Source organism: Tiliqua scincoides, chromosome 2 (assembly GCF_035046505.1).
Source record: "Tiliqua scincoides isolate rTilSci1 chromosome 2, rTilSci1.hap2, whole genome shotgun sequence".
In the NCBI taxonomy this organism is placed as follows: Eukaryota; Metazoa; Chordata; class Lepidosauria; order Squamata; family Scincidae; genus Tiliqua; species Tiliqua scincoides.
Window position 1 is genome coordinate 42,456,276 of NC_089822.1, and position 144,179 is coordinate 42,600,454.

At 42.3% G+C, this 144,179-nt stretch overlaps 3 protein-coding genes and 1 pseudogene across 3 annotated transcripts; 1 reads left to right on the forward strand and 3 right to left on the reverse strand.

Annotated features, from left to right (window-relative positions):
- The first annotated feature begins 1,937 nt into the window (after positions 1–1,937).
- LOC136638510 (2'-5'-oligoadenylate synthase 1-like) lies at positions 1,938–9,742 on the forward strand. The gene is made up of 7 exons (XM_066612553.1): positions 1,938–1,951; positions 2,813–2,978; positions 4,644–4,827; positions 7,956–8,146; positions 8,406–8,566; positions 8,696–8,820; positions 9,549–9,742. Exons 1-7 carry the CDS (start codon positions 1,938–1,940, stop codon positions 9,740–9,742), a joined length of 1,035 nt encoding a protein of 344 aa, XP_066468650.1.
- Positions 9,743–15,223: 5,481 nt separating this feature from the next.
- Positions 15,224–63,931, reverse strand: LIX1 (limb and CNS expressed 1). Its single transcript, XM_066616795.1, has 6 exons — positions 63,702–63,931; positions 47,104–47,267; positions 29,677–29,817; positions 23,996–24,091; positions 18,410–18,487; positions 15,224–16,583 (listed from the first exon to the last, which is right to left on the reverse strand). The coding sequence occupies exons 1-6, from the start codon at positions 63,808–63,810 to the stop codon at positions 16,299–16,301; spliced, it is 873 nt and encodes a 290-aa protein (XP_066472892.1). The 5' UTR covers positions 63,811–63,931; the 3' UTR covers positions 15,224–16,298.
- LOC136643523 (5S ribosomal RNA) lies at positions 40,669–40,787 on the reverse strand (annotated as a pseudogene).
- A 6,405-nt stretch (positions 63,932–70,336) lies between the features above and the next one.
- On the reverse strand, positions 70,337–84,259 carry RIOK2 (RIO kinase 2). The gene is made up of 10 exons (XM_066614975.1): positions 84,104–84,259; positions 82,297–82,435; positions 81,384–81,500; positions 80,768–80,943; positions 80,373–80,461; positions 76,952–77,143; positions 76,645–76,737; positions 74,263–74,793; positions 73,439–73,535; positions 70,337–70,651 (listed from the first exon to the last, which is right to left on the reverse strand). Exons 1-10 carry the CDS (start codon positions 84,167–84,169, stop codon positions 70,490–70,492), a joined length of 1,662 nt encoding a protein of 553 aa, XP_066471072.1. The 5' UTR covers positions 84,170–84,259; the 3' UTR covers positions 70,337–70,489.
- Positions 84,260–144,179: the final 59,920 nt, after the last annotated feature.

Consider the following 144,179-nt stretch of genomic DNA (forward strand, 5'->3'; position numbering starts at 1 on the left):
GAGCACAGATTGGCCTGGCTGCGGGTGGCTCCTTGGATCTCCTGTAATTCTTGCACTGGGTGTTGGACCGTGACTCTGACTCTTGATCCATGCTATTCCCTTTCCATGAACATACACAGCTGCCTTAATACAAAAAATTGGTCTATCTAGCTCAGTATTGTTGACAATGACAGGCGCTCTCCAGTCTTTTGAGTTGGAATCCTGCCTAGCCTTACCTGAAGATGCCAGGGACTAAATTGAAATAGCCTTCATGCACTCTGCACCCGTGCTACAGCCCCCTCCCTAGAGCTTTCCTCCACAAGCCATTTATCTTCATTGCCTGCTCGACAGTTGCTTGAAACCAGAAAGCAGTAGGCCTCTCCTACCTGCTGTTTCCCCGATCTCTAGCAAGAACAGAGTTCGGAAACATGAACAAACCCAAAATAGCGGGGAAGGCATCCCAGTACTTGGTTTTACGTGCTCAAGGTTTGACAGAGTTGTATCTGCATACTGCATCGGTTTTGCTTGTACGAAACCCTTTTATTCTGAAAGTAACCTGAATGTTTCAAATATTCTGTTCTGGATTTATGTTTAACAAAGTCTTTCAAATAATGATCCAGGGTTTCTTTTCTGTAAGGAAAAAAATGATCAAGGTTCTGTCTGCTTTTCTGCTCAGGTTCACTTTGGATCCCTGCCCCTTTCTCAGAATAGAAGTCCTGCAAATATGCTAATAGGAAGGCTTTGTGTATTTTTCCAGTAGGAGGTACCCAAGCAAAAATAACATCCCATTTCAGGTGGCCTGAACTTGAACCTTCTGGCACTGAAAAAATGTTCTGGGGTCTGGGTGTTATGCTGCGTGAGTCATTTAGTGGTAAGAAAAACAATGGCTTTTTAACCAGTACAGGTCTGCTCCTGTGCCACTATGTATCCTTTGCCCCCATAAATTGGGTGAAGCTTGGAACCATTAATTCAGCTATACTGTCTGAGCTTGACTTGAAGAAAAAGCTGCTGTGTTCCAGTCTTCCAGTGCTACCAGTTTAAACACAGGAGGCTGCCTTCTATAGCCCTCGTGCCTTATAATAATGTTAATCCCCACGATGTGGGGGTGGGACACACACCAGCAAGCCCACCACTGCGGCAACACAGTCCTTGAAACCCAGATTCACCCCCATGTGTAGAGCGTTTGTCTGCATTGACAGACACTGCACCAGAGAGACTTGCAGCACAGTCCTAGGCACGTCTACTCAGAAGTAAATCCCATTAGGTTCAATAGAGCTTTCTCCCAGGAAGGTGCTTATAGGATTGCAGCCTTGGTTATCCAGCTTTCCAGAACATATGAGAGAGTCTACCTGGGTACAACATTTGTCAGTGCAGTTGGGAGTTCTCAAACTTCCCTCTGCTACAACCTACCTGTTTTGCGGTGGAGGGGGCCACGACCCATCTGGCACAGGGTCTCCACAGCCCTCAGAAAGCTTCCACCAAGTAACCAGAAGTCATGTTCATGAACCCAGAAGTAAACCATGCATGACTTTCTGGCTGCATCTGGAGGCCTGTAGAGGCCCAGTGAGGTCACCAATTGCATCTGGAGGGATCCAATTTGGAGCCAACCAGCTACAAGGGCAGGTGCAAGGACCTACCAGGCATCAGGTTGCAACCCACAGTTTGAGAAACCTTGGTATTTTATATAAAGCTCTTGCTTTAGATCAGAATGTGAAAGCATTCAAGAAAGTTGTCTCATGAGTATTTCTGCTCAGAATCCAGCATTCCCAAAAGAGCCAAGATGATTCTTATGTCTCACAAAGGACACTTGATGGAACTTTCTACTGACAAACTACAATTCCCACAATGCTAAAGCTCTGTGGATGGGAGTGGTACAGAAATGCTCAATGCTCTCCAAAGAAGGTAACTGGGAAACGAAGACATAAACATACTTGCCAGTGCCATGAAATGCAGACACGATGACTTTGCCAAGGTAGGATTCCTTTCTGGCAGAAAAATCTCTCTTCTGTAATTGCTAGTCAAAATCATGTGTGTGAAAGGGAAAAAAAATGGAAAAGAATTAAGAGTTCCAGGAATAATTTAGTTGGATGATTTCACAGTGCTGACACTTTACTAGTAAGCTGAGCAGGCTCTGATTGATGAGTTTTGAAAGCATGAAACTGGCGCCTCTGATGAGCTGGTGCAATGTGTTTGGGACTCGATGAGTCCTCTCTTCATAGCTAGAGAGATTACTGTATTAGGGCCCAATCCTATCCAGTTTTCCAGTGCTGGTGCAGCTGTACCCAAAGGGTGTGCGCTGCATCCTATGGTGGAGGGGCACTCACAGAGGCTCTTAAGATATGGGAACATGTATGCCCTTACCTCTGGGCTGCATTGCAGCTGCACCAGTGTTGGAAAGTTAGATAGGATTGTACCCTAAAGGTCCAATCCTATCCAATTTTCCAGTGGGGCGTGCACTGTGGTGGGCAGGCAGTCACAGAAGCCTTCTTATGGTATGGGAACATTTGTTCTTTTACCACGGGGCTGCATTTTGGTTGTGCTGGTGCTGGAAAGTTGGATAGGATTGGGCCCTTAGTCTACAGCAGCAAAAACCAACAGTCTTGTGGCACCTGAAGGACTAATAAATTCATCACACTTTAAGCTTTTCTGGACTAGAGTCCACTTTATCAGAGTGCTGAAAAGCTAATGCGACAGTTAGTGTGTAAGCAATAGGGTCCCACAAGACTTTTTTTTGGATTTCCTATATTCATGAACATTATATTGTGGGACAGGTGGGGGGGGAAGGATGCTTTTGAATCTTATATATCTTAAAAATGTGTTCCCTACTTTAAAGGATGTGGGGTCTGAAGCCCAAATCTTACAACTGTGAGAGATGTGGGAATGACTTTGTCAGCTGTACAGCTCTGAGGTACCATTTTAGGGCGAAGCATCTTGGGAAAGTTCGCTGTGAAACTTGTGAGAGGGATGTTCTGACTGAGAGCTCCCAGGACCATGCAAAGGTGAGATGATGTGTGTTGCTTGACCTTCATTCAGATGTCTGCTCACTGTTTTTTTTTATTATTCCTTATTTTTCTGAATCAAAGTAAATTATTAAAAGTTTATTGTAAATAAGCTGCTAATTAAGGGACCAGTCCTATCCAACTTTACAGCACCAGTGCACCCACAATGCAGCTCTGAGGTAAAGGAACAAAATACATTGAGGAGGTCTCTGTGACTGCCTCCCCACCACAGGATGCAGTGCACACCCCATTGGGACAGCTGCACCGGCACTGGAAAATTGGATAGGATTTATCCTAAGTCATATTAAGCACCTACTGTCTTAAAGCTACTTCTTATATGGCTTTTTATACCATATTATTATTTAATGTAGTATAGATTTGTACATTTAGACATGCAGTGCAATTCTACCAAATAACAGTAAAACAACTTGGGTTCCGTTACCATTGTGGTGCAGAACCCATTTTACCATTAAATGGCTGCAACTTGCATATCTAAAGCATTACAAGTGGAGTGAGTGTGAAGAGTTTCGGTTAAGTGGCACGCTGGTACCAGCCTTGATTCCATCTGATTTCAATGGGGAAGGCCCATTCTGACTTATTGTTCTTATTCCTACTCTGATGAGGCACAGATTGAGAAACAAAACATAGCAACAACTCCACTGGTGAAAGTTCTTCCTCTTTACTGACTTTGGTAATAAAGTTACTGATTAACCCCTGCTAATTGGGTAAGAGGCACTTTTTCAAGTGGGTGCTCCTTTTTTTAGCAGGGGGAGAGTAACTGGCCCACCTCACCCTAGCACTGTCTGTTCTAGTGGCTGACTGCTGGTATTCCTTGGCATCTTTTTAGATTGTGAGCCCTTTTGGGACAGGGAGCCATTTAGTTATTTGATTTTTCTCTGTAAACCGCTTTGTGAACTTTTAGTTGAAAAGCGGTATATAAATACTGTTTATATATAATATTTTACTAATAGGACTGCCATTATACTGCATGAAATGACATGCTCCAATGAGCTGTTGCATGTCAATAATGCTCTACAGCAGTTTCAATCAGCAGAATCAGTTCTATATAAGAGAATGGATGGTCACCAATGAGACATCAACAATGAGGCTGCACACTGAATTCCTCTTCTCAGCTGACCATTTTCTCCCTGTCTTTTTCTCCAAGTCACTCCCTTTTTTAATAACTAAAAACTGTCCACCCAGCTTCTTTTCCAACAAAGCTTCTTTTCACTGTTTAATCACCACTCTCCCTGCCCCTGGGCTGCTGCATGCAGAATACAGTACAGGTTGTGCCTTGTTATCCACTGGGGTTCTATTCTGGAACCCCCAGCAGACAAAAAAAAAATCAGTGGATACCAAATCAGTGGAAAAATAGCTTTAAAGACCCACTTCCAGGTTTCTTGCTCCTCCAGTGTGGCCCCACAATGCACTGGTATAGATGCTGTACTGCATTTAGCCACCAGATGGGGTGAATAATGGAATCTAGTGGAAAGAAATTATAATTATTTAATAGCGCGTAGGTAGGAAATTGGATTTTGATGCTTTTTTCCTTGTTACAAGGCATTTAAAGATGGACCTTGGAATCAGTGGTGAGTCAAATCAGTGGATACCAAGGTCCTACCTTTACCTTGTTCTTCTCTCACAGTACAACTTGCTTTTTAACAGACTGATCATGAAAAGATACTGACTGATCAAGGGAGTTGCTGGAACGTGACTCCTACGAGGGAGACAAAATTTGTGGCCATAGAAACATCTACATCCTGTAGAATGTGCGCCAGGCAGTTTGGAACAGTCCATGCCAGGGAATACCATGAGAAACAAGAGCATCACTTCACTGCCAGCAAAAGAGGTAACGTTGATATTTTGAATTCAGCTGGGAATTCACATTATCAGGCATCTCCCTGCTTTAAACCTTCCTTCTTGAAGTTGGCCTTCCTACCACTGTCCTTCCCATTTTCCTTGCTCTATTCTCTCTATTTCATTTCGTTGAGTTTGCCTGAAACTGTGACAAATGCCTACAGGAGGCCATCCAAGGTTGTGCCCCCTTCAAATAATAATTATGAAGAAATGATTCTTTTCTCAGCCTCTTTCCCCATGTAATCCAAGCAAGAGTGCTGAAAAAAAGATATCTTTGAATGAACTTTTGGATTATAATCCTCAGTGTCCCATTAAATCGTTCTACCAATCCATTAGTTCAGTGGTTCTCAAACTCTCTGGGAGAGTTTGAGAGCCACTAAGTCTTTTGGTGGGAGGGAGGAAGGCAGCTAAGGGGGCTGCAGGAACTGGCATTTACTTACCAGTCCCTGCAGCAGCCTCCCGGGAGTGCGGGGAGCCCTGTGTGACTGTCTGCAGGGCTCCCCGAAGCTTTGAAAGTGAAAGCGGAGCGACCGCGCCCCTCCTCCACAAAACTGGAAATGGAGTGCGATTGCTCCACTTTCACTTTCTGAAGGCTGGGGAGCCCTGCAGAGGGTCACACAGGGCTCCCAGCATCCCCAGGAGGCTGCTGCAGGAACTGTTAAGTGCATGCCAGTCCCTGCACCCCCCTAGTAACGCGATCCTGGGGATCGTGTCACTGCCTCCCCCTGCCCCCATCCCTTAAGGGGGCAGAGTTCAGGGTCCTCAGGCTGGGGTGTCACGATGCCCTAGTTTGAGAAGCCCTGCATTAGTCTCATGGTGATTGGTCCGGTACTGTGGTTGATACCATAGCTCTCCCACCACTTGTCCATCACTCCTGTCAGAAAATTGGTACCAGCATCTGTAAGAATTTCTAATTGCCAGCCTACCCTTGAAAAAATACCTGTAAGAGTATGAACGATAGTCTTTGGATACCAGTGAGGGCCTCTGCTTCTGGCCACCTAATCTACCAGAATAAGAACATACTGTTTCCTCCTAGCAGTCTTTTGTAGAAAAGGCCCAAGCTAATCCACTGCCGCTTGTTGAAAAGGTATATTCAAGGCAGGCAAAGGCTGTAGAGGAGCCTTACTCTTACCTTGAGCCTTATCTACCATTTGGCACACCATACATGAGCGAACGTAATGATTGACAGCTGCATGTAATCCCTCCCAATAAAACTGTCCTGGCTCCAGCACTCCCTAGTGCCAAGCTGCTGCTCCCCCCCCCCACTGGCTGAGCTGCCACCTCCTGCCTCCCTTCCAGAGGCCCAGGGAGGCTGCGCACACCCTTCCTGGCCCTCCAAAGGCCTTGTAAAGCCCTTGGACGGCCAAAAAACATCACTTCTGGTTTCATGGAGGAAACAGGAAGAGACATTTTTATGCCCTTGGAAGGCTGGGGAATTCTTCCCTGCCCTCAGAAAGCCTTATAAGGCTTGAAAACGTCATTTCTGATTTCCTCCATGAAACCGGAAGGGATGATTTTTCAGCCCTCTGAGGGCTTTACAAGGTCTCTGGAGGGTTGGGGAGGCAGCACGCTGCTTCCCTGGCCCTCAGAACACCTCTGGGCAAAAGGCCCTCAAGGGGCAACCTTCAGATTGGTGTGCTGGCTGACTGAGTGCTGCAGGAGGGGTGCTGCAGGGGTGGATAGCGGTACAGCACTGCCCCCCCCCCCCATGCTTGACACCCAGTGCATTTGTCTCCCTTGCATGTTCAGGTTTCTGCCATAACTGTAAAATAGAACTGGCAAGCTTTATACCAGCATCCAGCTCATCAGAACCCCAAAGAATTGATGTGTTGTGAAGAGAGGCAACAGGGAGCCTTGAGCCCTTTGCACAAAAGTGACCTAACAGTTCTTGTGCAGTAACATCTGTGCGAAACCACTGGGGTTTGACAGAAATGGGCCCTGCACAGCAGAAGGTAGTCGCTTGTTTAGGAACCTCACTCTGATATGAGGAGATGTCCCTTCACAGCAGGGATACAGTTACTGACTCTCTGACAGGATGGTTATACCTCCTACTTCTAGAAGTAGACTATATCTGAATGCCCAATGCAAGGGAGTGGCAACAGGATGCAGGTATCTTCTTGTCTTCTGTGCTCCTGGAGGCATGTGGGGGGCCAGTGTGAGATACAGGAAGCTGCACTAGATGGTCCTTTGGCCTGATCCAGCAGTGCTCTTCTTATGTACTGTGGTCACCTTCTGGAGTCCAGGGTCTACCAGAATCGGGTCAGTCTCTCTGAACTTCAGTATTGTTTAATGGACCTGAAGTATATAATAAGACTATACAACAGCCTCTGCTGTGAGCTTGAGAGGCAGGCAAGGCTCTGAGGGAAGGAGGCATTGTTGTAGGAGGGGGGACTGGAGGGACACTCAGAGAAGCTGAGGCTGAGGGTTGCAGCTGGGTTTGGGGTCTGCAGAGGGCTGGTGATGGCCCAGTGAGAGCCCTCTGCAGACCCCAAAACCAGCTGCAACCCTCAGCCTCAGTTTCTCGGAGTATCCTTCCAGTTCCCCCTTCTACAACAATGCCTCCTTCCCTCAGGGCCTTGCCTGAGTGGAGAATCCCAAGATCGGATGGAAACTTCGAACTGTTGTGGCATAGGCCAACCTGTGAGGCTTAAAAGACTGCTTCTTCCCCCCCTTTTTTAAATTCTTGTGCTCCGTTCCTAGAAGATTGCAGGCCTTCCTTCACACCTACCCCATTTAACCTTCTGTGACTATTAGCTAAGTGTCAGTGTGGTTTCTGGAACCCAACAGTATTAGCACTGAGGCCGCTAATCCCAAAGTGCTTTTAGCACACTTGCCTCTAATTCCTCCTTTCACTACAGAGAGAACACACTTGTAGGATGGGGTGATATTTTTTCTGGTTACAACTTGTGGTGGGAAGGATGTAAAATTTATTTATTTGAGCCCTCTTTGGAGGTTTCTGGAGCTGGCGATCTGCCAGACGTTATAAAATGCAACACAGGCCTGGGTAGGTTTGGGAGACGAATTTGACAACAATGCAAAGTAGCCATGAAACTTGAGAATTTTTTTCCATAAGTCCTTTTCAGGAAAACCTGTAATTTGCCTTGATTTCTCTCTGCACAGCTCAAATGTCTACTGGATTTAAGCCTGAGAACATCCTGGATTATAAAACACCAGTAGAAATAGAGAGATTTGTGGAAACAAAACTCCGACCCATCTCGGGCCCTGCAAGGCTAGCCTGTGTATCAGAAGTAGAAGGAATAATTGCTTTGATCAAAGAAGTATTTCCATTACCAATCACTCATATAATCAAGGTACTGATAATGCCATGTCCTATTTGAGGTCGATCACAATATGTTTATATTCCCAGGGCTGGCCTGTATGGGAGACTGATTGTCACCTCAGGAGGTAGAGTTGGTGGGAAGAGGGGAATCAAGAGAAGTGTGAAGGAGAGGCTAGAGCATATTTGACTTGGATTTGTAAAGGGTTAACATATGGGTGCTTATGACTTGCAGCAAGGAGTGGGTTAAAGGAAGGCACTAACTGTCATTCTGACAATATCCTATGTAACAGGGTGGTTCATATATAAAAGGAACTGATACACAAGATTGGTCTGATCTGGACATAGTTCTTTTTAGTGATGCCTTTGAAAGTTTAGATGACTGCAGAAGGAAAATTCCAGAAGTATTAGAAGAGTTAAGAAAAAGACTGATAAAATCTTCACTTGCCAACAGGTTAGAATTGAGACTTTTGAATTTATTTCTACTGTCATCATTTTTCCTGACTTCTCTGTTGAAAACACTTGGTGTAAAAAATACAAAGGGAAAAATGCCACTGATTATGTCTGCTACTTTGACTTCTAGGCTAATCATGCAGAAAAGAACTCCCTTTTCCTTGAGGTTCTATTTCAATTGTTATAAAGAGCACCATGGCCATTCATTTGATATTATGCCTTGTTATGACATGCTTGGGTCTACATTATCAACAGGTAAGATCTGGCCTGTGTTTGGGGATGAGGTTTTTATGCCTGAAATTCAATAATTTCTTGTAATTGAGACAGCAACATTATTTCCGCTAGCTTATAATCTATTTGATTTGGTTTAGTTAAAATATGAAGATAACATATACGGGTAGCCCAGTCTTACCTAAATCCCTACGTGATGATGCACCTGCACTGGAGTGACTTCTGCTGCATCCTGTGGGAGATTTTTGGCTGCTGGAGGTGTCCTTGGGATTAGTGGGACATTTGTCCCTTTGCCTTGGGGTAAGCCCCAGCAGCTGTTAAGTGGCAACTTGGACCTGCGCCAGTTCAATCGGTGGCGCAAGTCCTCATTGCTCTGTGAAGGAGCTCAGGATTCAGTGTGCACCACGACTGATTCTACCCCCTCCCTGGCTGGATCCCCCTTCCTCTGCACTCCTGTCACACCCAGTTACACCCACCCCCTCCCCATACAACCTCCTCCCCATCTCCCTTTGACCCCTCTGTGCAGATTTATCTGCTCCGGTAGGTGTCCATGGGACTGTTGGTGCATGGGAGACTATTCCACACTCCCTGCTGGCGGGCCTGTAGCGCACATTGATGGATGCTGCTTTGTGACAGCCATAAGGCAGCCTTTATGCGAGTAATTATCTCTAAAATGCTAGTTATGCCAGTGGGAGGAGGGGTTTAGGATTGGGCTGCAAGTCAGTGTTTTATTTCTTGCTTGGTATTAACAGGTTTAAAAGAAAGCTTTTACCACAAGCTCTATCTCTGCAGTGACAATGATACAATCCAGTTGTATGCAATGATCCTGTTGAAATACCAAGTTGAGTTTGTCAAGTCATCGCCAGAGAGGGTGAAGGACCTCATCCGTCTAGTCAAGCATTGGTTCAAAACCTCATTTGCAAAATCATCAGAGGAAAACAAGTAGGTTCTTAGTATCTAAATACATCTGAGCTCATTTCTCTTGCTTGTTTCAGATCATTATGTTGGTGTAAAGGTGCAATTGTTGACAGTGTTGCCTAGAGGCATATACATTTTTCCAAAGTTCTCCGACACCATGTTACAACCTCGTTTGTAAAACGTGGACAGCATAAATAGCTGGGGAAAATTGGTGGTCTTTTGGAACATGGCAGTGTTAAACAAGTTCCTGGCTACTAGTACGAGTACTACTGGAAGTTCTTGTGTGCAAGTTATAGATGGCCCATTAAATGGGAGGCTAAGATTGAGTTTAACTGAACTAGTCTCTTGCTTTTATTTGATGCACAGCTGTTGTGTTTAACCATTTCCCATAGAATCTTGTTAAATCTACTCTGTGTTTGTATGTGTTTAGGTTTCGCAGGCTTCCTTCCTCTTACACCCTGGAGCTCATCACTATCTATATATGGGAATTGGCTGGGAAACCAACCTTTTTCAGCTTTGTTCAGGGAATGAGAGCTGTTCTGAAGTTTTTAGTTCAATATCAAGATATCTGCATCATTTGGCACAAATATTACAGACCCAATTTTACAATTTTCCAAAAGGTGATTTTGAAGCAAACCAGGTAAATATGCCAATTTTATGTTTACGTCCATTTCCTTTAAACGGTGAATGCGTGTGGTAGTTGCAGTTGAATCTATATGAGCTTCTATCACTAATGACAGCTACAACTCATCATAAACCAAGCTAGTTTCCAGGTCACATCTTGACATACCCAAGATTCCTTAGAGGAGCGTGAAGCATCTGTTATATATCTAAAATATATTCACCTGCATGAAGACTCAGGCCAAATCCTATCAACATTCAATTAAAGAGACAAATCTCGGAACAAGATGCTGGATGGACATGGAAAGCTTTCAGTTCTGTGTTCAATGTTAACTATATATGGGAAAGCCAATTGGGTTAGATAAGGTTTTTCTTTGTGGAACAGTGCAATTAGATCTCCTAAGCCCATTTCTGTGAACATATTAAATTGCCTTTGCTGAGATACATTTAGAAGCATCAATACTTCCACTGGTTCAACAGTCATGATTTTCTCATCAGGATTATAGTTTTACAATGATGCCAACATTCTGACCCAGCTATAGCTTCCAATTCCAGGAGCTGCTTGGGGGAAAAACCATAAACATTTAGAGTGTGATATGCAAAACTGTCAGGTTGCACTGGCACTACCCATCACTCCCAGCAGCTCTGAAAAGTCTTGCTTTGTGGTGCAAGTTGCCTAGAAACTGTCTCAATCTCCTTTTTCTTAGCCTCGTAGAAGAGCCAGATTAGGAGTGACAAAAGCAACCATATGATAATGTCAAATAGAAAATTTGGCAGTGAAGCGAATTAGAAGGATACATGAAGTCAGAAGAGTTTAGTACTACAGTTTGACTGAGCGTGGGTGATGTGCAAATTGTGATGCAAGGGGAGAGGATGCAACTGTATCTTTCTAGTGCAAAACAGTAGTATTTTTGAATGCACAGTCAACTGATATCTCCATCTCAGCACATGCGTTTGTATGGATAATGCTGCTCTTTTTCAGGCCACTGATTTTGGATCCTGTTAATCCGACCTTCAATGTGTGTGAAAACAGCAACGCTTGGGATGAGGTCGCCCATGTGGTGCAACGAAGCCTCCTTAAGCCACTCTTTAATGGGGTGCGAGCAAAGAAGCCGTGGCTTTTTACAAATAGCTGGTGACAATCAAGCCTGTCCTTTTACATGTAAGAACTGTCTTCTAGTTTGGACTTACTACACTAGGAAAAACCTCATGTGAAGACAAAAATAAGAAGGGGGGACAAACAATATGTCACACACCTGCTGTGTGCAATGCAGTCTAATAGCTCTTTTGCAAAGCACTTGTGGAAAGGAGTGTTTGAATTGGGGAGGAGTGAAAAGGTAAAGGGAATACTGAGCTTTCTGCATGGCAGTCTCTTTTGCCTGGACAATATTCCCCACCACACAACTGGTTAAATCCCTGGGTGGTTGCAGGCTTGGGTTTGCAAGATCTGGACAGTTGGCAGGGGGGAAAGTAACTGGAGAGAGAGGATCGGGAAAATTCTTTCTCTTATGCAAATGTCCATCTCTTTGAAGTTGCTTGGCAAGGGCAAAAGGGTCCCCAGGGCTTCACTGCATGCAGCTGCAATAGAAAATGTCATGAGCTCCTCTTTATGGGTTGAATAATCATGTCCCAGTTAACATCCCCTTTTCAATAAACTGAACAAAAATCAAGCTGGGCCAGCACTGTCTAAACACCTTGCTAACTGCGTTGAGGGGCACCTTTTAAGGGGTGACTTATATTTAGGAGTGGGAAACAAACAGTCCCTTTTCACTCCAGCACAGTATATATATTTTTTTCCCAGTGGCTGTTCACTGGTATGTCTTTTATGTCTTTAAGGTGTTGAGTTCCTTTAGGACAGGGGAACCACCTCTTCATTTCTTTTGCTTTGTAGGCGACTCTTTGAACCTTTCTGTTGAAAAGCAATATATAAGTATTTTAATAATGATGTGCACCCATGAATATTCCCCAGAAACTTCAGCAACAAGCAAGGATGTTGTGGCACACATCCAGGGGTTCCTTGGTAGACAACTTGATGTGGAAAAGAATGTAATTTTATTACGTTTTGAGCATCATTCAGTACTGACTACTGTTTATTTCACTATGTATCAAAAAAGAACCACAACAACTACCGTTCCCCTCTATGGACACAATCCACTGGGATGTTCTTCCATGCAAGCTAGATTGAAACATTCCTGTGCAGCATTTAGTCATTTCAAAGGAGCCTGCACAGGAAAACATTGTGGATTGTGCTCTTTTGTTTGCAGTGAGAACTTCTAGTAGCCCATACCCATCGGCCAGCATTCTGATTTGTGCAAAGTGGGAGGGGCACACCAGTCTCTTGTTGGCGTAAATAATGTAATACACAATGGCGTCGCTAGGGGGTGGGGGGTGCGGGCCACACTGGGTGACGTGTGGGGGGGATGCACCCTGGGGGATGACGTGCTAAAATCATGGCATTAGGAGCTACCCCATCATGCCATACACTGTTGGATGCAGACTTCCCAGTGGAATGCAATGCAAAAAACCTGAGTGAACTTGCTCCTTTCCTTCAAAAGTTATGGCAAAAAAACCAGAAAGAAAAAATGAATGGATCCCTATGGAAAGAGAAAGTGAGTTGTATCACGCGTTTACTTGCGAGTAGGCATACTTGCCATAGTCCATCAGAAAGGGCAGGCTGAGAGGAATCCAACGACAACAGAATGGTCCTGATCCAATGAATGCAGCCCCCCAAAACACCTGAGAAGGAGATCCCATCCCTCCCAGCTGTGAGTATGTTGAGCCCAAAACAAAGCCACTTATCACGTATTTACTCGCGAGTAGGCGAACTTGCCTTAGTCCATTGGAAAGGGCAGGCTGAGAGGAATCCAGTGACACCAGAATGGTCCTGATCCAATGAATGCAGCCCCCAAAAACACCCGAGAAGGAGGTCCCTCCCTCCCAGCAGCGAGTCTATTGAGCCCTATGGAAAGCAAAGCAGCCTCATGGTCGTGTTTACTTGTGAGTAGGCAGGCATGCCTTGGCTGGTGGTCAGGCCAGGCAAAGAGGAATGTGAGGACACCAGAATGGTCCTCTGGTGCTGGTGATGGAGCTAGAGTGCAACAAATGCTCCAGAAGGCAGCCTCCTCCCCCTAAAAAGAACAAAAAAGAGGCTTGAATGGTAAGGGGAATGTTTTCTATTTTGCACTTGTGAAGCCAGGAGGGTCTTCATCTTGATCTGCTTGAAATAGAAGAACTTTAAACTGGGCACTGGGGAGGGATGAAAATCTCACTGATTGTTTTTGAGGGGTGTTAGTGCAGACAGACTACACAGTAAGCTCCATTGACCACTATGGGGCTTACTTCAGAGTAGACATGCATAAGCTTGGGCTCACAGGCTGCAATCCTACCCACACTTTCCTGAGAGTAAGTCCCATTGACCACAATAGCACTTCAGATTCACTTGGTGGAACAGGACTGGCTCCCCCTTATTTAATTATTTCTTTTATTTTAATATAATTATTTATTTTAATTTGCTTGATGATGTCACTTCTGGCCATGATATCACTTCCAATGGGTCCTGGACAGATTGTCATTCTAAAAAGTGAGTCCCAGTGCTACAAGTTTGAGAATTGCAGCTATAAGTTGTTAGTAAGTTGACACAGGTGTGTGTGTTTGTGTGTGTGTGTGTGTGTGTGTGTGTGAGAGAGAGAGAGAGAGAGAGAGAGAGACTCCACAAGTTTTCAAAATCACTAAAATCAGAATTTGGAGGAATAATACCAATATGTCATATATCAATCAATGTGTAATTTCATGCAGAACGCAATGAAACAAACCACATTGAAATATCTGTGTTCTAACAAAAGGTACAGCCAAAAAACCAGTGGGGGCAGGGGGATGGTACGTCACCACGCCCACCACCTGGGGCGTTGCCCCTCTCACTGCACGGGGTGACACACAGGCCTCCTGCGTGATGTGAATCCTAGTGATGCCACTGGTAATACACAGGGGTGCCACATCCATGAGACCTGATGGGTTATAGGCTGATGGGTTCTGAGCTGTCTGTGACAGATCAGGAAAGAGATCTTGGGGTGGTGGTGGACAGGTCGATGAAAGTGTCGACTCAATGTGCGGCGGCAGTGAAGAAGGCCAATTCTATGCTTGGGATCATTAGGAAGGGTATTGAGAACAAAACAGCTAATATTATAATGCCGTTGTACAAATCTACGGTAAGGCCACACCTGGAGTATTGTGCCTGAGGGGGGACATGATTGAGACATACAAAATTATGCATGGGAAGGATAAAGTGGATAGAGAGATGCTCTTTACACTCTCACATAACACCAGAACCAGGGGACATCCACTAAAATTGAATGTTGGGAGGGTTAGGACAGACAAAAGAAAATATTTCTTTACTCAGTGTGTGGTTGGTCTGTAGAACTCCTTGCCGCAGGATGTGGTGACGGCATCTGGCCTGGATGCCTTTAAAAGGGGATTGGACAAGTTTCTGGAGGAAAAATCCACTATGGGTTACAAGCCATGATGTGTATGCGCAACCTCCTGATTTTAGAAACGGGCTATGTCAGAATGTCAATGCAAGGGAGGGCACCAGGATGCAGGTCTCTTGTTATCTGGTGTGCTCCCTGGGGCATTTGGTGGGCCGCTGTGAGATACAGGAAGCTGGACTAGATAGGCCTATGGCCTGATCCAGTGGGGCTGTTCTTACATTCTTATGACAGATTGCTATAAGGAAACTTAGAATACAACCCATGGTTTAGTAACACAGCGAGCCTTTGCTTCCAGTTGCTGACTGAAGATAATTAATTTCTTGTTGTCATTTGTTGAGGAAACCAATATAATATAATGAGCAAAACTTCAGAAATAATTAAAAGTAACAGTTTATTTCCCTGTTAGGAGCAAACAGCACCTTGGCAGATCACTTTCCAAGTCAGGAAATTAGATAGAAGTTCACCTACCTTCACCTTACTCCGTAAACAATTTCTAGCTAATTCTCCTGCAAAAAAAGAAATATATCTAGATAGGTTTTTCTACAGCTAGGTTTATATTCTGTTTTGGGGGGGTAGAGGAGTGTCCCTCTTGATCATTTTTCAAAAATTAGTAATTACTGAAATTTTGACTTTATTTCATTGTTTCACAACAGTTAGGACCCAATCCTATCCAATTTTCCAGTGCCGGTGCAACTGTGCCAATGGGATGTACACTGCATCCTGTTTTGGGAATGCAGTCACAGAGGCCTCCTCAAGGTATAGGAACATTTGTTCCCTTAGCTCGGGGCTGCATTGCAGCTGGAAAGTTGGATATGATTGGGCCTTTAGGCTGCAATCCTATGTGTACATACCAGGAAGAAAGTCCCATTGAACTCAACGGAACTTATTTCTGAGTAGGCACACGTAGAATTGTGCTGTTGAAGTTGGGAAGAAAATTACTGCCCCTTTAATAGATACTTGAATAATGAGGAAAATATAAACTGGCAGGTTTTGCTTACTGCAGAGATATCTTTGTATTCACATATGACTCCCATATGAGTGAATTAATCTAATGTAAACAATTCTGTTGGCCTCGTTTTGATTATATCAAGCCATTGCCTTTAGTTATCAACTGAATCTTGCTGCTCTTAAAGAACTTATAAATCTAAGCTAAAATGATATTAAAATATTCTAAAAATTGCTCTTATTTGCACTGAATTTCACATTATCTAATGTCAGCTGTAGGCATTTCCTAAGCAGTGGAAGAGGAAGCACCCATGATTCATACTTCCTCTTTACACTTCCTGTGAACTTGTGTACAAGATGCCTGGGGTCCACATGCACCTGGAACTTGTGCATCTCCCCATAGGGAAATTTGAGAGCTGTACATTACACAGTATCCTGAAGATAAAAGGTTACTTCATGCTCATCTGGTTGATCAAGAATTGGTGAATTGCAGTCCAATCATACAAGCCTTTTTCATTGCAAGGGAGCTTTGCTCTAGCGATAGCTACTTAGAGCTAGGCTCATGTGATCATCATTTGAAGAAGTGGTGACCGGATCATTGTACAGCTGACTCAATGCTAAACCCAGTATTTCTTTTTTTTCTTTGTAGAACCGCAGCTCTTGTCCAGCTTTCCTTGCTTCTTCCAGTTCTCTAAGCGCCACTTGAAGCTCTTGTGAAATAATGCCTGGAGTTTCTTGCTCCTTCATAAGCCAGTCCAGAGCCATGTGACTTCTCATCTTTTCATCTAAGTTGTACTGTGAATAGTAGGAAATAACTTCCTATTCCCCCCAGGGCCCGGCAAAAAAATCAGAGTTAGTAACACATAACCAATAAGAGTGAACAACAAATATTGCAAAATCCAATGCATTTCAAAATAACGGGTTAAGTTTTGTTTGGAAATGTTTGGTAGCTGACCTGGATATTTCTGAACAGATGTAAGCAACTTATTCAATAGTGAAGGATACAGTGGAAAGATACCATTAAAAAATTATTATGATTTATTATTATTATTATTATAAAATGGACTTGAATGTAATTGCACTAACAGCCCAATCCTATCAGGCTCATTATGACAGCGTAAAACAGTTTCACTGTCATAACGGGCCAAATAGTAGTGTGACCAGTGGTCATTTTGGAGCTGCAGCCAGTGACTTGCTTTGGTGCATGTAAGCTGGTATGGGGTGGGGCGAACTGTGGGCCAAAAGGGGGTGCAACTGGGCATTGGGGGGGGGAGGAACAGGGGGTGGGAGGAGTGGATCTAGCAGAAAAGGCACATTCCAGATCTTGTCTCCACTTTGAAAACCTTAACAGCTTTCAAACCCCATTTTGAAAGCTGAACAGAGTTGCAGCATTCATGATACTACATTCTGGACAAGTGTACACCATTGTTAAAAAGCAATTGGAATTTGGGCATGCACTTAACCAGGTGGATATCTTTGACTCTCACTATGTTTTCAGCCCAGTCCTATGGTGGGGGGTGCAATCGGGAGAGTTGGGAGGGGAAAGAGAAAATATATTTCCTTACCCCTCCAGCAGTCCCTTGGCTGCCAATGGGTCTCCTCATACCTATAAGAACAGCCCTACTGGATCAGGCCATAGGCCCATCTAGTCCAGCTTCCTGTATCTCACAGTGGCCCACCAAATACCCCAGGAAGCACACCAGATAACAAGAGACTTCATCCTGGTGCCCTCCCTTGCATCTGGCATTCTGACATAACTCATTTCTAAAATCAGGAGGTTGCGCATACACATCATGGCTTGTACCCCGTAATGGATTTTTCCTCCAGAAACTTGTCCAATCCCCTTTTAAAGGCGTCCAGGCCAGTCGCCATCACCACATCCTGTGGCAAAGAGTTCCACAGACCAACCACACACTGAGTAAAGAAATATTTTCTTTTGTCTGTCCTAACTCTCCCAACACTCAATTTTAGTGGATGTCCCCTGGTTCTCGTGTTATGTGAGAGTGTAAAGAGCATCTCCCTATCCACTCTGTCCATTCCCTGCATAATTTTGTATGTCTCAATCATGTCCCCCCTCAGGCGTCTCTTTTCTAGGCTGAAGAGGCCCAAAGAGCCTATAAAGAGCTATGGCAGCTCTTTAGCTGACACAAGTCTGAGGAGACAAAGGGGGAGAGTCAGCTTGCTTTGGTGGGGATGAGATTGGTGCAAGTCACCCAAACCCCTGGCCTTCCTCCCATTCTGCCTCATTCCACCCACCCTGTTGACTCACTCCTGTCAATGCGCTTTCTTCTTACCACTGCTGTGCATGAAGCCTCCGTGGCACCTCTGGCTGTGGTACAGAAGCACACAGCTATACGTGCTTCTGGATTGCCATTTGCAACGGCTGAAAAGTGTGTTGCATTGCAGAACACTAGTTTTGACTAGTTTTAACTCAAAGGTTAGCGCCTTAAGTATGGGTGTTAGAAGCTCTGTTCAACAGGAAGCTGGACTAGATGGGCCTATGGCCTGATCCAGTGGGGCTGTTCTTATGTCCATGTTTAATTGCCTCCCATCAATGGGACTTTAAAATGCCTAGCTGAATTTGCTTATTTTAAGTAAATGCTGGGGAAAATGGATGCACAGTGGCATTTTAGGTGAGTACTTACTTGTCGAGAGCACTTTGTTTCACGCAGGGCTTTGAGACTTCCATTCCAATGTAATAGTTGAAAGACTATCATCAGTTCCTGTAGAACAAAAATCACTGCTTTAACACCAAATCATCTTTTGTTATGAGAAAAATAGTTGTGATTCGGTGTGCAAGTTGAATTTCCACACACCGAAGACACTGTGGTCAGACTGTTCTACCTGTATGCTAGAGCACTGTGTGAGAAAAGTGAAACTAAGGCTGCAGTCCTAACTACACTTTCCTGAGAGTAAGCCCCATTGAGCAAAATAGGACTTACTTGAGTTGACCTGGTTAGGATTGTGCCCTAAATAAATAAATAAAAATGTTCTTCCACTTGACCAAGAACTTGTTTGATTAAAGTACTTGCCTTTAAGAACTTGTTCTAGTCTTTGAGGACTACTTTTCAAAACTATGAAAGCTTCCTGTAATATGCCTTGAAAACCATCTTTAGGGTTTGTGCTACGATGTCGAACCAGAGCACATCCCAGTGTGAATACTGGAAGTGCAAACTATTATTAAAGCTCCTGATATTATTCTCAGGGTTATCTACGGGTGGGATTGGAGGTCAGGTACTGGCCCTGGGACTTCTGAGGCCTACCTCCACTGAACTGACCCAGTAACTGACTGACCCTATTCCATTTCCCACCCTCCTGCCAGCAATCTCCCTCCTCAGTTAGGAGCTGAGCTTATCACAGCCCAAGGCTGCACACATGCAAGTCACCAAGCACAAGGAAGAAGCATGAAGGTCTGTGAAGCAGACTCATCAACACCAGTGCTGTGGTAACTGCAGCAGGTGATGGTGATGATGAGCCTTAACAAGCCCAGCTGTAAGTGAAGTACTGAAAACTCCAGTTTCCATGCCAAACTTGGTGTTTGGTTTTTCTCTTCCCTTGCTGGAACAGAAGAAAGGTGGGTAAGAGAATGAGATGCCCACAGGGATAATCAAATCTGCCTGCTTATGATCAGCTCCAATTCCAAAGCATCTGCCTCTGTTGAGGTTCTTTTTCCTTTCCCTTGTGCCTTGGTAGGGGAAGATGTAATGTAATGAGCAGATCACTAAGTGTAAACTCCACAAGGCTCTGTGTTGCATTTAACTTTGGCTGATCATGACTATATGGCCTGCTGCTGCTACAAAAATTTCTACAGTTAGATGAAAAGAGAAACACCACATTAAACAAGAGCCACAGTTTGCTTCTGACTAAAGAATTCCATTATTTTTTTAAAAAAAGAACAAATGCAACACAAAAACGAATGTCCATACTCTTAGAACAATCCAAATTGTATTTATTTGTCTTAAATGAAATGCTTCCTTAATAAAATGTTTGCAAGTGTTTGCATAGCTACTGTTGTTGTTTGGTTTGTTGTTGGTTTGGGGCTTGCTCAATGTCAGTGTTTCTCAACCTGTGGTATGGGTACTACCAGTGGAACTTGAAAAGGTGACTGGTGGTGCTTGTGGGAACCCTGGACCCCTGCTGCCCAGCAGTGAGACCAGGAACGCAACACAACAAACAGTGGTAGGAGGCTCCAAAACATGTTTTCCCACTCCCCCAAAAGCCCTCCTGTCCATCCTGAGCTGCTTACTGGTGTTTATTGTGTCACATGTGGCTTCCCAACCCAAAAGAAACTGGCAATGATGTCATCACCAGTTAGTTCCAGTGGTACTTTGAATAGGTAAACCGTGTGAAGTGGTATGGTGGAGACAACAGACACTGAAAAAAATGCTTTATTGCCCTTGGTCCCACTTGGTTCTATGAGTTTTACTTTAAGGCAGGGGTGCCCAAAACCCAGCCCTGGGGCCACTTGCGGCCCTCGAGGGCTCCTAATGCAGCCCTCAGGGAGCCCCCAGACTCCAATGAGCTCCAGAGGCTTGCTGGAGCCCGCAATGGCCTGACGCAACTGCTCTCAGCGTGAGGGTGACTGTTTGACCTCTCACGTGAGCTGCGGGATAAGGGCACTGCTTGCTGTTTCAGGTCTGTGATGCAGTAGCAGCAGCAAAGGAAAGGCCAGCCTTGCTTTGTGCAAGGCCTTTTACAGGCCTTGAGCTATTGCAAGACCTTCATTCATTCATAAAAGTTTCATCTCTAATATATTCATTTATGTAAATTTATTCAAATTTGAAATGTAAATTAATTCAGCCTCCTACACAGTGTCAGAAAGATGATGTGGCCCTCCTGCCAAAAACTTTGGACGCCCTTGCTCTAAGGTAAGCATCCAATCTACTTTTCTTACCACAGCATCAGAGTTTGCAAGGGAAACATGAAGTAGTCAGCAAATACCCAATTCCTTCTACTAATCATATCATGCCATAATAATTCAATCACAATCATCACATTCAGAATTCCCCCCAAAGGAAGTTAATTGTAGTATTGTACACCAGTTTTATACATCACAGCAGATAACTTACATATGTGGCCTTTCATAAATATTTAGGGGCCAAGGGAGAGAAGGTGGAAGGCATGTGGTTAGAAGAAGAGGACCCAAAAAGGAAAGGTGTGTGGTCAGAGGAGGGAAAGTAGTACTGATGTGTGGGGCCAAAGAAGGTCCAGTAATACTTTGTGCCCAAGCATCTAGTGCTCAAACTTTCAACTTTAGGGATCCTGGACCTTTAAAATTGTGTAGGAGCGATAATTTCAGCAGGTGCAGCTTGTCATCTGTGGGATGAAAAGTTGCACCTGCTGAAATTCTCTTTTCTATACACTTGTTCTCTTCTATACACTTTAAAGTTGAAAGTTTGAGCACCCCTGATCTAGAGAAACCTGGAGAGGAAAAGAGACCCCCCCCAGGTGATTTCTTAAGGCTGCAACCCTATGCACGCTTTACCTAGCAACGGGCCCCACTGAACACAATGGGACTTAATTCTGAGTAGACATGCATAGAATTGCACTGCAAGATTTACAGAGAATATTACAGTTAGATTAATTTTAAAATAAACCACATGCTCAATTACACAGAACAACTTCAGTGATCTCAAAATCATAAAGGACTTGACATAATGTTCAAACAATTATTGAAGCTTACTAAGGACACCTTGCGATAAATGACACCCTGCGTGGTTTTCATTGTTACCTTGAGGTAGTCAGAGAAATGAAGAAAACCATATGGAAGAGTTTAAGAACAGAGATAGCTCTTGCTTTCAGAGAGCAGTATCCCAAGTTGCATTGTCATGACTAAGGAAATTGAAATCAATTGGATTTCATCATGATTAACTCAATTTAGAATACAGGCCATAGCAGTTTGGGCTATTATGATGCTTGTGTGAAGGGGACAGTGTATCTGAAATAAGCCTTAGACAGACTGGAAAGGGTCCAATGTTCCACTTTGTGAGCAATGCAAACAGTCTGTCATTTATTTCAGAAATAAATTGATATCCTCAGTTCGGATATTCCACTCTTATACCAACAGGCAAACTTTCTTGGTCTGCCTTTCATCAAACACAAGAAAAACAATTAACAAAAGCAAAATTGGTATTGTTATTCTTCAAAAAGAAATTTGTTTATTGGACGGGTTTTTAAATATGACTTGGATAGTTTAGGGGGCGACGATGTCAAGAAGTATCAGCTTGGACTGCTTAGCTAGTTTTCCAGTATATGCTAAAATAGCTGTGGGGAAGAATAAAAGGCAACTGCTCTCCAACTAGAATCTAATTTGGAAAATGCTGTAGAAGAGGAAACTGGCAAACCAGATTTTTGAACAAACTATAGAAGGGCAAACACCATCAATTTAGTTACTCACGAGAGCCCATTTTTCACAGTTGACTAATAGACTAATTTAAGATGCCACTTTCTTTATATTTTACCTTATTTTCATAATTCTATTGTGGATTTTTGTCTCCATTTTCTTAGGCCAACTCACATGGCTGGTTCTGAAGCTGGAATTCAGCACAAAGTTAACTTTTAAATTCAGTTTTCATGTGATGCATTGGTCCAGGTTTGGGGTTTAACCACCTGTCCAATTCAACAGACACCAGTGAGACCATACTGTTTTTGGAACCAACTGAATCTTTCAAATACTTTTAAAACTTTAACCCATTTCTGCCCAGCCCACAGGTGTACACATTTGGTCTCAGTTGCGTATATGCAACTTGGCTTAAGAAATGGCTTAAGAAGGTAAACTGAGTGGGGGGGGGGGAGAGAGAGAGAGATATGAAGGTCATTCCAGAGCTAGTAGCAGCTACAACTATAATCTAAATTCATTCCCAAACCTTCTGCCTGCCCCATCCCCTATATAGTGGTGGTTTGATACTTTTTCTTTATGTCCTTCCTAGTTCCTTAGAATCTAGGTTCTAATCCCAGCCTAGCCTTGTTAGGAACAAAAGTGAAATGCCCTACTGAATCTTGTTTGTGTAAAAATAACCAAAATGTGTAAATTATTTTACAAGTCACCATTTTGTGACTGTTTCCGTCTCCCCAAGCGGCTTTTCAACCTCTTCATAAATGACCTGGAGACAGGGTTGAGCAGTGAGGTGGCAAAGTTTGCGGACGACACCAAACTTTTCCGAGTGGTGAAGACCAGAAGTGATTGTGAGGAGCTCCAGAAGGATCTCTCCAGACTGGCAGAATGGGCAGCAAAATGGCAGATGCGCTTCAATGTCAGTAAGTGTAAAGTCATGCACATTGGGGCAAAAAATCAAAACTTTAGATATAGGCTGATGGGTTCTGAGCTGTCTGTGACAGATCAGGAGAGAGATCTTGGGGTGGTGGTGGACAGGTCGATGAAAGTATAAACCCAATGTGCGGCGGCAGTGAAGAAGGCCAATTCTATGCTTGGGATCATTAGGAAGGGTATTGAGAACAAAACGGCTAGTATTATAATGCCGTTGTACAAATCTATGGTAAGGCCACACCTGGAGTATTGTGTCCAGTTCTGGTCGCTGCATCTCAAAAAAGACATAGTGGAAATGGAAAAGGTGCAAAAGAGAGCGACTAAGATGATTACGGGGCTGGGGCACCTTCCTTATGAGGAAAGGCTATGGCGTTTGGGCCTCTTCAGCCTAGAAAAGAGACGCCTGAGGGCGGACATGACTGAGACATACAAAATTATGCAGGGGATGGACAGAGTGGATAGGGAGATGCTTTTTACACTCTCACATAATAACCAGGGGACATCCACTAAAATTGAGTGTTGGGCGGGTTAGGACAGACAAAAGAAAATACTTCTTTACTCAGCGTGTGGTCGGTCTGTGGAACTCCTTGCCACAGGATGTGGTGCTGGCGTCTAGCCTAGACGCCTTTAAAAGGGGATTGGACAAGTTTCTGGAGGAAAAATCCATTACGGGGTACAAGCCATGATGTGTATGCGCAACCTCCTGATTTTAGAAATGGGTTATGTCAGAATGCCACATGAAAGGGAGGGCACCAGGATGAGGTCTCTTGTTATCTGGTGTGCTCCCTGGGGCATTTGGTGGGCCGCTGTGAGATACAGGAAGCTGGACTAGATGGGCCTATGGCCTGATCCAGTGGGGCTGTTCTTATGGTTGGTCCTAAGGCTATGGCAAGAAGCAGAAGCAGAAAAAGTTTGGCTCTCAGAAGCCTGAAGTCTGCCCACCCTCTGAAACTGATGATGGTACCTGAAATTCCAGCATTGTTTTTCCCATGTTTGATTCCAGCATATAATGATAGGCTCCAATACTTGTGCTTGGATCATCTGCATCATTTAAAGTACCCTTTAGCAGGAAAAAAAGAGAAAATTTTCTTCATTATATGGACACATAGAAATTTTAAACCATTTTGACATCCTCAGATTATTTGTTTTGTGCTACATTGACAAAATTCTGATCATTTGAAGCTCATGACGGACCCTCTGGGAATTTGTGTAGACCTCTCTGCAAGAACCTTTTGTAGTGATGATGCAGGGTATAAAGTTTAGAAACAAATGCTGCTATTATTATTATTATTATTATTATTATTATTATTATTATTATTATTATTATTATTATTATTATTATTTATTAACAGTATTTATATACCGATTTTCAACTAAAGTTCTTAAAGCGGTTTACAAAGAAAAATCAAATAACTAATGGCTCCCTGTCCCAAAAGGGCTCACAATCTAAAAACTCCTAGTTTAAAACTGGGCATTTCTAATGGTATCTTCCTATGAAAAAACGGTGACTTTCTGCATCGTTCATGTCTTCCTTGGGTCATACTTAATGAAGATTTTCAACAACTGTGTTATAATTCAGTAACAAGTGGGGGCTTGGCTGGTCCAAACCAGTTGGGGTAAGTCTGGCTTCAGTTTGTAGTGCAGAGTAGCTGTCTGAGACAACAGTTCATTGAACAAGTGGCTCTTCTTGGTGTATGAAATATGTAATTTGGCCTTTTTTTAAATTTAAATAGCTGCCAGAAGGGATGGGGAAGATCAAGATAAGGACTGCTATGAGATAAGGGATTTTAATCCTTTGACCCTAGCATAGTCCAAATACAGATTGATGTCCTTATGGATGCTATTTTCTCCAGCCAGAGAGCTACTATTGACACCAATGGAGTTTGTCTCCTGGGGCAGCCTTGCTAATCAGGATACTGGAGGAGAAGGGGCAAAGTTTCCCCAGCCTGTGCTCCTGATTGCCCCTCCCTCCAGAAGTATAAGATTACTGTCATATCATAAAACTATACGATTAATGTCATGTGTGACATTATGACCCTCACACAATGATTTTTGGAGTTGCAGTTCAACACAAAGTGATTCTCACGTTGTTTGCACATGGCAAATTAGCCTTGGTTTGGGGCTTAATATCTGTCCAGTTTGATGAAGAGGCTGGACTGGAGTCAAGGGGCAGAGAAGCACTCAGACCCAAGAACAGCCTGCTCCTCCTTAGGGAGGCCTCCCTTGTAGTGTCTGTATCTTAATGCCACATTCAGTGGATCAATACAACAGCATGAAATAGCCATTTAGGTGGAAGGTTTGGTTTCTTGCCTCAAGCTTTATATACAGTTTTCTTTTGTGGGGGAAGGGGGGAAACCAATCTCTAAGGAGAATACTTTTTTGGAAGTCCCTTCTTATCATCCTTAATGTTCTTGGGAAGCTCTGCAGAGCTGAACACCACTCTATACACAAGACAGTTTCTTTTAGCAGAAATGTCAGCAAATTTATAGCTTTTGAAATGCAGTAACATTAACACAAGGCTGCTGAAATATTTATGCTGGCTTTTAAATATCCCTGAGGACATCTGCCCAGAACTCTGCAATTCTAAGCTTTTACCTTTAGAAAATTTCCATAAAAAATGATGAATTGCAAGAAATGAACCTTCGTTTTTGAAATCACAGCTAAATAAATCATGGCCCATTTTCCCAAACTTATGTAGATTAGCATTGTCCCTCAACAGGGCATGGGACTCATAAAGCTTGCAAAGAAAGGATTCCTTTCATCCATAGATCAGATATACTGTATTCCAGGCCCTCTCCACTGCTCTGCAAATACACCTAAATTATAGCCCCTCCTCCTTTCCTATCTTCCCCCCTACCCCCAGAATCTCATAAGGGAGACTTTAAAGTGAAGAGGAACAATTTCAAATGATACATCTCACCAGAGGTCTGCTACTCTGAACCCTCTGCCCAAGTCATTTCATATCTTCTTCTCCCTCCTTATCAGCCATTCCGTCTGCAGCGATAAGAGGATTTCATTAAACTACCCGAAGTCTGGGGACATGGCTCTGACTTAGCCAGCACTTTTTACTTCTAAGAATGTTGCTGTGTATCCTTCCATGGATTTGCCAAATGTGTCTCCTGGACTAAAAAAATTTTTGTACTACCAAAAGACTTCAAAATATTACATCTGAGAAACTTGTTTGCAGATATTACCTGCTTGCAGTAAGATATATTTTTGACCATCCTAAAAAACCTAGTTGCTTGGCTTTTCGCCAGGATAATGGCAATAATGAGAAAATCAACCAGATTACTCATTTGAGGGGTATTTTATTTATAATTCAAGGGAAAAAATACTTGGAAAAAAAGCCAAAGGAATTATATAAAGTGCCTGAAGGCAATAGGCCAGTAAATGCATGAGCTGTGTGTATGGCAATTGATTGCATCTAGAAATTAATTGCCTTGTAGACATATTTGGAAGATGTATTAGGGAGGTATTGTAGGCCAGTGGTAAAGCAAATGTTTTGCATAAAGAAGGTCCGAGGTTCATAAGAACATAAGAAGAGTCCTGCTGGATCATGCCAAAGGCCCATCTAGTCCAGCTTCCTGTATCTCACAGTGGCCCACCAAATGCCTCCAGGAGCACACAACAGGATGTCTGTATCCTGTTGCCACCCTCTTGCACCTGGCATTCTGAGGTAGCCTACTTCTAAAAACATAGGGTTGCACATGTCCATCATGGCCTGTAACCTGTGATGGACTTTTCCTCCAGAAATCTGTCCAAGTCCCTTTTAAAGGCATCTAGGCCAAACATCATCACCAAATCCTGTGGAAAGGAGTTTCACAGACTAATTACATGCTGGGTAAAGAAATATTTTCATTTGTGTGTACTAACTCTCCCAACACTCAATTTTGGTGGATGTCCCCTGGTTCTGGTGTTGTGGGGGGGGGGGGGAGGGGGGAGCACATCCGTCTATCCATTCCCTGCATAATTTTGTAAGTCTCAATCCTTGGCATTGCCATACAGGTTTAGGAAAGACCCATACAAAACTTCTGCCAGTGAATCAGGCAGAATCAAGCTATATGGAAAAAGCATCCAAGTCAACATATAAAGCAGCATTCTACGTTTCCTTCCTATAATGCAGGGGTGTCCAAAGTTTTTGGCAGGAGGGCCACGTCGTCTCTCTGACACTGTGTTGGGGGCCGGGCAAAAAAAAAAAAAAGAATTAATTTACATTTAAAATTTGAATAAATTTACATAAGTTTACATAAATGAATATATTAAAGATGAACTTATATGAATGAATGAAGGTCTTGCAATAGCTCAAGGCCTATAAAAGGCCTTGCAAAAAGCAAGGTTGGTCTTTCCTTTGCTGCCACTGCTGCCTCACAGACGTGAAACAGCATGCAGTGGAGGGAGCCCTCATCCCACAGCTCACACAAGAGGTCAAACAGTCACTCTCATGCTGAGAGCAGTTGCGTCGGGCCAGTGTGGGCTCCAACAAATCTCCAGAGGCTCATTGGAGACTGGGGGCTCCCTGAGGGCCGCATTGAGAGGCCTTGAGGGCCGCAAGTGGCCCCAGGGCCGGGGTTTGGGCACCTGTGCTATAATGGAATGGAACCTTCCAAATCTAGTTGCTAATGCTTGGAACTGCAAACCTTTGTTGACATTTTTAAAGTTGTATGGAAGTTTCTTATTGGCATTTAACATAATACATTAACAATGTTAATATATTCCTGTTTATAGAACAATTGAAGGCTGTGAACGCACTTAAATTTTGATAAATCAATAATGTGGCAAGGTACTGATGATTTTTTCCCTAGCATACTAGCTTGAATTGGCATTGTGTTTAAATTCATAAAGGGTAACTTCCACAGGTATACCATGTGTAGTACACATAGAAATCTGTATCCATTGGTAAATGCAGCCATTTCCGCAATGGAACTCAGTAGCTGATGACAATGTACAACAGTGCTAAACCAACAGAAAAAACTGCAGCTAACCTCAAATGCAGATGTTAGCAGTCTGATTCGGTTTCGGTATATTTAGTGACAAAAGCTCCCTGCCAACTCATTTCCTTGCCAGAGGCAGTAACATAGTAAAGAATAAAAGAACTGAAACGGAGATACAGGGAAGTGAATTGAAGGGCTAGGATACTTTACAGCATGGGTTTAGCCTTGGGGCCATGGCTGGCTTTCCTTATATTTTATAATTCACTTGAAGAATGTATGTGTTCCTTGGGGGATATGGCAGGATGTAACTAGGCTTTTCTGATCATTTATCTTAATAACATTACTCTTAATTGATGCATTAATGTATGTGTGAGAGAAGGTGGGGTATGAATTTTTTTTTCTTTTTTTGAACCAATGTCCTAACTGATGAATGAGGCAACATTTCAAGTTTAGGTAGAGAAAGATAAGGTATACCCAGGCTATATACAATGAACTAACTTTTTTTTCTTTTTTATTTAATATACTGAGAACAGAATGGCTAAAGTTCAGGTGGTACCTCAGATGGTCTGCTATTCCCATTTCAAGTGAGCCTTTTTTCAGATCGTGATTGGCATATCTAGCACAGGGAAACACATTAGGTTGGACCCCAACTAGTATGAACAGAATATGTTCCATGGACATTCTGCATGCACAAAGGGGGAGAGATAATTTTCATAGAGCCTTCCCTTTGCTTGAAGCCCCCCAGCTCCCAGAGACCCTTTTGAGGCATAGGGGACTGCAGAGGGAAGGGGGAAATGGATGAAAATTGCAGCTCACCCCTTGCACACTGGAGATCCTGGTCCCTGTGCTGCCCAGGGCCAGAACCACAGTGCCGTTCCCTCCGACTGAGTTGAATGCCCCCCCCCACTGGGGGCTGTCTGAGGCCTCTGAAAGGCCTAAAACATCACTTCTGGTTTTTGGCCAAAAACCAGAAGTGTGCTTTAAAGGCCTTCCAGAGGTCTTCAGGCAGGCAAGGAAGGCCAAGGGAGGGAACGAGGAACGAGGAAGGCACCGCCACCCCCGCAGGCATGGTGCCCTGGGACATTTGCCCTACTTCCCCCTTCCCAGATACCTTTTACAAACTGAATATTTACCTTTTACGAAAATATTTGCTGGGATCCAACTGATTGTGTCCAACACATCTCCCCACTCATTGGACCTGCTATCCAGTTCACCTCTTATATGCCATGGTTGGGTTTGTAATCTTTCTTTAAGCATTGGGCTAGGACCTAGGTGATTTCTGACATAAGCTGAATGGGTGGGCCATTCCTGCCTGTGACCTATCCACAACAGTGTTTAAAATATTTCACATGTTGATACTTATTGGTAGTATACTTAGTATGTAGAGTTATTTAAATGAAGAAGAGTTTGAAAGGAGGGCTGACTTTTTGAATGCAGGGTATATCATTTAAGCATACCTCTTGGGGAGAGGTCAGTCCAGGTTAACCACTTCCCAGACAACTTCTAAAAGTTTAGCCTTGACCCCACCACCGGCATAGCAGGCTTCACATGTGAAGGGGGTGAGGGTCAGAAAAGAGACATTAATCATGGTGGCAGAAACTCCTCAATGGAGATACTGTTGTGTGGAACCTTTACATTAATCATTTCCTTACTGTTCTGTAATTTACCATAAATGCAGCTGATGACAACTCGCAAAACTATGTATGGTACTTACACTAGTTGAAGAAACTGCTTCCTGAACACTCTCCATAATGAATTCCTTTGTGATTCTGCGACAAGGCAGTTCATTGAAGAGGGAATTGATCAGCGCCACTTTTGCGGCATCCCGCCTCGCTTCAGCCCTGCTCAAGCAACACTGAAAAAGATGGAATTTTAAGACCCTTGGAAAACAAACTGCCCCTCCTCAAAGCATGAGTTTTCTTAAAGCTGAAAACAGATAAGAATTCAAACACAAGAGATGATCTCAGTAATTATCAGAAACATCTACACTGGTAGTCTCTATAGACAACCTCTTGAAAACTGTGTTCGTTAGTAGTGAACAAATGCAATATTTGCAGACTAGCTGTGTGTGTGTGTGTGTGTGTGTGTGTGTGTGTGTGCAACTCATGATTTGATGGACGCCATGAAAGAGATCCCAGATAGGCACATTCATAAGGCTATCAATGGCTTTTTGTAGTGCATCAGTGAATACCAGTTGCTGGGAGATAACAGCAAGGGAGGGTTATTGTCTTCATGCCCTGTTTGTGGTCTTCCCAAAGGACCTAGCTGACCTCTGTGTGAAATGTGATGCTGGATTACCTGCACCTTTCGGTCTAATGCAAGAGGGCTCTTTCTTCCCCCTTCAATAAGGAATGAACTAGTGGGACTTATTTCTGAATAAACACTCATTTGATCAGGCTGTACAGTATTTCATAATTCCTACCATATTTGTTTGAAGAAAACAAAATCTCAGAAAAAAAAATTTCACCTTCTGTTGATTGCCGCAAAAGCTGTATTAAATGTATTTTTAAAAAGCCCCTATAACTAGCCATTCCTTTGTCTATGAATATGACACCTGAACAATCCGTGAGCAATTCCATGCACCTCTTTTATAACTTTCCGGAGGTGCCTACATCAACATATCTGAACATACACTTTTATGAGTTTCAACCTTCTCTTGTGGGTTATATGAATGTTTACTTTTTCAAATTCCAAGACAAAATTCAGACTTGTATGCTTTTAATAATAAACGTTATAATAGAAACCAATCCAAATAATTTGGATTTAAACCATCTTTGCAAAGACTAAACCCAGTAAAAATGAGATATAAAAGAAACTATTTATTTTAAGTAAGAACAGCACAGCAGCAGATCAAAGAGTCTGCATGAACTTAAAAGCAAATGGCAAATCTTTGCAGAGCAAGAGATTTACAAATCAAGAAATACAAGAATAATTCTTACCTCTTTCTGAAAGCAATTGGAGACACAAAGGCTTTACTAAATTGAGGATTACAATTTAAGTCCTTGACACAATTTTCTCCTGCAACTTTCTTAAATTATTTTCTTCTCAGTATAAAAATCATTTTCATTGGCCCCAAGAGAACAGTACTATATGAGAATTGTGTGAATTGGGGGCAAAAAAAAGTTTCTATTAAAAACTCAACCTCTGATTTTTGTGCAGGCAAAGATGGCTGCAAGGATAACAAACTCTGGGGGTGGGGGGGAGAAAAAGTGAAAAGTTTGACGCATGATGTAGTGCGTCATTGTGTAGTGAAGATTAAAGTAGCACAACAAACTAGCTACGCAAGTAAACTGAAATGGTGCGTGTGAAACTAGACCTCTTTTGCAGCCACAGGAATTGCTATACATACACAGCACATGCCTGGCTCCCTCATTCATTTCAATGGATGGCAGCCTGAACACATCAAAGTGAACGTGCAGCTCTGAATCGGGACAACGAGGCAATAATCCAGTACCTTAATACTAAATACTCAGGGCTTTCCCACTGCAATGTATGCAATGGCTTGCACTGTGCAAGCTGCCCACTGGGCCCAGTTGTGTACTGGAGTGGCATCAGGCTGTTGAATATGAACAACTGTTCATGGAAAATAATTTTCAAGCAATACAGGTTTGTTCTATGAAGCAGCATGATTAGAAAGACTTCTAGCCTTTCTGCAGAAATAAGTGGGGAAACTCTTGCTTTAGGGCAGCAGCGGATATACCATAGACTATCAGCCCAATCCTATGCATGTCTACTCAGAAGTCAGTCCCATTTGAGTCGATGGGGCTTACTCCTAGGAAAGTGTGGATAGGATTGGGCTGTGAGATGGGCAAAAGCCCCAGGTGTTGGCCGCTAGGACCCCACAGAAACCTCTCTGAGGCTCCTGACGTGGGCGGAAACTGTGTTTCCAGTTTTCCGGAAGCACAGTTTAAAGTGTCGGGAAACCTAATAGAGGTTTTTCCCCAATGCAGGTGGAAGTCACACGAGGCTCTGTGAGCCTCAGGTGAGTGGGGGGGGGGGACTTTTTGAGAGGGGGGGCGGTGACAACCCATGGGGACGCCATTGCGGACCTTTGCCCCGGATGCAGGACTTGGGAGGTCAGCTGCTGCTTTAGGGTTTTATCAGGGGTCAGAATCTAGATCGGAATCTAGAAGATAATAGTCTAATAGAGGCTCTGGAGGTTAATACTGTGTTGATGATGGCTAATGAACTGGCTGCACTCTTCCTTAATCAGCTATTATAATCACATTTTGTCTGCAGAAGGTGAATGTTCATTAACAAACTAGTAGAATGGTGGTGGTCACAGAAGAGATGGTAAACAGCTATCAGGCAAAATCAGTAACAATGATCAGGTAGGGCATGATCTAGGCAAGCTTAAGTATAGCTGGATTGTGCTTATATACACCATAAGGTAAGTAACCTAACTGAATTTTACTATTTGTATGTAGCATTTACTTTGAGTTTTTAGCACTTATTTGACTTGCAGCTCAAGCCTGCCTAACTCCCTGTGTGCTGATGCAGCTGTGTCAATCGGGTGTGTGTTGCATTGCACAGGGGAAGTGTTAAGCTGCAGAAGTCCTCCCTGAGGTAAAGGAACATTTGTTCTTTGCTCTAGAGTAAGCCCTGGGTCTTACAGTCCTGCTGGATCTACTCAGACCTTACTGTGGCAAGTGGACCTGGGAAGGTGAATTTAGGGGATAGGATATCAGCAGTGCAGCTGTCACCAATACTGCCCTAGGGTTCAGAATGCCTTATATGGCATACAAATGTCACTTCCAGTTTCCCGAGAGAAACTGGAAGTTATGTTCTTTCAGTCAAAACGGCCATTCTGAAGCCCGCAGAGGCAGTGGGTGGACACTGTTTGATGAATGGGTAACCGGAGTTGCATTTTTATCTTCTTCATTTTGTGTACTTTCTCTAGAACAGGGGTGCTCACACTTTTTGGCTCGAGAGCTACTTTGAAACCCAGCAAGGCCCAGAGATCTACCAGGGGGGAAGGAAGTGTCTGACAGACACCCCCTTTAATGTATGGAGCCCCTGCTGGAGTCTAGTCAGTTTCGTCAGTTTTGTTGCTGCATGCCTGAAGAGCAGCTAAAGTGTCAGTTTCAGTGTCAGTTTAGTGTCAGCTAAATATGTCAGTTTCGTCTAATCACTAGACGAAACTGACATATTAACAATTTGGAGAGACAGGGCTCCGCGATCTACTCATTTTGCCTGGCGATCTACCGGTAGATCACGATCCACCTATTGAGCACCCCTGCTCTAGAATGAGTTTGGAACACCTTATATATGCTGTGTTCTAAACATATTCTATAATACTTTGAAAAGTATATGATCATGCTGAAGAAAATTATTTGTGCCTTAAAATGCTTCTGTGTTGTGCTTCTGTGTACTAGAACATCACTGCCTAAATCCAGCCCAGACTTACTGAACTGTCCCCTTCTAAGTAGAGCTGCCCTGGCGTCTGTTTTGGCACAATTGTGGGGAAAGCAAAAACTATTCGAAAAGTAGATACAGGATCAGTTCACAGCACTCTGTGCCATTAGGGAGAAATGGAGGGGAAAACCCAAGGCTTACTTCTGCAAGGAGCAATGGAATACAGAGACCACAGAAGGGAACGGGTTAGTGAAGCGAGTATGGGAAGAGATTTGGCAGCAGATATTTCTTGATTAAATACACTCCCATTGAGTAAACAAGTGTGAGCATCAGCTTTCTGGTTCAGAATGCCCATTTCCTTCCCTGAGAAGCAGCTCTTCAAAATAGTTCCAGGCCTCTGGTGGTGTGGGGTGGGGGGGACTGGGGTGGAGGTGGGAAGGAGGAGCAACATGTAGTTGGTGTGCCAACCAAAACATGACAAACAAGTAATTATCCCAGCGTGCAGCTTGTCTATTCTGCCACTGAAAAAAGGCAGAGCAGTTTCGTTTTCCTGCACAATTTCAGCAAGAGTTCCCTCTGAGTTATCTATGTGTATTTCACAAACTGCATTCTAAATTCTGAGGAGCTCAGTAGTTTGGTAAGGAGAGCTGCTGCATTATCCCAGGTAAACTGCCGTGTAAATAAATTCAGAGTACACCTTTGGACGTGTGTAGGTAAGCAACACTAAACATTGCCTCCCTAAACAGAAATGTGCACTCAAATCAGCTACATTCAATGAACATATACAAAGGCTGTTGCATCTCAAACACAGTTCCTCATTGTAACTTTAGCAGTCATAATGGCTATGTGTGACTCCTGCAATCAGGGCAGAATGCCTCTGAACAGCTGTTGCAGGATGGGAGAGGAGTATGCCTTCTCTTAATATTGTGGGCTTCCCAGAGGCAACTGGTAGGTCTTTGTGGGGAATGGCAGGTGCTGCGCACACCAGCAGCCATTTTAGAACGGCAGAACATTCTTCCACTATCATAAAGCTCTGCCCCTGACAGTCCTATCCTGTGGGGGGAGCGCTTACAACAGTAGAACAGTCTGCCACATAAAATGGCTGCCAATGGAGCACAAAGCACTATTTTGTGAGCACCACCACAGTAGGCAGCAGTGTTCAGACGCTGCCACTGGACTGCTGTGTCCAGTGTCACTGTGTCACTGCTGTGATTGCCGGACCAGGTAAGACAGTGGTGGGGGTGGAGGCGAGGAGGGGCAAAATGGGGCAGGAAGGGGATGGAACGGGGGCAGGGAGGTGGCAGGAGGGGTGGATCCAGCAGCAATGGCACATGCTGGATCACTCTTTTGCAAGCCTCCCCTCCCACTTTTTCTCCTTGGACCTGTGCCAGATGCAGAGCTGGTGCAGTCCAGAGAGAACCATTGTGGAGCAGGAGGCTTATGGAGGTAAGGGGAAATTTGCCCTTTCCTCTCTCAAGCCTCTAGATCTACCCCCTCCCCACTAGATACTATGCATGCCTTTTTGATATAGCAGCATTGATGGGGTGAGGAGGATGAATCTAAATCTGGGCTCTAAGGTCCAATCCTATCCAATTTCCCAGTGCCGGTGCAGCCTTGCCAATGGAGTGTGCACTGCGTCCTGTGATGGAGAGGCAGCCTCTTCAAGATATGGGAACATTTGTTCCCTTACCTCTGGGCTGCATTGCATCTGCACCCGTGCTGGAAAATTGGATAGGATTGGGCCCGCAATCTGTTAGAAGAGTCTCTACTGATGCAGCTTGCCTTTTTTATCTTCAAAATAGGGCATGCAAAATATCTCTGGATGGAAATAGAAGGCAGAGACCTGAGGATGACTGCATGTTTTCTGATAGCCAAGAATGTGGTTTCAGGAAGTTACCTAAGGTTGTGATGAAGGAGATGAAAGCAATATGCTCATATACGTAGATGATGATTATCCAGTGAATTAAAGATCTGTGTAAATCACAATAAACCTGGATAATGAAATTAGGCTATTGCCAACCCAGAAATAAATAATGGAGGTCTGTATGCATTAGAAGCCCTATTAAACATCTCAGAGATTTCTGGATCTGTATTTTAAGAGTTAAGAGTACTTGGTTTAGACATAATCTCAATACTATTTGCTTTTGTAATTGTGGATTCTGTTTTCAGAAGGCTAAAAGGGTTAAGTAACCCATGCTTAAATAGTTGGGTGGATGTGCTGGAGGTGATGAGAGAGGAGAAGAAAAAATCACTTGTTAGATAAATATTTTGCATGTTTAAGGATTTTTCTTTTTAGCTAAGGGCCAAACCACATGTTGTGTGTGATGCATGTTTTGGCCACTTAATTTCTTTTCTTTTTTTCTCTTCTTAAAATAGTGAAACCATCGTGGGTTGTTTTGTTTTTTTAAAATATGTTGCCTCCATTGTGGTTCTGACTGGGATTATACCCTTGCATCTTATTTGCAGAAGAAAAAACACTTCGATGGGATTGTTTGATATTCCCGTTGATATTTCCTTCTGTCAATATCATGCAGGGACAGTTCTGATTGGGAGTAACAGAGCATTTAAAAAAACACAAAATCCTACCTGGCTGCTATGGTTTTGCTGCATCCCGTGCCAGTTTAAGAATAAACAAAACAGGAAATGAAGCAGCCAGAACATGCATTAGATGTAACGTTTGGTTTGACATTTGTTATTTAATACATTTATATTAAATAACGTTTATATTTATATCTATATCAAATAATAATCAAATAATTATTTACAAATGTAAGGCTTCCCAGGGCTGTGAACTGTGCTAATGATTTTCCTCACAGCTTCCAGTTGTCACCCCACAGCCCTCCATGCCACATACCATGTGCTGCCTAGGATCCCAACCCGAAGCAGCAGCTTTTGGCTGGCACCTAGGGCCAGGGCCTCTGAGAGGAAGTTTATCAGGGGGTACAAAGTTTCTTTTGGACCCCTTCTCAAAGGGGAAGGGGGCAATGGGGGAAGGCAGAATGGGGGGGGCAAAATTGGGCAGGGGGAGTGTGCTGACAGCCAGAATAATCTTTGGAGCCCGGGTCTACCCGGCTTCTGGATGTAGAGCCGAGGTCTACCCAACCATGTGGCATTGGTAACTAGATAAAGTAATATGGAAAGCCAAACACACTCCTAAGTCTCTCTAAAATCTTTGAAATTTAGAAAAAAATTTCTGAAAACATTGCTGAAAATCAATGTATTTAGCCAATCCAATGTACCTCCCCATATGACAATGGAGCCATACTAATTGGGAGCATTCTGTATCCCACAGGGGAGTTTTAGGCCCCAAAGTTCTCATCAGGCAAGAGAATATTTGCTTCCAAGTCCCTGCCACCGAACGGGTCTACTCAGACCTGCACTGTGACTATATAGCTGGTGCAGGTCTGAGTGGACCCAGGAGAATGGATTGAGACCAGGAAGGGGGATAGGATACCAGTGCAACCACTGCCACCAATATTGCCCTCTTCCCGGCCTTGCTCTGCCCTCCTCCCTTCCCCAATCTCTGCCTCGGTCCTCACCTTTCCTCCCACCCTCACACTAACTTACTGGCACCAGGGAATGTGGACAGCCCACTAGTGTACATACCCAGCCACTCTCCACTTGTGGCAGTGGCCAGGTCGCCTGGAATGGTATGTTGTGCTTTGCAGCAGCTGTAAAGAGCTTTGCACTGGCCTTACGCACTAACATAATGCCCTATTAGGATTGGGCCAAAACAGTTCTGCTTCCCAGCATGCTTCACCCAGCTGGTTTGTTTGAACAGGAGCTAGAGGGAAATGAACAGGAAGGTGGATGGATAGATCTAACGTGGGAGAGGGAGGAGGAGTGGGAGGGCTTTGTCTCCTTTTCCTTCATGCCTGCCCGGCCTTCTTGCTGGGTGGACAAGAAGGAAAAGGTGGTGTGATCCTGTTCTAAGAGGTCAGCCCTGCTGCTTTTCCCTGCACTGTGCATGTCTTGATTGCTCCTGCTCATGATAGCAGTACTGGAGGAACAACTGGGCTGCTGCTATCCTGCTCTTCTTTTCATTTGCCCTGTATGAGTGAGAAGAGGATTGGAGCACAGGATGAAGCAACTGGGTGGGCAGCAGGCTGGAAGAGGGTGGCAGACAGGCGTGGGTTGCAGGACACCCCTCCTGCCCACAGCTTGAAATAGCTTTTCAGTCATCTGGGCCAGTTCTGGGTGTGCCAAACCAGTATGTTTGACACAAACGGCTTGATTTGGAAAGTCCTTCTGACCAGGATTCAGAGGGCAGTGTCATACATTGTGTGCATAATGGGGCTTACTGTACTTTCCTACTGCTGCCCCTTCTGCTGCCCCAAAAGCTGTTCTAGAATTCTGGGAATTGGAGTGGGATTAAATGCAGGGAAGTGAAAATTGCCAAGTTTTCCATTTGTGCATGGAAGCACTTTCCCCTAGAGCAGCCATTTTCAACAAGTGTGCCAGGGCACATTAGCATGCTGTGAATGGTCCACAGGTGTACCACAGCAATTTTGGAAAGGGTCATTTATTAGTAGAGTCATTGGGGGGATGTGACCCTCCAATGGCAGTGCCATGTGCCTTGTCAATTGTCAAAAAACTGATGGTGTGCCTTGACAGTTTTAGCACCTTGTCAGTGTAGTGTGAGATTAGAAAGATTGAAAATCACTGAGAGAAGTGTGTGTGAAGCCTGGCCAATGTGTCCTATGGGTAGTATGGGTGGGTTCTTGCATTTTAGACAGATGACCTCTGGGACTTTTTAGCCATATCATTCTAGGCATTAGAAGCAAGGAGTCACAGGCAAAATGCTGGATCAGAGAGAAGCAAAATGCAAAATCATCAAAGTGAGATTCATGGGAAACCAGGGTAGAGCAAGACAGTGGGAATGAAAGGTAGGGGCACTTTTTAAAATGAACACTTTTTATGTATTTGACATAATAAATAAAACTAAATCTTTATAAAACAACTGAACCACACTTGGATAAAAAAATTAACAAACTCAAATTGATTTATTTGCTTACTTTTTCCTATCTTCACTTCCTTAGTTTTTTTTTAATCTTTTTTAAAAATAATTTCATGCAAATAAGAAATTAAACTGTTCACAGAGAAAAGGCTTTGGCAAATCTATATAAATGGGGAAAAGTCCCTAGATTTGTTTCAAATAGCTCTAGCTTTAGTCTAATATTACTCCCCGTCCCCTCATACTGCTATAAATATTCATTCCCATAAGCCAGTTCTTATCTGGAGGATGACTTGGCTTCCAATGGCATAATTTAATTCTTTGTGCTGTCCTAGGAGCAAAACCTCACCATCATTGTTGTTCTAAGTGAATCCCCAGGGTGTTTTTCCAAAGCTTCTCACGGATTACAAGCCAAAATGTAAACAGACAGTACTAAAATAAAAATTGCAATACTTGAATAGTTCCTGCCTAATGGCATTATTACATGACCTTTTCTCCTTTGCACCACCCACACTCTTTGAGTTACGCATTTTAATATTTTTTTCCCATTTGTGCTAGAGTTCAACAGACTCTAAAAAACTATGGCTGGGCCAACCTTGACTTTATATCTTGAGGTATTAATTGAATTGATCATAAAACGTACTTCCAACTCCTGAATTTTCTATCTACATTTCCTTTCAACCAGCGGTTCTCGAACTTTTTGACCTCCAGCAGCTTTTACACTCCTAAAAGGGGCAGAGGAACTCCACCAGAACATGAGTGGAATCTTGGGGTGCACCAGACTGCCAGTGCACGCGTGGAGTAGTGCAGCCCTGAGCCCAGTGCCAAATACTGGCAAAGAAATGGAATAGGAGGGTAATGTGGAAGGAGAGCCATGAACAATTTGTGTGGTTGGTCTGTGGAACTCCTTGCCACAGGATGTGGTGACGGCATCTGGCCTGGATGCCTTTAAAAGGGGATTGGACAAGTTTCTGGAGGAAAAATCCATTACGGGTTACAAGCCATGATGGGTAGGTGCAACCTCTGATTTTAGAAATGGGCTATGTCAGAAGGCCAGATGCAAGGGAGGGCACCAGGATGCAGGTCTCTTCTTATCAGGTGTGCTCCCTGGGGCATTTGGTGGGGCTGCTGTGAGATACAGGAAGCTGGACTAGATGGGCCTATGGCCTGATCCAGTGGGGCTGTTCTTATGTTTTTAACAGGGAAGGCTGGAGGGACGGAAAATAAACTGAGCAGGGGGCAGATGGCAGCCACTTACAGTGTGCTTGTAGAATCCTGAATGGGTGTCAGGGTGCCCCAGGGCTCCTAGGAAAACCCTTTGAGAAATGCATCCAAAGGAGTCCACCTTGTCTTAAAGACGTAATACACAAAGATCATATTCTTATTCAAATGTGTGAAAGACTTTATTAAACTTACAATTTGTGGCACCTCAGATACAACACAGGTTCCTGGGTCAAATTTTCCAGTCAATAAATGATTCTGAGGCAAGATCATATTAACTTCTTTAAAGGACAGGGATATGTCTTCTGCTTTCATGAAATCCACTGGAGCACTGATTCTAGCTTTGAATTGATTCTCCCAAGTAAAAAATCCTCTCAATACTCTGGTCCTTAGTTTCTCAAACTGGGGCATCACAGCACCCCAGCATGAGAGCCTCAGCCTTTGGCCCCTTAAGGGGCAGCAGAAGAGGGAAGGCAGTGATGCGATCCCCAGAATTGCACCACTAATGGGAGAGCAAGGGTTTTTTAAACTCAGGGACGCTGTGGGCTCCAGAAGGTGCGGAGAGCCCCGCAGAGCCCTCCATAGGGCTCCCCAAGTCTTACAATACTAAAAATAAATGATCAGAAACCACTTACATCTTGTAATCGCGAAATTGGAAGTGATTGCCGATCACTTATTTTTAGTATTCTAAGACTTGGGGAACCCTGCGGACCTCCTGGACCCTCAACATCCCCCTGTAAATAAACCCCCCCTTGGCCTCCATTAGCTGGGCAATCCTGGGGATCACATTGCTGCCGCTCCCCTCCCCTCCCAAGACCTATCTCAGGAGTTTTGAGAATCCTTGGCCTGGCCTGAGTTCCTGCCATACAGGAAAACTATGTGTATACATGAATCAAGTCAACAGTTCAGCATATACTCACCACACCGACCTTGCTAGCACTGTTGTAATACATAAGCTTTGAGAGCCACTTCAGAGGACAATAACAATGAATCCAATAAATTGAAAATTTAGACAGTGTTCACTGTGGTGTATGAATCCCTGAGGAGCTGGACAATGCTGGCACCTGGTTGCTGAGGGTCCTGAGGCAAAAAGCCTGCACTGGGCCCCGTATGGGGCCTTCTGACCATCTGCTGATGGTTGGTTGGCAACCTTCAGTCTTGAAAGACTATGCTATAAGCCTACAGCACCCGGTATTCCCAGGCGGTCTCCCATCCTAGTACTAACCAGGCCTGACCCTGCTTAGCTTCCGAGATCAGACGAGATCAGGCATGTGCAGGGTAACAGGGCACTGGATACTACCACTGTCATTGGTATTGAAGGTTCAGGGATCAGCTTGGCTAGGTGACTGTGATACGCTGAGATGATTGTTGTGGCACCCTGCAGTTGCCTCCTGATCAAGATGGGATTAGATTCCTCTTTGCCTAAGTTTCAATGGCAGTTGAAATTTAGCTATTTTCTTTAGTCTTGGAGGTTTAGTTGAATTTTCTGCTTAGTTTTGTTCTCTGCTGCTTTGTTTTGCTGCTGTTTGTTGTTTTGAGGTTTTGTTCACATAAAAATGAATAAATAAATATGAAAAAGATCATATAGCTCCTGGATGACTATGGAGAAATCAGTGCAAGCTCTTTTGTTCTTGTCCTTTTCCCAGAACAAAATGCTTTTTGCTAGTACTTCCTATTAATTTCACACAAATGAGTCTTTTCTAATATCTATTTAGTTTTAATTTTCAGTTTTCACATTTTTATACCACTCATCTGCCAAGAAGCTCAGGGTAGTATACATAGTCCCTCCCCCTGCTTTTGTCCTCTGTCGCAAACTTAGGGGGGTTTGGGGTGCTCAGAGTTCTTGGCTCTCGAACCCTAAAGCCTTCAAGGCCCCCCTGTTCAGTAGTACTGCCACCACCCTGTATGTGCCAGTGCATCAGTCCAGGGACACTGAGACCCTCTAGGCTTAACGCTATCCCTTGCAGGCAGTGAGCGCTTTCTCCAATTAAAGCTTCAGTCCTCAAGTTACTAGACTTCAACGAGCACTTGGTTGCTTGCTGAACAGCTAGGCAGGATTCTGAACCTTTGTCCCCAACAGACAATGAAACAACTTGGTAAAAGAGATTTTAGTTTATTAAGTACATAAGGTTGCATAAAGTTACAGTAAGGCAGCAAATGCTAGAGGCATAAACATCTAGGAAACGTATCAGTAATAAAATAATAAAGCTAACTGGCTATCTCTATTAATCCCTATCTCTCACCTGGATCAGTTACTCTTGTAGATCTTTTAGCTACAGGCTACCTGTGAGGCCAGATGCCCATGGTGGACAATGGGCTCCCCGCGAGTAGTATGCTGCACCCAAAACCTCTGTCCAAGAAGGGCCGGACACACCCCTTGGGGCACTCATTATTATACTTCTTATGCTAATAGTACTGAGGTGACTTCATACTTATTTAGACTGTCCAATCAGAAACTTTTGAGGACAGAACCTTCTCAGAGTGGGTCTGATTGCTAGCCCTCCTAGTTCTTACCCCTCCCAACTGGAGATCCATAGCTGCATTCCATTCCGCTTGATCAGGCGCCCCTCAGTCTACTGAGGTGTTAAACATTCCAATGGGTTGTAATTCTTGTTGTCTGTCCTTTCTGGCCAGCAAAGGAGAGACAACAATCTTTTTGTTTGTTTACTCACATTCTTGCAGCTAGGAACTGCTAGCCACTTCTCCGTTACTGACTTAGTTTGGTTCAGGCTTCACATACTAACCTAGGCCTAAACTGTACATATTCATGACATCCTCACAACAACCCTGTGAGGTAGGTACGGCTAAGAGATAGTGACCAAGGTCACCCAGGAAGTTTCATGGCTCGTCGGGATTCAAACTTGGATGCTATGTATTTTGGTGCTGCACCGAGATTCTGCAATGGCTTCTGAAGAGAGGCATGCCCAGGCTTGCTTGATTTTAGCCAGGTTTTGAGAACAACTTTTAGTTGTTCTCTAGTTCTGATTTTTAGATTGCGATCTTGGGAATCCGCCCCACTGAACTCCTAAGTTTTGGTTCTGAGTAAACAGGCAGAGGATTGTTCTGAGTGGCACCCAAGGGTTCTGTTCCTCCAGAGCAGGGGTGCCCAAACCCCGGCCTGGGGGCCACTTGTGGCCCTTGAGGCCTCTCAATGCGGCCCTCAGGGAGCCCCCAGTCTCCAATGAGCCTCTGGCCCTCCAGAGATTTGTTGAAGCCTGCACTGGCTCAATGCAACTTCTCTCAGCGTGAGGGCGACTGTTTGACCTTTCGTGTGAGCTGTGGGATGAGAGCTCCCTCCACTGCTTGCTCTTTCACATCTGTGATGCAGCAGTGGCAGCAAAGGAAAGGCCAGCCTTGCTTTGTGCAAGGCCTTTTATAGGCCTTGAGCTATTGCAAGACCTTCATTCATTCATATAAGTTCATCTTTAATATATTCATTTATGTAAACTTATGTTAATTTATTCAAATTTTAAATGTAAATTAATTCTCTCCCCCCCCCCCCAGCCTGACACAGTGTCAGAGAGCTGATGTGGCCCTCCTGCCAAAAACTTTGGACACCTCTGCTCCAGAGGATTAAGTCCTCCAGGCAGTGGTCAGGGGCTCGTGCCAAACAGAGAGCCAACCTGATCAGGTCCTTAGCCCTCAATATCAGCAGCAGTGGTTGCTCCCAATGCTCTATTGGGGGCATCATGAAGGGCCTGTTTTGCTTTGCTGCCCTAAGTGTATCTTGATATAGAAGGATGAGACACAGAGAATCATAATATGCATGCGTGTTGCATTTTTGGGGGAAGATATAAATATACCACATGAATTTGTTGGATATAATCCTTACCATATTGACCTGATTAGTTCTTACTCTTGATCCTGAACTGCCGCTGGGGAGCTGAGGCTGTGAGGGGGTGGCATGCATAGGAGGCCAATTAGTGGATTCATGACAGAGGCAAGAGTTGAACTGGAAAAGTCACATTGCTAACATACTGGACCTGGTCTGAGGCCAAAGCAGACCACTGGCCCATCTCGCTCAGCATTATTGATTTTACACTCTCTGGTTGCGGGCTCTTCAGAGTTTCCCTATCTTCTCAAATATTTTATTTCAAATATTAAATAATGTATTTCTTTTGGGAAGGTGGCTTGCAAAAACAACAATAATCATTATCAATGAAAAAAATACAAGACAATCAAAAGAGTTAACAAATGCATTTACAAAAACTTCCGACACAACAAACACAAACACAGAAGCAAAAAATGACAAAAATAGTTACACTCTAATTAAAAGTGCTGCAAAATAAAAAGATCTTCATACCCTTTCAGAAAGCCAGCAAGGAGGGGCAGTTTGAGGGAGGAAGATTTCCAGAGGTAAGGAATTTCTAATCCACAAGCCCACCTCTCCCCGCAACAATATACAATATTGAGATTACAGCAAAATCTATGGTTCTTTAATATCGGACACAGGTGTCTGCAAACTCTGACAATCAGTCTTAATATTTATGTTCGTTTGTGTTAAGCTTCAGTATAGACAGATCTTTCCTGCTTAATCCTCCAAATGATTAAAAAAACAATGTTTTTACAGTTATATACACTCACTTGTAGTTAATTAAAGATGTATTAAAGCTCCTTCATTAGATTTGAATAAATACTTGGTCAGTGACATTCCCATTGGTAAGAAAAGCAAAAACATCTGCTAGAGTTATGAGTGGGTTGACATCAGAGTTCAACAAAAGGGGAGCCAGAAATTTATCAGATAGGCCTCAAATTGCCCTCCTTTACAGTCAATGGAAAATAACGTTCTGTTTGCATGAATGGCTGCAGTTTGCTAAGTCCTGACGTAAATGGAATTGGGCAAATACTTGAAGTACACCCATGTACAGATATATCAAACCAGACGTCACAGACATTTTATATTAATGGAGGTAAGGAATTGCAAAGCTCCCCAAAGCTACTGCTCCTCTGAATATAAAGCATCTTTTACATTGATGCAACATCACAAATAGTCATTGCCTAATATGACCAAGAAAGGAAAAAGCCCCACAACTAAGGGTCAAAGAACAGGTGGCATAAAGTTGGTAATTAACGGTAAAAGATCCCTTCTGAAAATTGTCCCTACATGTTGCAAATGGCTGCTTTGGGGAGAAACAATCACTTTGGGATTATTTTTCATGGGAACATTTTTTTGTGGGTATCACCCCCGCCCCCCATTGTGATCCTGACCAAGGTTCACATCCTCACCAAGGTTCACATGACAAGGTTCACATGCTGACCATGGCTTTTTTTACAAGATAGGGACACTTCAGGCTTATTCCCTGTTTCAAGTCTGTCTGTTGTTAATAGGCTTCACATGATGTGTCATTTTGCCTGTCACTGAGTGACAGACTAGTTTATCCTATGAGAAGCCAATTTCTCACCCATTTAAAAACCAGATAAGGGCCCACTGGAATGCACTAGCTACTCACTCATTTACCTGCTCGACGGGGATACGAAAGAAATGTAGTCATGACCAATAAATTTAAAGGAATTTTACCTTCAATATTATGCAATAATCAGGTAGGATTCATGATTGGTAGGTTGAGTATATGCCACATTTGTGGCTGATTGACATTATAATGGTAAATGGCAGCTCTGTGACTTGAAGCTCAGAATTCTTTTGATACACTTAATTGACCCTAACCAGTTGGTTTCCCCAATGGACTGCCTACCTGGTTTGTTGAAAAGTCAAAGTGATATACAGCTCACAATCTCTTCTTACTATCAGACTGGGATACAACTCCAAAGGGATATCATTGAAAGTTTACTGGTCTGTGCCATAAAAAAAAAAAAAAAAACCCAACTCAAGACATTCTAGAGAAGTACAAAATCACGCAATGCTTCTTGTTGGATTTCCATGCTGTTTCAATATAACTTCTGCCTTTCCCCACAAATTATATACCCTCTTCCCCCTTTCCTTTCTACAAATTACGTGTCTTCTTTGTTGCTCACCCCTTAGTTTATAATGAGTGCTTAGGGACAGGGATGGGGTACAGAAGAATATATGAGCAACTGGCAAACACAGAAAGCCTTGCGACCCTATGATATTGTTTTTAGTTCCATGTTCAGCAAGTCATTTATCCAGTGCACTCTGCTAGCACTCTTCATAAACACATAAGTAATAAAAAGGAAGTCCTGTGCAGGTCTCATCCAAATTGATATAGTCCTTGCGCAACATCCAGCTTTGCAAGAGAAATTCTCAGTGAATTTTGTCTGAACTCATTAAGTTTACCAGAATTTTGCAGAGGGGAAGTATGTCTGTGTATCAGCTAATGTACTGTCAGCCCATTCCCTTGGTATCTCTGTTAAACCTTTCCAGTGCCATTTCCCTGCTCTTCACAAATTGCTCTTTGCAATTAGACTCATCTTAATGTTCTTCCTGGAGGGATGAATCTACAGGGGCCCATCTAAAGAGGAAACGGAATTTGGCCTCTGTAGCTTCTCCAATATCCTCTCACACATGTACAACTAGAGTGAAGTCAGTTGTTGAAGCACAAGTATTGATAATGGGAGGTACACATAATGGATGCTAACATCAATAAAGTGCATCATCAACTTCTTTGGAATGCACAGGGGAGGCATTTGATTATGTGACTAATAGGAATGATTATTGATGCATTTGCAAGTGTTGGTGGAGCAGAGTGAAATATTATACAGTGATGATGGCCTATAACTTAAGGTACCGAATAGAATTTTATAGGAAGCATTGAGAAAATCCACCACAGACAGACCATGTCCACAATTCTGTTCACACATCATATTTTAAGAAGTATATAACGTTGACTAAACTTGGCAGCCCAGCATCATGACAAGGATTTCAAGAGATCTGATAGGTTCAAGGTACTCCCAACTTGAATCAACATTGTTAACAGCACTGAGGCCTAAAAAACTTTAAAAAGAGCAGTCTTCTCTGCAAGTGACATTTTCTTTCCAAGCACAGTACTACTGTTCTTGTCAGAAATGTAGTGTCATTTTATGTTTACAAGGAGGTGTAAGATCCCTGCTGGATCAGGTCAAAGGCCCGTCTAGTCCATATCCTGTTTCCCATCATGACCAGCCGAATACCTCTGGGAAGCCCACAAGCTGGACATGAAAGCAACAGCCATCTCCTACAGTTGCTCCCTGCATCTGGTATTCAGAGGCAACAGTTGCCCAACATGCTGCTGCACACATGTGAATGTGATGCCTAGGCATGCCAGGTAAGCATGACCCAGGTCAGTCTCATGGCTTTATGAATTGGGCTGATGGCAGGGAAGCCTCAGGCCCCACAGGTCAGACTTTGGATTTTCAGAACAACCCCTGCCCAGCTTTTGAGTATCCTGACCTTTTTTCATTTGGAAAATTCCATGACTAGCTGCAATTTGCTCGGTGAGCAGATTTGAACCTGTGAAGAACTACATCCTGGGAGCTTCCTGGTTTTGGAATAAAGTTGTTAGAGGCATAAAACATCTTGATGTTACCTGTCTGAACTGGTTCCCAATCAGCTTCACTAGCTGATACCAAGTCAACTGCTATGAGAAAAGGGTGAAATGTAGAACTTATTGCAATATGACCCTTTTCATTAAATGCCCCAGAAGAGTACACTCTTACCTGAAAGTTACCAAAGCAGCTTCCTCCAGGCAGGGTGACGTAACTCACAAATGGAGGTCCAGGTGAGTTTAGTGACTCGTATACAACGGTGCCTTCGCTTGAAAACACACCTTTCTGCTTCTGCTTGCTCTCCCAGAATTCCTGAAGCATTGCCACAACGTTCACTAGCAAAACACAGTGAGGATCACATATTAGTCACAATCCATGGTGCACAAGCAAGTTATCTAGACAAGCATGTGGATGAAACAATCACTCTATTAAAACACTAATGGCTTTATGTTATAACTTTGTTTTGATGTTGGTTACTTCAATCCTTAGGTGAAATATCTTTGAAGGAACTAGAAGGGAAGTTTGGATTATTTTCTTTATATAGCAATGAATGTGATGCAAATGGTGTTTATTTTCAGAATCCTATTCTGTGGAAGGAGGACCTTCTGCTTCTCAGCATCCTGGGACCTACTATATACAACTGTTAGCTAGTTGCCTTCAGAGGCTGACCAGGTAGAACATGAGTCGAAGTCCCATCCCCTACAGAACGTCCGCCAGGCTGAGCCGACTCCTGAAACCTTAGCACTGGTGTTAGATGTAGAACACAAAGCATCATTAACCCATTTCTGCCCAGCCCACAGGTGTACACATTTGATCCCTGTTGCATATATGCAACATTAGGTAGAAATAGCTTAAGGATAAGTGATAACTGGGAAGCACCATGGAGTGGGCAGTGTAGGGCTTTAGCCTAGGATCTCTAGCAAACATTGATCTTCCCATGATTCTTCAGAAGCAGCATCACTCTACAACATTGTGGGGAAAATATACAACCCCTTGTGGGGGGTACCATGTTTTTGTTGTATTGAGATGGCTCACAATGAGGCCATTTGGTCATCTGAACAGGCTCAGAGTACCATTCAGTACCATGTTATTAGATGTCACACTTTTTCACATTCTGTTTTTCACATTCTGTTTTTCACATATTCTCTTTCCTCATTGACAAAGAAGAGTGCAGTCAGCTAGATTTCTGGGTAGATTGCTAGATAGATAGATTTCTATTGGTGTTATGGGATTGGAGCAGCTCAGAGCCTACACATACCAGGGCTCACTTGGCCAGGCAAACCTCCTGAACTACCCAGTACCAGTCAGTTACTGCAGATTCCACCCCCCCCCCCATTCACCAGTGTTTGGGGTGATCATTCTCTGCTACTGGCAAGCTTGGGGGCCTCAGTGCAAGGGCTTTGCCTCAGGGATTCCAGCAACCAGGCATTGAATGGGACAGTACATTTTCCACCACGCTTTGTAATCTTTTATGTTGTATTTAAAACTTCATAGATTTACTTTAAAGATGAAATAATGTTTAAAAAATTAATGATAGAATATACAGAATATAGAGTATAGAATGAATATATATAGAGTATAGAATGAATGATTGACTTTTTGACAAACCAGTTGATTTTAACTGGGATTTTCAAATGCCTATTATGGATGAGTTCACAACTTTGGTTAATGATCCCTTTAAGTGGGAGCAAATGTGAAACTTTGCCTCTCATAGATGGCTGATGGGATGAGAAAGAGAGGGAGCTGGGAGAGGCGTCCTTATGCTGCTGAAAATGTAATGTGTGAAATCGCTGTTAAAGGATTAGGCTCCAACCATTGGTTGAAAGTCCATAAATCCAACTTCCTTATTCTCTTTTTCTCAAGGATTTCAATATGAGTGTTTCCTGTCATCCTTCCAAAACAGTGATTGGCACCCTAGAAATTCAGTTTTTATTGTTCTGAAAAGCTGCTTTATATGAAAATCACAGTATTTTAATACGGGGCTTGTCTCTCATGGTATGACTCGTATGGACCATCTAAGTGGAAAACATAAAGACTCTGTAAAATAATATGAAAAATAAAACCCCGCTTGACCTATTTTTCAGAAGGGCCTGGAGCCCCCTTTCCCCAATGAAATCAGAACGAAAATGGAAAACAGATGGTTATCTCAATGTGTGATGGTGGAATTAAGCTTTGACACAAACGGAACAAAGGTGAAAACCCAAACCACAAAAAATGGATTGTTCTTCTAAATTAAAGTTGTATCCCTCCCTTGAGACAAGCTGAATTTATGAACTGCTTATTTAATGTGCTCTGCTACTTGCTGTTGATCTCTGAATGTCGTCAAAGCAATCTAGTAGATGAGAGTTGTGATTGGTGAGCTGTTGTGTTTTCAGTCACCAAATGTATCTCCTTATTATTTGCTTTGCCATGATAATTGAAAAGGTTTAAGAGTGTGATCTCAGACATGGCTATCTAAGAGTACCTTCCTTCCATTGCACCCCATATAGAATTTCTGAATGACATGTGTAAGGACTGTGCTGTGATGGGAATGCCTTTGAACACCAGTTGCAGAGAAGTAATGACAAGAGCAAAATGTGCCTTTGTCTGCTGGTTGTGAGCTTTCCAAAGGCAGCTGCTGGGTCACTGTGGAAAATAGGATGCTGGACTAGATGGGCCTTTGGCCTGGTCCAACAAGCCTCCAAAGGACCACTATACCAAAACTCCGGATGCCACCAAATGCAACGTAAAGTACTACATGTGAAATAGAGATGCACAATTAGATTCTAGTCTGTTAAGCCATCGCTGTTTATCATTATCTTTTTTGTTTGTTTGTTTTCATCCCTTTCTCCTCTTTCCTTAATCCAGACAAAGATACACACCCACAAGTCTTGGATCAATTCCATTTAAAAGCCATTAAGGCAGTGGTTCCCAACCTGTGGTCCAGGGACCACAGGTGGTCCATGAGACCCTGAGAAGTGGTCCGTAAGGCCTCAGGGAAAACAAAAAAAAGATGATAACCTTTGATCACTTCCAGTGTCTCTCCAAGTGAGCTTTCCTCCATGGATCACTAAAGAGTTGGCTGTGACTATAGGTAGTCCATTTGCCCTCACTGGTTGTCCAGTGCTTGCTGAAGTGCCAGCTGTAGGAAGGTCCATTCTCCACCCTTTCTGGTAGTCTGTGGAGGAGTACTCACTCACTGAGATGCTTCTCCATTGACAACCAGAGAGGGTGGAGAATGGACCTCCCCACCCCCACCCCCACAGATGGCATTTCCATTGTCTCACCAAGAACTCCCCCATGGGCTAACAAATTGAATTGTATTTTTTTGTGTGGTGGGAACAGAGGAGGTTGCATGTGGTCCACACACTGTTGGCAACCTTCAGTCTCGAAATACTATGGTATCGTGCTCTGAATGGTGGTTCTGGAACAGCGTCTAGTGTGGCTGAAAAGGTGGTCCACCTGTGGTCCACAACAATTCCCATTTTTGCCTCAGTGGTCTGCGGGCTCCTGACAGTTGGGAACCACTGCATTAAGGGAACACTGATACTTAGGGAAAAAATAATTCTTCATCTTAAACCTCCACGTACTAAGCTTTGAGTCTGAGAGGAATTGTGCTGAGGAAATCAAGTCTTTACTGAAAAGCTTATGTACAGGATATCAGAGACATGAGGGAAAAGGGCAGAAACCATGGACAAAGAGAACGGCTAAGAGCCAGGGTACCCACTCTGTGTTGAGGCATGTTTCTAGAAAACTGGAGCCCATGAGGCAATAGGTGCAGTAGTTGCAGAAGGAAAAGAGAGGCTGAGAATGGTTGCTGAAGCCTTCAGGTTGTCTTTCACCCAGGCAAGAGCCGTGGCTTCAAATGCAGATCACAGTGATCACACAGGACAGACAACAAAATGTTCCCGTGGCAATCCCTGAGGTATTTTCTGCTGTGCCAGTTGGTAAGTCTTCCATTTCTGCCCTGCCTTAAAGCACTTAAAGTTCATTTGGTCACTATTTAGACCTGAATCATTCATTGCCTAAGCAATACGATAGCTGTTGAAAACCATTTTTGGCAGCAGCGGTTGGCCAGGAGGGTGGCATCACGCACAGAAGTGACCAGGGCTGCCGCTAGCCCGTATTGTGCTGTTGTGAGCATTAGGAAAAAAGTGCTTCTGTGTGCAATAGAAAAAGGCGCCCCTTCCTCCCCACCAGGAGTGACATTCCTCCAGCATCCTCCTCCTTCCCCCCATCCAAATGCCTGAATTGCACTCCCTTGGATGTGTTGCCATTTTGCAGCGCACAACTTGCAAAACTGTACAGGGCGGCCCTGGGAGCGGCTTCAGGGGTTGGCCAGGTCAGACACGTGCCTAGGGCCCACAGTCATGAAGGGCTCACTCAGCTGAGTTGACTCCTGAATCCTTAGCACCAGTGGCAGCAGTAGTGCCCACAATGCACCATTACAGGGAAGGTAAGGGGTGCCGTGAGGGGCCCAGTGCAGAATTTTGCCCCTACAGTGAAGGCACAGTGCTGCTGTAGAAAGCAACCACATAATCTGGGTAATCCACACGATTGACCCTCACAAATGTGCAATATGAAGTGAAGTGCTTCTCTGCAGCTATCCATTTGTGGCAGTGACCTAGCCAGTGTTCACCTCTCTACGCCAGACTGTCTGCAGCTCAGTCACAATTCAGTTTGCCAGCACACATCTTATTGCAATAAATGGGACTCACAGTTTTGCAAAATGCTGGAAGATTTGTGGATAAGAAAAGCAAACTGTCAGACTGAAGACATCAACTATTAAAGCTGTCCACAAGCCTTGGGAACCCAGTTGTCAAAGTCGTTTTCCCTTGTCCAAATTTTTGTCTGCTTTTCAAATGTTTTGTCAGTTTCACAATAAGACTTTGAGCAGTTTCTAATATATAATTTTTACTCCTGATCATTTTGCTTGAATCATTTCAAAGCTAGATCAGCAATCTGACAGCATAAAAGAATGTCTTGCTTGACTGAATATTTCCATTGCGATTTGAGAAACAGTCACAAAAATCACTATATAGCTTGATTGCCTTCTTGGCTAGACAGAAGCCCACAAAAATTTAAGTGGAATCTATGTTTTAGCCTGTGATCTTCTTTATAGAAGCGCTGAAGACAATTTTCCTGCTTCTTACAGGAGGTTGACCTTGAAGACCCTTTCAACTCTATGCAAAAAACGAAAGGCAGCCAGTGCACCTGAAGACATTTTTCAGTAATATATTTTTGGAATATATAAGAATATTTTTGGAATATAAAAACTGAAGACCTAGAGTAGTTTATGTGGAATATGGATTGGATCTAGAGGTGCCTTGCATGGGTGAAAATTCTGTCCTTGCAAGGTGGCCCTCTGATTTTCATTAATTCCCCCCTTCTGCGATAGCTCTCTACACTCCTGGAGCATGTTTGAGTCCTCAAAAGTGGTTTTTCTGAGCGCACAGGGGCTACAGTGGAGGAGGGGGGAGGAAGCCCACTTGTACTTCCTTCATGTGCTTCCTCTGCTCCCTTGTATTTTGCACAGCTTAGATTTATGAGATTAGCTGCCTGGAACATTACTGACTATATTCAAACCAAATCAATGAAAACTAAAACAAAAATGACTGACTCCAAGTAGTCCAGTGTCACTGGTTTGTGAAATGTTCTTTATAATTCTGAAATTGGCTGCCACCCAACCTTCACCCCCAGACCCCAAAGGGACACCTCAACTCTCCTTACCCTATTCTACAAAGCCCATCAGCTACAGGCCTGATATTTCACTAAAGCTGCCCTACAGCCAGCATCTCTCCTCTTTGTCCAGAAACGGACAGTATGCAAATCAGAAAAAGTACACGTTCTGCTTGGCCTACACCCAGCATCTGCCTATACTCACACTGCAGAATTTCATACATCATGCAGGGGAATCCTGAGTTGGCTAAAGAATCAGTTAATTTTGCCTACCTGTATAGTAAACCTGTATTATGTACTGTACCTGTTTGGTACATATTCAGACTTACTGTACTATCTGAGGTTTACACGAATGAGGACAATGTGTAGGGTTGCCAAGGGTGGCCTGGAGCCTCCAGGAATCAGCATCCCTCTCCAGGTGACTTCTAAAAGCAATCCTGGAGATTTTAACGGGGCCTCATTAGATGTCAAGTCTAGCCTCCTTGACTAGTTGCAATCCAATGCATGTCTACTCCAAAATGGGGTGGTGCTTCTCCCAAATTTCCTGTTCCAGCGTGTCATGTGGCTCTATTTGAAAACAGGGAGGCAGAATGAAGATCATGATGTAGGATAAAGGTAAGAAGGGACGATGAGTCAGTGGAAGGATGGAGTGGAGAACCTGCACCTAGCGCTATCGCCAAAGATTGTGACTATGGTGCAGGAGGTGGGAAATGGTTCTTGCTGTCATGGGGGTGGTCATCACCATTCTGCGCTGCCTTCTCGTTTCCTGGCTTGGTGGGAGGTGGCAATCCAGCCAGCTTGGAAGACATGGCAATCGTGCTAATGTGCATGCTAATAAACTGAAAAAGGGGAGGTAAATTTTGTGTGTCTGTGTGTGGGACACCTGGTGTCAAGGATGCTCTTCAACAACAACAACAACAACAACAGTATTTATATACTGCTTTTCAACAAAAAGTTCACAAAGCGGTTTACAGAGAAAATCAAATATCTAATGGCTCCCTGTCCCAAAAGGGCTCACAATCTAAAAAGATGCAACACCAGCAGACAGCCACTAGAAAAGACAGTGCTGGGGTGAGGTGGGCCAGTTACTCTCCCCCTGCTAAATAAAAGAGGAGCACCCACTAGAAAAAGTGCCTCTTAACCAGTTAGCAGGGGTTAAACTGCTAACAGACAGAGCTGGCTAACAGACAGAGCTGGCTAACAGAAATCCTTCCAGAATGGTAATAATGACAGGGGTGCTATCTGGCTGGTGGAGACCCAACTACAAACCCTACTCTACAGTGGCTAAGCCATTGCATCTAGAAATGCCCAAGAAAAAACCCATTATTAATTTTGACTTATTAAAAGAAAAAAAAGTCACGCTTCCTGACACTGTTATCCATGCACTGAGACTCCTCAGCACCTCACATTCCTCACAAAATACCTTTAAATATAGGCGCCTGAGTAATTTTCATGAGCATCAAATAGTCTTATTTAGATGGCTCTGAACATAGTTAAATGCACTTTATAAACAGAAAGACAAGAACATTCCAGGACATTTTTCCCTCAATGAGGCGAGCCATATTTTTTCAGAATGAAGCTTTCCCAGAATCTTTTGTTTGTTGACACAACATGCAGATGCCTACAGAGCAAATGGCATGGGAACAAATTTATTTTGTTAAATTTTGTGCTCCCTGGGGCATTTGGTGGGCCGCTGTGAGATACAGGAAGTTGGACTAGATGGGCCTATGGCCTGATGCAGTGGGGCTGTTCTTATGTTATGTTCTTAAATTTTGTGGCATGCAGAAGACTATGGAGCAGTGCTGACAGGGTTTAACTGAACTAGAGTTCACCAGAACGCCACTCTCTTACCCATTTTTCTACTACTGTGCAGTGCTTTTTTTGTGGAAAAAAAGGTGCAGGAACTCACAACTTGTTAATCTTTTATTTATTTATTTATTTATTTATTTATTTATTTTTAAACCATTTTTTATTGGAGAAATAAAATATTTTTATGTGCTTCCCCCCTAAAGATGAACTTACTTCTGAGTAGACATGCATAGGATTGGGCTGTCAATCTCCACATCCCCTTCTCCTAGCTATTTTTTCTACACATGGGGAAAAATACTGTACAGCTGCAATTGTAGCATGTAGTAGTGTGGCACTACTTCGAGGAGAGGAAGCAGTGAATGGATTCCGAAAAATGGCTTACATGAGTTCCATGTAGTAAAATTACTCTAAGTAACTGTGGGAGTAAGAACAAAAACGAAATTCTTACATGAGAGGGGTCCTTAGGTGCACATAGAAATAGCTACTTTTGCAAACAAGCGATTAAATATGGTTTAATTCAGGTATCAGAATACTCTGTGTCTTTGGGAAGGCGCTTGGCATGCAATTGTATGTTCCCTGCTGCCCTGAGCAGCTGCTGTGCATTGCTGGAGGGGAGCTGCAAACGCTGGCGGAGGGCATGCTTGTGGGGGAAGGATGAGGAGGATCTCTGGCAAGGCTGGACAGCACGTTGTACACACATAGAATCCCTTTTCACCTGCCCTTAGCATGTGAAAACAGGTGCAGATATATATCTCTGCCAGGATTAAGAGCCCAATCCTAGGTATGTCTACTCTGAAGTAAGTCTTGTTCTAGTCAATGGAGCTTACTCCCAGGAAAGTGCCTAGGATTGCAGCCTAAGAGCCCAATCCTATGCATGTCTACTCAGAAGTCCACTTTCGTGAATGGGGCTTACTGTGGATAGGATGGCAGCCTTAGAGTCCAATCCTGTGCCTGTCTGCTCTGCCTTTGTTTTGCTCCCCCCTCCTGGAATGCCTCTGAAGGGGAGGGGGCCCTGCAGAAAGCTGCCGGAACTCCGTTCCCCCGCGTTCCATTAGAAAAAAAGCCCTGCTACTGTGTACCATGTTTTCTTCCCAACATGATGTAATGACCAAGTGACCAAGCCAAGGAGATCCCATTAAAATCTCCAGGATGACTTTCAGTAGTCACCTGTAGATTGATCCTGATTCCAGGCCAGTCTTGGAGGTGTGGCAAGATGCCAACTGTTACCTTTTAATTGTGTTGCTAATGACAACAGCAGCAGACTGAGTCCAGACAGGTTAGTCTGGGGGAGAAGATAATCTATTTGTAATTATATTTCTAGAGCAGGAGTGCTCAAACTTTCAGCTTTAGGGATGCTGGACCTTTAACAAGTGTATAGAAGAGAGAATTTCAGCAGGTGCAACTTGTCATCCCACAGATGACAAGCTGCACCTGCTGAAATTATCTCTCCTACACAATTTTAAAGGTCCAGCATCCCTAAAGTTGAAAGTTTGAGCACCCCTGTTCTAGAGACATGAGAATCAGCATGGTGAAGGAGGAGGGTATCTCACAGAGTCTCTCAAGAAGGAGAGAGAGCGAGAGCGCAAGATACTTTTTTTCTGAATGTTAACATTGGTGGGATGCATACATTAAAATAGCCCTGGTACACTAGGAAGAAACTTGTGCATCATCCAGCAGACATTTCACCTCCACAAACTAGGCGTGACAGAGCTGGCTAACAGAAATCCTTCCAGAATGGTAATAATGACAGGGGTGCTATATGGCTGGTGGAGACCCAACTACAAACCCTACTCTACAGTGGCTAAGCCATTGCATCTAGAAATGCCCAAGAAAAAACCCATTATTAATTTTGACTTATTAAAAGAAAAAAAAGTCACGCTTAGCAGTTTATAAACTGTATGTAAATATTTTGTATTAGGGTAGATCAGAAGGGTTAAATTGTGTCCAATTCAGGTCACCACATCTCAAAAAGGACATATTGGGACTAGAAAAGGTACAGAAGCGAGCAACCAAAATGCTTATTGGGCTGGGACACCTCTTTTATGAGGAAAGGCTACATCCTTTGGGGCTCTTCAGCCTAGAAAAAAGGTACCTGAGGGGGGACACTATTGAGATGTACACATATGCAGGAGATGGATAGAGTGGATAGAGGGATGTTATTTTCCCTCTCACACAACACCAGAACCAGGGGACATCTGCTAATATTGAATGCTGGGAGAGTTCGAAGAGACAGAAGAAAATATTTATTTCCCCAGTGTGTAATAGACTATGAAACTCCTTGCCACAGAATGTGGTGATGGCAACTGGCATAGATGCCATTAAAAGGGGGCTGGACAGATTTCTAGAAGAAACTCCATCACAGGTTACAAACCATGGTTGGTCTGTGCAACCTTCTGGCTTTAGAAGTAGGCTGCTTCAGAATACCTGGTGCAATGGAGTGACAACAGGACGCAGGTATTTTGTGGTCTTGTGTGCTCCCTGAGGCATCTGGTGGGCTGCTGTGAGATACAGGAAGCTGGATTAGATGGGCATTTGGCCTGATCCAGCAGGGCTCTTCTTATGTTCTTATGTAAATGGTCCAAGGCTTAGTTGTTTTCATTGCATATATGCTCCTCTGCTAAGTTTGCCTGAAATAACCCTAATTTCCACCATGTTTTCTTAGCTGTTATAGTGGGACATTTCTTTTATGTGATATCCAAGATCTATTTCCCTGCTTGACAAAACCTTCCAACCAACCTCATTGTGGCGGTTCACCTTCATAGACTGCTCTATACAGTATCTGCATTACTTTCTTTGGTCTTGAATCCACAAATAAGCCATTTCAATTGACTTCATTGCACCACCAGATTTGTACACAACTGAGCCACTTGCTCATGTGTCCAAAATTTTTAAACTGGGCTTTTTGGCACTGGATACAGTTACTCTCACAAAGGAGAGCAAATAGGACAGTGCAAGAACACCCAAAGAATTGACTGAGCCTGTTATTTCAGGAGGGGAATCACTAGGATGGATGGAAGCCTTTCAGAGCAGAAGTTTTGCAACCTTACCCAGCAGCTTGGAACAGAGCCAGAATCCTGAAAATATTTCATTGTCACAAAAGCCATTTATAAAGAACACACACGGTAAGTATTTCCTGCTTAGTCAGTTTGAAATGTTAAAAGGCGGTTTTAGAAGGAGGGTTGTTTTAACTAACTTGTCAGGCTCTTTTAAAGAAACCATTTGACAATGGAGAGAAATATCGGCCTTTGGAGTTTAATACATTTCATATTTGATTTTTGATGTCTTTAAAAAGGAAGATGCTTTTGTGCAGAGCTACTAAAATTGTCTTCCATTTCCTCAATCCATCTGTGGCACATAATCAGTAGAACCATATCATTTAAACAAAGACCATAACTTAGAAGTGCACCTTCTTGCAGCTGCCTCCCATTAGGGGCTATAATTTAACACACACCTTGCACTGAAGTTGTAAAAGTTGGGCTCAGCTTGGTGCAATTGGATTGCTTAAATTTGTAGAAAGAAGGGGAAAAAACCATTAGGGACCAAAACTGTTACATATCATAGAAGGAATAGTGTTTGTTGTCCTTTTTATAAATCACATTTCATTAAATCACTATAAAACAAATACATGTGTGTGCCTATAATCCTTTTAGCACTGTGAACACAAACTGGTGTATCATGCTAAAGGATTAGCATAGTCTGCATGGACAGTTGGTTAAGAGACTGAGCTGTGAATCAGAACTTCCCCTGTTGAAATCTTGCCTCTCCAGTAACTGCCTAGTGGGCTGTAGGCAAACCAACCCCTCTGAGCCTCAGCTTTCCATTGGAAATATGAAGATAATACTGCAATCCTATCCACGCTTCCTAGGAGTAAGTCCCATTGATTATAATGGGACTTACTTCTGAGTAGACATGCATAGGATTGGGCTCTTAGGCTGCAATCCTATATACATGTACCTGGGAGTAAGTCCCATTCAACTCATTTGAGCTTACTTCTGAGTAGACATACCTAGGCTTGCACTGTTACTTTCCTTATAGGTTTATCATAAGGATTCCATCAAGATCTTACATGTGAAATACCTTGTACCTTTTAAAGGTGTTTTACAAATGCAAAGTTTTATTATAATATATGAGTATGAATATGAATATATATGAATATATAATATATGAGTTCATGATCTGCAATCAGCACACAGCTTTCACATAATTGCCTCTCTATGCTTTGTCTTCGGTTTGAGCAACAATTGCAAACTTGATGCTCCAAAACTGCAAAAAAGACCCAAGACTTTTTTTTCTCTGAAGAACCTTCCCTGGCCCAAATAAATGAAGCCAATTCTTGGTTTGTCAGCTCATATGAGCCAGCTATCTTGGTAGATGCTGCTGGAGAAACATGACCATGTGTTAATGCTGTATATATGGATCTTGGGACTACAACCAGTGTCATAAACCTGCTTAATGATACATCACCTGAAAGAAAGGCACAGAAGTGTTGCTCATTACCCAGAAGACCTATGTTCACTACAATGTAAAGTGTCACACATAAGGGTTGTGTCCTAATAAAGTGAGTGATGATGAAGCACCACTGTAATCCATGAGACAAGACAGTCATGTTAACTAAAGTCCCACTAATTTCAACTGCACTTAATCATGACTAATTTTCATAGGAGACCTCCCTTAGTGTTCACTGCAGGACCTTCCCTTTTCTATAGGAAGAACTGCCACTTAGTGGTGGAGTACCTGCTTCACCTTGGCCTTTTCAGCCACACTAGACGCTGTGCCAGAACCACCTTTCAGAGCACGATACCATAGTCTTTCGAGACCGAAGGTTGCCAACAACCTGCTTCACATACTGAAAACCCCAGGTCCAGTTTGCACATCGCCAGCTACACTGTTTCAAGCCCCAGAGTCAACATGGACAACACACTGAGTTGGATGGGTCAATGATGACTCCATATTAAATAGGTTTGTACATCTGAAACTCCTTTTCCACAAGTGTTTCTCAGCAGGAGTTACTTCCTGTCTTATAGCCACACAAGGCTTCCACTTTCACCCATGCACTGCCTTTATAGCAATTCAGCAGAAGCACACCCAACTGATGGTAACATAGAGGTCTGTACTTCCTATGTCTAGTGTGACTGCTCAAGAAAAAGGAGGATGTGCTTAGCAGTACTGTATGATCTTTTCAAACTGAGATAATTGTACAATTTTATCAGATAAGTGCTAGCAGAATGAGGATATCAAAAATACCATTGGGAGCAACTTCAGCAGCTGCTTGGGACTGGTCTCTGATCATTCCAGCTCTGCTCTTGCTTTTCTCAGCTTCTCCTCTCTTTGGGAACTGTTGACACTTCACTTCTTGCAAGCTTTTTGCTGCCTTCAGCGACTGATGCAGTTACCAGTGATTTATTCCTGGTTAATCCTTTATGCAGTCATTGAGCATTACCTGAGTATTTGCCCATTTCTCTAGGAGTTTTCCTGGTGGTTGGGAAGATCATGTTATTTCCAATGGGGATCTTAGTCCTCTTTCCCTCTAGGCATCTTGCCAAACACATATTCAAAAGCAGAGTTGGGACCCCTGGATGAATAGTTTCATATGTCCTGAAAGTGGCCCAGGACTAGTCTTACACCCAGGTTTCAAGAGGTGCTCTGATCTCATGATTAATTGTAAAAACTGTTAAGTACAAGGAATGATGATGAGCGAATGGCCATGCTTGTTTGGGAGAATCCATAAGGATTGTGGTCACCAGGCTGCCATCTGATCGGACCACTGAGATTTGTTTGTGGCTTTTAAACAACATTTGATGGAATGGGTCTCCAGACAAGGGCCGAGCTTTTATTATCCTAAGGTATAGCTCCTCCTCGACCTGCTGAAAGCCAAACCGCTGAAAAGTTGGAGTAGGTTTTGAGTGGAGAATTCAGAAATCTGTAAATTTCTAACCTGCTTTTAATTTGGTTACCTCTGGCTGACCTTGAAACAACCTGAGTCAGCCATAGTACACAAACATGAATAGGCTGATATGCTGAAGGAGTGTTCTGTTTCTAGGCCCCCCTCCTTCCCTTCCACTCCTATGACAAATGGATTTGGTCTTTGCAGGTATGAGCTTTTGAGTGGTTTCTTGCAGCTGTTATTGCTCCCTGGTAGGAATGGGTTCGCATAGTACTCTCTCCCCATTTTGTTCCTTTTCCCTATTTTGGACTGATTTTGTGTGAAAAGATGTGTCTGTTTAAAAATCTTGATCCATGTTAACTACCTTTAAAATGTATACCAGACCCATTTTATGATGAGTTTTCTCACAGGTATGTTGTGAACAATTGGCTCTGAACAATAAAATTAGAAAGACCATTGAGTCAAGCAATCAGTTCATGATGAACACCATAATCAAGCAACTAGTTCATGATGAACACCAGGCTATGTGAACCAGGACCACTGGTCCATACAATTCAATACCTGGCCTCCGTCAGTGATGTTCAAAGGACAACACACTTCCTATCTTTTTCCTTTGGCTTGTGTAGTTTTAGTGGCCAAGTGAATGGAGGCCTCTGGTTTGGTATACTCTGCTTGTTTGTAACATGATATCTCCCTTGCACATTGAGATAGCGTAATGATATTTGGTACACATGTCCAGGATACAATTCTGTGTTTTAAGTTTAAAATAGCCCTATCCTTGCATTCATTTTCAGAGTGAGAAGGAAAAAGCAAATATTCTGCAGTGGAGCTATTTGCCTTGAAGACCGATAGCACAATCCTGAGCTGCATGGGGTGCAGGGCTGCAGCAGCGCCAAAAATGGCTGCCACCGCATCCTGCGTGCTCTGGGCGCATTGTCATCCCCTTCCCCAGGTAAAGAGTGTAGCCCCGCAATAGGAAACTAGCCCCAAAGGTCGGCGGTGAATCAAGAGCCTCTGTGTTGGGCATTGAGCCCAACACAGAGGCTCTGGATGAAGTGGAGCAAAGCTCTACCGGTCCCGCCTCCCACCCTCCCTGCTCCCTCCTCTGGCACACCGCCTCCCTGCCCTCTCTCCGCCTTCCCCCTCCCCTGAACACCTCCTCCCTGCCCTTCACCTGCCTCTCTGCTCCTCAAAACACCTCCTCCCCCCATTCCACCATTTACCTCACTGCTGCTTGGCAATCCATGTGAGCGCTGAGCAGTGGAGCTCTGGCAGCCTCCTGGCACAAGCCCAGCGCCAGCCAGTGTTGGGCTACCACCAGCGCTCGCCCAGCAGTAAGACTGGCTGCTGGCAGTAAGCCAATGCACACTGTTCAGGATTGGGCAGTGAGATACTTGAGTTTATGTTGATCAGGTCAATTCATGTTGTTCAGGACACAATTCCACCTTCCAAGTTCAAACCTCAGGTTGACCCTTACATCTATTTCAAAGAGCACTGAAAAGATGTAGAACACTGTAATGATATATTGTCTTTGAGTGCTGCAATATGACAATGAGATGGGGTCCATTTATGACACATCTCCATTCAAAATATGATGACCAGTTTGAACCCATTACCATTTTCAGGGAGGGGAATGCAACTGTTTTGGAATGCAACCTTTGAAACAAGACTCTTCAAAAACTATGGTTTAGTAGATCTTAATTCCCTTTACATAAGGGGAGCTGACAGCACTCAGCACATAACGGGATGAAGTCTAGGATGGACAATCTAGTCAAGGGTGTTATTCATTCTCCCCACTGAAAGAACTATTTTTAATGCTTGACCCCACATTGTGATAAGATTCCAGTGAAAACGATATTCTAACCTCACTGAATTTGACGTGTGCTTTTCTGCTTTATTATAGCCAGTCTTCCAGCCCACAGATCTGTGGGTGGTCACAATAACTTTGTCTGAGAGGCCAGTACATACACTTTCAATCAAAAGCTTGTCAGTTGATCTTGAGGAATCTACCACAATGGAAGGGAAAAAAAACTGCCTCCCTTTCCCACCTTTTCTAGCTCAAATTCTTTCTCCTTACGAGACGCATCTGCTCTCTGAAGGTTTCTGCATAAAAACTGCAGCTCACTGTGGGTCTGTCTGTTGTAACAGCACAGAATTTTCCTTCTGGGTGGCCTAGGAAGCTCTATTTGTGTTTATCTGTCTAACTCATGATTTCTGTCAAAGTATGTATGGAGTAGCCGCTCCATACCCAACTTTGCTCTCTCACCAGCTGCTTATTTAAAGTCATTCATTCCATACTCATTTTGAAAGAATTTATGAGGCTGAGGTTACTAACTCTTAACACTGATACTGAAAAAGGAGTTAAGCAGATACTTTTAAAAAGTTTCAGGTTTCTCCTGCATATTGTGGAAGAGTGTATTATAGATTACAATCAACTTTCTATGTGAAACGTTACTCAACAAAGGTAGCACAAGATTTTTGTTCAAAGCCACTCAGCAATGTAGGCTAAAATAATAACTGATGTTTCTATAATTTATGCCCCCACCCCCAAAGAAATTGAGCTGAACAAAAACTGGTGTCAGAGAAGGTGAGACTGCATGCTTAAGTGACTAAATGCATTCATCCTAAGACATTTTGTAAAATGTTTTGGTTTTTGGATACTGTGGTGCAGGAATTTGGCTCCTCTGACCACAGACTCAAGTGTTTATGGGTTAATTCTGATGCTCTCCCATTAAATGGCATTTTACCCTTGCAGAAATCTTCTGCTAAGTGGCCACAGTGAGAGCCATAAATGAAACTTCTGTTGCAAAGCAGGGACTTTTTTTAAATTCTGAGGAAGCTAATTACAACAGTTTCTGACACCAAAAGAAGAGTCTAAGGAGTGAAATTCAGGAGACCTGAATGCAAAAAGATTATTAGAGAGTACTTTTAAAAAGCCTTGCTTTTGGACATAGCACAACACAAGACATGTGTATGCACAAGTCTTATAAGCAGATGAACTCATGCATTATTTCTGAGTAGGATAATACATGCCATGATTACAAACAGTATCTGTACATCTCAGCATCAAGGTCCATTTTAGACAATAAACAGTCCAAAAGTTGTGCAGCAAACTCTTAATCAAATATAACAAAGGTTTCTAGAGGTAGAAGTGTGTATGGTAGATACACTCTATTATCAATGTATTGAACAATTCATCAGAACATGAAAAATGTTTCCCTGCATCTGAAACCTTACAGAAAAACAAGAGAGTAGTATTTAGCAACAGGTGTTGATCAGTATCACAAAAAACCAGTAGATGGAAAGGTGTCTGAAAAGGTAACATAGAATTAGATCATTTGATGGCCTGTTATAGGTTTAAATTTGCCACGCATGCAAGTATTCTTTCAGAAGTCCAGAAACTTTGTTTGGTACTTACAGTCTTTAAAGGCAAGTGCAGGGTCTCTGTGAGGCAGGACTTGGGAAATTATATGTTGCAGAGATTCCAAGGTTCTGTCCATCGTGGGCTGCCTTTCTCCAGACTGCATCCACAAAGTGTCCACATGCCTGAATACCTCCAGTCTTGTAGCGAATGCATGCAGTTCATTGATGAACTGGATTACCGAAGAATCTCTTTCAACATCTGCCAATCAGACGTTGCCCAGATTCAAAAGACCCTTCAGGGGGTCCTTCTCTCTGGCTCGCTTATCTTTGTTGTAGGCTGAGCTAATTAGCCAGAGAGGCAGGCTGACAAGCTCTGTCCTATTGCTTTCTTCTGTTAAACACACCCACCTACTGGTTACTTGGAGAAGCTAATCATGTGAAAGGCATTCCTCTTTTCATCCTGACATTGACTGAAGCTGCTGAACCAGACAAAGTTTGAGTTTCTACTGACTTAAGAAGAATCCACCCTTACCTTGTTTAAAATAAGGAAAAATTAAGATTAACATAGGATCTGCTTGATCATACAGATAGGAAAAAGAAATGGCATTCATCATTCTAGAAGTAACCTCTGACCTGTTTTGAAATAAAAATTGCATATTAAATAAGTTAGTCCCCAACATCAATGGCTGTTTTGTGACATCTGGCTAATTTGGTCAAACATAATGGGATTTGCCAGTGTATGTTATTTTCCTGGATTCGTGCTCTCTTCAAGCACTTTCCTCTAAGTACATGTTCAGAACCTTGGAGTTTTGCCATAAAAACACCATAATATTATTGTGGGGAAATGGAAAAGCATCATTATGGGTGGATCCAATTTTAACATGTTATTTCTGATAACAAATATTGAGAAAGGATTTAAAAAACACCTTCTATGGGTGACAGTTTGAATTTGATGTCATCAACATGTGTTTTTGTGAAGGAAGTCTGAGCTCTTGTACGAACTTACCTGGGAGGAAGCCCTACTGACCTCTGTGGGGCTTAGTAAATATGCATGCAATTGGGCTGCCTATGGATGTTTCAAACTCTACTAAAAAATGCGTTTCCCCCAGAATCAACTGACCTGTGCTATTGAGTTAGGCCTAATTCCTTGAATTGCTTCCTGACTTGATTTTTTAAAACAATATGCTATGGAAGGTAGCCACCAAACATCCACATGGAGGGAATAGTGCCCAGGTATCAGTGCACCCACAGCCCTTCCTGCTCTCTCCTTCCCTTTTACTAGGTGAGCAGCTAAAGTAGGGGGGGGGGGCGAGAGAGACGGGGACTAATAGATCTTTTTGCTGCCACCATCCGAGGCAGAGGAGGGCCCTCTAAGAAAAACTACCCCTGCAAGTTCAGCATAGAACCCACTTGGCCTGCAGCCTTCTCCTCTGAGCTCCTTTGTTTATGGTCTGACACTCTTGTTTATGCAGCACCATCAATGAGTGCTGGAGTGGTATACTAAGAGACTAGGCTGCACTTTTCCCCCCTTCAGAGCACTGCAGCAGTGGCAGCAGCATTGGGTTGTGCCCCAGGTCCCTTGGTTACATGAGTGGAGTCATGAATTCAGTTTGCTCAGAAAAAGAAACTAAACTACCTGTATTTCCAAGTTTATTTCCAAGCAAATCCAAGTGGATGGAGCAAGGATAAAGCTTACCTGTCTCTGTTTAAAATATTGTTACAGCATCCAGATGGTCATTTGTTTGTGAGGTTGTGTGTCAAAATGGTTGGTTGATAGTTTCTTAGTGGGAGCTGCTGGTTATGAGATACTTAGGAGCCTTTCTGTGTGCTTGAATGAGATAACCATCAGAGTTTGGGAAATGTAAGTCATTCCTGCTCATTAAGGGGAGGGGGGAGATATGTATTAGTGAGTAAACAGTTTGGATGAGGAGGCACCATGGGGGTGGAAGGCCTCTCTTTAATAATGTGATATAGAGTTGCAAATATACCATCTGGTAGGTATGCCCCCTTTTATTACTCATATAATGGATATTTATATGGAATACTGCTTATGTATTTGCAAATAGAAATATTACAAAAAATATAACAAATCTTGCTTAAGATTTTTACACATTCTTAGCGCATGGCTATTGGAAAAATGGTCTTCAGACACATCCAAATGGATTGGCTTACCATGGTTAGCTTTATCTCGACTCAGAACTGGCAAAACAATGGAAAAGGGAAGCAATATGGCCTATGGGGCCATAGCTCAGCGGTAAAGATTATGCTTAGCATGCAGAAGATCCAAGTTTCAGTCCTTAGGATCTGCAAGCAAAGTTGGGATAGGTCCCTATCAAAAACCTGGAGCACTGCTACTAGTCAGTATGGATAATACTGACGCAGATGTACCAGCCATCATGGATAATACTGATGCAGATGTACCAGCCATCTGCCTCTGGATAAGATAGCTTCATACTTGCTTGAAAGTTACTGAGTCAAGAATTCAAGAGACAAACCTGAGCACAAAATCAATACTTCCTCTCCCAAACCAGTACACCTACATGAAAAACATGTTTGTTCATGGCCTCCAGGCAGAATGAGATCCTTGTATGGGAAAAAAAAAAGAGAGAGCTTTGTCTGACAAGTCCAGCAGGAGCTCTCAGTACAGTTCCATAGGGAAATTTGGTAACTTATCTGTAGATGGCTTTGATGAAGTTAAATGTTACAAAAAATGTGCACATTGGCCTGGCTTTTCCTTTGTTTAACAGCCTCAGGTAGGAGGCTTTGGCCTCACTGCAGTTCCCATTCTGATGCCCCTCCCTGCCCTGTGCCATTCTAATTAGGGGAAAAAAATCCACTGGATAACAATTGAAGTTTTCCTCTTATTATCAGTGTGCAGGGTTTACATGAGCAGAATAGGAACTGTGGTAGAGTGCTAAAGCCTCCTACCCGACACAGTTCCAACCCTTTTTAAAAATTATTAAAAATATTTAAATACCACTTTTCAACAAAAGTTCACAAAGCAGGTTACAGACAAAAACCAAATAATTGAATGGCTCCCTGTCTCAAAAGGGCTCACAATTTCACCCCCCCCCCACACACACACTAAAAAAAAGAAGGGGAAAAACTACATTCTCAGAAATATGCCCTTGGAATGAAGGAGAAGGCTGTCATTGATTCATTACTGATTTCCCCTTCTTGATCTGGAGTTGCAAATATCAGTGAGCTGGACCAGTTTCATCTTCCAAATTATGTAAGAATGTGTCATAGGACAAATAGAGCTATGTACAATGGATTCTTCATCGGATACTTTCCGTCTCCATTTTGAAACTTTACATTGCCCACAAAGCTATAAAAGCACTTACTGACATACAGCCATTAAAATGCATTTTAAGAACTTTGAAGAACAGTCTAGAAAGGAGATGCCTGAGGGGGGACATGATTGAGACATACAAAATTATGCATGGGAAGGATAAAGTGGATAGAGAGATGCTCTTTACGCTCTCACATAACACCAGAACTAGAGAACATCCACTAAAATTGAGTGTTGGAAGGGTTAGGACAGAAAAAAGAAAATATTTCTTTACTCAGCATGTGGTTGGTCTGTGGAACTCCTTGCCACAGGATGTGGTGATAGCATCTGGCCTGGATGCCTTGAAAAGGGGATTGGGCACGTTTCTGGATGAAAAATCCATTACAGGTTACAAGCCATGTAACCCAGTTTGTAAATCTAAAATCAAGCCAAAATCTAAAATCAGGTGTAGGTGCAACCTCCTGATTTTAGAAAAGGGGTAAGTCAAAATGCCAGATGCAAGGGAGGGCACCAGGATGCAGGTCTCTTGTTATCTGGTGTGCTTCCTGGGGCATTTGCTGGGCCACTGTGAGATACAGGAAGGTGGACTAGATGGGCCTATGGCCTGCTCCTGTGGGGCTGTTCTTATGATCAAACAGCCTCTTATACCTGTTAACTATGTGAATTTGTTAAGACTGTCAGGAACATTATTGACTTAAACCTAGTTTCCTGAAATTCATTATAAATAAAACTTTTGTTTGACTAGGCACATATGAAACATAAATGGAGCACTGCAGAGTTCCTCCTTGTATAAACTTCATGGTGACCTTTGATGACTTCTGGCATTCTCCTGCTTTCTTGATAAAGATATATCACACTTCACAGTTGGAGCTGCATGCCTCCCTCATTCATTGCCATGTCCAAAGAGATGCTGTAATCTAAATAAAACTGAAGGCTAAGGACAAATGGTTACTTATGGTCATCCTTTGTAGTGACTTAAAGAAAACACAATTTGCGCTTTCAAGACCAAGTATGTGAAACTGCATTTACTCAGGCTAATCCCTTGTTATGATCTTTTCCCTATATCTTCCCCCATTCGCATGCCTGTAAATTGGAGGGATGTATGATGTTAACTATATACTGAATCACACCATCTAGCTCAAGGTATGATTCTGCTCTGTGTGCACAGAGGTCTCAATAGACTTCTACTGAGGCTTCTACTTCAGGCTACAATGGCACATCTAGCCTTTCCCAAAAAGATGGTCTGGTCCCCCAAGTTATGGATGGCTGCACTGGTGCTTTCATGCAGGTGTAGTACATTCTTCGGTGGTGCGTTTGCACAGGCACAGTAGTGCTAGGCTGGTAAGAGTCTGATGTTTCAACTTAAGCATAGATTCTTGGAACCAAACCTGCCTGGCCCACAGGTGTACACATTTGGTCCCTGTTGTGTATATGCAATGTTGGGCAGAAATGACTTAAGTAGGGGACTTGGTATACATCACACAGATATCCCCCTTTTACCCAGGCCCTTGCTATGCTGCATACTCATGAAGAGGTACCAGCACTGCATTTGTTCCAGCACAGGAGCAGCAACCTGCATGAGCATTTATAGGAAGATGGGAAAAAGATGTCAGTGGCCTATGGGAATCACTGTTTGTACAGAACAGCATGCACTTCCTTCATGGAAAAAGGAGAATTGTTCTGTTAGCCTTAAGTTCTATGTATCTGGCTTATGTTGCTATGTAAATAACACATTAAGTAGACCCACACAGAATTGTGCAGTCAAATGTAAGTCCCATTGCATCAATGCAGCTTACTCCCAGAAAAGTGTGCATAGGATTGCAGCCTGAGTGTGCTAACTTTTTAAAAATATACATTATCTTATTACCAGAACGACTGCATAATATACCCTACATACCTATACTCAATATTAACAATTAAGACAGAAAGATAATTATCTGTCCTTGCTGCTAATGTTTGGGTCTGCCATGTTAATACTGAGCAGTCTGTGGAGACTATCCAGGCAACAAGAAGAAACAATGCACTCTTTAGAATATCAGATGCTGTCAAGCAACTTGTCACTAGCAAGAAAATCTACTAATACAAGTGGAATTTCACAATGATATTTCATTGTATATTTTTTTGTTTTTCTTTTTAAAAAGGACATTTCATTGTACACTCAAGATGTAAGGCCTAGTAAAATGGTAATGAGAAACAAGATTCACTATAATCACTAGCTGATTATCTTTAAACATTTGGTATGCAACATAACTTTCTACAAAAATAAGTGTCATTTTTTAAGGTTGTCTCCAGAAACCCTAATTTCCTTTGCAGTTTCCAAACTTTCCCTCTTAATTTTAGAGATACTACATTAGATTCAGTATAACAACTGTCTGCTTCTACTTATATAAAAAGTAATCTAAACTGCAAGACTGGAGCCAAGTGCTCCCGGCTAAAGAGTGTTCAGATCTTCAGTAACAGGCTATCTAGGAAGTTGCTGAATGTAGGTGAGCTGAATTTATTAGCAGTTGCACAGACTTGCTCAGAGATGGAGTGCCTGCCAGGCCTGTGCAACATCATTTTTATTACTTGTCAGTTCGGGCAGAATTTATACATTGAAACCTTTGGGGGTGGGCAGAAAAATCAAGTAAGAGCTTCAGGGGTCAGAGCTCTGCCATTCATGCAAGATTTGGTAACCTTTGTTCAAGCTCAGAAATCAAAATATTGCTGAAGGTGTTACATTAACTGTTGCAAGGTCTTTGATTTAAGGAAGTTTAGTCCCAGTGCAATCAAGCAGGCTAAAATCACCATCAAGTAGTAATTTAACTGAGCTGTAGATTAAGTCTGACGAAAGTATAAGCCACAACTGCATAAGCCTGTGAATTTGCAGCAGTCTTAGAAATCTCCTAAACACCTCTGCAGACCAAAACTATGCATAATTTTATTTCAACTTTACGTTTATTCACTTCACTCCTTACTAAAAAGCAATTCGCTTACAGCGAAGCAAATTCCACTGCGTCTAACGTATCTTCACCATTTGGTGAGTGTTCACAGCATTGCAGCCTAGGAAAACAAGCCAATGCACACTGATCAGGGAGTAAACAATATTAAACAATGTACAGCTTGCTTTTGAGAAATGCAAAGGATCAGACTGAAAAGCAGGGCTCCTATATATTAACATTTTTGTCTGTTTGAATAATGATAAGTTACTGCCTTAGGTTACTTTCTCTACACCTGGGGGTTTTGAGAGAGCTGAGGGCTTGTGTTTCTCAAACAGTAGCATGGTAAGTCATGGTTACAATGCAGACATGTTTCGAAAACAGCCTGTGACATGGCATGGACTCCAACGAACAAAGTAAAAAAAAACTTCATTGGGCATGCCCAGGAAGGCTTTGGAAACCAGTCTCCGTGCTCTTCACTGAATTTAAAAATATTTAATCACTTTGCATAGCTTTAAACCATTCTCTGATATAGTACAAAGAACAAAATGTGATATCTTAATTAAGCAGAAAGCAATTTCTTTCATTGATTTCTGGGAAGCAAAGGAAGAAAGAAAACATTTCTGTAGAAAGTCAGCCCCAGAAGGTAGCTGTATCCAAACTTGACTTGATATTGTACATGTGTTCTCGGCGTTGCTTGGTATAAATATTTGCTTCTCCTTTCTGCAGTCGTCGCCTGAGAGCGGCTTTTTGCTGTTTAGTGAGCTGGCGCTTTATCTTCTGTTTTACCAGTTCCTACAAGATATTTCCAAAACCCAGACATTAGTCTTATTTGCAAGTTATGTGATTCTTTTAAAACAGAAGTACTCAAAAAAGGTGTTGTATATAATAGTCACTTCTTACAAAATGAACCCAGAATTTAACAGGTTTTCATCAAGAGAAGCCATCTTGAATTCATGTTCATTAAATACATTTCACCTGACATCTCAGAATCAAGAAGTTGGCCAAGGTATTTACATAATGCAGGGAAGATGCGCGAAGGCAAGCAGACTGCAAAAACGGTAAGAGGTAATCTTAACAAGGTTTTGAGATGGCCACTGATCCCCCTTGTGGCCAAGACTAGTCATAGATTCTCAATGAATAGAACTTGGAAGTAATTTTATTCACATTATAAAACTGCACTGCAATTTTACATGCATCATAAAAATCACAAATACAATGAATTTCACTTGGATATATAATATAATGGATATATTACTTGGACTTCAATTTTAAGCTGATTAGAGTGCCACACTTGCAATGATTTTCAACCCTTTTCATCTCACAGCACACTAACAAGACACTAAAATTTCAGGGCACACCATTGGTTTCTGACAATTGACAAGGCACACCATGCTGCCAGTGGGGGGCTCACATCCCCAATGGCCCTACTGATAAATGACTCTGCCTCAAATTCCTGCCCCAAATAGGTGATACACCTGTGGACCATTCACTGACTTCTGCTGCTGGGTAAAAGCAGACTGGATGTGTTTTGTGGCTGCAGCTCTCCCTTTTGCACTAGTTTTTTTTATTTTATTTTATGCGTCAGGAAAAAAAACTACACATAGAAAATGCAAGTGATCCAACTGCAAACTGGACCTATGACCCAAAACAGCAAGCTATTTAAGAACAGCTAAGTGAAGCTGGGCCTAACATGCTGAATGGGGCTGTCAATATTACTAGATTTTGATGTGCAGACTGTCCAATACTTTGGGCTCACCGAGTCTGATCATTCATTTAATTTACTTATTTTCAGAATTTATATCCCACCTTTCTCTCATGCTGAAGGGGATTCAAAGCCTCTTAAGAATTCAAGGTTAACAGTACTCTTACAAAAAAAGATGGTTTACAGTCTGGTCGCAATCCAGTCCATGCGCACAAAGCTCTGAGTTGGAGGAAAATCTAAGGGAGGGCCATCCACACCCAGGAGCAATGCATATGAGAGCAGAAGATTAGAAAATGCACCAGATGGTGCTGTCTTTATTTTTTCTAATCCAAGACTAGAAATTTCCTTAGAAGTTCTCAAACACATACAATCACAAGTTTCAATAGTAAAACACTATCATTTTTTGAGACTTATAAATAGCACCTTACTGTGCAATTAGAATTTTTACTTTTGAGCTGTTTCTAAAAAAAGTTATTTCGCTTATTTTTTCTTACATATTAACAGCGGTGGTTGCTGACACCAGCATGCTTTCAGTCTCACGATTCTACAGAAATAGTTCTGTCCTGCTGTGCTCTTTTTGCCACCATTGCAGGGGTACTTTACAAGGAATTTAAAGAATTTAGAGGTCAAAGAATGTATTGTTACCAGCTCATCCCTTTTGTCAGCAGAACTCTGGACTCCAGGAATGGAGCCTGTTTGCCTTTCAGACTGTACTCTTAGATCATGCGAATCCCAGTTGGTAATAAAAGGAAAATTACCCCTTTGTCAGACAAATTGCTCTCAATCAACATTTTTGGGGGGGAGGGGGGAGAAGAGCATCATGTTGGACACCCACCGAACTACGTAGAGGTGATGCCAACACACCCTCATGCTAGCCAGCAGGAATGCGCCAATCTGATTGAGCTAGAAGGACCTGCTGGATGTTTCTGTGTTCACAATCTCTTGTTTAGTATCTTATGGCTGAAAACAATCAGAATTCTTTCTTGTGTCTAGGTATTATAACTATCCCCCCTTTGTTTTCCACATAAGAATGATCAAACAACGTCATTTTACTTCTTACATTAAGAAGAGCATCAATATAGATCTTGAAAGCTGACACATTTAACCTCTCTGCACACCATTCCTAAGATCTCCTACAACTTATAGCCACTTGGAGGCACTCTAACATGCTAAATCCCACAGCTCAGTAAAGTCATACAGAGTGTGCAAATGAAGCACATACAGAAATAGTATGCCCTTTGCAGGTTGGGGAAAAAGCATTTCCATTAATTGCACACAGTATACAAACTGTTGGGTAATAAATGGTCTTAGTCAGAAGCTGGGCCTTATAGCACATTATCTCAAACCCCAAGGTACAGGCTTTCAGAAGAGATAACTGAATTGAATTCAATTAGAAGACGATTCAATTGAAAAGGTTAAAAATATAACTCAAGATTTAAGAAGTCCTTATTATTGAGATGTAAGAATAAAGAAATAGAATATTTTGTGACGTCCATCGTGTTCCCTAAGAATTCTTTTATTTATCGTCTGGATGGGCCCATACCATAATAGTGGAAAGAACATACAGTAGAACCTCTTTAAGTTGACCACCCAAGAGACTGGATAAATTGGTCAACATAGGGAGGTGGTCAACATACGGGGAAAAAAAGGCTCTAGAAAATTAGATCTAGAAAAACCCAAGGCTCTAGAAAATTAGGTCAACTTAAGGAGGTGGTCATTATAGAGAGGTGGTCAACTCTGGAGGTCCTACTGTATTTCCAAATGAAAAAGTGATAAATAAAAATGCCCATAAGAAGTCCTCTTGCCAAGTGGGTTATGGTAGTTGTGCAAGAGAACACATCCTGGTAGATCGAAGCCCAAGCATATACAAGACTTACTGGAGGAATTGTTGAATGACTTCCAACACTGCCAACTGAAGTGACACTAGTCGTCCTTCTCCTGTGGTCATTGATGTGGAACATGTTCTCTTCATCTCTGTAATGCAAGAGATGTAATGCAAAAGTAAGTTTCTGATCAACCACTTTTTAAAATAAGTATTATACCTAATGCAACTCAGCTGGTATACGGAATTCAGACTATGGAAGAGTTTCCCAAAGGAGGTGTGTTTTGTCCTTTCATTGTATATTTTTACCATGTTGACAAGAGTGCAATTTCAGGGGACTGTGCTTTACACAGGGTATCCAAGTTTGCAATCCTAAACATTCTTACCTGCCAGTTTAGCTATCTAGTTAATTCTGATGGTTTTTTTGGTGCATGTCCAGCACCCCCTGACATACTCCCAGCCACCCACAAACACAGAGGAGTGCAAAGTTAAGTACTGATGAAAGGTAGACAGTATGTGAAAGCAGCAACAAAGCACAGTTAACAAAATCTACATGCTCAATCCACAAGCAGAAATGATCAAGCAGCCTCAGGTTTAGACCATTATAGTAAAGGTCACAAAACTTTAATAGTTTTCCCAGCAGAGAGAAGCTTGCAAATAGCAATGTAATTAGGATAACATATTCTCATAGTGCTAGTCAATAAGTCCCTGAAAAAGAAGTCCATTACATGTGCTAATGTCAGAGACAGAACGTGTTGTTTCCAATTTAGATAAGGTCTCTGAAATGAAATATGTCTAATACTTGAAAAGGGCTCCTCTTTTAAGAAAGAGAAAACAAAGTACATGAAAGGCTCCTCAACCATCAGTATAAATCTATACCTGAAAGGCCTGAATTCTCTGTTTAATGTTGACAAGTCAACCAGATCAGGGCATTCATCTTCATATTCTTTGTCAGCAGGATCTTCTCCTTGACCTGTCTGATCTTCTATTTTGGTGGATTTTCCAATTTTCTTTTTATCTTCAGAAAAATCAATTACAGAGCTCTCTGCATTAGGCCTGTCTCCAGCAGCAATGATTTGTCCTTCAACTTGTTTTAAGGCATGGCTGAACTCCCTCAAATCTAAACTTTGTTCACTTTCATCTGCACTATCTTCTTCACTAGTTTGCACCAAATCCTCAGAGAACGTGTTTCCAAAGGCATCTTTGACTTCATCTGTGAATTCTCTGTCAGTCTTTTGATCTGTGCCACTACATAAAGCTATTTCCCCTTCAGGATTTTCTTCAGTTGGAGAAAGCTCAGTTTTAAGACCCTCGTGGTCAGGACCACTTGGGTAAAGTAGTTCATCATCTTCTTGCATTTCTTTGGTGTAACCACTGGCTGCAATTTCTATGTCAAGAGAACACTCCCGCCTGGCAAAGAAAAAGAGAGTCAAGCATAAATTGCTTTTCCAATTACTGTTAGTACACCTTTAGAACAAAGCACTTTTGTTGTTCTTTTTAAAAACCAATTGCTATCACATTTTATTATAATCACTCAACTGTTGAAATTGATATTCTATTCCATATGCAAGTCTTTAGTACTACAGTGATTGCAACGTAATTTTTTAGGTATTCATGATGATGATGATGATAAAAAACTTTATTTATATCCCGCCCTTCTCCCTAAAAGGGACCCAGGGCAGCTTACAACATGTTAAAAACAGATTAAAAACATAATTTAACCAACAGATAAAAAAACATATTAAGAACACATTAACAGATACCATAAAAACAGTAGTCAGATAAAAAGAGCATAAAGCAGCAGATCATAGAGGAATCAGGCCTGTAAAAAAATACTAAAAGATGTTAAAAAGGCCATGAACTCAGAAGGCTTGCCGATGATAAGCACTCATCATATTTGTTGCTTGCTGCTCTAGTACCAATTGGGGACATTTCATATTCATACATACATCCCTTTTCAGGAATTGTAGGTTGTTTCCTGCCCTCCGAAAATAATGCAATTTGAACCATTGTTTCTGTACTGCTAGATACTTTTTTGGCATCATGTATCTGATCAGAATGTATTTTTCAACCCAAAACACAAGTTGAAATCTTGACACAGGAACCTGAAACAACTGGATTCTGGGATAGGATAAAAAATTGAGATGTGTATGGTAAATAAATCATTTAAACAATTGAAAGAGGAGGAAAAAAAGAGACATAATATTGAAGTCTAGAGATTAAATGGATAGACAGCCCAATCCTACTCAGGATTGGACTGTGGTGTGTAGCCATTTATAACAATGGAACTGAGTCATATAGCTCCCATAAAATAGCTACTTATGTAAAATATTGTTTAATGGCTGCCGATGGAGCACAAGAGGTGGCAGTACTCCCCATCTACTACCAAATTTGCACAGATCCGCTGCAGAAGTAAGGCTGCAGTGGGGAGGGGGTGAAATGGGGTGCGGGTGAAACAGGATGGGGGGAAGAATGTGGGGTGGGGAGAGGGTGGATCCAGTGGCAATGGTGCACCTTGGATCAGATCCTCTTTTTTTACATCCTCCCCACCCCTTTCTCTCCTTGGTCTCACACCAGCTAAAGAGTGATCACAAACCGAAAGTGGGTTGCAATTGCTATTTTTAGCTGTTTGGAGGCTTGGGGAGGCCTGCAGGGGGTCCATGGGCTCTCTGCACCCTCCACAAGGCTGGTGCTGCCAGGAGTACGTAAAAAAACCCTTTCGTTCCTGGCAGCAATGCTATCGTGGCGATCATGTCACTTCCTTCACCCCTCCCCTGTAAGCACTTACAGTGGTTCCTAAACTCCCAGAGAGATTGAAAACTGCGCCCTTAGGATCAGGACCACCAGAAATATGTAGAAGGAAAAAAAGCCACCTTGGGCTCTTCCTGACTGGGAGAGGAAAGATGGAATATGAATATGTTAAACAAATAATCTTCAGTTTGCAATGAAGAAAGTCCTATTCCTTCAATGTTTCTGCCCCAAGGAATGCAGTTGTATGGGGAACAGAACATGCACCTTAGAGCCTCCATAGAGATAATACAGGTAACTCAGGGTAATTCATGTAACTGTAGAAGCTGAAAAAACATGCTCCAACAACTGCTGAAACCACAGCTGGGAAGTTGTGGCTGTATTTGCAAAGGCCAGATTTATACAACTTTTCACTACAGAAAACAGGCCTTTCTGTGGAACTTGAACATATCATGTGGAGAATATCCTGAAGGCATAAAATGGCTCTGTTTCTAACCATGACACACAACTTACCTGATTTCCTTGAAAGTTGGATAGAGTTCACTTTCATAGCTGAAACGCTTCATAAAGAAATCTCGAATACATTTCACATCTCTGTCAAAATACCTGAAGAATACAAAATTGTTTCACTAATAATTGACCTTTAAAATATCAAGTTGATCACAACTTCCAGCTAATATAGCACCATCATGCATATATAATTTTGCAATAATTATGTATGTGTAAACTCTGTATTAATTAATTGGAGCTCTCTTCTGCAAGCAACAGATCACAGTTCCAGGTAAAATTATTTACAAGCAGTCAAAAAAGCTGCACATACCATTCTGCATTTGGGTGAGAGGTTGACACCATCTGTGGGAAATCAATCATTGTGATCTGATCTTCTGAATCTAACATGAGATTGAACTCATTGAAGTCACCATGAATCAAACCATGGTTGGCAAGTTTCACAATTAGTTCCATTAACTCGTTATAGAGAGAGGCAGGATCTTCGAGCTTATGCACTTGACACCTAGATGATAAAACACAAACCATCAGATTATTGAAGATATGGTCAAACAGAAGCTCCAACTGCAAAGAAGTCTAAGCTAGAAAAAAATTCATAACATTACACCAGCACGATCCATTGGAATTGCACTGAATTTGCATGTGAAAGTTGTGGGTACAAAGTCTTAGTCCAGTTATGAATTCACCCACAAGACAAACTTAGTAATTGGCCATCTGGAAAGGGAAATACAAGATCATTGAATCTATCATGAGAGAATCTGGGCTTCTGCTAGTTCCATTACTGCATTCCAGAGTGTATATGAACATACTTTCTGCCATTCTCCAGCTTTCCCTCCATAGTACAAGTCAGCAAAATTAAAATTTGTAAATCATCAGATTTTACTTATTCTGTATATCAAGATTAGTCTGCTGAAACTAAAGATACATGTCATCTTTTTAGCATTCTTTAGATTTTTTTTAAATTGGGAAGCATCTTGACAACTAGAAATTACTCTCAGAGTGCTTTAGTTTCTAAACTAGCCAACTTGTTTAGCAAATCATTGCACCAACTGCAATTTATTGGATGCTTCAGAATAAGAACCCCAAAGCATACTTCTTTGTTGGAAAGAGACATGTCTATGTTCACAATTCTGTGTGATGTACAACATGAATTTTTTTTAAAAGAAGCAGTTACCCTTAATGGTGACTCAGGTACACAAATAATACTGTCTCATCACACCAACAACACTGCTGGCTTCTATGGATGACAAAAGTTTGGGAAATCAATTCTTTTTCACCTAATAAAGAAGTTGCCTTCAGATCAGGTTTGTCATGGGTCACAGTCCTGGTGCCTATAGCCATTTAGTTACTGTCTTACTCATCTAGCAATATCTTTCACGTGCACTATATTTTAAGGGATTAGAAGAAATGTTGAATCCTTGAAAAAACCATTTTCTTTTTATTATGGTTCAATTAATGCAAGTTTTGGAACTGATTCCTTCTTGATTAAGCAGCTCATTCCAAATGCCAACCTTATCACATTCTAATGTGACCTTGTTTTTTCTCAGCTGCAGCAGATTTACTTTTGATCCAGGGATAACAGTGAAGGTCAGATTTGAACACTTATGCTTTCAGCTGTACAAACACACACAGTCAGCACTTTGTGGGCAAACCAGTGATTGCATATTGTTGATGTAAAAAAGAATTCCATGATATAAAACTAGTAATAAACATTAAACGGCTCTCTCATGATAATTCATGTGTTTGAAGAAAGCCTTGTGAATAAAACAGGCCAATTCTGTTGTGCCAACAAATAAGTGCAGAAAAGATTATTTTAACAGTTACAACTAAAGGAAAATAAATGTATGTAAAAGTACAACAACTGTATTGCCTTATATAATTAGAAAGGAACAAACACCCCTGCAAAATCATTTCTAATTTATGCAATTATTCAACTAACTTCACCTAACATTATTGCTTACGTTGGAAGGAAAAGGAAATTACAGCACAGAATCCAGTTCCAAACTACACAGCTAAGGAGCTGCGCCATACAATATCAGACCAATTGTCCTTGTGGCACTGGATCATCAACATTAGCTGGAAAGTAATCTCTTGTGTCTCTCAGACACAGATTTATCCCAACTCTGAAATAGCGTTTTTAAACTGTTGATGTGCCCTCTTCTGTGAATGCAAGTTATGCTTTACGCCAGGGGTGCTCAATAGGTGGATCGCGATCTACTGGTAGATCGCGAGGCAAAATGAGTAGATCGCGGAGTGCCTACCCCCCCCCCTTCAGGTGCCTCTGGGAGGAAACGCCGGGAGTAAGGCCCACTGTACTCAATGGGGCTTACTCCCAGGTAAGTGTGGCTAGGATTGCAGCCTCACAGCCTAATCCTAGGCATGTCTCATCAGGAGTAAGTCCTGTTATATTCAGTGGGGCTCAAGGTACACCAACATACACTGTACACATAAATGTTATATGCTATGATGGCGCGAACATTGTAAAAAAAAAAAACTCTGGTAGATCTCCGGGCCTTGCTGGGTTTCAAAGTAGCTCTCGAGTCAAAAAAGTGTGAGCACCCCTGCTTTATGCCAAGCAACTATGTTGCAGTGCTGTAAATAGCCCTGTGAAATCCACTGTTTGTGTAAAGGCCTGATGCTACTCACCTTTATACCAGATGACAATTCACACATAATCATATTGCCATATATTATTCCCTATCCCTCCAACATCCAGAAATGACAACTACTCTTACAGCCCAATCCTATGCTGGCTGCCTGCCACACAGTACAGCAGTGCTGAAATAGCCACTGCTGTATCCCACAGGGCCAAAGAGGTAGCTGGAGAGCTCCATGGGGTAAGGGAACAGCAGTTCCCTTATTCTGTGTTTGGACCAGGCAGTCCCCATGGTCTACTCAGATCTGCACCAGCTCAATAGCTGGTGCAAATTCAAGAAGATGGTGTAGGGCTTTCAAGTGTGGGAGGGGAAATAGGATCCAGTGGCAGCTGAGGCTGCCATGTCTCCCTCCCAGGCCTGAACCATCCCCCAGACCATCCTCCCCTGCGCAGTAACAGCTCCTTCCTGCCTTTTCCCACCCCCACTCCCCCCCACCCAGGAACGCCCTCCTGTTACTCAGAGGGGAAAGTACCTTTGGCCCAGTGCTGACTGGTACAGACCACCCCACCAGTGCCTTCCCTCTCCTGGCCACCCTGAAGAGCCTTTCGCAATGGCTGTTGCCTGGGCAGTATGTGTGAGAGTGGTGCTTCCCAGGCCAGGGGTGTCAAACATAAGGCATGGGGGCCGGATGCGGCCTGCGGAAGCTTTTTATATGGCCCTCAGGCTTTCAGCTGCTGTGTAGTGCTGGGGTGTTACCGATGAAAGGGCAGCCCACATAAAAATTGGGTCCTCCCATATCTTGAAATATGATTAAGATTTGAATATTCTCTGTTGTCATTTGCAGCTAATGAGTTTCTAAGTGAGAAAAAAAAGTGTTTATTGTTGGTTATGACCTGTTTAATGACATCACTTCCGGCCCTCAGCAGCCATCAAGAATGCCATGTGGCCCTCCGTATGAAATGAGTTTGACACCCCTGTCCCAGGCATAGGACTGAGTTCTTAGTATTCTGTTACTTTGCCTTAATATCCATTTCTTACCATCTGTCAACATACCATAAACCAGACTGGAGCATGTCTACACAAATATTCTTTTACATATAATAATATTACACATGCCATGAAAGTATTAATACTTACAGGGGATAGCCACTGACAAGTTCCATTACTATTGCATGTCTATTGTAGTCATATGGTTTTGGAACAGGAAATTTTCTGTCATGCAAAGCCTGGATTAAAAAAGAAAAAAAGTTAGAACCTTTTCTATCTAGCTGCTACTCTGCCTAGGGATGTTCCAGTGCCAAGGAGTTCCAAGAGGCAAAAACATTTGATACTGTCTACATAACGAGACCTATAAGATGTAAGGAATGTCTTGTTTAAGACAGAGAGCAGAAAACGGAATGTTGGAATTACGATGTTAAATGTGGCCCGATGTTACTGTGCAAACAACTGATGTGTGAGGAAGGTCATGTTGGCCCTTTGAAATAAATCCCAATCCCTATGCTTCCTCTGCTTTAGGGTCCAAACCATAGTACCTTCATATAGGCAAATTCCTTCATGGCAGCAAGGCGTGACAGGTACAGCCATGACATCTTGTGCCTGTGTTTGTGGTAGTCACGCTTGTTTTTTAAGTTTCGAAAGGATGTCCTCCCAAGTCTATGCAACTTCAATGCAAGTTGTTCCTCCTCTTCATTTGCAACAATGTAAATATCTTTAAAAGATGATAAAAGTTTCAATCAAACTGGAACTTGAATCTATATTTCAGCACACTAACAGCACAGTCCAATATATATCTGTGCAGTAATATATCCAACAGGTCTGATAAGAACGCATGAGATTCGGGTGTTAAATCTAGTACCATCAGCTTTATATTTCCAAACGATACATAATTAATGAACAGCAGATGATAAATATTGTGCAAATTCCAGGTTCATCAACTCCAATTTTAAGAGAGCTAGATACAGCTAGCCACTATCCAGACAAACAAAGCTGCTAGTTGCCTTTAAAACTTATTGACGTTAATTAACTATTGTTAAAGTCTCTAAAACAAATAAATGATATTTAAATAGATAAAATGAACAAATAATGAATTGTTATGGTTTTAATATAACTATTAGCATTTGTTATAAAAAGAAGTCACTCTGAAAATACCTGATTCTTTTCCTACACCCATTTGGTTTCCAACAGAACAGATAATTTGTCGAGAAGAAAGCGTTTTCAAGGCAAGGTAATCATATCCTCCATTAGTTAATCGATAACCCTGGACAGCTGAACAATTAAAATAACCACATTACAATAAGATATTAGTGTGCGTGTATCATCATTATGCAGAGTCTCAGTTTAAACCAGGGCTGCTTGAACCTAGGCCCGGATCCCGGATTCAGACAAATTCATCTGCCCAGTGAACAGACTGTACCATTTTGCCCAGGTGCTGCATGTTGTCCTCACCAATCGGGGGACAGGGACACTATGGGCAGTCACGTCTGCCCGGACATCCTCTTCCATGGCCTTCTGGGATGCAGAGCAGCAAAGGCAACTGCCCAGAGCGTCCCTGATCCTTGCTCGGGGAGGACTACATGCAGCACCCGGACAGAACAGAAAGATGTAGTCCAAACAGGGACCACATTTCCGTTGCACACTGGTGGTGAGTTTGGTCAACGCTGGTTTAAACCACTGACAGTTTTTTAACAAAACAGATTGTCCTTTGGAGCAAGAGATCCTTGATCCATTCCCAAGGCCTGCATTTTGGGCAGACTAAATGGTTTTGTATACAGTGCAACTCATGGAATAAAGTCAATGCTGGAATAAAAAGACTGAAAAACTGCAGAGGGAGGGAAATACGCCACAAGGGATTTTCTCTATCCTTCATATTTATTTATTATTTAGATATATATTCCACCTTGTCCCATGGCTCAGAGAGGTTTCTGATATCTTTTTCTTCATATCAGTAGTCCTGTCTAATAGTCTTCAAATGGCTCACGACAGTCATATGGCTGTTTCCATTTTTTTTTAATTAATCAAATAATGTCTACTCTTTGTAAGTCAGCACATAATTTATACTCACTTTTAGTGCGTTCATAAGCCAAGAGCTTGTGTTTTGCTAATTCTCTCAGGATTTTGTTACATCCTCCATGTTTGAGACTGGCAATGGAGGCAATCAAGCTAGGCGGGACTATTTCATGGTTCTTCATGCCCATTTCCACCTGAAATAGTAAGAAAGTATACTGGTTTTACCCACTTTGGCAAGCACACTGCACAATCCCAAACTGGAGCACCACTAGCACAGCGGTCCCTGGGCTGGTAGAAGGTGTTGCAAATGTGCGATGATGTCACAGCCAGTTACTTCCAGACTGGGAGGCCAGACGTGATGTAATGAACGCTGGTAAGATTTTCAGAGCAGATGGGAGAACTTCTCTGAGTGCCTGAAAAGTGCATGCTTGGAGCCACTGAGCCAAGCCTCCTGCTGCAGCTTGTCGTGTTGCATTGCTAGTCTTGCTGCCAGGTGGTTGAGGGCTAGGGGTCCTACGCATACCACCGGACACCATCTCAAGTACTATCGTACACCTGCTCAAGTACCACTGGGGGTACAAGCACCACTGGTTGAGAAACACTGTGTTACACTGTCATTTTGTTATCATTTAATACATAATCCTACACACGTCTCCTTAAGTCAGTTCAGTGGGCCAATTAAATATCTATAGAACTGCACTGCTGGTAGTGGTCTCAGCAACCTGGTAAGGCAGTGGTTCTCACACTGTGGGTTGGGACCCACAGGTGGGTCATGACCTGATTTTGGTGAGTTGCCAAAGGATGATGGAAAGATCAGATAACTAATTGCCTCAAGCCCTGAGGCTATTCAAAAATTAGATATTGTAGCAGTAGTTTACCCTGCGAAGAGCTCAGGTCCTGCAGTTTGCCAGCAAGTGTAAAATATAAAGAGACAAAGTTTGAGCGTCTTTTTTTGTAGTCATTATTACTTAGAAACAAAACATTATTTCTGTTTAGATATCTTTTTTTAAAAGTCTGGCAAACCTAGGTATGTCCCAATAGAGCAGCAATTTTCAATCAGTGTGCCAGAGCACACTGGTGTGCTGTGCCGCAAGTGGTCCACAGGTGTGCCATGGGAATTTGGCAATTTATTAATTAATATCACTTAATAAGGCCACTGATGGATGAGAACACCCCCATTAGCAGCATGGTATGCCATGTTAATTGTCAAGGCACACCATCAGTCTTCTGACAATTTTAGTGCCTTGTCAGTGTGCCGTGAGATGAGAAGATCGCTGTGACACAGGGCCATTTTAAGAAGTGGGTCCTGGTGCTAGGACATTTGGGAATCACTGTGGTAAGGGGCAGCACAGGGTAAGGCAGACAAGGTGAAATGAAGGAGATGCTCTCAGACTAACCTACTTTACAGGATGGTTGTGAGCATAAAATGGAAGGTGGGGACAATCTAGTACAATATACCACTGACCTCCCTGGAGTAACAGCAAGATATAACTATAGCAAGTTAAGCGGTCAAATAAAATGGTGGGCAGAAGACTTTAGAAAACAGAAGGATGAACACAGGTGAAGAGACTCTTCCAAATACTTTCCCCTCGACTTTTCAAAGGGGAGATTAAACTAATTTTTCAGTGAGAATAGTTAGAGCCCCATCCTATGCCTGCCTACTCAGAAAGAAGTCCCACTGCGGTCAATGGGCCTTACTCCCAGGAAGATGTGGCGAGGACGGCAGCCTCGGAGCCCCTCCTGTGCCTGCCTAGCCCATGCCTTAATCCGAGTCCTGCACAGACCCGCAGAAGTGCCAGGGCGCGTGGTGCTGCCATAGAAGGCCCTGCCTGGCCAGGCCGCCCCCCAGGCGATGCTCCTACCGCAGTCAGGACTCGGAAGTGGTCGCGGGAAAGGTAGCGCAGCAGCGCGACGTTCAGCTTGCCCATGTCTCCTGCGGCGACCACCTCCGTCCCCCACTGCACTCCGCGTTTCGGTTCTCTCCACCTCGCCACGGCAAGCTCTTCCGTGTGTGCATTCACGTGCTTCCTGCGCACGCGCAGGCGGTGTTGTAGAAGCCCTTCCTCCTCCGGGGGCGGGCTCAGCCTCTGCTTGACCAACCGCTGGCGGGTCTCGTTGCCTAGGAAACGGGCGGCGCGTGCGGAAGTGAGTGACACCAGGCTTCGCTCGGCCGTCATGAGCTCGCGCCGCTACTCCGTCCAGCTGCCGCGTGCAGCAGCCAAGGTGACGGTGGGTGGTTGGGTGTGGGGGAGGGGCGCGGGGAAAGGATGGGCGGTTGGCGGTTGCAACGGCGCCGGCTTCTCGGCTGGCCGCGCGCGCGAAGGGGAAGCGAAATGTCACAGGCACTGCTGCTGTGGAGGGTTGGGGGATGGAGGCGGTGGCGGTGACGGAGAGCTCTGTGGCCGCGGACCACCGTCCTATCCCCGAACTCCCCCCTCCCCGAACGCCATGGCCGGCCCACAGTTGGTGTGGACGTGGAGCAGGGCTGTCAGACTTGCTTCCTACAGGAGGCGGGACAGCATTCATGGTGCCTGCTGAGGGCTGGAAGGGACGTCATCGAGCAGAAAGTGACATCATTAGGCATAACGTGACGTCATTAAGCAGAAAGTGACCTTGTAAAGCAGAAAGTGACATCATCAAGTTGAAAGTGACATTAAGCATGACGTGACCTCATTAAGCATGATGTCATTAAGCAGAAAGTGACCTCGTAAAGCAGAAAGTGACATCATCAAGTTGAAAGTGACATTAAGCATGACGTGACCTCATTAAGCATGATGTCATTAAGCAGAAAGTGACCTCGTAAAGCAGAAAGTGACATCATCAAGTTGAAAGTGACATTAAGCATGACGTGACCTCATTAAGCATGATGTCATTAAGCAGAAAGTGACCTCGTAAAGCAGAAAGTGACATCATCAAGTTGAAAGTGACATTAAGCATGACATGACCTCATTAAGCAGAAAGCAACATCGTAAAGCAGAAAGTGACATCATTAAGTGTAAAGTGACATCATTAAGCATAACGTGACATCATTAAGCATAACATGACATCATTAAGTTGGAAGTGATGTCATTAAGCAGAAACTGACATCATTAAGCATGATGTGACTTTGTTACTTTGTTCCCACATAGAAACTCATAAGCTGCAAATGACAAGAGAAAATGAGCCTATATGTTCGTATTTTTAAGATATGACAGCTGGGATTAAGCTTATTAAGATTAATAAGATTAATTATTAAGATTAATTAATAAGATTAATTATTAAGATTAATAAGATTAATAAGAGATTAAGTTTATTAATCTCTTATTAAGCTGGGAGAGCCCAATTAAAATGGGGGTGTGTGTGGATAAATTGTTTCTGCTGCATTTGGCCCACGGGTCTTATGATTGACAACCCAGTCGTAAGTTGCCCAGCGCCCTGAGGAACAGCGGCACCAAAGAGCTGCCGCCTGTGAAGCCCTAAGAACTGCTGAGAAAGTAGTTCAAAATAGCCAGAAGTGTCCAAGCGCTGCAGAAAGCACTGATGAGTCATCCCAGCTGGTGAGAAAAAAGGGACAGATGACTACCTTCTGTGAGAGTGCAGGAGTGCTGTAAGCCAAGCAGAGGAGGCGAATGTAGCCATCGGGAGGCCAGACTGTGAGAGACTACCTGGAACAAAGGCGTTCTTGGAAGATAGAACTTGTTATTGTAAAAATCTCTATGGGGTTTAGTAAAGCCTGCCTATGTAAGCTGCCTTGAATAAAGTCGGAGGAGAAATTCAATGACAAGAAAGGCAGTATACAAATACTGGTTACTATTATTATATTACTTAGAGCCCAATCCTGTGCTCAGCAGCATGGCTCTGTGCCGCCAAGTACTGTCACAAACATGCCGTAAGGCACGTTTGCGAGGCTCACCGCCGTGCTGCCACCCATGCTAGCCTAGCACCAGCCGGTGCTGGCCTAGCGTGGGGCGGTTGCCCAGCTTCCGTAGCTCAGTAGTCTCCCGGTCTCATGGCACAGTAGGTGGGGGCGGGGGCCAGGGCGGGGAGGAGGTGTTCCAGGGAGGGGGGAGGCCAGCGGGGGGGGCGGAGAGAGGGCAGGGAGAGGCGTGCCGGGGGCGGGCTGGAGGTGTGCCTGGGGAGGGAGGGAGGTCCCTATATGAGTGGCAAAGTAAGTAGCCCCATTGCAGGGCTGCTTACCTTACCTGGGGGAAGGGGACTTTTGTCCCTTTCTCCCGAGGTGTCTCCCGTGGTAGCCCAGGAGATGCAGAATCCGGCGGCAGCCCTTCTTGGTGCCACTGAGCCGGGGTGTCCCGAGCAGCTCAGGATTGGGCTGTAAAATGGCTACAGCTGCATCTTATGGGCACCACAGCCGCCACTGAAGTCTCCTTGGGGGAAGGGGACATTTGTCCCCATCCCACAGGTAAGGACGCAGGCCGCACAATGGGTTTCCTCCACTTTGCACCGGCTATTTTACTGGCACAAACTGGAGGAGCTCTGCCTTGGGCTTTTTAGCGCTGCATGGGACATTGGATCCATCGGAGCAGGGCCAGTGCTAAAGAGGTCAGAATTGGGCTCTTTAGCACCGTTCTAGGGCAGATGGGGAGAGGGCAGGAAGGAGGCGTTCCGGTGGAGGGAGTGGAGTTGGAAGGAAGTGGGAGCGGTGGAGCTTTGCTCCACCAGATCCAAAGCCTCCATGTTGGGCTGGCTGCCCGACACAGAGGCTCTGAATTCTACACCGACCCAAGGGTCTTCGTAGAATCAAGTAGCGCCATTGTGGGGCTACTTGCTTTACCCGGGGGAAGGGGATGAAAGTCCCCTTCTCCCGAGGAGGAAACGGCAGCTGCCTGGAGCGTGCAGGATGCAGCAGCAACCATTTTCAGCGCTGCTGCAGCCCTGTGCACTGGGCAGCTCAGGATTGAGCTGCCCAACCGCTAAAAATGGATGTTTTTGCATTATTACGTAGGATAAATAAACACCCCAAATTTCATAAATTTCATTTTACACATGTATTTCAGTGTCATGTGACATTTGTGCTTGAGTGGTAATCAGCACATCTTGTGACAGTAAATAGTTTATCACTAATTCAAGTATTTTACTTTCTTTTGCATGCCTCAAATTTCCCACTCTGTCAGTTTCACCAAACAGCCATGTGTTCTTATGGGAGAACAACTTGTCACTATGGATTACATTCTGCGAGTGAGATTTCCTAGCGGGTACTCTTTTTAAAGCTGTTGTAATATAGTAATAAGATAATTAACTGGATTAATGTGCTAAGATGTGTATTTCACAATGGGTAATGTGTACGAACCTGAAATTCTTTAGGGTCATCCCAGTCAATTTTCCAGTGTGGGTGCAGCCGTGCCAATGGGGCATGTGCTCCATCCTGCAGTGGGGAGGTAGTTACAGAGGTCTCCTCAATGTATGGGAACATTTGTTCGCTTACCTCAGGGTTGCATTGTGGCTACACGAGTGCCGGGAAGTTGGATAAGATTGGACCCTTGGTAGTTCTAAATTTTAAAGACAACAAAGGCATGAGGGCATTCTCTTTTCCAATAACGGCAGCGATATCAAAGTCTTCCCCAGATAAATTTTGAGTTAATTCTGATGCATCCAACCTGATGTTGCTAATGGCAGAGATGAACAAGAAACCATTGTATGTGGAAAGATATATGCATAAATATGGGTGCAGTCCTAACCCCTTATGTCAGTGCTTTCCAGCACTGGCATAGCTGTGCCAATGGGACATGTGTTGCATTACGCAGTAGGGTGTCACTCACGGAGACCTCCTCACAGTAAGGGAATGTTTGTTCCCTTACCTCAGAGCTGCATTGCCCTTATGTCAGTGCTGGAAAGCACTGACATTAAGGGTTAGGATTGCACCCAAACATTGCCTTCAAAATCTGCAACTGAGTGACAGTCAAACTTTCAGTGCCAGTGCAGCCATGTCAACAGGGCACACGCTGCATTCTGTGGTTGGGGAACAGTCATGGAGGACTCCTCAAGGGATTGTTTTTTCCCCTTTGGGCTGCATTGAGGCTGCATCGACACTGGAAAGTTGGTTAGGATTGGGCTGTTAGCAACATATTCTTTTGTTTTAAAGCATGGTAGACAAAATTTGTTAAGATTATAGGGGCCCATTCCAAACCAGCTTTCCAGCTCTGGTGCAGTCATGCTAACAGGGCATGCAGTGCATCCTGCTGGGGGGGGGAGCAGTCACAGAGGCCTTCTCAATATTTGTTCCCTTACCTTGGGGCTACATTGCTGCTGCAATCAGCACTGGAACGTTGGATAGGATAGTATTCTGTTTTTCCTCAAAGGTGATTGTGTGGCATGCATGGAACCCCATTTTATGTCCACTACCACTCTGTGTTAGGCTCAGACAGAAACTCTGACAGATATCTTCAAAGTTAGTAAATGTTTATTTGGGGAAGGGGCATTATCATGACTAGTTCTGTCTTGTGTCTCTGTGTTTTTAGTTGAAAGCATGAAATCTATGCATGTACAATTCTGTGCATGTAAGGCTCTCTCCTCATAACTGGGTAACCTGGAAAGATGGGGTTCCCAGTTGTAAGTACAGAGCTCTACATGTACACTTGTATGCTCATGAACAGCTTGCAGACCTGAACATACACATGTACCCCCTTCAATACATATCATTCATTCTGAATTGTAAACTGCCTTGGGCATTTGCTCCAGCCTATGGAAGGTAGGATAAAAATCTTTTAAATAAATATGTTGTGAAATTATTGTTGTGAGAGCAGTGCTAGAACCTAGTCTGAAACTACATCCTAAACCAAAGAGGTTCACATGGTAATGGGCATTTTCCATGGAATAAGCAGATTTTAGAATGCAGTATTCATGAGGCTTTCCTTATCATGTAGGTTTCATGCCAGGGATGATCCAAGTACTTCTTTACAAGGCATCACCATCCTAATTCATCAGTTTGGATTCTTCCATGTGAATTTTTGAATGTGTGGTTGCAAAACCCACATAGTTTTTTATTTCCATGACTTTAGTAAGTGGAACAATATCCTAGACTGGCTGCTGGCAGAGCCCTACTTTGTCTTTGCTCTAATTCTTCTTGTTTTTTATTTTAAAGGGCAGCCATCTTTCCCCTTTGTTTGTGGCAAGAGGCAGCAAGTAAAAGCTGCTTTTGCTTGATTTTTTGATGCATCTGGTTGGGGTGGGAGAAGCAAACAGTGCTTTGTTCTTTGGGGCACTCACAAGAGCTGGACAAGCAAAACTCTCAGGTGGAAGCCCCCATCTTTTCGCCTAGCAAGTGTTGCTGGAATGCAGACAGGAAGTCTGTTGAAGGACGATTGGCAGCACTGGAAGAAGAACTAGCACAGCTTTTGCCTTGAAAAAAGCCCTGTAGTGAATGTTTACAAATCCCATGTGGACTGAAACTCATGGATGTGACTCATGGATGTATTTTCCCACGGAAAAGCTACACATTTGGTTTGAGCCTCAGAGTCATCCAGTGAACTTCATAGCTGAGTGGTTTTACCTAATCCAATTTCAACACAGTGTTCCCTACATGTGTGTTTGAAAGGTAAAAGTATGAGTGTCAGTTTCTGTTGAAGGTGTCTTTGGCAATGCAACTTCTATTTGATTGGTAGATCCTGGAAACGAGTTTGATAAATTCTGTGGTTCTGGGCACAGTGTAAATGAGGCATTTTTTCTGGCACTACAGGCCTGTTTTTTCTGGCTGTGCTCTGTAGTAAATCTAACCAACATCTCTTGTATTAACTTCTAGCACTGAAAAGGCTACATATAGCCTTGTGACTTAATAAAGTCCTGACAATTGTTTTTTGTGTTAGATATATTTTTAGGATGCAGGTGTTGGGCAGTAATGTAAATTATGTGCATGACCTTAATGCAGAAAAAATGTTTTTTGAAGTGTTTTGACTTTACCTTGAAATATACTTTGAAGAGCATTTTAAAGTGTGGTATGTTTTCAGTTTTTGGCTTATAGAGAATAGACACTTTTCAAAACTGCCAATTCATGTTTCAGTCTCTAAGTTTGCAATATGGTTCGAGGATTGCAATTTTCTTTGTGATATCTTTTTCCTAAATAACTTGTAGGATGGTCTTTGCTTCAATACAAGCCCTTACTTTAAAAAAGTAAAATAAAAAGTCCTCTTTGAAGTTAAAAGTATCCTTATTGAACTTCCCTGGCAATTTCCTATTTTTTTGCATGCATGCATGTATGCATGCACTCACACACAGACTGAATTGGATAGCATCATGTCACTCTTCTCTGTTGGTTCAGTAGCACTGACATCTTGAACCAGGGATTGAGGACCCAATCCTGTCCAGTTTTCCAGTGCCAGTGCAGCCATGCCAATGGGGCATGCAGAACTGACTGTATTTGTAGATTTGGTGTGATTTTTGTCCTCATGTTCTCATAACATGATTTCATTAAAATAAGGAATTTTGAGAGTGGTAACCTAAGAAATGAGGGAAAAGGAGAAATGTAAAAGTACAAGTCATGAGACTACACGATAAATTTGTTGTTGCAGAATTAGAGCCCAATCCTGTGCTCGGCGGCACGGCTCCATGCCGCCGAGCACTGTCGCAAACATACCGTAAGGCACGTTTGCCAGCCTCACCGCTGGGCTCCTGCCCATGCTAGCCCAGCACTGGCCAGTGATGGGCTAGCACGAGACTGTTACCCAGCTTCTGCAGCTCGGCAGTCTCCTGGACCGCTGGGTTGTGGCACGGTAAGTGGGGGTGGGGATGGGGGCAGGGAGGCCGGCAGGGGGTTGAGAGAGGGCAGGGTGAAGCGTGCTGGGGGGAGGGAGGGAGGCGGGTCCGCGGAGCTCTGCTCCGCAGGATCCAAGGCGCTCATGGAGGGCTCCGTGCCCTATACGAGCGCCTTTACTTTACCGCTGACCTTTTGGTCGGCGGTAAAGCGAGTAGTCCCATTGTGGGGCTACCTGCCTTACCCAGGAGAAGGGGATGAAAATCCCCTTCTCCAGAGGCGCCTCCCGTGGTAGCCCGAGGCATGCAGGATCTGGCAGCAGCCCTTTTCGGTGCTGCTGAGCCTGGGTGCCCTGGGCAGCTCAGGATTGGGCTGTTAGTCATTTGTTGACTTGCAAAATAGCAAGGATTTACTAGGTGATTCAAAGTTGTAGGTATAGCCAGTTGCTAGAATCCAGTATATTGTGTCATTTTAATGTGACCGGAATGGAGTTGGGATGCCAGGGATAGTAGGCATAGAATTATATATACTGTGAAACTTGGTGTAAATACCAAAGATGATTTAGGATCTGGTAATTAAAACTGACAACTATAATTAATATAAATCCAGTTCTGTTTATTTTAAATGCCTTTTAGCTTAATATTTCTAAAACTGGAAACTGTGATTGATTTTGGAACTCTAAAACCAAGCACATTTGATTTAAGGCCCAATCTTACCCAGTTTTCCAGTGCTGGTGTAGCTGTGCCAATAGGGAATGTGCTGTATCCAGTAGTGGGAAGGCAGTCACAGAGGCCTCCTCAAGGCAAGGGAATATTTGTGCCCTGACCTTGGGGCTGCATTGCAGCTGCACCGATGCTGGAAATTTGAATAGGATTGGGCCCTTCGGATCTACAGCATATACCATTCAATGCCACTCTATTAAGTTGTTGCACATTAAATAGACCAGTTGCAATTTTACCGTAAATACTCGTCTAAGTCCAGTTAAATTTCTGCCAATAAATCAAGTGTTAATCATCAAACCTTATCTTTGGGTCACTCAGGGATCAGGGCTATTCAGACAGAGGAGAGCAGAGGACAATGCAGAGATAATTAAAAGCTATTAGTCTGCAGGGCAACCAAAGGATTAGTCTCTGCAAGCTGCAGCCAAATTTAAGCTTTTCACTCCTTGAGAAAAATGTAAGTCAGGTTTCAAGGCTTCCGTTTAAATCAAGCAAGCCTTGTTCTCTTTATCAGGATCACACTCAACCCTTCTGCACCATTTTGCAAATGTTTTACAAACGTTTTGCACCATTTTGCAAATTTTGCATTTTGCACAGTTTTGAAAATGTTTGGCAAAAGTTTGGGTTTTAAAACACTTGGATAAAATCCTCATTCCGTCTGAAATAAAGTCCAAGGCTACAATTCAGTGTACCATTACTTAAGAATAATGCCCATGGAAAGCAATGGGTCTACGTTTGAGTAAATCAGGTTGCAAGTATGTGTAGCTGTTCCTGCCCATGCTCAGTCCTTGTTTCTCTGCTGATAATTGAATTGTACACTCCCTGTTATGTGTTATATGTAGAGCCTCTGGCTTAACACACCAGGCATCTTAAAGAAGGATTTGATTAATGGTTCTACTGGCATGTTGTTTACAGTGCACTTACTCTGATAGTGTTTACAAAAAGATTGTGAAGACCAGAATTCAAAAAAAGTTAATGAATTCAAATGTATCTTATTTATTTATTAGATTTGTATTCCGCCTTTCTCCCCGAAGGGCACCCAAGGTGGCTAACAATCAAGTTAAAATGCAAGGCAACAGATAAACATTAAAAATACAAAACACTTAAAAACAATTAAAACAAGATAAAATAAGATAAAGTAAAATAAGTAAAATAAGATATAGTAAAATATGATCTTTTACTATATTTTTAAAAAATTAGAGACTGTACAGTTATTAGTAACAATTACTGTGAGGTTATTTTTACGGTGAGGTTATTTTACGGTGAGGTTACGGTGAGGTTATTTTTCAGGATCTGGCCTTGGATAAATTCAGACAAAATTATAGGCAGACACCCCCCAAGTTTAACCCCTGACTTATCCAAGGATCATAGAAAATTCCACAATTTTTGGCTCAAAACCTGCCATCGTCTTATCTGTGAGATAGACTTATGTCTGCAGTATGTCTGTCAGTAAATGCCTAACAGCCCAATCTTATCCAGTTTTCCAGTGTTGCAGTGTCTGTGGGGTATGCACTGCTTCCTGTGTTGGGGGTGCAGTCACAGAGGCCTCCTTAAGGTTTGGGAACATTTGTTCCCTTACCCTGGGGCTGCATTGCGATTGCACCGGTGCTGGAAAGTTGGATAGGATTGGGCAGTAAATATGCAAAGTTAATGTAGTTGTTGTACAGTGGGCCCTCCTTATCTGTGGGCTCAGCATCTGTGGATATCCCTGATTTGGGTATCCATGTGTGTGGGCAGGAGGGGTGGTGATGCCTTGGAACAGATCCCCCACAGATGCCAAGGGCCTGCTGTACTGTATTAAAGTACTGTGCCCAGTTACTTCCATAATTCAACCACCAAGGATGAATTCAGCATTTGGGGGCCTCATCTGGCCTGCAGAAAGCTCTTCTGTGTGTCCGCTTCCCACATAATATTTAAAAGGCTTTTATCTGTGCATCCGCCTAGCCACTGCCAGAGAGACAGAAGAAAACTGACATACAGCATATGAGGCAATGAACAATGTAAGAATCTTCTAAGTGTTAAATCTGTTCAACGCTGTCACAGACAAGTGCTTTTCAGCAGTCTTTGCTGGTGTGCCACATTTAAACAAGTCTTTAAGTACTGGTTTCAAATTAATTTCATAGCTGAAGTGCTTTAACCTTCAGTGCATGATTTACCTGGCTAGTAAAATGTGTTGTAAAAAAATATCTGAGATTTTACTTTTTTAATTTTGCTGTATTGCTTGTCTGATGGGGAATTTAATTTCTGATGGGGAAATTTGATTTCTCCCACCAAGACATCATCAGGAATGTGTATATGGTATTTGGGCTCCTTTAAGGATATTCTAGAATTGCATGTAGTTATCCAGCATTTGTCAATAATTCAATAAAATTCATTGACTAAATTAATAATGAAAAAAAGAAACTATTTATGCCGCAGCCACTAGGGCTTGCTTTGAGCAAGGAAATTGTTGGTGCTCCAGCCACTGGCACTTGCTTTGCCCAAAGTTTAAGGGATTTAGATCCCAATCTTATTGGCTCTCAGCGCCGGTGCTGGATGTCACAAACATGCTGTAAGGAACATCCACAGCACCCAGAAAGGGGGGCCACTGGTGCTGGGCCAGTGCCAGATGGCACTAAGCCTCAGTGCTGCATGGAGGGCTTACCCCATGCAGCACTGGCCCACCCCAAGCCCTCTCCCTGGAACACCTCCTCATTGCCCTCTCCCCACTCTCCCTCCTTCTCCCCCGTCCCAGAACGCCTCCTCCCTGCCTCCCCCCATGCCTCCACCTACCTCACCCCTACTCGGCGGTCCGAGCGACCGCCAAGCAGCAGAGCTCTGGTACTCGCCCATCGGTAGTCCAGTGTCAGTCGGTGCTGGGCTACCACTGGCGGAGCACTGGTGCTAGGGTTCGCAAACATGTCTTACAACTCGTTTGTGATAGTGTGTGCCAGCAGTGAGCCCACGCGCCAAGATCAAGATTGGGCTCTTAGTTTGTTGAAATGTATATTCTAATGTTGCTCCATTAAAAGACTGCTAGAAAAGCTAAATGACCTGATTTAGAATAAATTTGTCAAATTTACTGAAGGTATGGAAAATGTATATGCAAGATTAAGTGCTTGCCATAGTCAAATGTAGAGAAAAGAACATAATTTTCCTTCTTTTGCTTTTGCAAATCTGTTCTTGAGAAAAGTTGGCACTGAAACAAATTTAAGAAGTAAAACTTGTGAACCACTTGCAGTGTCCACATAATTGACCCAGAAAGGTATTTGTAAAGGGCATTTTATTCATGTTGTTTTTTGTTTTGAAGAAGACTTATTCCTGAAGAATTCCTGTAACTGCTGCTGTTCTGGAGCTTTTTCTTTACTGTTTTAAAAGAGGGAAAATTGAGTAAGTTCAACAATTTCCCCCAGTGTTAAAGCATGTTGTGCAAATGATTCCTCTAGAGGGCATAACTTCACTCTTGAAGATTCTACTGAATTAGGATAAAAGCATGTCCTAAGAAATCAAATCTGATTTCTATTTGAAAGTATAATGAATTGTAATCTTTTTTTAATGTAGCACAGTGGGGGCCACTTGCGGCCCTCGAGACTTCTCAATGCAGCCCTCAGGGAGCCCCCAGTCTCCAATGAGCCTCTGGCCCTCCAGAGATTTGTTGGAGCCCACACTGGCCCGACGCAACTGCTCTCAGTGCGAGGGTGACTGTTTGACCACTCGTGTGAGCTGTGGAATGAAGGCTCCCTCCACTGCTTGTTGTTTCACGTCTGTGATGCAGTAGCAGCAGCAAAGGAAAGGCCAGCCTTGCTTTGTGCAAGGCCTTTTGTAGGCCTTGAGCTATTGCAAGACCTTCATTCATTCATATAAGTTCATCTTTAATATATTCATTTATGTAAACGTATGTAAATTTATTCAAATTTTAAATGTAAATTAATTCTTCAACCCCGCGCATCTGACACAGTGTCATAGAGATGATGTGGCCCTCCTGCCAAAAACTTTGGACACCCCTGATGTAGCATATAAGGCTGAAAGGTATAAAATACTGTATAACTTTTATTTAAAAATAACTGGGAATGAGAGAGTAATATTTAAATAACTTTCAAATTTTGGTACCTTCAGCATTAACTTTCAGCATTAAATCTGAAATCTGATTTGTTGAAAGCTCTTGTTGAAAGTTTGGTTGAAAACGGGCTGCTCTGTTTTCCATTAGTTATCCAGGGGCTGGAAGTATCTTATGCTATACAAAATAATCCTTTCATGTATGGGCAGTGTCCATGGTGCCATCTAGTGGTCAGGGCTTTCCATTTATGCCACACACACATTCAGATACAGCATTGCATACAAATAAATGTGTTTAAATGTTAACTACATCTTAGTGCAAAATGGGAGATGTAACATAGAGATGTGAAATAATCTCTATTTCTCTCTATTCCTTACAACCTGGAAACATTTTATTTTGCTTGTAGCTGAAAATGTTGACCTCACTTTACTATAACTGGAATAAAATTTGATCTGGCTAATAGATCACCAATTGGCAGCCCTACTCTAGATCAGATGCCCAAACCCTGGCCCTGGGGCCATTTGCGGCTCTCAGGAACTCCCAATCTGGCTTGTGGGGAGCCCCCAGTCTCCAATGAGCCTCTGACCCACTGGAGACTTGCTGAAGCCCATGCTGGCTTGACACTGCTGCTCTCACCATGAGGGCGACTGTTTGACCACTTGCGTGAGCTGTGAGATGAGGGGTCGCTCCACTGCTTGCTGTTTCATATCTGTGATGCAGCTGCTGCAGTGAAGGAAAGCTGCTGCTTTGTGCAAGGCCTATTATAGGCCTTGAGCTACTGCAAGACCTTCATTCATTCATATAAGCTCCATCTCTAATAAATTCATTTATGTAAATTTATTCAAATTTGAAATGTAAATTAATTATTTTTTTCCCTGTCCCCCAACACAGTGTCAGAGAGATGATGTGGCCCTCCTGCCAAAATGTTTGGACACCCCTGCTTTAGATAATGGTCTGCAAGCAGAAAGAAAGAGAGAGAGAGGGAGGGAGATCCTCTGGGTTGGAAGACTTTATAATATTTATAGTGGCTTCCTCGAGTTCCTTTATGACTGTACACAGTTATAAAATGATCAGTCATGTATTTCATTCATTATAAAATACATTTTTCTCTTATAAAATATGATTTAATTAGCTCTTAATGTGAGAAAAGTCTTGCCAGTTTTATTGTATTTGGTTAGTGATATATGGAATAATAAGAACAACCTTTAGGTTTTTACCTCTTTGTTTAGTAATAGTTTTAATAATTATTTATTATCTGCCATTTAACCTTTTTCTTGTGCCACCCTACTGCTAAAGTCTTGTTTTTGCTAATGAGTATTTTATAAACATTCTATTAAGATTCAGTTTGTTATGGCGTTCAGGGAAGGTGCTACATGCTTTTTTATTATAAATATAGTTAAGAAAAGTTTCAAACGATAATTGTACTCCTAGAACTCTCGATTTTGTTTTAAATAACTCTATCAGATGATCTGTCCTATCAGATTTGATCCTGAATTTCAATACATAAGAGGAAACAAAGACCAGATGCCACTTCCCTATAGCAGGCATTTTCTAGCTTTTTGCCAAATATATGGTTCACTGTTTGGCCATCAGTGCCTGTCATTTTAGCACATTTAAAGCAACTCTCAGTGCCATTCTTTTTCTCCAAAGCTTACTTTGGTGCTTCAGACATTGCCTTGCTCATTATTCCCTGCTGAAGGTTAAGGCCTTTTCTGTCAGACCGGAACTATTCACTAATTAGAGCCCTTCGTTAGGCACTGAATGTGTCATGCCTGCAAGCCTTCCTACTGGGATCAACGGCATTTGTGTTCACTTTCATAAATGTACAATAGATGCAAACCTCAGCTGAAAACTACCTACTCAGTTTGTGCTAAGAAAAACGAATACAGACCCTGATAAAATGCAGGCATTACCATAATGAGCAGAAAAAAATTGGCCTGTTGGCCAAAGACTGGCCAGTCAATAAACATTATGAGTTCCCTGCCCCTATACAATCTTGTTTGGTCTTGTTCTTGAAATTCTTTACATGCCCTGTGTTTTCAGTTTAAGATTGGTTTGAATCACTTCCTAAAATACATCTACATTGGGACAATAATGCTCCCTCTCCCTTACATTCCATTCTTATTAGGATATATGTTGTGCAGGGCTGAGTATTTTGTGTTTGCACTTCCAGCATAAGGGCACATAAAAGAAAGTGGAGGAAGAAAGTGTGTTTACTTTGTTCTGCAATTGTTCAAGTCTATCTATAGTGAACAAAAGCTACTTGTTAGCCCAACTGCTAAGTCATACATTTTAAATAGTGAACAAAAACAAACAAAAAACCTGGCACCTAACTTGAGAAACAGTAGACAACTTTTAAATGAATGCAAATGCTTATAATGCATATTTATCATTTGTTGATCATTATACAGGCAAGCAGGCAAATACTTGTCTGCAAATGGCATCCTGTGAGTAAATTATGTTCCTTTTAATCCATGATTTATGGTACAAGAGGGCAGTGACAGCACTGCCATTTGCTGAAAAGTGGCATTGGAGGTAGTGGTAACTAAACTTCTGTTTACAGTGCCTCCTATATTGCTGTTGGCATGTGCAGTTGTGATATTGATATAGCATTGGCACTGACAAAAGCTATATTTTGAAGAAACACTTGGGAGTAGTTCTTGGCTTTCGCACTAGTAGGGTACTGGTTTGGTTTTTATGGGCAACTTACATGCTATGAAAATTAGAGATGTTGGCTGAGAGGAGGAGGAGCCAATAGTGGAAAAACAGACATGTCTCCAGGGGCTCCTGAGTGACAGTCTGTTTCCCCCCAAAAACCGCAGGTCTGAAGAGGATCTGAAGATCTTTATCAGGAGAGATAAGATCTTTCCATGGTGCAAGGTACCTGAGAGATTGAAAACCCGACCGGGGTGGGGGGCTTTCTTCTCAGAAACCTAATCATCAGGGACAGTATTGGGGGAGGTGCAGTGTCTGCAATCAAGCTGCTGGCTCCGTGCTAAGATACCATGTGGAAGAAAAAAGCACGAAGCGTAAAGTTTAAGTTGGAAATTTAAGATAAGTATGTGTTAATATTGTCCCCGGCTCTGATTGACTGATTTGGCTAAAAGCCCTGGATACACCGGAGGCATTAATGAGAAACTTTTTAAGGATGTTGAAAGTGCTCTTTATCTTTGTAGTGGAATAAATCAGTTGTGGATTATAACTGTAAATATAACTTGGTATGTGGATTAAAATCCAGAATTATTTTTGGACATAATTTTCATTAGACTTGAAAGAGTTTTGTCTTCTTGACAAATGGAACCTGTTCCAGATATTTGGATTCAAATGATACTGACAAATATGGAAAAATTGCTCACAATGAGAAGACAGCAGTTGAGTCAGTCTTTGCAGGTTCAAGCCATTTTAGAGACTCTCTCCCATCAGATGGATGTGTGCAAGGAGCAACTGGAAGATGCGAAGAAACAAGCAGAAGATAAACAAGATAAACAAGGGAGTGAGAAAGTGGAAAGGATGCTGGTGAGGGACGAAACCAGAAGATTGGACATGGGAAGAAGTCAACAGGATGGAGAGGAGGTGCAGATGGAGATCAAGATAGATAAGATGGACAGAGTAACATGGGTGCACAAAATACAAAATTTGTTGGAACAAGAAGGAGAAAATATATTCCAGTTAACTGGAAGAATGAACACATCTTATATAAGAAAGTGTGGACCTATTAGTGTGACCTAATAAGGTCACACTTATTAGAAGTGTAGACCCATTAGATTAGATTCTAATGGACCTATTAGATATATTAGTTTATATAGAGATAAGCTATTAAAGATATTACAGGAGAAAAAATGGAAAGTAAAAAAGAAAAAGAAACCCAAGGGTTAACCTGAAGGTTAAAGAAAATTGGAGGATTTTCTTTTGTTAATAATAATGGTCAAAATCTATTTTTTAAAAAAATACATATGAAATTGATAAATATGAATTAGAATGTATTAAAAAAATAGCTGGAAATGTTAACATGTAGACGAATTGTTTTATATTCATTTATTTATTCATTTATTCCACCTTTATTGGCATAAAACAATCCATAAAGAAAACAAAATTAAAACATTCAAGGTAACCACCAGTCATTGATCAGGCATAGCAATACAGAGGAATTTATGCCTCAACAGTGCCTTAAATAAATATTTTGCAACATTTGATGATCGGCACTCATTTCTCCCGTCCAACAAGTAGCGGACCAAGTCTGTGTCTGAACCATAAAAGTTCTTCAGGAATGGATATAGAAATCGATGGTGTAAATCAATATAGTGGGTCCAATACAATAGTACATGGGTTAAGGACTCTTTTGAGGTCAGGTCGCAAGAACATGACTGGGGACTCTCCAATGCTCTATTAAATCTTGCTCTTAGCACATTTGTAGGTAAGATATTAAACCTACCCAGCGTAAAGGCTCTACGAATCTGAGGTGAACACATGAACGATAGATAGCTTGAACCCAAATCAGAGGGCCATGAAAGACCAAAATATAGAGGCAGACAAGACTTACAGGCTGCAGCTTGCAAATCCTGTTTCTCTATATCGAATAGTCGGGTCTGGATAAGATTGTAAGCAGCAGACATGGGTAATCCTCCTATCAGATCAGGTGATAAACCTAGGAGCTGGAGTCTTTTGTGAAATAGAGTTAGACCAGGGGAAAAAGAAACATCAGCAAGAATATTGGTGAGCATGATGTTCTGATTTGCCTCTAAGCAGACCCTTAGCCAAAATCTCAAGAATCTCAGCCAGGCCAATGTTTCGATTTTATGCAGACCAACTTCGAGGCACAATGCTGTGTAAGTGACGCAGTGAGGTACCGCAAAGATCTTATAGATAAATCTGGATTGAACACGTTCTACTAGAGTGGAAATGGCTGAAATCTAGATAGGGGTATCAAACAGCAGTCGTGCCAGAACCTTGGACTTAAAGAGCTGCACCGCTGCTGGGTGCAATATAAAAATTGCCCCAGGTGTAAAAAAACCCGCAAAGTAGCTTGAACTAAGAAATTGCTTGAGTTAATAGCAGCCTGGCGATGAAGTGACCAAGTATCCCTATGATGAAACAGAATTCCTAGGTACTTGAAAACTTTAACCTGTTCGATTACCTTCCCACCAAAGGACCAAGAGGTAGGTTCCCATTGGGAACCGAAAACCACTATTTTAGACTTCTCAAAGTTTAATTGCAAATTATTGGAAGTGAGGTATTTAATACACAAGTTGATTAAACGCTTCAAGCCAATTTTCGTATGGGACAATAGCAGCATATTTTCTGCATACAACAGAAGGGGGATCGGTAAGTTACCTAATTTAGGAGTGGGCGTCACCTAAGGACAAATGAGGAGCCAGATCATTAATGAATATGTTAAACAGCAAAGGGGCTAAGACACATAAGAACAGCCCCACTGGATCAGGCCATAGGCCCATCTTGTTCAGTTTCCTGTATCTCACAGCAGCCCCACCAAATGTCCCGGGTAGCACACCTGATAACAAGAGACCTGCATCCTGGTGTCCTCCCTTGCATCTGACATAGCCCATTTCTAAAATCAGGAGGTTGCACATACGCACCATGGCTTGTAACCCGTGATGGATTTTTCCTTCAGAAACTTGTCCAATCACCTTTTAAAGGCATCCATGCCAGATGCCGTCACCACATCCTGTGGCAAGGAGTTCCACAGACCAATCACTCGCTGAGTAAAGAAATATTTTCTTTTGTCTGTCCTAACCCTCCCAACACTCAATTTTAGTGGATGTCCCCTGGTTCTGGTGTTATGTGAGAGTGTAAAGAGTATCTCTCTATCCACTTTATCCTTCCCATGCATAATTTTGTATGTCTCAATCATGTCCCCCCTCAGGCATCTCTTTTCTAGGCTGAAGAGGCCAAAACACTGTAGCCTTTCCTCATAAGAAAGGTGCCTCCGCCCAGCAATCATCTTAGTTGCCCTCTTTTGCACCTCTTCCATTTCCATTATATCTTTTTTGAGATGCGGCAACCAGAACTGGGCACAATACTCCAGGTGTGGCCTTACCATCGATTTGTACGACAGCATTATAATATTAGCCGTTTTGTTCTCAATACCCTTCCTAATGATCCCAAGCATAGAATTGGCCTTCTTTACTGCCGCCGCACATTGAGTCGACACTTTCATCGACCTGTACACCACCACCCCAAGATCTCTCTCCTGATCTGTCACAGACAGCTCATAACCCATTAGCCTATATGTGAAGTTTTGATTTTTTGCCCCAATGTGCATGACTTTACACTTACTTACATTGAAACGCATCTGCCATTTTGCTGCACATTCTGCCAGTTTGGAGAGATCCTTCTGGAGCTCCTCACAATCACTTCTGGTCTTCACCACTCAGAAAAATTTGGTGTCATCCGCAAACTTAGCCACCTCACTGCTCAACCCTGTCTTCAGGTCATAATGAAGAGGCTGAAGAGCATCGGTCCCAGGACAGATGCTTGGGGCACACTGCTTTTCACCTCTCTCCATTGTGAAAATTGCTCATTGACAACCACTCTCTGTTTCCTGGTCTTCAACCAGGTCTCAATCCATGAGAGGACCTGCCCTCTAATTCCCTGACTGTGGAGTTTTTTCAGTAGCCTTTGGTGAGGGACCATGTCAAACGCCTTCTGAAAGTCCAGATGTATAATGTCCACGGGTTCTCCCACATCCACATGTCTGTTGACCTTTTCAGAGAATTCTAAAAGGTTTGTGAGGCAAGACTTACTCTTACAGAAGCCATGCTGATTCTCCCTCAGCAACTCTATGTGTTTTGAGATTCTTTGATGAGATCTTTGAGATCTTTGATGAGGCATTCCACCATCTTACCCGGTATAGATGTTAGGCTGACCAGCCTACAGTTTCCCAGGTCCCCCCTCTTTCCCTTTTTAAAGATCGGTGTGACATTTGCTATCCTCCAGTCCTCTGGCACGGTGTGACACATCCTTGTTTGACTCCTAAATTAGTAGAAATTGAGGCTGAAAGTTTCCCATGTGGTGTTAATTTAACACAGCAGCTAGTCTCTGAGTAGAGCTTCCTAATTAAGAGAAGGAGTCTCTTGTCCAGACCTAAATTGTCCAATTTTAGCCAAAGTAGCTCCCTGTCAACGGTGTCAAATGCACCTTTTAAATCCAGGAAGGCAGCATAGAGATGGAAATTTTTAGATCTGGCATACTTAGTAACTAAATGGGATAGGGCTAAACAGTTATCCAAAATAGATTTACCAGGTAAGAAACCTGTTCGTTCTGTGCCAATAATGTTATTTTTTTTCAGCCACTTGGTGAGCCTGTCGAAAAGGTATTTTGCGTAAAACTTGCCCAGAGAGCATAGCAAAGAGATGGGGCAATAGCTCCCTGGGTGCTTTCTATCACCTTTTTTATAAATGGGCATAATGATTGATTGGGTCCATGAGTTGGGCATAATACCAGTATTATTTACAAATGTGAACAGGTCTGCCAATAATGGTGCCCGCCAATCTGGGTCAACCTTGAATATATCAGGGGGAAGGACGCCGGGGCCTGCAGCCTTCCCAGGTTTCAAAAGAAGAAGAAGTTGCTTTACTTCAGAGTCAGATACAGGAGGCCAATTGTGTACTTCAGAGACTGAAGCCAGTGGTACAGAAGAAGTGCCTTTACAATCATCATAAAAGATTGATTTAATATAATTTTCCCAAATAAATGATGAGATTGGAGAAACTGGGGAAACATAATTATGGAAGAAACCTGAAGTAATATGCCAAAATTGTTTAGAATTCTTAGACAAAATGGCTCTATGGAGTAAATTCCACCTTGCAAGATAGGATTGTTGATGTGCAAATTCAATAGCCTCTCTAAGATGACTTCTCAGCTCAAAATAGCGTGGAGGTAGAACTGAAGCCCCTGATTCTTTGAAAGTTCTGAAAAGCTTTCTACGTTCTAATTTAATCCTTAAAAAGGGATCACATGAGACTACGTTTGCCCCACTCTTTTTAGGGCCCAAATTCTGAGGCAGGGATCGTTTTAAGGCAGAGATAAATAATTCAAAAAAGGCTTCAAACTTGACAATAAAATCAGAAGGGGTCTTTGATGATAAGAAAGTAGATTTGGCAGTAACTGCCAAGTTAGAAAATTGTAAATTTTAAAAAATCCTTAAAGGTGTTTCACCCCAGAGAATTTTGGTGTTAGTTACACTAGAAAGGGAAGGCATATCTTGAGGAGGAGAAGAAGAAAAGGTCATTGTGAGCAGCAAAACACAGCTAAGGGGGAGGTGATCGCAAAGCAAAGGATCTCCCACTGCGAATTCTCTCACAAAAGACAACATGGGGGCAGAAATCAAAATATAATCAATTACACTATTACCATGTCCAGAAATAAAGGTGAAATCTTGATCACCCATATCTAATAAACCATTGAGCCATATCAGACTCCAGTGCAGGCTGAATTTAGCTAAGTAAGTACCAGTCTCATTGATCACTTGGTCCTTTAATTGTGTTCAAACAAACAGTAATAGGGGAGATCTAGGACAGGAGGTCTGGCTCAGTTGGTAGAGCTGCCGCCTTGTATGCCTGATGATCTGAGGCTGCCAGTTCGAAGTACCCGAGAACTTACAGCATGCTGATATACTGATGAGCTGACCCTAGGTGGCAGAGAGGAGTTGCCGTCAAGTGGAGCGTGGGAGGCAAAGGGCCAGAGAGAGGCCAGACCTGGAAGGAATCTAGCTGGAACAAGGAGTTCTATGAAAGACTAGAACTATTCAATTGTAAAAATCCCTACGGGGGTTTAGAACAGCCTGCCTATGTAAACCGCCTTGGATTAAAGTCTGAGGAGAAATCTGATGACCAAAGAAAGGCGGTATATAAATACCTGTATAAATAAATAAATCTAAGTCATCCATGGAGTTGCAAATTTGTGAAAAGATGACATGATCCGAACCAGTTCTCACATTCAGGTCCCCAAAAATAAGAATTTTAGTTACCACAAATCTGCATTCCAGATCTTCCATGATCTGATTGAAATATTTCCATTGGTGCTTCTGAGTGGCTTTAGTTTGTGATGGTGGAATATAAATATTGACTATCAAAATGTCCCAGGGTGATGATGACAGTTTCACAACCTGTATCTTACAGTAACTATCAGACATAAAAATAAGATCAATTGGGAAATGCGATAAAGACAGGACTGCCAACCTGCCTGAAGGACGGCCTTTGGCTTGAGACTTTGTTGCTGGTAAGGAAATAACATTATACCCTTCTAGAGTAATAGGACGGACCATCCAAGTTTCTTGGAGACAAATTATATCATATTTTTTTAAGAAAAGATATAAAATCAGGGGCCTTGAGCTTAGAAGCCCAGCCTGCCACATTTCAAGAAAGAAATCTAGCCAAATTGGTATCTGTTGGAATAGGCGGTTCTATCAGTCAATCACTGTAATCTAAAGAGCCGGGACCAATTGTTAGGGGCATCTTGAGAACATCAGATTGCGAGAGAATTGAATGTCTGGGAGTCTGTGGGGAAGTTGGAGTTTACACCGACAAAAAGCCAGGGACTTGCTGATGGTATGCAATAGTAGGGCTAATGGAATCATTTAGGCCGGGATCTGGGAGAAGAGTTTCTGTCTCTAAATGCAGGGAATTCTGATAAACATCACGAAGTGGGCGGGAATGCTCAGAAAGATCTGCTTTAAGATCAGCTAAACAATCAGTTTTTTTTCCCTTCCTTCCTGAGGTAAGTCCTTTATAGTTTGTACAGCCTTTTGTTCAATCACAAGTCCATCTGATTCCAGTTGATCCAATAATGCACTAATGTGTGATGCAACATGATTACATGCCTCTACAGTAGTTGCTGTAGGATCTCCTAACATAGCAACAGATGTAGGGTGGGGAAGATGATGTAGGTCAGGAGCTTCCTTCACATTGTGCCTGTTTGATTGAGATGGATTCATAAGGACTGGAGAATCCATCATGGATGGTTGGGCTTTAGGTAGAAGCTCCTGAGAACAGGTGATTTCTTTGAACTGTCCTTCTTCCAACTTCCTCTCTTCAGAATTCTTAAGTAATTCTTCTCTTAGCTTCACAAACACGTTAATGACCCTCTGTTGTTCGAGGTAAGGAAGTTGTTTTGTAGCTATCACTGCTCCATTGATGATGTCCTCCTCTTCAGGATCAAGACTTAGCAAAAAGGCTTCAATAGTGTCCTTGGAAGCTGGTCCCTTGGTTGGTGGCGTTCCCTCACTGCTATTTTGTCCTTGTCTAATCGTGGATGGAGTGCAGGGAAGTGGCATAACTGCCTTTTCGAGATGGATTCCATGAGCTACATCTACCACAGTCTCCTCTAGCTCTTCTATCTCTACAGAAGGAACTCTTATCAGCAGATTGTTAGCAGGAGGCATTCTCACGCTGGTTTTGTGTCTTTTGTCCTCTTGTTTACTGGAGGACCAGGTGAGGGATCGAGGCACAACTGCCTTTTCAGGTAGGATAGCGTGGGCTGCAGCAGCTGGTGTCTCCTCTGCCTCTATCATCTCCACAGACGAAGCCCTTTTCAAAGATTTAGCATCAGTCCTAAGTTTGGCAAGGGATCTCTCTAGAAGGTGAGTTATTTCCTCCAGCTCGTCAGTGGATGCTTTAATTGAGCTCTCAGAAATAGATTGTGTCAGTTGCTCTTCCTGTGAATTAGTATTGCATTTCTCCAAAAGTTCATCAGTTGCCTGAGTCCTTGGTTGGATGCTAGCATGTGCTAGCCTTGGTATCCTTACTGTAACAGGTGGGGATGATAATCTCCCATTTCCAGATGAAGGTGATGCCCGGCCTGTTTCCGTAAAAACTCTCTTAGCCACTATATCAAATGTGCTGAAAAAGCTCCTCATTCTAATGAGCATCAAGGGAATAGTTGTAGTTGTAAATTCCATCAACAGCCTGGTTTTAGAGGGAGGTCCTGATAGTTTTTCAATAGATCTCAAATCTATTTGATTAAATTCCAGCCTCAGCATCCTGGCTAAGGAGTCCAAAACTTGTCGTCTGGTGGACCATCGATTAGAATTCCAGAAATTGCGCCGTATCTCCAAGATTACTTGCTTAGTTATTAGATGGCAAGTAGTTATTGTTTCCCCTCCCCCACGTTCCAAGGCAGTAAACTTGATGGCTTATCTATGCTCGAGTCTAGGTGATTCCCTCCCATTTCTCGCACGCAGCTGGTCTTGCAATTGCTGTAACTCCGCAAGGCACTTATTAAACCTTCCTGCAGGGCATGAACTTGTGTTGTCACATATATGATTTCCCTGAGCACAGCCAGAAGTGTCCTTCCAGTCAAAGTACAATGCTGCCCCATCAAAGACAACAGAGAGTCATCAAACAACAGCAAACCCTCCTTCCCTTCACAGGGCTTGGGAAGTTCACCTTTAGCAGTTGTTTTCCTCTTTTGGACAGAGGAAAAAGGTGAGGTAGCTGTACTCTGTCCCTTATCCAGCTGCTGGCAATTTGGGGAGGAGAAGGAAGAGTTTTCCTGTAAGACAGCATTATCCTCATCAACAGCTGTAAGTGGCTCTGATTCCAGCACATTAAAAATATTTGATGAGGCAAAATTAGTAATTTCAGTTGTTGACTCATGCCAAGAAACAAAGTTGTCCAGATGAAGCTGTTTAGGTGCTTTATTTGGAGAGTCCTGGCCAGGGGAAGCTCTAGTTCTCTTCTTCCTTCTCATTATGTTCTGCCTGAGCTTGCAGAGTAATCCGATGCAATCCTCAGTCTGTAGGACTTGAAGGTCAATAAAAACAGCAGAACCTTGATAAGGAATCCTTGTCGAAAAAGAATGTAAAAATTGTGAAGACCCACGTCCTAACAATTGTAAACTGGGGGAGAATTAAGACACTTTTCTACTGTGGAAATGTCAGCTGGCAGCCATCCTCCTCCAGAGCCTTTGATGTGAAGTGATGAGTGGAACTCAGGAGACAGCTGCTGACAGTCTTGGGAGCCTTGTCTGAGACTGGGAAGAGTGGCACGGGCCCCTGGGCTAAGAGCCACAGGCAAAGAGCCCTTTCGCTTGCGCCGAAGGCTCGCGCCTCTGGCAAGCCCTGTGGTGAAATAGTATACCTGCCAACGAGGAGGAGGAGAGCAATCAGTCCCCCAGTAGGTCAGCAGGCTGGCAGGCTCCACCCCCAGCAGGCCAGTCCCTCAGCTGATCTTAATGGGCCCTTCCAGACACTGACTCTCAAGAGGCTGCCTCTGGCAAGCCCTGCGGTGAAATAGTATACCTGCCAACGAGGAGGAGGAGGGCAATCAGTCAATCATTGTTTTATATGTGGCTATTATGTCAAAGAAAAAGAAATGTAATGAGATTGGAGAATTAGATTGGAGAATTGGAAAATTAGATTGGAGAATGGTAAAGAATATATTATAAAAGATGGTTGGTTCCATGATAGTTTGGAAATTAGATTATTTTTATTTGATATTAATGAGAAACTGAATTAGTTGAGATGATAGAAAGTGAATATTTAGAAAATATAGGGAATTAGGAAAAATTTATTATATATAAGAAATATATAAATGAGTAGAAAAGTTAGAAATAGATGGAAGAATTGTTTTATATGTTGTTATATTTTGGTAACTAGATTTTGTTTTTCTATTAATGAGCAATTGAAGTTAGTTGATAGATAGTGAATATTTAGAAAATATAGTATAGGGCATTAGGGAAAATTTATTATATATTATAAAAATAAATGGATAAATTAATAATAGCTAGTAGTAGATGAGTAGTAGATTAGGAGATATGGTATGATTAATTAGTAATGGTATATGGTATTTAGCACTCCTGAATGTATGTTATATGTTTGTATGTCTCTGTGTGTCAATTAAAATAAATAAATAAACAATTAAAAAAAGAAAATTAGAGATGTTGACGGGGGTATGGAGAGTCATACTGTGTGCTGATCTGCTAGTTTGGTGTTATCAACTCCTGTAATCATTGCTGTTTTCAGGCAGATGCTTTAAATGCAATCCTTACCACTTCTTATCTAGTCTAGGTAGAAGATTGATCCATATATTGCATTATCCTTATGCATCTTTGCAGGGATGCGATATGCACATTCACATACTAGAACACTGTATATATATTTTAAGAACCTTGTAGGAAGAAATAGACAACCATTGGACAAATCAAACTTTCAAAGACACTTTGTTGGCAACCTTCAGTCTCGAAAGACTATGGTATCGCGCTCTGAAAGGTGGTTCTGGAATAGCGTCTAGTGTGGCTGAAAAGGCCAATTCGGGAGTGATAATCCCTTCCACACTGGGAGCAAGTGCAGTCTGTCCCTGGTCTGTCTCCCTGGCTATGGGCTTTGCCTCTGCCTCAGACTATTGGCCAAGTGTCTCTTCAAACTGGGAAAGGCCATGCTGCACAGCCTGCCTCCAAGTGGGCCGCTCAGTGGCCAGGGTTTCCCACTTGTTGAGGTCCACTCCTAAGGCCTTCAGATCCCTCTTGCAGATGTCCTTGTATCGCAGCTGTGGTCTACCTGTAGGGCGCTTTCCTTGCACGAGTTCTCCATAGAGGAGATCCTTTGGGATCTGGCCATCATCCATTCTCACGACATGACCGAGCCAACGCAGGCATCTCTGTTTCAGCAGTGCATACATGCTAGGGATTCCAGCACGTTCCAGGACTGTGTTGTTTGGAACTTTGTCCTGCCAGGTGATGCCAAGAATGCGTCGGAGGCAGCGCATGTGGAAAGCGTTCAGTTTCCTCTCCTGTTGTGAGCGAAGAGTCCATGATTCGCTGCAGTATAGAAGTGTACTCAGGACGCAAGCTCTGTAGACCTGGATCTTGGTATGTTCCGTCAGCTTCTTGTTGGACCAGACTCTCTTTGTGAGTCTGGAAAATATGGTAGCTGCTTTACCGAAGCGTTTGTTTCAAACGCATCGGTTTGTTTCAAACTTTCAGAAGTTTCAAACTTTCAAAAGTTTGTTTCAAACTTTCAAAGAAAACCCTTCTTTAATGTCCAGAATAAAACAGCTTGTAAATCTAGTGAACCCATATCATTAATTACATTTTAACATTGTCAGTTTGTTTGCTTTCTGCAAAGTGTTGTCTAGTGTTGGTACTTCTTGAAGTCTGTATTAAAAAAAATTGTTTTTACAGTTGTGGCTGTGTGTTTGTTTTAAAGGTTGGAAGGCCCTTACTGAAGCATCCTGCAGGCAGCCACCTGTCCCAAGGTTCAGCATGTCAAGATAATTCATTGCTCAGAGGGGAAGAGAACAATGAACTTCACACTCCTTTTATGAATAGGAATGACCAAAAAGTAAAAATGTTGTGTGTGTACTTTGTTTTAACAGACTTATCTGAAGACTTGTTGTTTTAAAAAATCAGCCTTTCTGGTGGAACGTACAGCATAACATTCCATCTGAATGCTTTAAAGCAGTGGTTTGTGACCCACCAGGAACCAGAAGCAGACCATTCCCCCTTAAGGGGAGTGGCCAAGCACCGATGGCAGCAACAGCACTGCAATGATCATGGCACTGCTGTGACTGAGGGGTTTCATAATGTACCTGGGGGGTAGTGCCGGCAATCCAGAACGTGCAGGGAGCTCGCAGCCTTCTCTGATTGCAAACAAAAGTGGGTCACAGTCAGACCAAGGAGCCTTTCTGAGCAGTAGGGAGGCCTGAGGTGGAGGCTGTGAGCCCCCCACAGCCTCCAGATGGCCAGTGCTACCGCCCAGGTACATTATAAAGCCCCTTGGTTGTGGCAGTGCCGCAATCGCTGAGGTGCTGTCTCCGCCCCTGCAAATATATATGGGGTAAACTTTTGTGTAAAAGTTTGGGAACTCCTGCGCTAAAGAAGAATGCTGTTCCAGCTTTGCAGGGATATTAGCACGTGTAGAATGGATGTACCAATGCAAAGATTTCATATATTTATGATTATGGTCCCATTCTATATCTGTATGAACTTAATTCTGTTAGTTGTCCGATATTCAGAACTTGTAATTTTTTCTAGAATGGCATGATTTTTTATTTGAGGTAACCTCTGACATTAAAAGAGCAGGCACTGAGGTCTTCAGCAAATCTGCTTCTTGCATACAAATATTTTCTTTTTTCTACTGAAATAACCTTATCTTGAAAACACATGCTTATGATATCAGTTCAATAAGACATTATCATGATTTAATGTATTTAGGTTTAGAATTTTAGTTTAAAATAATATGTACATTTCACGGCTTCTGTATAGAGCAGTATTGGCATAATTTATCTGGTTTTTGTTTTCTGTTTTGAAAACAAGATCTGTATTCATACATCTTACATATACTATACTGCTTTTGTTTTTGTTTTTAGAAGCTCCAGGAGGAAAATCTAAGATTAAAGCATGAATTAGAAGATGTAAGGTACTGATACAAATTGATTTTAGATAATAGAACAGCTAGCAATTTAGTTTTAACTATCAAATGGTATACTGAAAGCTGAGGGTTATAAAATCATGGCTGAGGATACTGAGAAATCCTTAGTGAAAATTGATGTTTCAGTTCCTGTGCAAACCCATAACATCAGAAATCTGTCTGAATCTTGAAATCTGTTTTATGTGACTACTTATTCATAAAATGAATTGGAGGAGGAAAATTATTACGTCCAACCTTGTTATACATGGATTTTTTATGCACTAATTTGACTCAACATGAATGGCCACTGCAAATGAGAAGGAACGTGCTGATCCCTGGAGAAGGGGAAAAATGCACCCCTTTAAAATCACAGTTTAAAAAACTGCTTTTTACTGTTGTAGAGAGACAGTCATGCAAGTGATTGCAGGTATAACCTAATTATCCACAGATTTTTCTATCTCAACTTGATGAGAAGGACCCTTTAAATTAAAGAAAAACAGTCTTTTAACAATAGCCTCATTAATGCAAGGGGGCAGCTGGCTGACAATCCATCAATCATTCTCTTTCCAGGCACAAGGCAAACCGCTCCCTTCTCCCTGAGCATGTGAACGAAAGCTAAATGGCAGTTATTATCAGCTCCATTCTTTCCCCTTCACTGGGGCTCCTAGTGAAGGGAGGGATTGCTGCCTCCTAGTGAAGCCTAAGTGCCTGAAGAGAGACTGATTGCCTCTGTGTGCATTTCAAAAGGTCAGCAAGGCTGTTTTGAAATCACCAGAGCAAAGGGATTTTGTTTTTCAAATTGATTTGCTTTAGTGTATTTTTTGCCATCCAAAAAGTTCTGGGAAGAGAACCTGTGCAAATAATGAGATTCAACCTGTAGTGTTTGAGTATTTGGAATTATTCTCGGCAAAGAAATGATGAGACACTAGCAGGTTCATGAGATGAGACACTAGCAGGAATATTTACACTGCAATCCTATCCACCCTTACCTGGGAGTAAGCCACATTGACGATAATTGACTTACTTCTGAGCAGACATGTATAGGCTTGGGCTATCCATCTGTGTAAGGCAGTAGACTATTTCTAGAGCATTAGAAAGCAATAGATTCCAGAAAAACACCTTTTCGGGTACTCAACTAAAAGAGAATCAAAAACATACCTGCACTCTTTTCTGCTTTAAACAAAAGTATTTCTTATAAAATGTACTTATTAAAGATCATTATGTGTTGGTTTGGCATCCTTAATAAAAAAAGTACATTTATTTCTTAGAAGCCAGTATGATCTTCTCATGGAAGGGAAGAATGAATGTTTTGATGAAAGACGTGTCAACCTTCTGAAGGCTCAAATACTACAGCTGGAAAGGCAGGTAATATGGTGTACGAACAGACAGTTACACACAGTCCCTGCACCCAATAAAAAACCTTGAGCTGAATTTTATGTTAAAAATCTTCTGAAAGTTGTCAACTTGTACAAATTTCGTTTTTGAAAAAAAGCTTTGCAGAAAAGATGTCAGAATTTCAGAATTCTTGTAGATATTTAAAACTTGAATTCTTATATTCATGTGTGTGTGCCACTTCTCCCCTCCCTTCTTTTCCTTCCTATTCCAGATAGGATTGGGCCCTTAATCCGCCATAGAGAGCATTTGGGGCCATTGTGGACAAGTGTGGCTAAGTTCTAAAATCACCCTGCGCTTCTGTTGTGTTGTGGTGCACTTTGGTTCCTCTGGCTCTTTGCTGGGCTGCATTGTAATATAGATAATTGCATTCGGATTTTCCAGTTTAATGGGATAATCCAAAAAATTGCATGGGTGTTGAGGATGCTAGTTTAGTACTTGATACTGAACTGGAAAATTGGTCTCCTTAAAGCCCAGCCATTTTGTGATTTCTTTAATGACATACTGAGGCTAAAATTAAACATTGTGGAGGTCATGTGATTGGTTGCAAAAGGAGCAGCTGTATTCTTCTCAACCCATTGTGCCTGGTCCCCTAAAATTCATGATGTGTCATCATGCTGTGAATTTTTCTATCCCACATTTACTACGTGGTTTGCTGTTTGCAAGCTGCAGCCACCTTTTTGCTCTTCTTATAGGCAATGATCACCAAGCAATGTTGCAATATGTGAACTCATTCTTGTGCATTACATTAAAACAGAACTCCTCTTCAGTTGTGTGTTAGCCTACATTCTTGTTAACATAGAAATCATTGTGCTCTAGTCCCCCCAAGGGAAACCATTGGGATTGACCACGTTTTAGGAAGGAGCCACATTTTAGCTAGTAGATGCGATTGGGTGAAGGAGGGGTAGGAGATGCAGGTTTGCAGCCATGTGGTCTCCATGACAATGTGAGCCTGAGAGACTCATCACTGATACTGGTATACATGCACAGAAGAATGAGGTGAAGAATTGGACAAACTAGACAAAAGTCCATAGAAAGCTATGGGAAGAAAAAAATAGGCACAGAGAAATGGAGGAGGTATGAAATTTCATGAAATGTTAGTTGGAATAGCATGTATACATAGCTACAAATAATGTATAAAGTGTCTCCCTTTCCTTGAGTGGTTTGCAGCGAGCTGCCATTAGTCTTTACTTTTGTCTTCTTCTCGAAGCTATCATGCTAGTGTGCTTCTTTAAATAAAATTAAAAAGAATACAGTGGGCCCTCCTCATCCATGGGTTTGGAACCTGTGGATTTGACCCAATGTGGGTTCCAAACACGTGTTGGGAAGTTCACAGAGGACCTCCTCTGGTCGCGTCCAGGAGGTTTACTGAGTCATGTGGAAGTTGCGCTCAGCCTACCTGTGGCTCAAAAGACCTACCGGAGCCTTCTCACAGAAAGTTCTTCTCAGAAGTCTCCAGCAGGCCTTATGAGCTGCAGGGAAGTCACATGCAATCTCCCCGTATCTCAGAACACCACTTGACATGACTGGAAGGCACTTCCAGTCGTGTCCAGATGTTGGGTGATTGATTTCATTAACTGCTGTTTTCAGCATCTGCGGTGGTTCCAAGAATGAAATCCCCGTGGATGCTGAGGAAGGAAAAGTTGAGTTGTTTTTAGGAATCATTTTATGTGTCTAATTTTTTCTAAAGGTGGTGCTGCTTACAGAAGGATTAAGTTCTCGAGCTGCTCTTACATTGGAGTTCAATAGTTCTTTAGAAGCTCTTACTGACAAACTTAGGTAAGTACTGGAGACACTTGAACTTTGTACTTCTTGATTGAAATTGATCCTAGAGAAGAAATCCTGGATAAAATGGTGACCACTGTGTGCTTTGCTTTGAGCCGTTTATGCTGTTAGGATTATGTGTGTTTTTCTCAAAGTAAACTTGTTTAATCTTATACAAAATGTACAGATAGACAGTATTTCTTATTGTACCTGTTCTTATACTTTATATTACAACAAAGAGAATCTGGGAAGAGAGAGTGAGGCTGACTATGCGCACCTCTCCCTCACTTTAATCCAATTCACGTGCAAGTCTTGACATCCCAGATATCACCCCTGGGGCTGGGGGATAAGAATAGGCCCTCAGTTTGGCTGTCGTAAGAGGCGACTGAATAACCACCTCAATAGCTGACTCAATAGCCTGGGAAGGCAGCTCATCTGAGAGAAGAAAAACTCTGATGCCAAACCTCCACTGCCTTGTGGCTCCATCCAGTTATGGAAAAGGCTTCAGGAGTCAACCTGGAGGCAAAATCCAGAGCCGGAGTCTCTGAGGCAGTTCATGGCTGAACACAGTCACGTTCTGGCAACTCCTGCGACGCCGCTGTAACCAACCATATTGGCTTCTGCCTTTCCATTGGACCATTTCAGTGACGTGGAGAGGGGGGATTTGCTGCATGGGAAACAGTCTATCCTCCATATCTACTTTACCCAGGCTTCATGCTCTGGAGAGGACATTCTGTTCCAGAACCACAATTCAGAGCACAATACCATAGTCTTCCGAGACTGAAGAATGCCAATTACAACAAAGTTTAACTAAAGGGACCGACGTTGCTGATGGAGCAGTCACTATTCCTTGAGTGGTTTGGTGATAGTTAGGTATACAAGAACTCCCTATGTTTTTCATTCTGCTTTCATTTTGTTTTTACTTTATTTCAGTGTTCTTGTGAAATCCAGATTAGATTACAGCAGTGGTTCCCCAACTTTATCGACCCATGGCTCCCTTAACCTACTGGCTATTGGCTGCAGCTTCCCATTACGTTACTTTTTGGGGGGGCAGTTGGGGTAAGCCCAGCCTCAGCAGTACTTCCATTTTTTCTCCCTGCAAATAATTGAGATGAAGGGAGCTAGGCATGTTTGCTTATTGCGCTGGAATGTGATCCAAGGCAGCAAGAGTCAGGCTCTGAGCACTAAATAGGCCATGGACTTTCCATCCCAGAGATGTTTGACTGACGGAGGGCGCAATCCTAACCCCTTATGTCGGTGCTTTCCAGCAGTGGCATAGCGGTGCCCATGGGACATGTGTTGCGTCCTGCAGTTGGGTGTCACTCACGGAGGCCTCCTCAAAGTAAGGGAATGTTTGTTCCCTTACCTCAGAGGTGCATTGCCCTTATGTTAGTGCTGAAAAGCACTGACATAAAGGGTTAGGATTGTGCCCAAAGTCATCGAACTGCTGCTGCTGCTGAGAGAGAGAGAGAGAGAGAGAGAGAGAGAGAGAGAGAGATGCACACAGGAGTTTCGCTGTTAAGGGAGGAAGGGTGATGTGTGCAAAAGACATGTAAAGCTCTAACGTGGTCCATGTCTGCTGCCAACTGGAGCCTCTGTTCTTCAACTAGACAGTCACACTCATGTTACAGGGCAGGCTGAAAAAGCAACTCCAGTGCTTGGAGTGTCTGGCTGAACACCAGTTCTCCTGTCAGTCATCACCTTGGTTCAGCAGCAGTATGAAGTAGACGAATGTATACAACCTGACTTTTGGGAGTAGCTCCTCCCATCATCTTCCATTGCTGCCATGTAGGAGTAGTGATGGCAATGGTGGTCAGTTACATAGCAGACTCTGACCTAATGTACTGGTGAGTACAGTATTTTGAACACATCTATTTTAGAACAATGTTATAAATACCTTCTATTGTGCAGCCTCACACAGCACTCCGTTTTACAGGAACATTCCATAGCATTAAAGCATTTCCATAGCATAGCATTTCCAGTGGTATTTCCTATAGCATTAACCCATTCTGCCCCGCCCACAGGTGTACACATTTGATCCCTGCTATGTATATGCAGTGTTGGGCAGAAATGGCTTAAAGGAGATTTTACTGTTCTTTAGTGTAGGGTTGCCTTTGAAGACCAACTTGAAACTTCATTTGGTGAATGCAGCAGTTCGTTGATATACTAGTGGTTGCAAAATATGTCTGGTAATAAAGTGTTCTGTTTCATGGTCTTGAGGAGATATTTGAGCAGCAGATAAGATGTGATTTCTAAAGATGCTTTCAGAATCTGTATTTATGATGCCTGTCCAATAGATGTCTGTAGATGACTATAGACAAGTGATTGTTCAGGTTTTTTTTTTCTCAGTTTGTGTCTCAAAATCAACATTGTAAAAAACACAATTTTCTAATTGCACAATCATTTTAAAAATGTTGAAAGCAGAGCTGAAAATTGTGATTTAAGTGAGAAATTGAGTAAATTTTGTATCTGTAACAATACTCATATATTATAGTTGTACATAGCTCTTTTCTTAGCATTGAAGGAACAGCATCAGAAGTCAGAATTCCACGTCCAAAACTTCTACAAATAATTGAAATATGTCAGGGGATGAGACTAAACATGCAAAGGAATCAGAAAGTGAGTTGGGACTGCACCATCAATATATTCTTTTTATATTTATTGTTATTATTTTGTTAATATGTGATTTCTATACTATAGCTTTACTGCATGTCATAGCATACCAATGGACTATTCTTTAAGATGAATGTGTAAGATTTGATTCTGCTCACAACTGTATCCAAGGTAGATTTCTAAAGGGATATGGAAAATCCCTGTCAGGAGTCATTCTAATGGTTACTTCGGAATAGATTGTTTTAGGAGAACGATTTATATGTTGTACAAATTAATTTTTACACTGGCCAAGAGACGAGGGGCTCAAATGCTGTTTAGCCTCTAGTACTCCTTCACATAACACTTTTAAAATAAAAGTTGTATAGAACATTTTCATCTTCCTAGAACAGGGGTGGCCAACCTTTCATCTATAGGGCTCATGGACCTTTAACGATTGTGTAGGAGGGGATTTCAGAAGGTACATTTTAGGAGCACTGCCACATTGGCAGCAGCACTGGTGGCCTGCTCCAGAACCTGAAAAGGCAGATACAGTAGCAGCTGGGACAAAATGAGGGGGGAGGGGATAGAACAGGAATGGGGAGGAAAGCAGACTGGCAACACTCATGTGAGCGGATATCCTAACCCCATCTGTCTCCCTTACTGCCATCCCTGTCACGTATGCCTGCTAAACTGCAGGCATAGTTCCAAGGAGTCTCATGGTGGCAGTGGAAGCTTTCCCCAGGGTAAGTGAGCAAATATTCAGTTATCTTGAGGAATCCTTTCCAATGGCCCCTTTCCCACAGATACAGCATGCACTCCATTGGCATGGCTGCATCGGTAAGGAGAGTTTGGGCTGCCTATGATGCCACTTCTTTTCCTTCAAATTTCTCTGTCCCGTGGACTGGGAAATACAGTATATAACTTTGCTTTGATGATGTCATTAAGTTACCTGATTGGAGAGGTAGAACTCACCTGGTCACTCCATCCCATCCCTGTCACCTAGATAGATAGGTTTGGCTGCCCAGTCATGAAGTGCATGCCAATCTTAGTATCCCAGACACGGAGGAATCTCCCCAAACTACAAATGCACGTGGAACTGGATTATGGAGTTTCAGATAATGAAGAAAGGTAGCTTGTAAAGCATACCCAAGTAATTTTTTTGGCTGCTGAATTTGCACATTAGTCAAAAGTACCCCCAAACCAAGGAAAATAGGCAAAAAAGCAGGGGGGATTAATCACATATTTCTTCTTGCTTTTTATTTTCATTTATCATAGTACAACTCTGTGCAAATGTTATGCGATTCAGACTGAAAAAGTTTTATTTTTTTAGTCAGTAAAGGAGTGGTGCCTGTGATATTGAAAATCTCTTTTTCATAGTCTGTGTGAAAAAAATTGAATTTTACAGGAAGTGGCAGAAATGCTGTTCTTCTTCAGGTTAATTTGGTGTATGATTACTGTATTAGAGGCATGTAACTTATAGCTAAAGATCTCTCCTCTCAAATGCATACCAAGAACTAGCTTAAAAAAAAGAAAATGGAGATTTTTGGAAGCAAGGAATCCTGCAGGAAAGATTGAAATAAATGAAATTCTATCAAATCATTTATAACATTAGGCAAATTGGTTTTCCTCCAGAAAAGTGGGTGAATAGTGAACTGGAAAATTATTTGGATGGCAAAAACTTTTAATAGTATAGAGTAGAAAGATATTAAGAAACTTGAACCTAACAGTGCAAGCTCATGCATGCTTACTCAGAAGTAAGCCCTACTGAGTTTAATGAAACTTACACCTAGGTGAATATGTATAGGATTATAGCCTAAGCCTGAGCAAACTATTGTTAACAACATAACTGCACTTTGAATGATGAAATTTTGGTTTTTGAATTAACTGTGTATGAAAGGATGCTGTATTGTAGCTTAACTTAATTTTTCTGTAATTGTGAGGTAGTTTCATGTCCTGAGAATCTGGGAGAATTAGTGCCTTGACTGTTGATATTGTTGTGGTCATTCAAAACAGAATACAGAGAAACCTCTTGTTACAGAGGTGAACGTACAGTGCCAGCAACATAGGGCAGGAAAAGAACTGATCACAAAATGGATGAAGTACAGCCTATGGCTAGTGGTACTGGACAAACAAGCAGCTTTTGAAGACTCATCTTGATCAGGCTGTAAAAGGAAAATGTAAAAGGAAAATGTGTAAAAGGAAAAGGAAAAGTGGCATAGCCACAAGTATATATTGAGATGGGCGGACTTGGTCATCCTCTCTGCTGGAATCTCAAATCCTTAGGGCAGGAATTGGTACCTCAGCCATGATCTGTAACACGTTCTGTGAGCCTGAAAGGGTTCTACACTGTTTCTTTTCAAACAATAGCATACTGATAGCATACTGTGTTTGGAAACTTAGGAAAGATTCAAAAGCAGTTTTTCGATAGGACTTGGGGGTAGGGGAGGTGTGCTGTTCAAAGAGGGAGGAAGGAAAATCAGCATTCCACTGGGTAGGCACAAGATCTTGGCTTGGCCCAAAGTAGTACATTTGGATTTCAGCCGTCCTTCCCCTTGCCTTCCTGTTTTCTGTTCATAACCTGCCTCCCTAGGGCACAGAAAAAAATTTCCTTTTGGTGATGACAGCAACTGCATGGTGATTACTTACCTTGCCCCAGAACTCACTGTCTCCTTTCAGCTCCACCTTCCTAAAGCCTTTCATCCATAAATCTCTCTTTATTCTTTACACCATTCATGTTACTTTGGTTTCGCCTCAGAGCTTTCTTCATCAGTTTTTCTGCTTTGAGTTTTTAGTCATAGAGACTAAGAGTGCAGGGGCACTTTCATGACTGAACTGTAGGAAGCAGTTCATTTTTTGTGTGCGTAAAAAATATAACTCTTAGGGTGTAATCCTAACCCCTTATGTCAGTACTTTCCAGCACTGGCATATTGGTGCCAATGGGACGTGTGCTGCATCCTGCAGTTGGGTGTCACTCACGGAGGCCTCCTCAGAGTAAGGGAATGTTTGTTCCCTTATTTCAGAGCTACATTACCCTTATGTCAGTGCTGGAAAGCACTGACATAAGGGGTTAGGATTGCACCCTTAAGAACAGAGACTTGGGAACAACAGCAGCAGACCTAGTGGAGAAATACAAATGTAAAAGTAGCAAAGTTCATAATCATGTTCCAAATTACTTGTATGAGTTATTAAGTAAGTAGAATTAAATTATTTTTATACCTTTTATTAAATGGCTCAAGGCCTACAAGAATATATTTTGTACCAAAGAAAGGACATATAATAGGCTTGGGAATATTTGTATGCAATAGATTTTTTAAAAATGTTTTATATACATTTTTATTTTTGAGTTAAGCTTTCACAGATAAACTGTGGCATGAAAGCATAGGCAGACCATCCTCTAAATCCTTGAATGTGTTTTATTTTCTATAATGCAGTATATTCAATTGATTATTTCATCTCTTACTTGTTATCCCTTTGAAGTGGCATGCCTGTTGCTGTGGTTACACCTCTGAGTTGATTATGATGGTGTTCAAGGTTTCAGTTTCAGCCCACCACCCCCAATCCATATGAACCTGCATATCCATCGTCATGCAATCGCATAGCAGCAGAAAAGAATATAATGTTCCACTTACCCTGAGCAGGGAAAAATAGGTTGAGAAACCCATTTTCCTTTCTATATTTTTCTCCTATCCTAAGTAGTACACAGCTACCACAACTGCACTAGAACATGTGTATTCACACATGTGCTTCCCAAGACAGACACTTTCAGAGATCTTTGTTGGCCATTGTTCACTAATTTCTTGACCTGGCTTCCCTAGAAAAAGGGACTCAGATTTTTACTGTAACATGGTTTACTGAGAGGATTATTTACAGTAGCAGGGAGAAAAGCATGATAAGCAGTGTGGTTCCAGTAACTGAAATTAACAAACTGCTGCCTCCAAAAAATCACAGTGACTGCTGGGGAATTAGCAAGAGGATGCTGCTCCTGTTACAGTCTGTATGCAGAGTGCTGGTTTCCTTGGGATTCCAAAGTTGTCTCATGCGAGTGAGAAAGATATAGGAAAATCTATGAAGAAGTTGAAAGAAAGGTGAATTCAGCTGGACCATGAAGATGTAGCTTTAGGAAGAACTGGTATGAGGGAGAAGGAGGCATAGTAAACTGGAGCCAAGCCAGTTGCCTAAGTCATAGTAGAGAAGTTGCTTTCTGTCCTTTGACCTTCTTGACTGGATTCACAAGCCTCTGAGTTTTTTAATCAGAGAAAAAGGTGCTCAGAGTTCCTGCATGATCAGTCAAGAGGACTGAATCTAAGAGAGTTCAGAAGCAGATATCTGGGCTCCCTCTTTAGATGGTTAAAATTAGGTGGTGGAGGAGTAAGGTGGAGAGTTTGTGAGAAGCTTTGCAGTCAGTGAACTGCATATAAAAAGGCAAGGTATGTTAGAGGGAGAAGTATGTCTGTCATTCTGCTGATTGAAATTCAGGAAAAACAAGATTATGGCATGGGGGTGGTGAACCCATGAACTCCAGTTCACTGGGCTGAGTTTCCAGGTAGGTTCACTGGCAATTGAGGATGGATCTTTGGAGAGGCACCTGGACTCTGGTCCAAGTGAGCACTTGAGGGCACAAACTGAGTGCGTTTGGAATGCACTTTGAGGCCTCTGGGCACAATAAGTGCATGGAAATCTTACTTGTAGGATGTTCTAGCATCTGAATGTGAGGGCCAGTTATACCTTTCTGCACAAAGGAAAACAAAAGGATTTCCTGACTTGAATGGTCAATGCTTAGTCTAAGATGGTTCTGATGTCTCTGGAGTAAAAAAAATATCTTGACTGGAAAGGAGATGGATTGCCAGAGCCTAAAAAAGTAAGTGGTCCTTGAATTGTGGTCTGGGGTGTTGGTTCAGAGGATGAAAGAGCAGTAGGTATTCATCAGAGGCATCTTGTTTGAAGTAAGGCATTCCCAGACTTTCAGCCAGGTCTGGGGCCCGATGCATCCATTCAGTCTTTGAAGCAAAACAATCAAGGAACCAGGCATGCTTAATTAGGTCCCAGACAGAAAGCCAATGACTCTCTTTCCATTATTTATTTATACAGGTATTTATATACCGCCTTCTTTTGGTCCTCAGATTTCTCCTCAGATTTTAATCCAAGGCAGTTTTACATAGGCAGGCTGTTCTAAACCCCTGTAGGGATTTTTACAATTGAATAGTTCTAATCTTTCATAGAACTCCTCGTTCCAGCTGGATTCCTTCCTGGTCTGGCCTCTCTCTGGCCCTTTGCCTCCCACGCTCCACTTGACGGCAACTCCTCTCTGCCACCTAGAGTCAGCTCATCAGTATATCAGCGTGTCATCAGTTCTCGGGTACTTCTGGTTGTTTCGAACTGGCAGCCTCAGATCTTGAGCCATACAAGGTGGCAGCTCTACCAACTGAGCCAGACCTCCTGCCCATTATAAGCAACAAGTTAACCATGTTGCCCATGATCTTGTCCAGGCACTGCCTTATGCCTAAATTTGGCTATTGTTTTGCCAGATTCCCACAGCTGTCCATGCCAGAGGTAAAGGAAAGAAACATCTGGGTAGTTGAATCAGGACACCTGTTCTAGCAACTTTAGACTTACCCAGAAACTCCAAGCTATTTGAAAGAGTAAGGGGCTGCATCAGAGAATCTCTGTCTCTCTGGATTTGTCCCATATAATTCCCTCCTTGCCTGCTTAGTGCCCTTGCAAACTTGGTATATGTATATTGAATTATTCTGTCTGTGTCTTATAATGTCTGTGTCTTAGGGCGCAATCCTAACCCCTGTCATAAGGGCTGACATAAGGGCAAAGCAGCTCTGAGGTAAGGGAACAAACATTCCCTTACTTTGAGGAGGCCTCCATGAGTGACACCCAATTGCAGGATGCAGCACATGTCCCATTGGCACTGCTATGCCAGTGCTGGAAAATACTGACATAAGAGGTTAGGATTGCGCCCTCTGTCAAACTTTATTTCCCATAGGAATGTTGGAAGGGACAGGTGTGTCAGATGGGGACTCAAAATTTTGCTCCATACTATTTGTGAGAGACACATTAGGGACAGTTATAATGTTATCTGAGCTATTGTCATTCAATAGGATACTATAATTTGGAAAACAGTGTGCTGGAATAAGTGGTCCATAGAAATGGGGCTGGATCGAAACATAGGACATATTAATAGGTGGGAGGAGCAAGTTCTGTCTGAATGCCATGGGCTTAGATAGTCTAATGCCAACGGATGTGGGCAACTGGTTTCATATTCTGGAAACCAATGCCTAAAGGGAGCAGTGATCTGTTTCAGAAAGCAAATTACTTGTGTTCTGAAGAGCACAGTTTTCTTCTGACTCTGAGGAATGAGGCCTGCTTGTGTTTAAAAACATTCTCTTCAAGGGGCTTGAAGGACAAGATGGCAACTAGTAGGCCATAAAGGCTTCATCTTTTTTTCCCCCTACTGCTCATTCTGATAGCATGGCACACATGAGTGGCTCATTAATGTGTACCTCATATGAGAGGACGGCTTCTCATTGGGGATTGCCATTGCCCCATGTGTCTTACATTATAGCTGTTCATTCAAAACTAATTTATGGTATATTGAGAAATGTACAATTGCATATGGTGCTCCTAATGCAGGCAGCGGGCAGCAGGTTAAATGAGGGGAGTCAGGTGCAAGAATTAGGCTGCTCAAATTGCCCTGGTGCTATCATCATTAGTAAATCTCTGTGCTCCATGGACTTGGCACAATATTTCTTAGCATTGGCAGTCATTTTGGCAATGAAAGCTCTTGCATCAATCATTTTCATACACTGGAACAAGCATATCTCTTCTTGGAGTAGAATGATTTCCATTCAGAACTGGTTTTATTCAGGTTTTTAAAATATTTAAATTGTATCATGGTTGCCACCCTGATTTAGTTTTAAAAACTAAAAAAAATCGAGTTTCACATTTTGTAGGGAAAAGTGCTTTAAACTGCCTGTGATATTTTGATTTGTCCTTTGGTTTTCGCTTTCTTTTTGGCATCTTGTCTTGGCCAGCTGTGCATTTAGTTTGCCTCATCAGACATCACACTTAAAGTCCTGGAGGTGACAAGGCCGCTGCAGCATCCATGTCCAATAGAAACCATAGAATTGATAGAAAAACTGTGGCATTTGTACTGTATGTGGTTTCATTTCCTATTAAAATTCTAGTGTTTATCATCTGACTGCACCTTTGATTGAGTTGGGATGCAGAGTAACAATTGATCCCTACCCGCTAATGGCAATTGAAGTGGCTACAGATCCACATGTGATGGGTTATCACTTTTGGTGGCTCAGCCTTTTTAAATGCAAAATTCTTAGGTGTGTGCAGTGGCATCACTAGGATGCCACTTCGTATGAAAAACCAGTGTGTCACTCCTATGATGGAGCTCCTCCCATGCAGTTGAGCAGCACCCCCGGGTGGTTGGTGTGATGATGTACCATCAGCCCGTCCCACTGGTTTTTCGGCTATAACTTTTGATAGAACAGAGATATTTCAACAGGGTTTGTTTCATTGCATTCTGCATGAAATTATGATTGATATCATATGATATGAAGCAGACCTGAAGCAGTGTACCCCATGATAGTATTATTCAAAAATATCAACATTAAAATTTTTTTTGTGAGTAGTGGTGTCACTCCCCCTTTGTTACCCGGTGTGGCCCAGACCCTACTAGATATGCCACTGGGTTATGTAAGACTTAAGACTTGTTTGTGGATCTGTTTGTCACCGTTCTTTGCTTTTCTTTTAGTCACTTTGGCAACAGGTTTAAGGACAATAGTAAAAATTACTATGAGGTGTGCATTCTCTTGGCATTGGCCTTGTAGTCATGATTAGGGGAGCTTGGAGAACTTTTTCTTATTTTTAATCTTGAGAATGTTTGAGAGGCTCTGGACTACTCCGAACATATGCCAACATGCCAACATGAACATAACAAACATTTCATTATTAGGAACACAGTTATATTTAATATTATTATTATTAACCCATTTTTGTCCGGCCAACAGATGTACCCATTTGCTCCCTGTTGCGTATATGCAATGTTGGGCAGAAATGGCTTAAGAATAATAAAATTTTATGGGGTGTATGTTCAGAACTGAGAATGAGAACATGTCTTTCAAAATCCTTTATTAAGTGGTTCTCACAGAGTGCAAAAATGAGATTTGTTGATTGAATAATGTCTAATAATAATGACTAATAATTGAAATCAGTCAATACGAAAAGATATTTTGTGTTTCAAACAGTTGCTGTAGAGATTTTGATTTTTGGACATTAGTAGAAGGTAGAAAGTGTCCACAAATCTGTTTATATAAGAGAGATGATTTCTAGACCATCATTTTCTTCCGTCTGAGTGGATTTAACTGTATTATCACAACCTTAGTTGATGAAAATGACTTCTTATTGTCTCTTTCTTTTAGGCTTCTGATTTATCCAAGCTTGCATTGCCTTGGACTTTGGGAGGAAACCTTGTTGTACAGCCAATTACTCTTCTGGATCTTTGCTATGGCAAAATTGAAAATTTAAATCTTAGATACGTGGTAAGATCTTAATATCTTAAATTCAAGGAAAAATACCTCAGACCAAAAAGTGTAGAAAATGCCAAAACTGAATCAAGGATCTCAAGGGATACTGAAATAAAGGCTATTATAGGTATTTCACAGTTAGATCAGATTTCCAAACAAGTTATTTGTGAAAATGTATGGTTTATTATAACATCAGTAACAATAAAGTCATACAAGAATATATCTCTTTCATACCACTGAACCTTGATGTGGTGCTAACTTGTTCATCTATACTAGGTATCATATGACACAAGGGTTGTGAGGTGGGCATCTCATTCATAAGGGTTGTGAGGTGGGCATCTCATTCACCTTGTACCTCTGAGTCCACAAGATGATAACATTCTGTACTGACTTGGCTTGCCATCAAAGCAATGTCAGGGCCACTGGCAGTGTTGCCTTCTGTATGATTACTCCAATATTTTCTGGAAGAATTCCTGTACATCCTCAAGTGCAAGGGACTTCATGCTTGCGATGTATTTGGATGAAACCATAATTTCATACCAATAGTTTGATCGAGATACATGCCATAATTGACTTAAAAGCTGTCTTATGATGAGTCAGACCACTGATCCCAACAAACATGTCTTGTTGTTTTGAGTGGTACAACCCACTGTCTAGCTCTGGCTCTTCAGGAGCTCTCCTGGCTCTCAAAGAGGTCTCTTTCCTACTGTACTTGGAGATGCCAAGGACTGAACCTGGTGCCTTCTGCATGCAAAACACATGCTTTACTTTTGAGTTGTGGCAAGGAAGACAAACATGAAGTCATCTGGGGCATTTGGTGGGCCGCTGTGAGATACAGGAAGCTGGACTAGATGGGCCTATGGTCTGATCCAGTGGGGCTGTTCTTATGTTCTTAAATAAAGATGAGTAAGGCCAATTAACAGATGCTTTTTAATAAATTTAGATAACACTCATGAGGCTCATGATGACTTTTTTGCACTGACCTTGCTCCACCCAAGACTAATTACAGTTCTTGTGGTTTTATGTTTTTATATTTCACTTTAAACAAAATTTGGAAATGTGTATCTCCTACAATATATCACATTTAATAACATTTAATGGTAAGAAAATAGAATGTGTTTTCTATTTGGGATATCAGAGTGTACTCCATAAGGAAGAGTTTTGTGAGTGAGAGAATAAAAAAATGTATTTATCTGACATGTGGCACTGCTTTCCAAAAACTTGTTTTCATGAACTGTCCAGAAAAGACCAGACCTTCTTGGCTTCTGGGAGGTAAGTGTGGAAATAAAAACAGTCTATATGATAGCTGGCATGTAAAAGAAGAAAGGGCATTTTTAACCTTTGTAGTTTGTCAAGAGTGTGACCTTTTGAATCTGAACTGAAACAAATTGGCAATGACAGCTCCTGATTTTCACTGATCTCACTTGAAAAACATTGCAAATTGTATCTCAGCAGAAGTGGCTTTCATGATGAATTATTCATGAAACTATCTTCATCACATGGAGCACCTGCTGAGAAGAGCCTGCATCGCATATTAACATATATGCAGTAAGCTTTGCAATTAAAGCTCCAGTATCAAAACTCTATTTGCTATGGCAATGTTATTATGTGCCACGCTAAAGGCAATGACAAATACGGGTTTACATTCTTGGAGCATTTCAAATTTTAATTAGTTTGAGGAAAAGGTCACCTTCCAACAACAAAAGGGAGCTACATTCAGCTTTTCCTATGCATTTCAATACATCTAACATTTTGTCCTTCATTTTAGTTTGTACTTCCCTATATTTTATTTGTGTAGCTTGTCTCCTACAAATCTAGATGGTTTGTGTTCTTTGCTAAGTAGAATTCTGATGATGATCTACAACTTCCAGGCCAACAGTAGCACTTCTGTACTGATGAATGTGTTTAATGTGTTTACTTGAAATAAATTCCATTAAATTGAACATGTTTCCTTGTAAATGTATTCAGAACATGAGGTGCTTGATGGGGCTATAAATAAGAATAATATTCACTCTTTATTGTGGTCTACATATAGTCCTACATAAGGGTAGGTCAGAACTTCCAGAACCTTCTGGAGATTTTAGAAGGATAGAAGGCAACAAACAACTCTCACTAAATGGAGACTTGTAAAAAGTTTTCCTTAACCCTGTCTAGAATTTCTGTCTAGAAATTTATAAATATATTTATTTTTTCCATGTTAACAAATAATAGCATTTAATCATAGCTATGTTAGGAACCATATGCACATTTAGGTGCTGCTCTCTAATTTAGTAGCAGGGGCTGCATGTGCATAGCCTTTTAAAAATATGCTGAAGTTTCAGGTGTCCACTGCTTGGGTTGAGGCTGTGATTCAGCATATCTTTCCCTCCCCATTTCCCAACCCACCAGCAGATTGATGAGTTCCTAAAGATATTTTAAAGAGATGGCTCTATACGTGCTCCAGTAAACCAGGAGATAGTTTGAACTGCATAAACTTAAGAGAACATTCTCCAAGGCAGCTGCAGCCTTATGCAGAGAGGAAAACAATGTATTTTGCTTTCTTTCACTTAAGAGCAAGTTGTTCTGTGTTGCCTACAAGTAACTGAAAATACAGTTTGTTAATTAAAAAGCTAAAACAAGTAGGATATGAAACTAGGATCAAATTATGGTTTGCTGTCCTGGCTTACTCTAACTTAAAGCCCAATCACTTTCCAGTGCCAATGCAACCCTGGGGTAAGGAAACAAATATTCTTTTACCTTGAGGAGGCCCCCCTGACTGCACCCCTCCCCACTGCAAGATGCAGCACACACTTTGTTGGCATGGCTACATCAGTGCTGGAAACACACAGAGAAAATCTATTAAGGAATCAATCAAGATTTTAGAATGACAGGACGTTATTTTCATTTTATTAGATTTTAAACGAAGTTTTGTTTTTTCCTTTTGTAGATGAAGTAGTCTATGAAAAATTGAGTAGTCTATGAAAAAATAGTCTGTGACATTACACATAAGTAAATCCACTGAAGTCAATGTGACTGCAGCTCTCAATGTTAGCATGCAGTGGTGGGGGGGGGGGGAAGGTGTGGTCTGGAGGTTGAGCTGTCTGGAGGTTGAACTGTCACCTTGCCTGAAAAAGCTAAGCAGGATCTGCTGCCTTGGATGGGTGACTGAAACCAAGACCTGCTGGTGGAGGAGTGGACTGTGACAGTCAGCTGGCAAGAACAGATAACATTCTTGAGATACTGTTCTGAAGCTTGGTGGGCCACTGTGAGATACACAAAGCTGGACTAGTTAGGACTTTGGCCTGATCTGTCAGGGCTCTTCTTATGCAGCTGCCTATGAGAGCTTGGAATGTGCAAGAGGTTCTCAAGTCTGCTCTGACAAAATAGCTGATGCAGACTCAAGTAGCCCCATTGTGGGGCCTGTGCCCTTATGCAGAGGAAGGGGACAAACATCCCCTTCCCCTCAGGAGACCTTCGGAGGCCTCTGCAGGGCCACTGGATACAGCACCATTTTGGCACTGCTGCATCTGGCAGTGCCGGCAGCCATATGATTGGGCTACCCAAGAGCTTTACAGCAGCATTTGTTTTCATAGATAATATTATTATACTGATCATCAACTATGTTGCAAATCACTGACTACCCAGGTTCCTCCCCCCCTCCATTTCCTTCCAAGGAATGCCTTGGAATGCCTCCCCCCTGCCCCGAACAGCCACACCACTGGCAGGCAGTGCCACTTACTGCTGGCCAGCATTCCTGTGCTGGGTCCTTCTCCAGCACTCCCTCCTCCCACAGTGCTGTAAATGTGGTTTACGGCACGTTTATGACACCTAGTGCCAGAGTTGGAGCTCAGAGCTGGCTGTACTAGTCCATAGGATTGGGCTGTAAAAACCTTCTGGCTAGTTCAGATATATTTGTCCATCTTATTTTCTGCAGCCACTGGTTTCTAAATTTACCATCTTTGGGTAACTCTTCACCCATGCTTTTTTCTACTGAGGAAGACTTAAGTGTAAGCTGTGTCACCTGTGTCTGTGGCAGAGGATTCTGGCATGTTTCAGGGTGCAAAGTCAGTTCACATGTAAGGTTAACAAGGCCTCATTTCACCAGGACCTCATGCCACCAGGCCCAATGAGTGTGTATCCTAGAAAACTCTGCAAGTCTGTTCTGAACATTGCAATGGAGAACAGTTGTAGTAGACAATCCATCTTTCTGGAAAGCTTGTGCACCATTACTGATTTCTTACTGAGGAACTCCTGATAAACTTCCAAAGAATTCCAGAGTTTGGAAGAATATAGGCTGAAAAATACTGTGTAGAACTCATACAGGTGGCACCAATGTGCCTCAAAAGTAGACAACATGATGCATTTGAACAGGTGCAGGAGCATCTCATCCAGGAAAGCATTAGTGCACCAGCTGCTGAAGGACTGTGTGGTACTGTGTGACATCAGCACAATGTCCAGAATTGTTTTTGTCCTAAAATGTTTTTGTCTTGGCAAGTTATTATAAAATGCTTCCTCTAATATTCTCAGAATGCATGCTAGTCTAGTTCTTGGATGTGTCGTTAGTGCAAAACTACACATTCCCCTTATCATAGCATTTATACATGTTAATGTTTTTTATGGTGATTGTTTCAAAATAAGCCCTTGATCTTTGCAACAGTTTCTTATTCTTTACTTAATGAAAACATGATGTTCAATAAATTCCAAGTACAGCTGGCTAAAGGTTTAAACAGGAAAAGGACACAGGATTCTGTGGTAGGTAGAAGGTAAACATTCTCTTGTTTATGCTTTTCTAATACTCTGTTTAGGAGTTTAAATTTTTCTTCTTACTATTCTAGCTCTGAGCTGTTCTTTTGGAAAAACAATCATTCCTGTTTGGAGAGTGGCTTTGATCTCTGTTTTCCTATTTGTTTTAAGAAGCTAGAAGTCTGGCAATTTGTTGTGTTTCATGCTTTGTCAGATCATGCCCCCTCAACACATGTTCTCCGCAGATGGCTTCGAAGGGGGAGAAAAGAGAGAAGGCGGAATGCCTGGAGTTTGACATCTCCACTAAAGCACCTGAGAGATTGTTTTATGAATGTCAAGCCATCCGCTCTGAGGCCTGCAGGTGCTCTGTTAGGGCAATGTGGCCTTTCACCTGGCATAATTAGCTGGCTTGTATTTCTTCAGTGTTTACCATTTTTCATCTTAACCTTTTTGTTTTTGCAGAGCGCACTGGAAGGAAAACTGAGCAAGCTGCGGAGGCACCTGCTTGCCATGAGGCAAAATCTGAGTTTCATGCTTACCCCAGGACAGGTGTCCTCTGAGGCAGCTCATCGTATTCTACCAACTGCTGTTTATGCTCGGCTGATAAATCATGCAGCTCAGTGTCATCAGTCAGTGGAGGAATGCTGCCATGATTTGCTCACATTGACACTTCTGGTTCCTTCAGCACCTTGGGTGAGCATATCAGAAAATGAATTGGTTCAGAGTTATGTTAAATACTTTTCAAAATATTATTTTTCCTAATGATGCATAATGAAGCCTATTCTGCCTCTGGCTTTCATGTGTACTTCCCTCCTGTGTATTCAGCAGTCTGTCTTTTTGTTTTGTTTTGAAAAAAATAAACTAAATCACCTGGCTTGTAACTTATCAGTTTAAAATATTACACAGACTTTTTTTTGCAGATGTGGCATTGTATGCACCTGGGAGATAAACTCTAAAGGGTGTAAATCAGATGATTTATTACAAAAAACTATTCTTTTATAAGCCTAACATGTTTTGGAATAACTAATCTTCTCTAGGAGCATCAAGGAGGATTTCAAATGGCATGATCTACCACTAACTGTGGTGACCTTCCTGAATTTGATGCCTTTAACATTAGGCATTTGGAGATCATCTCCTCTGCTGCACTCCTTGTTTTTCCATTGTCTTTGAGTGTCTGCCCCCTTTTTTTCTGATGATGAGCAAGAGTGTCTGAATTTGTTCTTCACTTAGACCTTCTTCTAATGGCCAAGGAACCACTTCAGCATTGATTCTGCCCTGCTGAGATAACACTGGAAGCCATGGATTTTCTGTGGGTGTGATAGAATCAAACCCAAGGTGCTGGTCCCAGAACTGGGCCAACACTATAACAGAGAGGAATCAGGATGAAGGTTTCTCATATTTTTCCTGCAGATGCAGAAAGAAAAGTGTTGCAGCAGATTGATGATAGCCAATGTGAAGACCTTTGCAATTGGAGAAAGAGACTCCTACCTGAGAAACTGGATAGCTGCTGCTAATTAGGGAAACCAATACTCTGCTAGAGGCACCCATTTTCTCCTCTGTTACAAGCAATTCTGTATATACCATACTAATATGCCAAACCACCTACCAGCCCTTAAGGTTACTGAACACAGGGCACAATCCTATCCTGCGCTGGAACAGGCAAGCCAAGAGGCTTGCGCTGTATCCAGCGCAGGATAGGGGCCCAAGGCGGCTCATCCAGAGGCAAGGGGAAACTTCTTCCTTACCCCTGGGTAAGGCGCCCTTGCCACTGTGGGTCTCCTCAAACTTGCACTACCTCCTGAGGATCCATAACTGCCGGATCCCAATCCCACCTCCTGCTCCCTGCCCGCCTGCCCCCGGGGCCACCCATTGCCCGCCTTCCCCTGCCTTCCACCCACCCAAGAACGCCTCCCTCCCGCTGGCCCAACTCCTTTTCAGGATTGTGCCCACAGTAAGTTAAAGCTACATTAAATGAGATCAGCTGCTGTTGTGATTCCCCATAGCTGATACTGCAACTGTAAGCTACCTATGTTTGTTGAACTCTTCCTGGTGGAAGGTGTTTTGATTTCTGATGAGCAACAGAATAATAGTGGTGGCCACTGATTTTTGTTTGGAATGGATGAATCAATTTGCAGAAACTGTCTTGATTGGTTAATCATGAGAGTGGGGCCTTGTCAACTGAGGCTTCATTTTTGAGCATATATACAAACTGTATCTTCTAATTGTGGTGAAGAAGCTTAGAAGTTTGGTCTCCATGTGGGGCAGTAGTAGGCTTCTTGTCATCAGAATGCCTGGATTGTTGATAGTCCTGAGTTCTCATTACCATGTGTATTCTTGGACTTTGTTTTCATCCACTGTACTGACATGCCCTCTGCTCCAATGATTTGCTTTTCCTGGGAGCAGATTGCTTCTGGGCTTTGACTACATCTGGTTCAGAACTCCTCCCCCCCCCCATACTAGACCCCCATTACTCTTGGAATAAATATTCTGAGATGTGGCGCTGGTCAGATCCTCCATGCAAGACCTATGTAACAGTTGAAAAAAGTTCTTAGTACTCTTCTCTTGATGCTGTGGCAGTCAGAAAATATTGAAAACTTTCCTAACCATGTCAACTATATTCTGGAAAAAAAATTATATAGCAAATGAATTATAGAAAATGTCTCTCTCTCTTTAATAAAGTGAAAGGAACATCTGGCAGTATTTCTAGAACAGTTTTGTGCTCCAGTCACAGGATAAACATCAAAATGGTCTTGACATTTTTAAACATCTAAACTGAATACACATCTAAACTGACAGAGTACTTCCAACAACTGCTTTCCTGGAAGCAATGAACTTTCAGTTAGAGTAGTAGTTTAAAAAAAAAAGCAAAATGTAAACTTTTTTTTTTAAATGAATGTTAATTATTTGTTTCACCATAGTGAACACAAAGACTATAGAAGTAACAAATGCTAACAGTTTAATGAATGGAGTTGGGGGAAGCAAGTGTTAGCCAGGAGATAGAAAACTTTCAACATTGAGAATCAAAGACAGCCATGTTGTAGAATTCTCATCACAGTGAGTTCAAATGTACATGAGAGTACCAGGCCCGTAGCCCGGATTCTAGAGGTGGTGGTGGGGGGCAACCATTTTTTCAGGGGGGGCAATAATGTCAAGTATCTATACTTGTGTGCAAAATGAAGGATAAGTATGGAGAAACATCAAAGACCCATAACTAACCCAAATTTCATTAGGAGGAAATATTTTGAGTTGTTTTTTTTTTTAAGATGCATTCATCATCTGTAAAGCAATCTAACAATGATCTGCATAGAATAAAGACATCTCTGTATGCAACGTTAAATCTGTTTACATAGAAATAACATGCATCCTTTCATAACATGTTTCAATAACATCCTTTCATTTTGGACACCAGTGCAGTACACAGACTTGCAACACTGCAAAAGTAAAACATCACTATGATACAGGTAGTATTTACTTGTATTGAAAGCCTTTCATTTGCTGATGACAAAAGTAAATTTACTTTACCTAAAAGCAAGAGGAAAGATATTGAAGTAAAATATAGCAACGCCATGGAACATTAGTTTTTTACATTATTCATTACTTTTAAAAAGCAAGGTACAGAAGATTTGAAACTACCTAGTAGAGCTGAATTCTCCTATCTTTCTGAGAATTGAATCTTCTTAGAACCTTTTCCACACTTAAATTCTTGGTTCTCTTTAGCTCAAAAGCTAGGTATACTAAATTAGCCATTCCTGAGTGAGACATTGATATCTTTGAGGTCTGTTAATTCGTGTAAGCACTGAGTAGGTCGATTCACAAACTGCTGTGCTACATGCAAAAGTTCCTACTGCTGCTAACATACTGTAACAATCTTCAAAGGCACTCCGGTGTTTGTATATTTCACTGATGAAATTTCGCTTTTCAGTTTTGTTCTTCTCAAGGAAATGTTTTACTACTTTCATTTCTTCTTTACTTGGAATGGTAATATTGAAATTTTTTAGATAATTAAGCCTACCATTTTCATCATCTAAATTTTCTGCTGCAATTATTGCCTGAACAATCTCTTCATTGTTGTGGAATCTTCTTTTGATTTTGGCTAGCACTACATCCAGAATTTCAAAAAAGTCAGAAGCATGCTTACTGTGGGTGTGACTACATGATGCTCTATTACCTGTTGTTTCAGACACCACATAATCATCAAGTAAGGAATTAAATTTCCTTTTCCTTGGCATTTTTACTTCTTCCTCTTTGGCCAATTTTGATGTTTCCTGCTGAATTGATTTCAAAGTCTCACTGTTTCTTAAGTCTTCTAGTGAACTTTCTGTAGCTTGAATTAAGTTATATGCCTGCTCCAAGGAAATGTCATGACTTTGGAGTCCCTTATCTACTGGAGAAAGAATTTCCAAAATATTTTTCATTACCACTAGACAAAATCTAAACTCTTGCTTCCGCATTATAAGATGGAGACCAGTGCTAAGAACCACATCTTCCCCTGCAAATTTTTCCATTATTTATTGATATTAGTTCAAGAGTTTCTGATATATGTTTGTATTCTTCAAAAATTGTCCTACACACCTGAAGATGTCCTGACCATCTCTGTTCCAGCAGACGAGAAAGAGCTTTGCCTTCATACTCAGCAGCTACTACCCCAAGGGACAAAAAGTTGTATAATTCCACACATTGTCCAAAAAATTCCCTCACCATTGGCACAACTTCAACTGCTTTAACTACAACTAAATGCAGCCTGTGGTTAAAACAATGGATGTATGGAATTTCTTTCTTCAGTTTTTTTTTAAATTAATGCCTGGACACCACCTTTCTTGCCACTCATAACTGATGCTCCATCCTCACATTGGCTGCACAGATTGTTAGGATTTAAACCTTACCTTCGGAACATATCTAAAGTTGTGTTTGTAAGTCTCAGCATCCAAAGCAGTTGTTGTCTCTATGGCTAGCATGGACTCCTAAATTTCACCATCTTTAACATATCTAGTAGCAATTGCTATATTTTCTCTTCGATTTTTGTGTTTTGTTCCATCCTCCAAGACAGAAAAAAAATGGAACATCTGCATTCTTTATGTCATTGGAAACTTCCTTTTGAATGAGTTCAGTCATTACTTTAACTATTTCATTTTGAATTTCTGGGGATTGGTAAGTGGCATTCTTTGGAATAATTTTATAAGATTCAGCTAGTTTTGGGTCCTTTTTGAGGGTATATTTGAAAAGATTTTAAAATAAACTTTCCTCCACATGTTCTTCAATGTTGTATATTACCCTCATTGGAAGCTCATTAGCTACAAGAAACTGAATGATTTCAACAATGCTTGATATGTAATACCTATGTTTTTCAAGCACATTGTCATTAATTAGAGTTGAAATAGATGTGCTTGAATCAGTTCTTTGGTTTCTTTCAGACCACATTAACATAGCCTGCACGTGAGATGAAGCATGCTTGAAAAATCCTGATTTAGTTTTATCCAATGCAGCCTTCCAATTGCTAAATCCCTTTTTTATGTAAGCTTGCTCTTTCGTAAATGGAACAAATTGGCGACACAGATAGCAAATGTAGCATCTTGTTTTGAAGAATATTCCAACCACTTAAAATGTTGAAACCACTCTGATCTGAATGATCTGCCATCTTTGTTCTTTGGATATTTACCAAGTTTAATTTGTTTAATAGACTCTGTGATAAATCATCAGGAGTTTTCTCATTAATTGCCTTACTGGTGCTAGCAGAAGCAATGATATCTCTATCTCCACCTGTTGTTTCCAAAGTTTCTTGATTACATGAGTTTGAAGCTCAGTTTGTTCTGACAACAAAATGGTCCATGTTGGAAGATTTCAACACTAATGCTTTTGCACTCAGGTTCTTCAGAGTAAATGTCTGTTTATTTGGTGGTGTATAATAATAATAATACATAATACAGGTATTTATATACCGCCTTTCTTGGTCTTTATTCAAGACTTTATTCAAGGCGGTTTACATAGGCAGGCTAATTTAAATCCTGGTAGGGATTTTTACAATTGAAAGAAGGCTCTGTCTTTCAAGAGCCACAACAATTCAGATGTTTTGTTCTGATCTGGCCTCCATCCTGGCCTCCATCCTCCCACGCTCAGAGCAGATGGAAATAGCTCGACTCAGCTTGTCAGCTGCTTCAAGGTCGCAGGGTGCCGGTGGGCTCAAACTGGCGACCTTATGGATGTTATCTTCAGGCAAATGGAGGCTCTGCCCTCTAGACCAGACCTCCTGCCCATGGTGTATATATCCAATACCCATAAAAAAAAAACTCTGAGATCTCTAGGAAAGATGAGGCCAGACCCTTGCTTTCCTCTCCCCCTTCCCAAAGAGAAAGGCCCTAGCAGACCCAAGCAGCAGAAATGGCCCATCCAAAATCTCCTGCTTGCTCACCCCCAAATGATGCCAGAGTCACTCAGCAGCAGCCTCCAGGGTCCTGCAAAGTGCCTGCACAGCCACTCAGCTCCCAGGAAGGTGATTGAAGGCACTGAGCACATTCCCTCCAGGCTTTTTCAGACTTTTTCTCTGGTGTCCTGTGACTATCAGCAGGTCACTACGATTGGCCCCAATGGTGAGTTACTAAGCATCAGCAGCCTGAGCTGATTGGAGGAGGCTGCCTGCAGGGAGGGTCTGAGCTGTCAAGGAACAAGAGCTAAATTGGAGGACATTCAAGCACATTTACATGACAAGTGTGGGAAAAATGCCGGGGGGGGGCAAACTGCTGGCTCAGGGGGGGCAAAGCCCCCCTGGCCCCCCCCCCAACTAAGGCCCTGGAGTAAGCATGTTTGTTTTTCTATTTTTTTTTCTCTTGAGGCAGTTGAATGTAACTATGGCAAGTAGTTTTTAATCTCCTGGGGTTCTTTTTGCAGTGCATTATAATGAAGTCTAATTACCCATACAGTAATTGGGTGCCTTGCAAATGAACAAGATTCAGGGAAAGTATCATAATCTCTTATTTGAAATGGATTTTCCCCCTTCATTCTCATTTTATCACAATCTTATTAGAAGGCCTTTAAGCGGCTCCATAGTTAAGCTGTTATTCTGATTTGTACTTAAAGCAAAATTGGAATTCCTCTTTTTTTTTTTTTTTTGAACAATTAATTTTGTTGTCACATCCTAGTAACTAGAACTATGGTACATATTTATCAGGAAGTACACTCCACTGGATACAGTGGAATTTACTTCTAAGTAGACATGGATAAGATTGTGTTTCGTATTCAGTATCAATCTTTGAGGAGAAAGAAAAGCTAATTCTATTTGATACTATTAATTATTGCAAATCATGGGAAAATAATAAGAATGTTAGTGGCTGATCTAACATTCTCTTCCTGTTTATAGTTTTATGCATTTTATAATTTATAAATCTATTTTAAGTTCTAGGCCACCTTGAGTGCCCTGTGGGGAGAAAGTTGAGATATAAATTGAATGAATAAATGAATGAACTTCAGTGCTGGAAGAGTGTTACATGTAAGAAATGCTACTTATTTTTGCATGTAGTTTACTCCTTAGGCTCATGTTTTCAGAAACTGGGTATTATGCACTGTCTCAAGACTTGCAACCAAAATCAGGAGTATTGTAAATTTTTGGAGAAATGTGATAGAAGCTATGAACTGTGATGAGTATAGAAATAAAGAGAATAATATACTGTAAGATTGATACCTTGCAGTTTAATTATCTGCACATATTAAAAAGAATGAATGGCAATCTAAAGTGCATACAGATAACTTTTATGAATTAAGATGTGAGCATCAATAACATGAGCTTGCAAGCTGCTGCTTAAAGATATTCTTGTTGATTTGAATGTTCCTAAATAAAGAATATACTTCAAAAAAATAAAATATTTATTTAAAATATTTAAAATAATTTAAAAATATTTAAAAATAATATTTATTGCGTGAGAATTTAGAAGTATGTCTAGATTATGACTTTCTGGAAACAATTGAGTAAAAGGCGTCTGACAATGTACAGAAGTCAGAATAAAGAGGCTGTTCATCCATGATATTTTTATTGGTTTTCAGCCTAGGTTGGAAGGTTAGTTGATGACTCAAGCCAAGTTGATCACAGCAAAAATGTACATCTCCTTTCCAAATTCATAAACAACTTGCAGTTGATGGTTGTAGGATTGTTGAAAGGAAACTTCTTTCCTCCCTGGTAGGGGTTTTCTGTAGTCTACCACCTTTATAAATGAAGGACAGGGCAAGAATGAGGGGCCATATATTGAACTGGTGAAACAAACAAGTGCCCCATCTTTTTTCAGAGTAATATACCTCCTAAGTAAGGTAATATAAGCCCTCTGAGCTTCTTGGAGGAAGGGCTTGTTCCCAATATGAGTTGTCTTCTTGGGAATGTTTGTGTCTGATTACAGTCACCCCAAACTTCTTCTTTCTTATAGGTAAGTGGTTCCAAAACTGTGAGCCCTGACTCCCCTGGGAGCCGCGGAAACCAGCCAGGGGACATGTGGAATCTTTGCAAAAAACTCACTGCCTGATGCAAAGTATAGCATTGTAGCCCTAATGGGGAGCCACAGCCATTGGCCCTTAAGGTCAAGGGAGCTGCCAGTCAAAAAAGTTTGGGAACCACTCTTATAGGTGATTAGTGCTGTCAAAGCTGACTGTGCCAATCATCTGAGAGGTGGGGAGATCTTGTGTGCCAAAGCATACACAGAACAAAATTTACTTAGAAATGTTTTAGCTGCGAGTCCCAGTTTCATTCAAAACCTTCTGAACTCTGTGAGGACAAACTGAATACAGGGTAATGTGGTACTTGGGGAGACTTGTCAAATACCATCTATAGTTGGTTTTGCCAGAACACATTTAGACGGTGGCTGCATTTCCCTTAGTGAAGTTAGTTCAAGGGAGTTTAGTTTCTGCTATAGCTCTTCCCTCTTTTTTTATGGGATCTAACTCTTTTATGGCTCAGTAGCATTACCACTACAATTTTTTATTATATGTAGTGTCTTTGAAAAAATTTAATGGTTGTCATATATAGGGTAATTTTTTTTTAAATTTTGTTACTGAGTATTCTTAAAAGGCTTTTGAAAAGGATATTCATTTCTTGTGTCTGATAACAAGATGATTATAATGTCTTTATATTATAAGAATTCGTCATATATATTATATGTAATACTCTTACATTATTATACATAATTATTATATATCATATATTATTATTGTGCTGGTGTCATCTAGAATTGAAGCTGTATTTCTAAAATAGTCCTCCTTGTCTGAATCAGCTGACCTGGCAAAAAAATGTATTAATGAATAATTAACATAGATGCAGGCCTACTTATCTCTAATTTGTTTTTTGAATGTAATATCCGCCCTATATGAGAAGACAGGCACCTAACCTCCTCTAGAGAGCTGTGAACAGTTATTTATGGTGTTAGCAGGCAAGGGCATTTAGTGCCTTAGGTTAGACAGATCCTAGTAAGTGGGTGGCTGTGATGAATTATTTAATAGTCCCTTTATGGTTTTGTCCATGAAGATGGAGGGAAAGGGGGTTTCCTGAAGTCTCATGAATAAGCATGTGCTTTCAGTAGGGAAATAATGAAAATAAAAGGGACTGGAAACTAATGGAGACACTGACAGCTAATGCTTTCTGCCACTAGTTTGATGTGGTGATTTAGTAGAATTTCTTGACTCCCATTAGATTTTTCAGCAGATTTGCGGTTTCTTTTAATTGTGTTGTAAACAAGCCACCTGTTATGATTCAAAATATACAGAACCAAGCAGACAAAGGAACATAGTACATCTACTCACGAATTTATGAGAATAGGTGAACTTATTTATGTTTCTGGAATTCCACAAGCATTTGCCATATTTATTATGCTCTGATGAATATGGACGTTTTGAGTGTTGAATGGTAACTTCCTACTTGATTAAGCATGTGCACTTCATTGGGGAATCCTCTAATATTTTGCATTTTGTGCGGCTGAAAAATGGGCTCCTGAAGTCCACCCCATTATTGTGTTGATAAGGCAGTACTATGGATCAGTGGGCTACTCTTCAGTGTTGCTTGGGAGGCTTCATACTTCTTTCATGCTTCAGGGAAGTTCTTTCAGATACTGCTTGAGCTGCATGATCGTTATCTAATCCCAACACAAGTATGATGTGTATAAATAGATGCAAAGAATAATTTATAATGCATCACAGTAAACATCTGGGCAGGACAACCTACTTATGACCCAATCCTGTTGGGCCTTGCTGTCAGTGGAACATGCATTCCGCTGGTGGTGACTAACTTATGGAAGTTGTAAAACACACTCTGGCAACATACTGAGTAACAAGCTGCAGGAGCAACCAGTGGGCAGTTTGAAACCTTCCTGCATGTGTCAATAGATTGCCAGTGAACCACTGAGGCAGGAGAAGGGGAGGCAATGATGGGGCAGGGGAGGGTGGCATAAGGCAGCAACAGGGACAGGGGAGAGTGGAACAGGGTGGAAACAAGGGTTGGGAAGGGTGGATTGGGTACAGGAAGGGTGGACCAGCAGTGGTGGCTACCAAATCCTAGCCTCCTTCCTGAATCTGATCCTACGGTGTAGATTTAGGAGAACTTGAGCTAGTGAATTTGCTAGTGCAGGTGCGAGGAGCCCTTCCCACCATGCTGTGGAGGATTGCCCCTGGTACGGCCCCTGTGGAGGCTTTCTCCCTGGGTAAGGGAGAAAATGTTCTCTTTGCTAGATAAAACCTTCATAATTCCCCCCCCCCCAGGATACAGCTATAGCCATTTTGGCATTGCTGCACCAGCAGGGGGCGGGGGGAAAGAATAGAATTGGGCTGTTAGAAACAACTGGGGTCTTCATTGTTTAAAGAGTATTGCATGTTAAATGTTCCTCTAAGACAAAATGTTTCTAGTACCTATTCTCTAGGTTGTTGATACCCATAGCCTCTCTGTGATTCCTTTTTTTATCTGAAATGTAATAATACTTATGCATATTTTAAGCAAGCTTTTGAGTTCTACAGAAGTCTTTTACAGAAGCTTTTGAGTTCTACAGAAGTAACATTGAATGTTAAGCAATGCACCCCCTCCCCCCCAAAAAAAACATCATGATGGTGCCTGAGCAAGATATAATAGTTCCCAAAGTCTGCAGTTTATCATGACTTACATTGAAGTGCAGGAGAAAGTACATCATGTTGTAAAGGTCTCTGCAAGCAGCTTTAGATTCCACTTTTTCTGCCCTTTCCTTCAGATTTTCCAGCTATAAAATTGTGGTATTCATAGTTGAGACATCTCTATCTTGCTATCCGAATTGGAGGCCTATGATACATAAATACATTCTCTTGAAGCTCCAGGTTTACTTTGGATGGTATTAGCATTAGCTTGCTCACTTTAAATTTCTTTTTGTCTTTGTGGATTGTAGTTAATTCAGTGATTTTCAATTGGTGTGCTGCAAATGGTCTGCAGATGTGCCACAAGAATTTGGAGGTGGGTCATTTATTAGTAGGACCATTAGATGATGTGAGCCTCCCACCAACAGCATACTGTGCCTTGTCAGAGCCCAATCCTGTGGTCGGCATAGTCACAAACATGTAAGGCACATTCACGGGGCTCACCGCCAGGCTCCCACCAGTGTTAGCCCAGCGCCGGCCAGTGCTGGGCTAGTGCGGGACGGTTGCCCAGGTGCCATGGCTCGGCAGTCCCCAGGACCAGAGCTGCAGAATGGGAGGTGGGGGCATGGACGGGGGCGGGGAGGAGGTGTTCTGGGGAGGAGGCAGTCTGGTGAAGGGCGGAGGGAGGCATGCCAGGGGTGGGCGGGAGGCATGTTGGGGGGAAGGAGGGAGGAGGATCCGCAGAGCTCCACTCTGCAGGATCCAAGGCACTTGTGCAGGGCTGAGCCCCTTACACAAGCGCCTTTTCCTGGTCGGCGGTAAAGTGAGTACCCCATTGTGGGGCTGCTTACCTTACTTGGGGGAAGGGGACAAACGTCCCCTTCTCCCGAGGCGCCTCCTACGGTAGCGCGGGAGGTGCAGGATTTGGCGGCAGCCCTTCTGGGTGCTGCCGAGCCTCGGCGCTCCAGGCAGCGCAGGATTAGGCTGCCTGTTGTCAAAAAACCGATGGTGTGCCTTGATAATTTTAGCATTTGTTGGTGTACTGTGAGATGAAAAAGGTTGAAAATTGCTGAGTCAATTCCCTGAGTAGAAAAACTTTGTTCATTCTAGAATTATCAGCTTTCATGCATAAGACTATGCAGAAGGTCTAGGTACTGATCAAGCTCTTTTTCCTTTTATCTTTTCTTAAATTTCTTAGACCTTGAATGAAATTATTTCTAATCACTTTTTATTTCCATGTCGGAGTCCTCCTTATAAGAACATAAGAACAGCCCCACTGAATCAGGCCATAGGCCCATCTAGTCCAGCTTCCTGTATCTCACAGCGGCCCACCAAATGCCCCAGGGAGCACTCCAAATAACCTCATCCTGGTGCCCTCCCTTGCATCTGGCATAGCCCATTTCTAAAATCAAGAGGTCGCACATACACATCATGGCCTGTAACCCGTAATGGATTTTTTTCTCCAGAAATTTGTCCAATCCCCTTTTAAAGGCATCCAGGTCAGATGCCATCAGCATATCCTGTGGCAATGAGTTCCACAGACCAACTACACGCTAAGTAAAGAAATGCTTTCTTTTGTCTGTCATAACTCTCCCAACACTCAATTTTAGTGGCTGTCCCCTGGTTCTGGTGTTATGTGAGAGTGTAAAGAGCATCTCTATCCACTCTGTCTTTCCTATGTTTAATTTTGTATGTCTCAGTCATGTCCCCCCTCAGGCACCTCTTTTCTAGACTGAAGAGGATCAAACGCCGTAGCCTTTCCTCATAAGGAAGGTGCCCCAGCTCCATAATCATCTTAGTCGCTCTCTTTTGCACCTTTTCCATTTTCCACTATATCCTTTTTGAGATGTGGCAACCAGAACTGGACACAATACTCCAGGTGTGACCTTACGATCGATTTGCACAACAGCATTATAGTATTAGCTGTTTTGTTCTCAATACCTTTTCTAATGATCCCAAGCATAGAATTGACCTTCTTCACTGCCGCCGCACATTGGGTTGACACTTTCATCGACCTGTCCACCACCACCCCAAGATCTCTCTCCTGATCTGTCACAGACAGCTCAGAATCCATTAGCCTATATGTGAAGTTTTGATTTTTTGTCCCAATGTGCAAGACTTTACACTTACTTACATTGAAATGCACCTGCCATTTTGCTGTCCATTCTGCCAGTTTGGAGAGATCCTTCTGGAGCTCCTCACAATCACTTCTGGTCTTCACCACTCGGAAAGGTTTGGTGTCATCTGCAAACTTAGCCACCTCACTGCTCAACCCTGTCTCCAGGTCATTTATGAAGAGGTTGAAGAGCACCGGTCCCAGATAGATCTTTGGGGCACACCGCTTTTCTCTTCTCTCCACCTCTCTCCACCACTTTTCACCTCTTTCACCTCTCTTATAGCATTTTAGCTCACTGTTAAGGAACTCTGAGATTGGTTCCCTCTCATTCGTTTGGTCACTCAGATTTTGGTTTTATTTCTTGTGGTTGCCTCCCTGAATAGACTTGGGGGATCACTGAAATGGAATCTGCAGGGGTGCCCAAGTTTGTGGAGCAAGATGTTTCTTATTCATTAAGAATAGGTGTATCCTGTCTCTCTTTCTCCACAGTGATTCTTCTGTTTATCTCAAGAATTACAGCTTCAATATAATGGATGGAATGTCAGTGTGTGAGTAATACCTTAGGACACCTCCAGAGGCAATTTTGCTTTAGATGATACATGAAAGGATTGTGTGTTCACATTCAAGCAAGTAATATGTCATATGTATCTATCTATCAAAAGCAGCATGAGTATTTTAACAGGGGAACAGTTCTGTAAAATAATGTTTTATCAACCTCCTTCCTGCCTGGAAGTTATTACTGAGCTTGGTGTAGATATGATGCCCATGCAGTTCCTTTCCTGTTGCTGGTCTCCAGGAGGGAATGTTGGTTTTATTTTACTATTTAAGCGAGCTTTGGTGTTTCCCCCCCCCAAAAAAAAAACTATAAATCAGTTTCAAATTGTTCATAGCTGGCTCTAAGCAGATTAGGGTTGCAGTTCTATGCAAGCATACCTGAGAGTAA

Coding starts and splice junctions, on each gene's coding strand:
- LOC136638510 (XM_066612553.1), top strand. Junction 2,979..4,643: donor GCTCCCAGGACCATGCAAAG/GTGAGATGATGT, acceptor GCTTTTTAACAG/ACTGATCATGAAAAGATACT. Junction 4,828..7,955: donor CTTCACTGCCAGCAAAAGAG/GTAACGTTGATA, acceptor CTCTCTGCACAG/CTCAAATGTCTACTGGATTT.
- LIX1 (XM_066616795.1), bottom strand. CDS start 63,810: ATGCAGTCTGGAGAAAGGCAGCCCACGATGGACAGAACCTTGGAATCT. Junction 29,818..47,103: donor GCTGCTTTGGTAACTTTCAG/GTAAGAGTGTAC, acceptor CATCTTTTTCAG/TGTTGCTTGAGCAGGGCTGA. Junction 18,488..23,995: donor AAACAATGCTGGAATTTCAG/GTACCATCATCA, acceptor TTTGTTCTACAG/GAACTGATGATAGTCTTTCA.
- RIOK2 (XM_066614975.1), bottom strand. CDS start 84,169: ATGGGCAAGCTGAACGTCGCGCTGCTGCGCTACCTTTCCCGCGACCAC. Junction 80,462..80,767: donor AGGAATTTGCCTATATGAAG/GTACTATGGTTT, acceptor TTTTTAATCCAG/GCTTTGCATGACAGAAAATT. Junction 76,738..76,951: donor TCTCACCCAAATGCAGAATG/GTATGTGCAGCT, acceptor TGTATTCTTCAG/GTATTTTGACAGAGATGTGA.